We start from the raw sequence: 144,179 nt of genomic DNA, 5'->3' as shown, positions 1-144,179 counted from the left end.
GTATTGGACACCAAATAAAAGATTGTACTGAGAGTGTTAGGGCCTATATTTAGTGTTTATATTGTATAGCTAACGGACCTATTTCATGAGCCATAATCTCTTGTATAAATATTCTATTCTACACTCTAACGATATACATAAAATTCTATTCACTCTATTTTGACATGGTATCGGAGCCTCTACACTCTAAACCCTAATCTATTCTCTCTAATTTTTTTTCTCTAATCTCTACTTCTCTAATCTCTATTCTCTGATTACTACTCTCTAATCACTATTTTTCTCTACTGTTTGTTCATCAATGGCGGAAGACGGCAAAATTGATCCTTTGTGGTTAGAGCTTCCCTTCCGATTCCAGGAGATCCTGGGATTGATTCTCACCCCGCCCTTATGACTCTCTAAACACCAAAAAAAAAAAAAAAGATTGTACTTCAAATCGCACAACCATGAGATCAATCTTCTTCTCCACTTTTAAGGAGTCTTGCAGTCTTGCCTATTCCCCAGGCTAATGTTATCTATGAGAAATTTCAATCCAAAATGACATGCATCTTTAATGAATTTTGTGTAACATTAGACAATAATTTTTGCATTTGTTGTAATTTATTTTGCCACCTCTTAAGTAAATTAAGGGCTAATAATTGAAAGCTAAATAATATCTGTGGTTAACTTTGGCGGCTTGCCCTATACTATGAATATTGTATTGAGACATAACTACTATTCATGTAATTAAAATTCCGCGGGTGCTTAACCAAACTACCCACTCCGTCCCTAAATTACATTCTTGTTTCTAGCATTTATTCCTCACATAATAGAGAAAAATAGGAATGTAATTTAGGGACGGAGGAAATAGCTTTAAGTTACCATTCATCTTGGAAGGTTGAAATGCTACTGACTAGTGATGACTGACTAAACATGACTGTAGTGAAAGCAAGTTCAAAAGCAATGGGAATTTTCAGGTTCAAACTCCAAAATATTTGAAAGTGTTGATTGACCATTGACCCTCCTGTAATAAAGTATTTCGCGTTCACACACAATTTAGGGCCTGTTCCGATTGACTGAACTCAGCTGAACTGAACTGAACCGAACTGAATTGAACTGAACTGAACTTATTAATTAGTGATTTTTAACTACGGATTAGTGATCTTTGATTATTTATTACTATACATATGTGTATATACAAATGTACATATTAATAATAATAATATTATTATTATTGTTATTGTTATTATTATTAATTATTGATGATTATTATTATTATTATTTATTGATTATTATTATTATTATTGTTATTATTATTGTTATTATTATTATTATTATTATTTATTGATGATTATTATTATTATTTATTGATTATTATTATTAGTATTATTATTTCAATTATTATTGTTATTATTATTATTATTATTTATTGATGATGATTATTATTATTATTACTTATTGATGATTATTATTATTATTATTTATTACTTATTGATTATTATTATTATTATTATTATTATTATTATTATTATTATTGTTGTTGTTGTTGTTGATATTATTATTATTATTATTATTGTTGTTGTTGTCGTCGTCGCCGTCGTCGTTGTAATAAGAGCTTAAAAGAATGAAATTTGGCTTTATATTATTAGCAATATTGTTTCGGGGTTTTCTGATGTCCTGCGGGAGAGTTACAATTCCGAGACTGGAACCGGACGCCTGTACCTGCAAAACAACGGAGACTCCTGGTGGTGGGAGCTCCGCCTCCAACGGTCAAGTTAGTACTTGATTAAGGAGTAATTAATGCGGAAATTAAAGTGATTGAGTCTCTCTAGGTGAGAGTGTTTAATGTGTGTAATCTGCGTTTTTTGCATGTTATCTCCCTTAATGAGGATTAAGGGAGGTATTTATAACCTCGGGAAACGTGCCAATCTAGGTTTAGGTTAACCTTGGGCTGATTGGGCTTCCCTCGGAAGTTGGGCCTAGGTGACCGATTATCCCAGGTGTCATGGGAAGGACACGTGTCGTGTCGTAATTGGTCCAAGGTGGACGGATCATTGCTTGACACGTGGCAGGCTCCTATTGGCCCATGTGACGGACACATGGCGGAACCTGATTGGTCCACTTGTCAGATGTACATTAATATTAAAGTGATTGGGTCTCTCAATACTATTCGATAAAGTTTAATTTATATTATTACTCGATGTACATTAATATTAGTATTCTTGTGAACAAGTGTACACAAAAGGATTCGTAGAGTGGGAGGGAGATGGTATACCGTACTAGAAACATTATTGGTCAAGACATGAAGAAATTGAGGACTGTTGACCGTTGCCGTTGTCCTTTCGAGAAGGGTCAAATAAAAAAAGGTCATGCTACCAATTATAAACCAACTAATAATTGGTATAAAATTCCATGTTCACATATATAGAGTCAGTCCATTATGTCACTAACCACCGTACCAGCTCCCATGCCGCATAGCAGATCCACCCATGTACACATGTTCAACTCCTTGCACTATGTGCATCTCAAATTATATTCCTACGGGTATAATTTAAGGCTTTTAAATTAAGGTCGAGTCTTTTTAGAGCTACGGAAATAAAAACACAATTTAATGGTTGCACCCAAACAATTATTGTATGTTTCTATCTAATTTATTGGGAGCTTTATTTCCACATTGAATTAGAAGGGTGTTTTTCTTTTTTAAGTTTATCCTTTGCAAATGATTAATTATGTCTATTGCATTTTCATTCTATGACATTAATTATTTACTTGGTCTAATTACCTGCTTACATCAACACATCCAAACATATTGGCTATTTGGCTGTTTAGATAGATCATGGTCGCCGCACAACATATACCAACAAACACTAGAAACATTTCAAGTTTATGCAATTAAAATGTGGACTTCTTGCTAATAATTGTCATTGAAGCAAAGCTTGTGTTACTGGAGACAATTTTTTCCAACTTATCAAACTTTAACTTTAGTAACGTACTTATTAATAAGGATTTCAAGTACTTTAAATCTTTGTAAAATAATAGAAAATTTACACAAATATTCTCATTATATGTTTATTTCTTTTGGTGTTTAGAGAGCCACAAAGGCGGCTGATGAGTTTCGATTCCAGTATCACTTGGAATCGGGAGGGGAGCTCTAACCACTTGAGCTATTCCTGTTTATAATATTATATATTTCATGAAAAAAGACTCGAATTTTTTTAGACAGTTTGGTTTTGTTGCAATTTAGCTAAAGTTACTCAAGTACTAGCTAAATGGACGGATCCATTTAAAAGTGACATCCTAGTCGGAGAAAGCTTGTATGGACTACTACCAACCTCCCAACAATAGATTCTCTAATCTATTGACTCGTGTGAAAGTAGGTTGTTTTATTTTCCATTGGTACTAAACACAAAGTTAAAACTATTGGTTTTGATATGGTGTTAAGTCACTATCTTGATGATTGTATAATAAAAGTGACAACATTCTTGGTGATGCACTGATGCTAGCTAGCTGTTAGCACTTCATTATGTCACTAAAATTGAAAGAACGAAAACAAATTGGTACGTGTTACATTCAGATTCTAACAAGGTGCGTGGTCACCAACTTTTATACAAGTATCTTACTACGGAACATTACCGTATAACACATGTAAACCAACTCAACCAAAAACTTTACCCGTCACGTTGGTTCCGATACCATGTTAGAGAACCAACTCAATCAAAAGTTCAATGACAAGTTAGAGAAAAAGAGAATGAGCACATATATTTCTAACACTTTTAAATAAGATGAGAAATATTAAGTGCACTTTCAACCATAATGAATATTTAAGCTATGCTCTGCTTCACTACTTACCCAATTCAAAACAAAACTCAACATAATTATTAAATTGAATAAAGAAATTGGGTGTGGAGCTTTAATAATAAACATCGATAATTTGAGAGCAAAAACCTAAATTTCAAACGAATATACACAACTTATTTGTATGGGTACAACAACAACAATAACAATAATGGTACGTCGGTAACTAATAATATCATTTAAAACAAAAACATCAATTCTATAGTTCAATCTCACTATAAGTTATTATTAATCGTCTCGTACAACAATTTTCCTAAAGAATATGGCATATACCACTAGTATAAGTCATTTTCAATTAATTTCACCAAGAATAAATAGACATAAAAAAGTTGTACCTAAATCTTTTTGTAGCAGTCAATTTCCCCAGATATGTCCTACTCTCATACATGCATCTAAATTCTGAACATGTCGTAATATCTAATTTCTCACTTTAAATGACATTCACAGACATAATATGATAATCGTAAGGGACATCAAATAAATTAAAGATAAATAAAAAGCTGATTTTTTTCATTACATAATTTGCCTGCTTTTTATTTTTCAGATATTTGATTAATTCGACCCGTGAAGCTTATAATACCAGGTGAATTTATTTGCAACTTGCTCACATTATTTCGCTATGTTTGGTAAAGGGGACAAACATCTTTAAGAAACACTCTTCTAGCAGCTTTATCATCATTATTGGGTCAATTAATGTAAATTAGTTAGCCACTTGATTAGGCTTTTGTTAATGGCTTCCTAATTACAAGATAAACATGAATACATGATAATATAATACTTATACATTCACTATACATACTCTATTTGTTTTAAGTGCTTAATCACTAATATAATTAATCTTTTAAATCTATAAATGACCGAGTATATTTTATCTAGTTAGGAAGTGCTTATAATAATTGTCGTTCAATTACCAATATAACTTGTCCATAACCTTAAGTGACGCTTAGGGCTTGTTCACATTTACTGAATTGAGCTAAACTGAACTAAACAAATTGGAGCTAAATTCAACTGAACTGAACTAAACTGAGTTGAAATGAATATTTTATGAGAGAAGGAAATTAGGAGCCGAACTGAACTGAACAGGCCCGACCCTTAACATCATCAAAATAAGTTTGAATGGGATATATTATTTTAAATAAATATCTCATAAATATACACTAGGCCTTGAAAGAAATTATGAAGATGATTAGTTTAATTGCTTTATTATTTGACAAAAAAGACATCTTTGCAAGGACGCCACCTTTGATTGGTATGTACAACAACCTTATGTTGATTTTTATTCTTCTGTTAAAAGTATCTATACGCAGGAGAGATATTTTAAAGTATAAACCGTACCACTGTTCTCTTTATTAGGCTTAACCAAACTTCATGTGATGTGATTTCATCCAAATTTGGCGTGAACCAACTGAAAATCTCAAATAAAAATCAGGAGTTTCCATAATAGGACACCTACTATAATTAGTAGGAAATACTCATAAACCATTACCAGATAAACCAATTCCGAAAGTGTTACATCTATCTAAATCCAAAATAAGATAAATTTGATCCGGCTTAAGTCTTGTAAAGTTTGAAAGTGCGATGTATAACATATTATTAACCGTCTCTAATTCCAATTTACGCATTATACCATTTATCCACCAAGGAGATCGAGTTCATATACCGAGTATTTTATAAGGAAATAAAAAAATGTGGCTCTTATAGTATGTACTCCGTATTTGTTTTATGAGTACTAATGTGTTATACTACCTCCGTCACAGATTATATGCAACAATTTGATAAAAAATATAGTAGAAAAATATCTAATCGTTACACATAATCTGTAACGGACATGTCATTAATCTAGCTCGTCAATACAACATAAAAACTTCATTTCATCGTCTATGGACATAAGTCACGTAACACTGTATGTTAGTAAACCACATAAAATCGTGTGCTTCTTATTCCTCCCATAAATCTCCCACGTGGCCACATCTGTCATTGTAACTTTGTAACAACATGACTACACGAGATATTATAAAAACAGTGGCATCAAAGTGCGTAGTGTAAAAATCGCCAAACGAGAAGGGTAGTTTCGGTTTTTCGCAAAAACCAGCTCTATAAAACGAGCATACTAGCAATCCAATAAAACCATCAAACAACTTCCCAACAAAAAAATTCAAGAATTTTCTTCAAATCCTCTCAAAAAAAAAAAAAAAAAAAAAAATTAAATCACAAAGTTATTGATCAAGTAATGGCAGGAGGAGTAAGAAGGAGCATGATAAACGGAGGAAGTGGGTCACATAGTAGTAATTCCCCTGGTCGTCCGACACCAAAGATAGGTCAAGTTAAGGGTCGCATTGTTATGAAGATGGCTCACTCTGTTGTTGCTATTTTCTCTTTTGGTACACCTTCATCTATTCGTCGATGAATCAAAGCCCTGTTTTTTTGTTTAATGGTTTTGTAGATTTAGGGTGTGGATTATGTAGAATGTTTGGAGCTTGTATATATTTCTCCACTTGCAAAGTTTTGAGAGTTTGCTACTATTTATCCAATCACTCTTTAATCTTTCGTTATTGTCTTTTCGATTTTGACTTTTTTTTTATTGGTCGTGTTCAGTCCGTTCTTGAGGTTGGTGGTTCAATCCCCACTTTGAATACGGAAATGTGCTTACCTTTTTTCCGCTCATTGGTGTGTTTGATATGCTAATTCGAACTTTTAAAATGTTGGGACTTTATTCAGGCCGAGTTTATCTGTGAGAGGTTTTAAGTTTTGATAAGTCTAGTTATAGTGAAGATTTCAATTAACAAAACTACTAACTCTAAATGTTGGGTAATTGGGTAAGTAATACAAATGAAATCTGACTAATTTAATTTGGTTAAATAAAAGTAGTTTTAAATGTTGTTAGCTGTCTACTACTAGCATAATACACAAGATATTTTGTGTGCAAAAGTGTTGGTGCTTATCTACGTACATAACCTAAGGGGAAGAATTAGTGAGTTAACCAATTTAGACACTTGGAAACGTTTGCATCAACCACTTGCTCAACTTCCTCTTCTTTTCTTAACTTTATCCACTCCATATATAGATTTTACTTAAATTATTAGAGATTGCTGAATTATTAGAGATTTTACTTAAAAGGTTGGGACTTAACTCAGGTCGAGTTTATCTGTGAGAGGTTTTAAGTTTTAGTAAGTCTAGTTATAGTGAAGATTTCAGTTAACAAAACTACTAACTCTAAATGTTGGGTAATTGGGTAAGTAATACAAATGAAATCTAACTAATTTAGGGCCTGTTCTCATTAACTGAACTCACCTGAACTGAGCTGAAATAAAATGAATTTTTTATAAGAGAAGGAAAACAAGATATTTTGTGTGCAAAAGTGTTGGTGCTTATCTACGGACATAACCAAAGGGGAAGAGTTAGTGAGTTAACCAATTTAGACACTTGGAAACGTTTGCATCAACCACTTGCTCAACTTCCTCTTTCTGTTGTTAGGTTTCGCTTAGCATGTTGAACTTTATCCACTCCATATATAGATTTTACTTAAATTACAGATTGCATATAATTGTTGGCTTGAATTGATAGGCAGTAGGCAAGTAGACAATAAATTGATTAATTGGTAATGATTATCCTAACTCGCAACTATGTTTGATCCTATTGGAATACAATTCCGAACTAATTTACAAAAGATACTACTACCTCTATTTCTTTTTAGTTGACACGTATTCCTTTTTAGGATTTTTTTTAGTTGACACGTTTTTTTCTTTTGAGGTAGCTCTTTTACCTTACATTTACAGGCTACCCCACTTGTTTTTTTATTCTCTCTCACTCTCTCTCCTCTCCTTAATATATGTGCCTAAATCAAACGCGTCAACTAAATAGAAACGGAGGAAGTATTATAGAAAAACATAATTACAACCTACACAGTAAGAATTATTACAGGAAGATCGAAGATACCAAAAAACTGGAAAGAACGTGCAGCAAATTAAACCAAGAGTTGCGGAGCCCGGACAACCGAGAAGACCAAACCACATCCAAACTATGAGTCAAGAGAAGCCGAATGAACTGAAATAGTCGAGATGGACCAAGAGCGTAGAGCACGAACCTTAAAGCGAACCCAAACTAGCATTGAAAGCGAAGGGAACTCGTAATGGAAATTGTTGGGAGACGAATCGAAAGAACCCGAAATATGCACCCTGTTACTGAAGAACGGACCTGATTTTATAAAAGTTGTTTAAAAAAGTGACATTTCAAGCCCGAGGCCGGGTTTTACACAGTAACTATTTAAAAGACACCACAAATAAGTTATCTCGTATTATAAGTAAGAGGAAGCATGCATGATTGGTGCATAAGCCTAGTGAGTTACTAAACCTATTACTATTTGAATCTAAAATGAAATCCTTATAAGGGGTTGTTTGTTTGACATAAAAAAAACATGGGAAGTGAGACTTCTTAGGAATTGCAATTTGAGTGTGTTGTTTGGTTGACAATAATTTGGTGAAATGGGGGAAGTGGAACTTCCTAGGAATTTTGAGTTCCCACAAAATGTAGGAACTTACTAACCCCCCCTAGGTAAGTGGAAATTCCCATGGAAGTTACTTCCCTCATTGTCAACCAAATAATTTTATAAATTCCCATGAATTTGATTGTAGGAATTTTAATTCCCATAAATTTATAATTCATGGGAAGTTCTAATTCCCAAGTAAACCAAACAACACCTAAGATTGTATGCGAATGTACTTAGATTGTGCTTTGGCTTATAATATCGCTCCCGAAAGACCATAACATAAATTATAAGATCTATAAACTCAAATTCAATTAGAGAAAAACAACCCATTGATTCATAATAATTTGTTTTTTTAACTCATATTATAATATTATTCATGTATAAACTTTGAATATTAAACATTACTTCAAATTTTCTAGGAACGATATCTATAAAACACATACATGTTACGTAAAACTTGTCTTATATTATCTCAATATAAACTTCATAGTAATGTATAAAAGATTGTTCTATGAGCAACAAGTGGGTAAATAAAATAGGAGCATAAATAAGATCAAGGAAATGATTAAAGTGAAAGTTGATCCATTTACTTCCAAATTAATTAGTGGACTGACCACTGACCCCTATAAAAGCCAAGTCTTAGTTCAATGTAATGTCCAACTAACCGTCCAAGAATACATATAACAACATAGTTAATTGATTCCGTCCTTGGATTAATTTGATGTCAGTGTATGTTCAAAACACGTCTTGCACATTTTGTACAATTGTACTGCTAAATACGGAGTATTAACATGAGCAAATAAAGGTTAAAGGTTTTGTCAGAATTAGTTAAATAAAAGTAACAAAAGTGGGAAAGATTGAATAGTTAGCATTGGCTACATAATCTAGCATATAATCTAAAGTTGATTTGGTAGATTGCGATTCATTTGTTTTCTTTTGCTTTTGAACCTTTACTAAACAGATTATTTTACTATAAAGTTTGTGTCAGATAAAATTAATCCCTTATTAGACAAGTAATCAAGGTAATCATGTGATGCTTTTGCTATATACTTGTATATTGAACTTCTCTAGCAAATATAAATGCAAATATAACATAGTTGATTAAGGTTTCATCTTGTAATTAAAACAAAAGGTTTCTTTTCAAAGCCCTTATGTATTATTCTTCATACATTTATGAATTATGATAGTAAAATCAATATCTAACTTAAACCGACATGATTAATGAGAATCGATGCATGAACCAATTAATCATTTTAGGATGATTGCACATTTGTGTTTGTGTAATATGATATTGTGCATGTTGCATTTGAGATATAACAAAGTTATTAGCTAGTGTGTCCGATCCATATAATTGTTAGGCATGGTATGACATGATTTACTAGTACGGGTTATTATTAAACTTTATAATCAATTAATTAGAAGATAAGCCAATTATGGAGTGATGCAACTTATTAATTTAGAAGCTGGCCATGAGATTTTTGTCATCTACTTCTAATAAATATAATACTCCAATTATATAAAAATGGTTTGACTCAATTAGCAGAACCATACTTTCAATTAATCCACCAGGTAAGCAAATACGCTATTCTCAGAATGTACTCACTTCTCTATACATAGCAGCTGTACAAAATTAACATAATCTGTACTTTCAATAATAAGATCCACTATTATTAATTATTTGCTTTAATTTGTTCTATTTATGAACATGGAATATGGTACATTTGCCAATAAAAAAATGACAATTTATTGGATTTTTTGAGGATTTGTACGAATTATATCTTAGCAATCATATGAATAGACCCGTACAACTTAGATATTATAGCATTTGATTAAGATCCGACATATCCTTTTTTTTTTTTTTTTTTTTTTTTTTTTTTTTTATCAAATTCTATAAATAATAATATTTCTTTTTTATTTAAAAATTAGGATCCGACATATAATAAGTGTAAGATGTAGAGACGTAGAGTAATGAATAAGTTCAATGAATGTATAATGTGATGAAAGCTCAACATAGTGTTTTATGTGTGATGAATTTGCAAGACGGAAATAAATATAAGATTTTGGAAAAGTATTGTGTAGAACGGACTCACGTGAGTCCGGTCATACAAACAGGAAAAAAAATTCTTAATTGTTAGAAATTAGATAATAATGGTTAGATATTAAGTTATAAATATCAGATATTAGATTAAACATGTCAGAAATTAGATAATAATGGTCAAATATTATATTATAATTATCAGATATTAGATTAAACGTGTCAGAAATTAGATAATAATGGTCAAATATTATATTATAATTATCAGATATTAGATTAAAAGTGTCAGAAATTAGATTATTATAGTCAGATATTGGTTTATATAGATCAAATATTAGACAAAATTGATCAGATATTAGACAAAATATTTCAGGGCAGTCTTGAAATCGAATTGCTTCCACAAAAAAGGACATTCTGCTTCTTGCAAGTTTAGCAGTAACCCTTTTATGATAGGTTTTGGAATTTGCGAGATCATTTTGTCTCAAATACCAAACTTGCATGAGCTAACATGGTCTTCAACTATTGCTTCAATCATGTCTTTCGCATACTCAACAATTGGTATAGGACTTTCAATTGCTAGGATTATCGCGAGTAATTGATGGTTTTACTCTTGAATTAGCTATCATTTCTCTGTTCTTTTTTTTTTTTTTTTTTTGTAGTAGAATGTGTAATTAAGAGAGTTTTTCGCTAAAATGTGTTAGGAAAAGGAGGGAGGAGTGGAGGACTACATTAAGGAGTAGAGATGAGCCAAGAAGAGAGAAAGAGAAGTGGAGGGAAGAAAGAGAGGGTGAGCTGTCAAAGGATTTGGGAATGGCGGCGAAAGCGGGCGGTGGAATTGGCTGACTTCGGTGGTAGTGGGTGGGGGATGAATGTGTGCATTATAAACCGGACTCACGTGAGTCCGTTCTACGCAAAACCTTCTCTAAGATTTTAATTTGTAGGCGAAGATAGTACTTCTGTATCTAACAATGAGTAGGTTAGGTCGAAAATAGACCAAAAAAACATAATAGTACGAAGTAAAATCGAAACCAAGATAACAACTATAGTAACTCCTGGAGTCCGGGGGGCCACGTTGCAACCTCGAACCCCAAATCAAGGCATGTCTCCTCTAAACCTTTAGCTTATTAGACATTTTGTGATAGTCATTCGATAGAGACTAATTGATTCGATCAATGCATACTAGCATACTTCGCGATGAATCTACAAGATTAGTGTATTGGAAAGTGTTTGGGCTCTCAGAGCCCAACTCAAATGATAAGAGTAGAAACTACCAAAATATCTTATTATAAACAGTTAAATACCATTTCAATCAAAAGCTTAAGTTGATGGTTGAGGCATAGGAATATGTTTTATACTCTATCATAAACTTTAGAAAGAAAATCTTCCAACGCGGTCTAAGAGCAAGCATCTTGAGAAACCCATATACGGCCCAACACATCCCTACTCTGAACCCTAGTTAGTCAATTAGCCCTCTTCTATTTACACAAATCAACCATTAAATTAATTTTCACCATTCTCTACAAACTTTCTCTCTTTAAATAATTGACTGACTTGACTATCGAAAGGGCTTTCTCGAGAACAAATCGATACTCAATTTGACCTGTGCAAACAGACACATACGGGCATACGGGTAGCAGCTCTAGTTTGGACAACACCAAGTGAAATTCCCAAACAAGATATACAGGTAGGGGTGGGACTTTTCAAACCGAACCGTGAAACCGTCCGTTACCGAACCGAACCATCACGGACCGAACCGTTTATAACCCGCTAATTTTAAACCGAAAACCGAACTGAACCGTATAATGTCAAACCGAAACCGAACCAAACCAATTAATGTTAACCCGTTACGAACCGTAAACCAATAACAAACCAAACCGTTTATAAACCGAAACCGTTTAAACCGTAGGAAAAAACCGTTTAAATCGAACCATTTACAACCTGCTAACCGTTTAAACCGAACTGTTATAACCCATTAAACCGTTTAAACCGAACTATTTTCAAACCGCAACCCGTTTAAACCGATCCGATTACAAACTATTTAAACCGAACCGTTTACAACCCGTTCCATTCAAATTGAACTATTTACAGCCTTTAACAATTTGTTAGAATTCCACGAAATATATTTGATGTTTAATGTAATTTAACATTACAATTTTTTTTACATATAATTATTGATTTAAATTTGTAAATTTTTTTGCTATTATAAATTTAAAATTATATTCTTGTATAACTAAATTAGGAGTTATAAATTAAATAAAAAAATGAAAAAATTTGGCCACCCACCCAATCCAACCACCCTCCACCCACCCACCACTGTAACCCACCCTAACACCACCCCCGCCGTCACCCCAGACCCACCCTAACACACTACCCCCCACCCACCACCGTTACCGTAACCCACCCCCACCCCACCAACGTCAACCCAGACCCACCCTAACACCACCCCCGCACCCACCATAATTACCGTAACCCACCCCACCCCACCCCACCCCACCACCCACTGTAAATAAAAAAACCCAGACCCAAACCTTACCCCACCCCATCCACCACCGTCACCGTAAATAATAAAAACCCAGACCCATACCCCACCCCACCTACCACCATCACCGTAACGTACCCCACCCCACCCCACCCACCACCGTCACTGTAAAAAAAAAAAAAAAAAAAAAAAAAAAAAAAAAAAAAAAAAAAACAGACCCAACCCAACCACACCCACCACCGTCAATGTAACACACCCCACCCTACCCCATACAAAAAAATCGAAAAAAACCCAAACCCACCGTAACCCCACCCCACCCACCCCCACGAAACCCAACATCCTCGAAACCCCCCAACTCACTCTAATTGCTCACCCACCATAAAACTCCCTCCCTCCCTCGAAAAATCCTCCCTCCCCACCCACCCGAACCCAGTCTAACCGTCGCCGCACCCACCCTAACTCGGCCCCCTCCGTTGCCCACAACTTGAAAAAAAATTAAAAAGAAAAACAGAAAATAAAAAAAGGAAGAACGAAAACACCTTATATATTAATCTTGAATTTGGCCTCGAATTTGGTTTTAAAAGGCCAAATTCGATCATGAAACAACTAGATCAAGAGTTTCGTGGTCGAATTTGACCATAAAAACCGTCGTGCGTGGTGCCGGTGGACGGAGACGGAGAAACGAGATGGAAGAAAGGAGAACATAGACGGAAGAAGGGAGAAGAAGGAAGAAGAAGAAAGGAAGAAGGAAGAGGAGATGAGAGAGAAAACGAGAGAGCAGTGAGCATATTAGCAGCCATGGCTTCAAAAAATTGATAATATTACAGAAGAGGATTAAGAAAACGAGAGAGAAATCAAAAAGAGTACTAAAGAGACGATGGTAAGAGTGATCTGATTGGTGGAAAAGAAAACACACGGATCGTGAATTGGAATGTGTGCGATGATAGGCCGTTAGATGACATGAAAATCAATGGCTAATATTTAATATAAGACGGTGACACGGATCATGGGATAATGGATTTGGATAGTATGTTTTTTTTATTCATAGCTACATACTAATAAAAACACTACTGTACTCTTAACTTTATGTAACTTATAAATTGTAAGAAACACAAATGTTTGGAAATTGGAATTGATTCAATATGACATATTTAATGTATATTAGTTATATGTATATCAGTATATGTAATAAATAATAATGTATGGTACGATTGGTATCATACTATCATTGGTATGTATAGATAATCGATAAATGTATCTGATTATTAAAACTTAAAACAGTTGATGATCGATCTAATTGATTACTTCTACTTCCCCACCCGTTTTCTTTAACTTGCAAGTTGCAACATATATATGTTGCAGCCTTGTAGGCACGTAATCTTAAAAGGTGATTAGAGAGGGTAAGACAACAAAGTAATTCAGCAATATAACTTTAACACCAAAATTATGGAATAGTTACAAACAATTGTCAATTATTACTTTATTAGACTAATGGGAAATTGAATAATCGTGATTTTAATTAAACATCCAAATATAGTTCCGTAACATTAAATTATTAGTTTATTACAATATCAATTATCGATTTATCGTATTCAAAGTACCAATTCATCAAATCATGGTTATGACGCGATCTTTAAAACAATTAAAACAAGAAGCTGATAGCCTGATAATATTTGATAATGAAACAATAATACATTAATACCTTATAAATTTGTAATAGACTAATATTTAATAAACAACAACAAGACTATAACCAAATTTGAAACATAAACATTAACATGATATAGAATGAATGAGAATTTCTGTAATTCTATATAATCTGATATCTGAATCGATTTATCGTATTCAAAGTAGCAATTTATCAAAACATGGTCATGACACGATATCTAAAACAATCCAACAAGAAGCTGATAACCTAATAATATATATTTAATAATGAAACAATAATACATTAATACATTATAAATTTGTAATAGACTAATATGATAATATCGAATAAACAACAACAAGAGTATAACCAAACTTGAAACATAACATATTAACATGATATAGAATAATTGAATAAATGAAGATTTGTGTAATTGTATATAATTCGATGTCTGAAAATAAAGTGACGAAGTCCCAACTTTATATAAAACGAAAATACCTAACCGGTCAAAAATCTCTTAAAACCCAATTTCTACTCGATCCATTATTTTTTTCACCAACCTATGCCGACCCGCTAATGAAATGGAAATACTAGTCCCAACTTGATATAAAACAAAACGCGCTAACTGGTCAAAACCACTTTTTAGAACTCGATTTCAACCCGATCCTATTTAACTGATTACCAAACTAACCCGAACGATTTTAGCACCAAACCGAGTATAAACCGAACCGATATGAATCGAACTAGCATTAACCCGGGTAAACCCGCCCTTGAACCGACCCATTTCAAAATAATCCGTTCCTGACCCGAACCGATATGAACCCGGACCGACGTTGACCTGGTAAAACCGCCCCTGAACCGATCCGTTTCAAACCGGTCAGATCATGACCCGAACCGTTTATAAACCGAACGGGCATTGACCCGGGTAAACCCGCCCCTGAACCGACCTGTTTCAAACCGACCCGATTATTAACCGAACCGTTTAAAAACCGAACCGGCATTGACCCGAGTAAATCCGCCCCTGAAGCGACCCATTTCTAACCGATCTGATTATGACCCGAACTGTTTATAAACCGAACCGTTTATGACCCGAACCGAATTTAAATCGTACAAAAATAAACCGAAACCGAACCGACCTGTGACTAATCAAAACCGAACTGAACCGACCCGCCGTCTAAATGAAACCGTTTTAACCCGAACCGCTTCAAACCGAAACCGTTTCAAACTGAGGTCAAACCGAACTGCCAGACCGAAGTCCCACCCCTATATACAGGCTGTCGAGGCTCCACACGTACTCACCCTGCCGAAAGACCTACATTAATAATAATAATAAGGTCCCGTTTTCCAGAACGCGGCATTTACCGTTCAGGTCAACGTCAAAATTGCTACCCCTTTTAGTCAAATCCGGTGTACGTTTACAGTACTACTCACCCCTCTTTTCTTTTTTACCTTTTTTATTTTTTAAAAAATTTGTAGTTGTGTATAAATGAGCGACAAATCCAACCAAAATAGAATTAATACATCCATCAAATCTTCTGAAAATAGAGAGTGAGTAGGTATAGTTTTTTTTTTCCGATTTCACATTCTGGAATCGATTATCATCCTCGTCTCGTGGCTCTCTAAACACACAAAAAAAAAACTTCTAAACATAAATTAAACCTTAAAATTCTGACACAAAATGGCGGGTAATCAACAATTTCAAGATCAGAGGGTAGTAGCAAGAGAAGAAGCAAGAAATTTAACGATGATTACTATGAAGATGAGCAATCAGGATCGTTTGATTCCGAAAAGAGGACGAGTAAAGGCTGGGATTGTTTTGGCACTTGCTCATTCTCTTGTTGCTTTTTTCTCCGTCAAATATTGCCTTCACCCTGGATCACCACACCATTTTCATTAAATCGTACCAGCCTCGACTGGTCCCAAGTCCAGTTTTTTCAGGCTAGGTACTCGTAGTTGGAAGGATTCGAACTTGTAACAAAGTAAATCACTATAAAGATTGATGAACTTGTTAGTCTGATCTATCTATATGTGTGTACCAGGGAGAGAAATTTTTGTTAGGAATAGTTACAGTGACAATTTTTGTGGTGTTAACCGTTTGATATTTTGTTTTTTCCTAGTGAAACTAGTGAATATTACATTATCATCTCATTGCATTATGTAACTATGTTACATTGATTTGGGTTATTTCATGTTACTGTATCAAATTATCAATAATTTACCCCTTATTAAAATGCAATTTGAAATTAATAATAATTTTCGAAATTGATTCGTAAATGTGACTAACATTGATCAATTTGTATATACTTATACCATCGTGTTTCACAAAAAATACGACGTTAAAAAGACCGGTCCGGACCAGAAAAATGGACAAATTGATATATTGTTGGACATGAAGACTTGGATTTTGGAGCTATGTGGCAATTCAACTGCAGGTCAGCAAAATAATTTTCTAGGTTTCAGTGGGCCGGTGTTTGAGTCAATTTGGGCCACAAAGAAACTAAGCTAGATGTTGGTGTTTGAGTCAATTTGGGCCACAAAGAAACTAAGCTAGATGTTGGTTAAGTTTAAGTAAATAATCCAACCTTTTTATACTTGATATGTTTTGACTTTTGACATTATTTGCGAACTCTAATTTGACCATTTTTGTAACTTGTATTTATATGTGGGATCTTGTTAGGATTGCTTCAGTGCATATTTTAATGATATCAAACTCATTACGATTGATAACTAAAGATATTAATACTAATATTATTAAAGTTGTGCATTAACAAGCGTAAGACATGTATTACACAAGAAGGGAAAAAGTATATACAACTTTGTTTACATTAAAGATAACTACAATCAAAGTTATGCATTGATTAGTAAACTAAAAATTTGAAAAATTAGTTGTACTAATCCTCTATGATTTAAACTGAATTTTTTTGGTAAGAACAATACTTCACCAAGTTTTGGTTTAGTGTATGCAATGTATAGAATTGCCTGATGTTGCTAATCACAAACCAAGCACAAAAACAAGTATTAAAAGTATGTAATTAAAGTCTTCAATCCTTATCTCCAGAGGTTGATTTTTCTTTGTCAACAAATTAAATATAGTAAGGGATGTAGTTAGAATTAATGAAATATTCTATCATTTTTGAGCCTAACGCTATGATATTTATATAAGTCGTGCTAAACACAAACTACATCATGGAGCTACAATGAGTAAATGAAACAATAGAAATTAAAATATTAGTACGTATTAAAATACCATATTACTACATTATTTGGCTATAAATGCATAACCTCTCACATACATTTGTTCATGAATAACAACATTGTATTTTGAAGTATTCGCTAAGAAAATTGGTAGATGAAGTCTTGATAGATAGCGTCCAACATCTATGGCCCCTTGCTTTCTTTCTTGCATTGAACCCGATTTTGTTGACGAAATGGTGGTTCAATGCAAGAAAGAGAGCATGGAGTTTCCTAGAGAGTTTTTGGAAGCCATCTCTCAAGCCTTAACTACTAGTTTCCACGGCGTTTTCATAATTTTTCGTGACAAGTAAGAGAGCCAGATTCTTTCCATTTCCCTGCCTAGGTGCGGTTCCTAAAAAAAGGGTCGGATGTGGGTTATAGTTCGGTGCTTTAATATGAAGAAAACTTGAGAAAAAACGAATTTGGAGAATATCCTAAAATTAAGGTAAGGACTTCATTTAAGCATTTTTTTTTTTTGTTTGTTGGATATGGTATTGTTCTAATGTAAATATGTAATCAGTAGATTGTTGATCAAATACACATCAATATTTCTAGGCGACAAGAATTTCTGGTCGGATCAAAATCTCTCACAGGTGAATCTGTTCCGAGTTAGTAGGCAAAACTCTCCAAAAAAGATGGTTTGGGCCTTAGTGGGTGGAAGGGGTAAGGGAATCCTCACCTTCAAAGAGGCAAAGAGCTCTTAGTAAGGTTGACTCAAAACACCTCATGATCGTGAGACACAAATCGTTTCACTATAGAGATCAAGCTTTGCCTCATTCATATTCTATGATCAAACCGTCTTTTGAAAAAAAAAAAAAAAAGTTACCAAGCAATAGACTTGTATTCATTGTTCTTTAAGTGCATGAAAATACATATTTGTGTTAAAAAGTTTTCAATCTAACAGTTTTTTTTAAGGTGCAAGTATCCAACTTTGCCTAAACTTTTTCCATAAGATATTTTTGTTAGCTTAAACATATACGAGGCCCTTAATGATTAATCGAACTCAACTATTAATCTACCTATATTTGAAAGGAGCCATTGATTTTTTAAATAAAAACTGACTTGGTAATTGACGCTTTGTTTAGGTTGGCTAAGGTCTTGTTTAGTTTACCTTATTTTTACTTATTTCAGAAAAAATTAGTTCAGAACTTCAGATCAGATCAGAAAAAATAAGTTAAAATGAAATCATCGTTTTATTTAGAGTTGTTAATTCGGGTAAACGGATCAGGTTTGGGTCGGGTAAGAGTGGGTCGGGTCAATTCGGGTTGGGTCAATTCAGATTAATTCCATAACCTATGCGGGTTGGGTTTGGGTTAGGTTATGCTTGAGTCGGGTCACGTCGGGTCATACTTCTTATCGGGTTTGGGTCCGGTTACATTCGGGTAGGGTGAACAATAGGTCAGGTTTAATTCAGGTTTTTGCGAGTTAAAACGGGTTAGGGTAATTCTCGAGTTCGAGTCGTGTTCGGTTCAAGTCAATAATTTGCATGTTAGATACAGGTCAAGTCATTATCGGGTTTGAGTCGGGTTCAGTTTAAGCCAATAATTTGCGGATTATAATCAGGTTGGGTCATTTTCAAGTCGGGTCATTCTCGGGTTCAAGTCGGGTTCGGTTCAAGTCAATAATTTGCGGATTATAATCAGGTTGGGTCATTTCCAAGTCGAGTCATTCTCAGATTCAAGTCGGGTTATGTTCAAGTCAATAATTTGCAGGTTACAATCAGGTCGGGTCATTTCCAAGTCAGATCATATTCGGGTTCAACTAACTATAAATAGATAATTATCATTTTTTATCAAGCTAATTATTTCCTTTGACTATAATATATATGGCAATATACTAGGGAACTATAGTCTATAATTTAGGAAGATAATTATCTCCTTTGACCATACAACAAATATTTACTATATTTAACTCTTAAATTTGAGGATGATACTCCTTTCTTTTGCTTGCCTAGACCTACTTGGTCTTCCAAGACAAAATTCTTTGATCAACAATAATAAGGTGGTCTAGATAACTAAATTGCATTTAAGGTGATTTGAAATCAGGTCAGGAACAATTTGGGTTGAATTTAGGTCGGGTCAATAACAAGTCGTGTTAATTTCGAGTCGGGTTAGTAACACGGGTTGGGTAAATAATAGGTGTGGTAAAATTCAAGTCAGGTCAATAACAAGTCGGGTCGATTTCGGGTCGCCTTTGTAACAGATTGTGTTAAATTCAGGTTAGGTTGAATTCAGGTCATGTTAGTAACAAGTCAAGTTAAATTCGGGTTTTGACGGGTTAAAACGGGTTTGGGTCAATTTCGGTTCAAGTCGGGTTCAGTGCAAGTTAATTAAATTGGTCGTTGTAAACCGGTAAATCGGTGCAAATTGTTAACCGGTAAATTGGTCGTTTAAAAGCAAATTGAAAGGTTCCACACACCCAATTGGACTGCCGGAGGATATTAGGGACAATGATAAACATTTCTGCAATTTTTATTTCCGGGCAAAAAAAATTCAAAAAATTCCAAAATTGAAGGCAAAATATCCACGCTTTTTGAGAAATTTAGAGGTTTCGAGGCTCGGTGTGTAAATTCTTGAAATTCTATGGGATACATCTCGGGGACATATAATGCCGTTTGAAACCATATATGATCATTATTTGTTTTCATAAATGTTCGTGATAGACTTGAATTAATGAAATCGGTGCAAGTTGTAAATCGGTAAATTGGTCGTTTAAAGGCGAATTGGATGGTTCCACCCATCCAATTGAACTCTCGGAGGGTATTAGAGACCATGGTAAACATTTCGGCAAATTTCTTTCCAGGCGAAAAAAATTCAAAATTTTCAAAATTGAAGGCTAATATCCACGCTTTTTGAGATATTTTGGAGGTTTCGGGGCCCGGTGTAGAAAAATTGTAATACCCTAAAATTTTCTAATTTAGGTTTCGGAGACGAAACTTGTTTTAAGGAGGGTAGATTGTAATACCCGTGAATTTTGTATCTTATAAAGTATAAAAATCAAATAATATTTCATATCTTTTATTTTATATCATATTATTTGATAGAGGTTTTAAACCCTATTTTAATTGAAATAGGATTCTATATTTTTAAGGGTATATAACCTATTATAACCCTATTAAATTTTTGATGCAAAAAATATCCTGTAGCCGTTTTAATTTTATGCCTATCTTTTTCTTCTTTCTCTTTACTCCACTCTACTTTGTTTGTAGGTTTATAGCCTGCTATTAATCTTAGCTTTAACATAAGTATATATCTTCATGACCATATATTAGTCAAACCACTTTTTATTCCAAAGCTTTGAGTCATGCGTATAGTTTTGATCAACAGTATCAAGTTCGGAGCTCATGTGTAATTGCGACATTTCCGCCTTATATTACATCTATTTATTTCCGAAAGGTAATCACACGGATTTATTTTAGAATTGTTTGTATAATTATTACCTTATATTATTATTGTATAATTGGATATTCATATGCTTGAGTGTATGTATATATGATTGACGTATATAATTTTATGATATGATCTGATTTAATTGTCTTGCTATTATTGTTATATTGAATGATTGTGTTATATTTCTGGTTTTTTTTTTAATGTTATTGCTATAGGGAGTATTGTTCTTGAGGTTTTAGGATTATTAATGCAGAGTATTACTTTGGGTTGATAATTAATTAATTTTGGGTACTAGTATTAGTCTAATAAGAGTTGAGATATTTATAAACCGAATATGTCGTCATATATGAATTGGAAACCTGTGCCAATATTGAGATATTATTTATTATCATGTGAATGGTTATTTGATCGATGTATGAGATCAAATGGTTGAGAATTATTATTTTGTTCTTGGTTTGAGGCTCGGCGTTATATAACTTAGTCCTTGGCTTGTTGGTAAGAGGGTAATAATCATGAGTTAAGAATGAGGTACAATTTTTATTATCTATTTTTCTATGATCCCCTACAGTGGGAATTGGCCCGTATGTGGTCTGATTCAAGGTGTTTTCTAATTATTGGGAGTATTCAAGTTTTTATACTTGTTGGTTTTATTCGAATTACCCATGTCCAAGGCTAGGTATAAAACAAAGAGCATGGCACATTAATTGGTTATAAGTTAATTAAGTGAAGGATTGTGTTATTATTCGTGGTTGAGTTGATAAAGGTTATTTTCAGAGTACAATGTGTTATGTAATTTTGAACTACATTATTTAATTGAGCTAGTAATGTTGATTATCCTATTATACTCTGTATTCTGATATGTGGTGATTACTCAGCTTTTTGCTGACGTGTGTGTGTTACTTTGTTGTGTTATTTGTGTTTGCGGCCATGTCTTTTTTCTATGGTGGCCCTGCGAAGATCTATTTTGGAATTTGTCCTTAATGGTGAGCAGTCAAGTTTTTCTAAGCAGGTTGATCAAGTGGTCGTAGTTAAAGGAGCTCAAGTGTTTCGATTAGTTTGTTATAACGAGTTTATAAAGTTGTACAAATAGCTCACTTAGATTTATTGGGTTGTAATTATTGGGATTTTATAAGCCTTAACACTTGACAGGTTGTCGAGTGTGGCGGTAATACCTCCGATTTAGGAGTATGTTTCCGCAATTTTATTTAAAGGTTGTCTATTTTTCGTTTATTTCTTATTTATTATTAGTTAGTAAATCGGGGGTGTTACAAAAGTATTAATATTTTAGGGGATACATATCGGGGTCATATAATGCCGTTTAGAACCATATATGATTGTTATATATTGTCATAAATGTTGGTAGTAATTAAATTGGCCGTTTAAAGGCAATTTGGATGGTTCCACCAACCCAATCGAACTCTCAGAGGGTATTAGGGACCATGGTAAACATTTCGAAAATTTTTATTTATGGGCGAAAAAAAGTAAAAAAATTCCAAAATTAAAGGCTAATATCCACGCTTTTTGAGAAATTTTAGAGGTTTCGAGGCCCGGTGTCGAAAAGTCTTGAAATTCTATGGGATATATCTAGGGGTCATATAATGCGGTTTGAAACCATATATGATCATTATTTGTTGTCATAAATGTTCGTGGTAGGCTTGAATTAATGAAATCGGTGCAAGTTGTAAACCTGTAAATTAGTCGTTTAAAGGCAAATTGGATGGTTCCACCCACCCAATTGGACTCCTGGAGGGTGTTAGGGACCATGGTAAACATTTCGGCAATTTTTATTTTCGGACGAAAAAAATTCAAAAAATTTCAAAATTGAAGGCTAATATCCACGCTTTTTGAGATATTTTGGAGGTTTCGGGGCCCGGTGTAGAAAATATTAATATTATAGGGGATACATCTCGTGGTCATATAATGTTGTTCAGAACCATATATGATTATTATATATTGTCATAAATGTTCGTAGTAGGCTTGAGTTAATGAAATTTGTGCTAGTTGTAAACCGGTAATTAAATTGGCCGTTTAAAGACAAATTGGATGGTTCCACCAATCCAAGTGGACTCCCGGAGGGTATTAGGGACCATGGTAAATATTTCGGCAATTTTTATTTTTGGCGAAAAATAGTCAAAAATTCTTAAATTGAAGAATAATATCCATGTTTTTTTTGAGAAATTTTGCAGGCTTCGGGACCCGGTGTCGAAAAGTCTTGAAATTTTAGGGGATACATTTCGGGGTCATATAATGCTATTTGGAGCCACATATGATCATTATTTGTTGTCATAAATGTTCGTGGTAGGCTTGAGTTAATGAAATTGGTGCAAGCTGTAAATCGGTAAATTGGTCGTTTAAAGACAAATTGGATGGTTCCACCCACCCAATGGGACTTCCGGACGGTATTAGGGACCATGGTAAACATTTCGGCAATTTTGAAAATTTTTGGAAGTTTAGAGGCTCGGTGTCGAAAAAGTCTTGAAATTTTAGGAGATACATCTCAGGCTTATAAAATGCCATTTGGAACCATTTATGATCATTATATATTGTCATAAATATTTGTGGTAGGCATGATTTAATAGAATTGGTGCAAGTTGTAAACCGATAAATTGGCCGTTTAAAGTCAAATTGGAAGGATACACCTACCCAATTGGATTCCATGAGGGTATTAGGGACCATGAGAATAATTTCGGCAATTTTATTTTCGGATGAAAAAAGTCAAAAAATTCGAAAATTGAAGGTTAATATCCGTGCTTTTTGAGAAAATTTTGAGATTTCGGAGCCAAGGGTCGAAAAGGCTTGAGATTTTAGGTTATACCTCTTGGGGTCATATAATTCCGTTTGGAACCATATATGATCATTATATGTTGTCATACATGTTCGTGGTAGGCTTGAATTTATGAAATCAGTGCAAGTTATAAATTGGTAAATTGACCGTTTAAAGGCAAATTGGATGATTCCACCCACCCAATTTGACTCCCAGAGGATATTAGGGACCATGGTAAACATTTTGACAATTTTTATTTCCGGACGAAAAAAAGTCAAAAAATTCCAAAATTGAAGGCTTAATATCTACGCTTTTTGAGGATTTTTGGAGGTTTCGGGGCCCGGTGTCAAAAAGGATTCAGATTTTAGGGGATACATCTCGAAGTCATATAATGCCGGTTGGAACCATATATGATCATTATATGTTGTCATAAACGTTCGTGGTAGGCTTGAGTTATTGAAATCGGTGCAAGTTCTAAACTGGTAAATTGGTCATTTAAAGGCTAGTCGGTTGGTTGCACCCAACCAATTGGACTCCCGGAGGGTATTTGGGACCATGGTAATCATTTCGGAAATTTTAATTTTCGGGCGAAAAAAAAGTCAAAAAATTCCAAAATTGAAATCAACGCTTTTTAAGAAATTTGAGATGTTTCGAGGCCTAGCGTCGAAAAGTTTGTAGATTTAAGGGGATAGATCTCGGGGTCATATAATGTCGTTTGGATACATATATAATCATTATATTTGTCATAAATGTTCGCAGTAGGCTTGAGCTAATTTAATCGGTGCAAGTTGCATTGTAATCCGGTAAATTGGTCGTTTAAAGACAAATAAGATGGTCCCACCCACCCAATTGGACTCCCGGAGGATATTAGGGACCATTGTAAACATTTTGACAATTTTCAATTCCGGGCAAAGAAAAGTAAAAAAAATTCAAAATTGAAGGCAAATATCCAATTTTTTGAGAAATTTCGAATATTTCGGGACTCGGTGTCGAAGAGCATTGAGATTTTAGGGGATACATCTCGGGGTCATATAATGTCGTTAGGATCCATATATGATCATTTGAATCCATATATGATCATTATATGTTGTCATAAATGTTCGTGGTAAGTTTGAGTTAATGAAATCGATGCAAATTGTAAACTGGTAAATTGGTCGTTTAAAGGCAAATTGGATGTTTCCACCCAACCAATTAGACTCCCGGAGGTATTAGGGACCATAATAAACATTTCGACAATTTTTATTTTCGGGTAAAATAAAGTCAAAAAATTCCAAAATTAAAGGCTAATATCCACGCTTTTTGAGAAATTTTGGAGGTTTCAGGTAGAGATGTCAATTTGGGTAAACGGGTCTTGTTTGGGTCGGTAAGAGTAGGTCGGGTCAATTCAGATTAATTCTATAACCTATGCTGGTCAGTTTGGGTTGGGTCATGCTTGAGTCGGGTTACGTCGGGTCATAGTTCTTATCGGGTTTGGATTGGGTTAATAACAGGCCGGGTTACATTCGGGTCGGGTGAACAATAGGTCGGGTTTAATTCGGGTTAAAACGGGTTAGGGTAATTCTCGGATTCGAGTAGGGTTCGATTCAAGTCAATAATTTACATGTTAGAATCAGGTCGGATCATTCTGGGGTTTGAGTCGGGTTCGGTTCAAGTCAATAATTTGCTGGTTATAATCAGGTCGGGTTATTCTCGGGTTCAAGTCGGGTTTGGTTCAAGTCAATAATTTGCGGGTTATAATCAGGTTGGGTAATTTCCAAGTCGGGTCATTATCAGATTTAAGTAGGGTTATGTTCAATTCAATAATTTACAGGTTACAATCAGGTCAGGTCAGGTCATTTCCAAGTTAGTTCATATTCAGGTCCAACTAACTATAAATAGATAATTATCATTTTTATCAAGCTAATTATTTCTTTTGACTATAATATATATGGCAATGTACTAGGGAACTATAATTTATAATTTAGGAAGATAATTATCTCCTTTGACCATACGACAAATATATACTATATTTAACTCTTAAATTTGAGGATGATGCTCCTTTCTTTTGGTGGCTTGGATCGACTTGGTCTCCCTAGACAAAATGCTTTGATCAACAATAATAAGGTGGTTTAAATTGCATTTAAGATGATTTGAAATCAAGTCAGGAACAATTTGAATTGAATTTAGGTCGGGTCAATAACAAGTCATGTTGATTTCGAGTCGGGTTAGTAACAGATCGGGTTGAATTTTTGGGTCGGATTAGTAATAGGTCTGGTAAAATTCGGGTCGTGTCAATAACAAGTCGGGTTGAATTTGCGTCAGGTCAATAACAAGTCGGGTTGATTTCGGGTCGGGTTTGTAATAGGTTGGGTTAAATTCGGGTCGGGTAAGGAACGGGTCGGGTTGAATTCAGGTCAGGTTAGTAATAAGTCGGGTTAAATTTGGGTTTTGACGTGTTAAAACGGTTTTGGGTCAATTTCGGTTCAAGTCGGGTTCGGTTTAGGTTAATAATTTACGAGTTACATTCGGGTCGGGTCATCTTTAGGTCAGTTCATGTTCAGGTTCGGGTCTCACGTACTTGGGTCTACTCGAGTCTAGGGTTGGTTTCAGGTCAGGTCAGGTCGGGTTTGGGTCACCATTTTTTCAGGTTTAGATGGGTCGGTTAATAATCGGGTTGGCGTGGTATTTCGGGTCAGGTCAACTTTTGACAGCTCTAGTTTTATGTGAAGTTTTGTATCGCTAAATATCTTTAATTTCGTAATGAAAAAATTATGAAAATCACATATTAATAAAATACACATCATTACGAATCTAACAAGACCCTACATGATATATTTTTTTCCGTATAGATTATCGAATATTTAAGGTCAAAGTTTAGTCAAATTTAATATACAGATCAGATCATGTCAAACCAGATCAAATAAGCAAAAATAAGGTGAACCAAACAAACCCTAAGCTAGACTTCATGATCGTTGGTTTGCCTAAGAAGATTAGGCAATAGCTAGGTTTCTATTTTCTTTGTTTTGTTTGGTATGTTTTAGCTTCTAATGTTATGGACTTATGGCGGTATTTAACACCCCCTATTGTAAACCAAATGACAAACACTTCCATGTATCTAATCATTTTGGTTGTACAAGACAAGGACTTCAGCTGCAAAACGCAAATTAAACCCAGTCAGTAATAAACATATACCATATACGAATGTCCAGAAATTTGGTTATGCCAAATCAAACTTGAATTTATGAATGTGAAATACTAAAATTCTTTCAAACTCAGATTCAGATCGAGTAGATCGAAAAAAGAGCAACTACAGAGTTGTGCTTTAATCTTCACTCTTCAGCTTCATGTATAAGTTTATGTAGTTAACAAGTAAACTGTGTAGAACATACAGATTTCACCTCCGTAAACCAGAAAAAAGAAAGATCGATTCAGATTCCAATATTATCTCGGGGCCAATATGTTTCTGGCATATCCATTGCTTCCACTGCCAACTGATGGACCTTATGAACAATGTGGCCGTGTTCATCTCCATACACTCTGCTACTGCAGCAGAATTCAACAGGATTCTGAATGCAATTCTGAATACGGTTATAAGCCATCGTAAAATCCTGCAGGTCTGCATACAGCTCTCTGGGGTTTCTGAAGTGTGATCTGATCCACGAAACTGCAAGACTTGAACTGCTATGGATATCAAGAGCCACATTTCTATAGCACAAGTGTGATTTCTCAAACATATGTAATGCAGATTTGATAGCAAGTAATTCCGCAACATCCAAATCCATGTGAGGCAGTGGTTTAGTAAACATAGCTTGAGTTGAATGATTTTCATCCACTAACACACCTGCATACCCTGCTGCCCTTGGATAGTGTCTAACTTCCGCTCTGACAATGAATTTTACTCTACGTTGGTAGAAATGACTCGAAGGTTGGTTGAGATAACTTGAATGATTATAGGAATATATGTATGGGGAAAGTGGTTCGATTATAAATTTATATGTAAAGCTGTCTCTCCAGTCGAAAGGTTCATCAATCGTAGACCCATGTCCTCTCTTGTTCTCATAGAACGAGTAGTCCTTAATATCAAAAGGAACACACTCCTTAAGTAATAGGGAGTTTTCGCGTGCAAGTTCTTCAAGGTTCCAAGATGAGTACGGAGGCTTGGTTTTATGAGTGATGTGAATTTGGCCGCTGTGTCGGAGCAAACACCTAGCGTTGCTGAAGAAGCCATGGACAAGACCCTGATGCATACTGTGAACAACAAGGCACAGTTAACCAACATTCCATAGGTTATTTCAAAAATCGAGAAAACAACAAGTACAAGTAACACCAATAAGATCAGAAGTTTCCCAACAATAATTTGAAATGCTGCAGGGCATGCACTAATATGTGATCAGATTATATATTCACAACTCACAAGTATAAACTTTAGGGCATATAGGATAGAACTTCTAAATCATGGAGTCTTTCTTTTCCTGTAAACCACTTGGTAACCAGAACCCGAGTAATCAAAGCCCGGCCATGTCATGCCCCAGACAGGGGAAGGCTCCCACTGCCAACATTGTTACATACTTACATTCTCTGATCAATCTCGAACAAACTCTTACCATTTGTAAAAGTGTATGGTGGTTAGTTGCTTTGTCGAGTCAACCAAACAAGTTTGAGAAACTTTGAAGAGCTTACAATACATGAAAAATTTACCATTTTAAGAGAGCATAAATTCTAACATTCAATCAAATGACAACTAAAACAATGTGTCATGAAAATGAATGCATCAATTAAGATAGGATAGAGAAAAAAGGTGGTCATACATACTTGATCATATCAGGATTGTCTTCGGATCCATAGAAGCCAGCATGAGGGAAATTATAGACGATGCAATCGAACTTTCTACATTTGAGCAAAGGGTGATCTTTCATGTTTCTAGCATCCACTTCATGTAAAACGGTTGCCCCTAATACTCTCAACTGTACCAAGTTTATTGTTGCTTTCTTATAAGTTTTTGTTGAGCCTTTTGGTTTTGATGGACAAATTGACAAACTCGACTAATGAATGTTTTGAGTCTTTGGTGAATAAAGGGTTCAAGCAAAGTTCGTTCCGGAGTAGGAACTTGGATGCGGAGTAGCATTCTCTAAAAAGCCTCATGCAAATCTCACGTTCTAGTTTTAATTGTGAGCACTCAATAATATAAAGTCGGAAAGGAACTCAATGACTTATGTTATTAAAAAGACTACTGGAATAAAAGTTAATTTTAAAAGATAATTTCTTAAGGAAAAAGATAATTTATAAAAGTTTTATCTAGTCATCTAATTTCGAATAAAGATAATTATCTAGTTGTTTTAATATAAATAATTAATTTATCATTTCAAATAAAATCCTTTTTAAAATAAAATCTTTTTAAACAAACTTTTGATAAAGTTAACAAGCAGTTTTCTTTGTTGTGAAAATCTCTGATTATACGGTTTTATCAAAGCTAATGTTTATCAAGTTGTTGAGATAGTGGATTAGTGAGATAAGGCTAGGAAACCTCCTTCATGATCACCATCTGTCAAGATAACTCCACAAGTTGTTAGTGGGGTGTTGGCATGTGGACGTGATTATAGTGGAGGTTAATGACTAAGCTTTCTCTATAAATACTCATGCAAACTATCTCAGTAAAACATAACTCTTGAGCATAAAAATTCCAGTAGCAACTTACTAACATAAAGAGAGTTATTTTCCTTCATATATTCTTGAGTGTAATAGGTATTTGTAATTACAGATTGTATTCAAGTACTTTGGGGTTGGGATTGTGAGTTTGTGTAAGGTGAGGTCAAGGAAGCTTCGCTGCTGAAGTCTTCTGTGAGAGTTGGGAACAAGTTCCTAGTTTATGGAACTTGTTAACGGGTTTGAATCTTCACTTGTAAAGAGTTTGATTACATAGTGGAAATTTAGAAAAGCCTATATCTTCTCTCGTCATTATTTCATTTAGTTAAATTCCGCAAAAAGTTTTTAGATTTCACCTCAAATACAATTCACCCCCCCTCTTGTATTAGCCAGTTAGACTTTCAGTTGGTATCAAAGAACCTGTTTCCAGTTTACACCAAAAGCCTAGGATTACTACTAACACGTAACACAAGATGATCCCCCAATTTTAAAGGTCAAAACGAGTCAACTAAGTGATTGTTTGGTTTACATGGGAAATTAAATTGTTATTGAAAGTTATAAATTACATTTCATTGGAAATTAATTCCCACAAGCAATTCATAGGAATTTATAATCATTTAGGTATAAATCAAAGGGAATAAAAATTTCTATAATTTTTTTTAACTGATCAAAGAGGCTTTAGTGATTTACTCACCATATGTTGTAAGAAGCCTTTTTTTTTTTTTTTTTTTTTTTTTTTTTTTTTTTTGAAGAAGCCTAATATACCCAAGAATTTCTTTTCCTCATTTTCAATTTTTGTTGTTAACCAAATGCTCCAATTGCAAGTTGCCCACACTTTTAAGTTCTGGTTTGATTAACAATTGAATGAGGAACTGAAAATTCATGAAAATTGATTGATTAGGTATAAATTTCAAATCAACGGATTTGGATTCAAATCTTGATCTGCATATAATAAGCGAAACTAGATCTAGATCCAAACTCACAAATAAATAGTGGAGAAGTAGAAATTAACCATAATTCACATTTCCAACAATATATAAAATAGATTACATAACCCACCTTTTGATTAATCAAAATCCATGTAAACTTCAAAATTAACTCAAATGTCAACCGAACAAGCATTAAATATTAACCAAACGGAAAAAACATTAGGTAAATACGATCCACTCCACAACAACATGACCCACCCAAATCAACATCCTCTCTAGTCTCTATAGTGTTATAATCTATTGACTCTACTCCACGTTTTTCTCATAGAAAACAACATTAGGATTCACTTCTCCGCACTATAGCTTCGGGGCACATACATTTTTCTATGTATATTGATAGAATTTTAAATTAAAGCAAGATTTGTTACACAAATTAGTTAATACTTAATAGTTCAGATTGAGCTTCCCCCAGCCATTTTCGTTAATATTCAAGCATCTTTCAATATTTTAATATTTTCATGTTTTGTAGCTGACATGACACATAACTGTTAACTGTTAACGTCTGTTTTCCCTTCTTCCTCATCCTTCCTTGTCAACATAACAATGGCAAAATTTTTACCAACATCTCAGACAACAACCCAACACCAAGACATACAGGAACCCCGACCCACCATTTCAGCGGTCGTTTCCGGCGGCTCCGCCGCCAAATTTTACGAAAACCCTGAGGAAAAAGTGAGAAATATAGGGCAATGTTAACCCCAAAGGGTAGGTATTTTATCTTAGGAGCCGTCAATCCATTGAGCTGAGCTTCGTCGGATCTGAAAAGTGTTGAGCTTTGCTAGGTAATTGTACCAAAATTTGACCAAATTCGAATCCTCCAATCTACCCTATTAGCAATGAAATTCCTAATTTGCGACGCTTCAAATTCTGTCAAAGGAACAATTCTACAGAAAGAAGAGTGAGAATTGCAGCAAAAGATCTTGGGAATCAACAATGGAGGTCGAGATTGATTGCAGATGAAGGTGGTGGTTGCTTCCAGGAAAAGCGAGCGAGAAATAAGGGTTTAAGATGAATTCAATCAATTTTGGACCAATTGGGGTTCGATTAAAGATGAACAAAAAGGGTACAGAGGAGAGTGAAAGAGAGGAGAAGAGAAGGAATTGAACAAGGGAAAGATGATAATGGAGTGTTGTTCTTCAATGCCATTTTTGCATTTCAATTCGTAAGTTAACGCCATTAGTCTGAAGTTAACACCCATATTTCACTGTGCCGACTTTACCCTTAGTAAAGGGGGCAAAATGACGCTCATAACCTCTTATGAACGAATTTCGTTCATAGGGCTAATGAACGAGGATTTCTCGTTCAGATTTGGAGCACAATATTCTCAATTCAAATTTACTCTTTAGCAATGTACTCCATATTAATTAAATCTTTCAACCCTATCAAATTTAAAATAAAAAAGGCAAAAGTTAAAAAAGATAAAAACTTTTACACAAAAACAATTTTAATAATAATTAAACTCAACACAATTTCAACTTTTAAAAATCAAATTTCCAAAATTTAAACAAAAATTAAACAAACTTTAAAAGAGAGAAAAAGAGGGGGGCTCACCATAAGAATCGAGAGAAGTGGCAAAAATATTAGTCGCAGAACCAAATGCAACAGCCAAAGAGAGTGAAAAAGAGAAATCACCTTCACCCACTAATAATATTGCATGATTTGATGAATAATGTTTCACCCACTTTTCTTTATTTACCAATTTTTCTTCCATTAATAATTCTTCGAACACATTATTGTTATTATTATTGTTACATCGAGTATTATTCAAATACATCAATGAAGGTTGAAGATGAAAAGACTCCATATTTATGATCTTGGAAATTTTTTTTAAAAAAAAAAACGACGAGGGTTTTAGAATTTTCAAATTACACTTATATTTTTACTCACATCTCAAGTAGAATTCTAAAATATGGAATTATTTTTGCGGCCCATTCATTTAATAGTGGAGTTTATGGCCTTCAAATTATTTGATGTGATGAAATGAGCACAATGAAATGAAATAAAAAATAAGTACGAAATAGTTCTTATCACAAACTGTTTTAGGTAGGAATGTAGGATAGTGGGAAAAATGTGGATCACCAATTGGTCACATATTATAGTCATATGGAGTAGACGGGTAGATACATATTACTACCTCCGTTTCATATTATTTGTAAAAGATCGTTTTTTACTCGTATTTTTTTATTTCTCTCTTCTATTAACTATACTTTAATATGTTATACTACTTATGACGAAAAAAATTCTCTTGGTCTTAACTCTATAATTTTCTTAAACTTTGTGCATGGTAAGCTAAAGTATTGGATTATTATGAAACGAAGGAAATATCATATTTTTTATATACGTGTATGGTTAAAAAAAATTCCTCCAAAAGATGTTTATTTTATTTTATTTTTTTTCTTAGAGAAGTATTTAATTTAATACTTACTTTACAATAATATTTCTTTTCTATTTAGCAAGTTTATATATTTTTACACATTCAACAAAGATTTATTTATTTATTTTATGACGGAAACAAAGTCATATAATACGATAATAATGTAATCTTATCTAGCTATTCAAAAAAAAATGTAATCTTATCTATAACTTTGTAATGTAATCCATAGTTATTTTTATTAGTCGTGCATGCATTTCTTCCTCCGTTTTCTTTAATGATTTAAAAAAAAATCGTAATTACATAACTTTCATCCTATTTCGCAATTTGATATTATTTTTTATATTAAATATTAAAATTACCGTGCATGACACGAGATCTAAACTAGTTCCTTAATAAAATTAAATCATGTTAGAACTTTTATATATTTACCTATTGCTAAATATCGTTAATTGTGTATTAAAAAATAACAAAAATTACGGGAAAATACAAGTTAATCTGCCAAATAAACGAATTTTTGTTAATTTGATGGCATTTTTGTAAATATATTGAAAACGCATGGTCATTTATTTAGCACTTTTGGTGAGCTGTCCAATTACTGTTTGCAACTTGCTTTAACTGTTTGGTGAGGAAATTACACATGTACCCCTCAACTAGTACATAAAAAGACGCATATATCCCTCCACTGATACTTGAAAAGACAATTATACCCCTAGATAAATAAATATTGTTTATCTGGGGAATTAACTGGGTATAGCTCAAAAATTATATATTTGAAAAGTTTATAATTACACGAATTTAACAAGATCTATTTTAATAATGATTTTCTTTATAGATTAATATTAAAATATGGTCTAATTTTAGTCAAATTATCAGACTAGACCATACTTGATAATAAAATTCAGATCATACCGGATTAGATTAAATCTTGTTAAAATCATACCGGATCTCCTTATTTAATGCGAAGAAAACAAGTTCTTAGTGTAGTTTTCGGCTCGTTGACAAAATAACAGCTCGTAAACAGTCTAAGTTCGAGTAGTCTTATCAGTATTGAAGGTTTTTCTTGGAGGGAATAGTTTCGGCTTCTGACGTTGTAGGCCCTTTTATAACAAACTTCACAACGCATCCAAAGCCAAGTAGTTTCCTTTGTTGCTAAGTAAAACTTTCATTTCGATTTTTTTCTCTAAAAAATCATCATAATTTTGATAGAAAATCAGTTACTTGTATATTGAGCTTACATTTGTGGATCATAACTCATAAGTTTACACCCACATGTCTTATAATGTTCATATTACACTCGTTTTGTTTAAGATTTTATGAGATATTGCTAATGGTGTGTTGTTGAGTACTTGTGTAATAAATTTTGAATTTCGCTCTTTGAATTACATACTATTCCATACTAAATATAAAAAATAAATGAGAGCATCATGCATTATCAATGACTTGGGATTGATTTATTAGGTGCTCGGTATAAAATCTAAGCTTGATTTAGTGGACGTAAGTTTGCCTGGGAATATTAGATAATCCATATAAAATAAGCTAAGCGCCTAAGCTAGACTTTGTGGACGTTAGTTTGCCTAGGACTATTAGACAATTCATGCAAAAGTTTCAAAGAAGAGCAACTTCCCGTGTTTTTGTAAACTAAATGAAAACCACTTACATAGGTTGGATCTCTGTTTCTGTATTTGATAAGGACTTCAGATCAGCTGCAAAGCACAAACCCGATCAGTAACCAGCATTGTCAGGGATCCATCTTTCACACATATTCAGTGTATCTAATGCTTTCACTGCCAACCGACGGACCAAATGGTAGTGTGCGCCTTCATATTTTCCGTAACAACAGAATAATTCAACAGGATTAGGAATACGACCCAAGGCCATATTTATTTCCTGAAGCTCTGTGGACAACTCTAGGGTGTTTCCAAAGTTTGACCTGATCCATGAAATTGCAACATTTGAATTGCTTTCAACATCAAGTGCCACATTTCTGTGGCACAAGTGTGATCTCTCGTACATCAGTAATGCACATTTGATAGCAAGCAATTCAGCAAAATTGACACACATGTAAGGCAATGGTCCCCAAAACATAGCTCGAACTGAATGATATTCGTCTACTAAGACACCTGCATATCCTGCTGCCATCAGAAAGTGTCTAACTTCTGCTTTGACAACGAATTTTACTCTAGGCAGAGCGTCCCTGCAACCCTGCAGGTTAAAATGACTTGAAGATATGTCAGGGGAAGGTGGCGCGACAGTGAAGATGAATGTATAACTGTCTTTCCAGTTGAAAGGTTCATCGATTGTTGAACTATGACCTCTCTTGTTCTCATACATCGGGTAGTCCTTGATATCAAAAGGGACGCACTCCATTAGGCGTAGAGAGTTTTGGTGTGCAAGTTCTTCGAGATTCCAAAAAGAGTAAGGAGGCTTGATTTTATGAGTAACATGAATCTGGCCATTGTGTCGGAGCAACCACCTAGCATTGCTGAAGAAGTCGTAGACTAGACCCTGATGCTTACTGCGAATAACAAGGTGCCGTTAACCAAGATTGTAAAAAATAATTTCATTTGACATATGACTATTCAGGAAACATGGAAGAGGAAAAATATGTAATGTGTACCAATACAAGCGTTAGCTCAGAAATTTCCAACAATATTATGACAAGCTGCAATCTTCAGGGCATACTTGAATAACATAAGCTCAAATCATATAGTATTAGAAGTGATAATAAAATGCATAACCCCTTAAATTGGAAAATATTCCCAAAAAAGAAATTTTTCTTTGAAGCATATTTTAAGAGTCAGGCCAGGTCATGGCCTAAACATACAGGACAAAGCTCCCACTGTTAACGGTGTTGCATTCCACAGTTAAGCTTGAACAATTCCCTTATCATACATGGAAGCAGCTGATGGTTACTTCATCGAGTCAACCAAACAAATTTTACAAAAGCATAATTTTTATCATCTAATCAAATAAAGTAACAATTAAAATTCGAACAAAATGTGACATAAAAATGAATGCATCAATAAGTTTAGAATAGAGTAGAGATTCTAGAGAAAACATGTATTCATACTTGATCATATCAGGATTGTCTTCTGATCCATAGAAGCCAGCATGAGGGAAATTATAGACGATGTAATCAAACTTTCTCCAGCAGAGTGAGGGGTGATCTTGCATCTGCCTAGCATCTACTTCATGTAAAACAGTAGCTCCCAGAAATCTTAAATGCATCAAATTTAACGCTGCTTTCTTATATGTGTTGATCAAAGAATCTGTTTCCAATATCAACAATATAAGACTAGACTTCCCTTAGTACATTTAGTACAATAATGTTGCAAAACCATTTCGTAAATAAAATTGCTCTTTTATTCTAATCGTTAGCCATAGTTGTTTATGATCATACTCCTAAAGTCTAAGATTCTAGAAGAATATTTTGAGTTATGCATTATGGAATACATCATTGATTAATAAAAACCTTCATACTACTATTATGGTGAAACAATGAATACTAAGGGGTGCAATACTGTAATATACTCGATATGCAATGAAATTAATCAATAAATTAGTCACTCATTGGCAACTTACGAAGTAGATTGAATACTAGCAAATGTTAGACTGCAGCACCATTGATTCATTTCAGCATATGTGCATAGATGACATCCAAGTATAATGGCTAGTTGGTGGCAAAATAATATCATCAACAAAAACCACAATAAAAATGCCAAGTTCTTAGATTATTTTTATACTTGTGATTAATAATACTTTTACTCCTAGCAAATTGTCCTACTATTATAAAGTGCGGTCATTCAAAGTAATCCATATGAAGTTCTTTAAACTTTTACTCTAAGAAGCAGTCCAAGAAGATCCAATGTGCAAAGTATCAATGATTCAAACTTCAAAGTAATTGAAGGTAAATCTCTATTAACTCAATTCCTAGATTTGGTAAATCTATTCTTAATCCATTCAAACATGTAACATCCTTTCTATACAACAAGTTCTCCTAAACAACCAACCTAATTGCACACTCACATTTAATTATCGCACATGATAAGAGTATAAAAAATTCAAAACATATTCCTGGGCCTCAACCAAAAGCGCTTAAACTGATGGTTGCACACTCACTCAAAAACAACCTAATTGCAATAAACAACCAATGGATACATGAGACAAGGTGGAGGGGTAGTGACATCGCTTTTCACCTCATATTCGTGTTGTTTAGGAATCCCATCATCTAACCCTCATATGGGTCCCCTTCTATTCACCAAAGCAACTATAGGGTCAAGTATTTTATTTTAGTCTTACTATTACACATTTACACTTGGTAAGATTTAATGAAATATAGGTCGGATTTGAAGCACAATTTACTCAATTCTAGTTTATATGGTAGGCAATGCCTTATACTACTTCACTTCACTAATTCCTCCTCACAAAATATTACTCCCTCTATCCCCAAAAGTTCGACCCTTTTGGCTTAATCTTAGTTCCAAAATGATCGACCCATTTGCATTAAAATACCCACCAATTTACAACAGTACTTGTACAAAATTAGCTCACATATAAAATTTTGTTTTTCATGTATTTTTAATACTTTTCCTTCTTTTTATTTAACTTTTTAATACCCGCGAAAATCAACCAATGAACTAATATACTTTTCCTTCTTTTTATTTAACTTTCTTAATCCCCGCAAAATCATCCAAAAAGGTTCGTTTTTTCGGGGACCGGGAGAGTAAAAATAAAAAATCATCCACATGCATGTTGTAGAAAGATCAAAACTTTAACAAAAACCTACTTCTATATATACAAAAAAATCAATAAGCAAAATCAACTCTATCATAAATTCATAATACATAGCCCAAATAATATTTAAAATAAGAATAATACTTGACAATTTGAGTAAATTTCAACTAATGTATTTTGTACAGAAATTTAAAGAATTTAACAAAAATTAAAGTTGAGAAAAAGAGAGAGAAAAGAGAAGCTGACCATAAGAATCGAGAGAAGTTGCTACAATGTTAGAGCCAGAACCAAAAGCCATAGCCAAAGACAATGCAAAAGAAAAATCACCTTCACCCACTAATAATATTTCATGATTTGATGAATAATGTTTCACCCACTTCTCTGTTTTTACCATATTTTCTCCCAAACTTGAATTTTCATAACCATTATAATTATTATTCGAAGACATTAATGGAGTTTGAAGATGAAAAGACTCCATCTTTGACCTTCTCACTGTAAAAGCAAAATAAAAGGCAAAGAGGGAGTAGAACTTATATTCTCACTAGTGTAAATTTAATTGTCAGGCCCATTAATGGTTTTTAAGCTCAATAAAAATAATACGGAGTAATTGTCAAGTTCCAAGTTCGTGTTGTCTTATCAGCAGTTCAGCCAGCCTTCTTTTCAGATTGTGTGAAACCATGTTGATTTGATTTATTCATACTCATTAATGCAATAGTTAGATTAATTTTACTACATATAATTGGATTTCCTAAGAAGTTTTTAAAAGTGTTACTAAAAAAAAAAAAAGTGGTTGGTAATTGAAAAAGTTAAGGCCCTGGGAGAAAGCTGAAGCTGATTTTGACTAGCTGATTTTATTAACTGATTTGACTAACTTATTGTATTAAGTGATTATATAAAAGTGTTTGGTAAATAACTGATAGCTTAAAGGTGATTGAGTATGTGAAATGACCAATAAGCTAATTGTGGGGTAGGTAGTTTAGATAGAATTTTAAATTAAATGAGGTTATAAGTGTCATTTCACAATAATTAATGAATAAGCTAATTGAAAAAGCTCCTAAAATGAGCTTTTTCAAAAAGAGCTTATTTAGTGGAATAAGATCTTTCAATAAGCTTACTACCAAACACTTGTATTAGCTTGTTTGACTAGTCAATCAGCTAAAGTTAGTCAAATAAGCTAATATACCTCCAATAAGCTAACTACCAAACAGGGCCTTAAATTTAATTCACATTACAAATTTCTAAGTAGTTAAAGTGACTGAGGTTGCACCTTTTAATTATGAGGGTACGTTGATGGTTCAATTCCCACTAGGCCACTAAGGACACTTTGACATTTATTTGATGGAGTGAATTGAAAATTAAATACACAAACTAAGCTATAAAAGGTACAGGGTAAAAGTGGTAACATCTTGTCCTTATTTCTTATAGTCTTACAAGTGGTAAAACTATTTCAATTAATTGGTGTGGTGTAACTTGTACAGAGTAAGTAAATAAAGAAGGATGAATTTAAACTAAAGTGCATGCACACCAATTGTACGATACCTAATGTTATGGCTAATTTAGAGGGTGGTTAAGTCCTAAGTAGGTTTAATAAGTTAAAAAAAGTGTTCATGTTTATAATATACACATTTAGTGCATTTTAATTTATTAACATGTGTTTGCTTATTTGAATGATTTATATTAACACATGTTTTGTTCACCTTATTTTCACTGGTTCAGTTTTAATAAATTTAAAACTTAATTAGTTCTATTTAGTTGAGATAAGTTCGGTTACGCAAAGTTCAAGTAAATCTAGATAGCTATTCAAAAAAAAAAAAAAAAAAAAGATCTAGATTATTGAAAATCATGTGAATAAAACACAACCCTCACCAAAACTTATCCTATCTTATTAAACTTATCAAAACTAATAACTTATTTTAAATTGAGCTTAGATAACCTTTATTAATCATCAGAACTATCTAAATTTATATTATTGCTGATCTTATCTGTTTAAATCTCCTTAAACAACCAAGGCTACTTTTCGCTCATTGGATAATTAAATAAATAATAATCATCCCTTAATGATCAAAATAAGAAATCATTATATCTTTGATGCACTTTACATCGGATGTATATACCACGTTAACAACCTTTGGAACAAAGAAAAAAAGCTTGAAATTAGAGCTGATCAATATTAGCCTGATGGCCCGGCTAGCCCAAATTTGGGTGGGTTTTTTTTTTTGGGATAGATTTAGACAGTGTTTTTATGTATAATTTTTAGTTGATTTTTTTGGCCCGGCTTGGAAAGCCCGCATGGTTTGGCCATTTTGGGCTGGTTTGGGCATGCGATTTCTATACCGAAGCTTGGCCCACTCTAAGAAATGGATGATTATTTTGGCCTCAGCCTCGGTCCAACCCCCTCTTTGATAAGGACTACTTGAAATGAAAACACAAAAAGAACAACACACTTTTTTGGTATGACCAACCACAATGTGCGGTAAGTTGACACATACTAAAACATTGATTGAGTAACCCCTGACTGATTAAGAAACCCTGACCCACACCGCGTGACCAACCACATATGATACTTTATGTGAAAAAAAAGTAAAGCAATCGGAGTAAACAAAATAAAATTGAGAAACTACATAAATCGGAGTACTAATTACCAAATAGTATTTGTATTTCACACTTTATTAGTTCAAAAGACATTTGTTTGTGTAATGCTGTAATTCCATCATAATATCAATATAGAAGAATTCAGTTTTGCAAAATTGATTACAACAAATCATATAACATCCAAAGTTTTACCACAAGCTATAAGTAAAAGGACCTCAATGCAATAGGGACAACAACAACAGCAATGTTTGAAGCTAATATCTTCAGTTTCCTATCTTTGAAATATCCCTGCCAAACACTAGAGTGGTTGCCCAGTTTACAGCAACATAGAATCTGTTTCTCCAGCTAAGTACACGCGTTAGATATGCTGAGCGCCAAATCAGAAAGCTGAGGAACCCAGCAATGGAGATGCCCTTAGCATCCTGATGATAGAAAATACAATGAAAAATTCATCAAACAATAGATGTTAATTGTTAAGAAGAGAATAAATCACTCTAAACATATGTTATTCAAAATCGTAAGGAGTACCTTTGACTCGCGGAGATCAACTAGAGCCTTGTAGCTACCTACTGAAGCCATGCTACCAGCATGCTTGTAAACAAACGGTTCTCCCAAAGTAACATCTTTTGCTGAATAAGCCTTTCCTGCATTTTGCTTGGCCATGTTGTTGAATAGCTCAACCAAATATTTGCCTTCTCTTTCAGCCACCTATATGAGCAGATATATAGTTATACATTATAATTACAAACCAATCACCATTTCAAAAGACCGTGTTTGTGCATGAAATATGTGATCGTCTAAGGATAAATTCAAGAAAGTTTGATATGGGGTAAGAATACTGCAACAATAATAGTTTGCAGATAAGTTACATGAACCCTTCATTTCACCTCAAATGCTTCAATTTGGACCAAAACATTGATTCTTTTTATAATAGTGTAACACTTGGAAACACACCCATGTTTGACATGAAAATCCAAGTTTTAGCAGCATAGATTTGCAGAAAGGTATGCATTATTACCTGAGCTAAAGCAGGGAGAACCTTTCTTCCAGTTTGTTCCAGAAATCCAGCACAATCACCAAGAGCAAATACATCTTCCACTGAAGGAATTCGCAACCATTGGTCAATCCCAACCCTGAAACAGTCATGATTACCATAATATTGCATTTGTCAAATGTCATCAGAAACACCAGAAATGAAACCAAAATTTTGAGGCAGGTAAGGCACCTTCCACCAGGGCACTTTGGGAGATTAAGAGATTTAATAAACTCAGAAGGACCGACGCCTGTTGACCAGACCAAAATGCCAAAGGGTACCTCTGTTCCATCCACAAGTACTATCTTTTCCCTCTCAACCTCTTTCACAATCCCACGCATTAGACACACACCCGACTGATGCAAAAATTTTATGTCAGATGTAATGAACTCGTAGACATTGCAAAGAATTTGATGATAGAAATATATGAATAACCTTTGTCAAGTGACTTGCAGCATATTCCCTCAATCCCACATCAAACGATGACAAAATTTCATTGGCCTGTTTCAAGCAGGTAATTAGAGTGATACTGAGATTACAAGCAGAAAAACTAATGTCTAGAAAAGCAATAAGTTGAGTACATGATATACATACATACCTCAATAACAGTGACCTTGACGCGGTCTTTAACATGAGCATACCGCTGGCTAACATCTCCTTTTATAAAATCACTCAGTTCACCACTGAATTCTACACCAGTTGGACCACCTCCAACAATAACACAATGTAACAAGCGCTTCCTTTCCTCATCAGAAATGCCTAGAAAGACCAAAAAGATAAAAATTTAAACAAACTTGTTTATGTCATAAGCTGAAAGACAATACTATAATACCAAGCCTTACATCGTGCAAGGAAAATGATTTTCCTCATACATTAAGGCTTGTTCGTTCTTTCACCTGAAAACTCCTTAGCTGAGCTTATGTAAACCTTACTTTTTAATCGTAAATTGAACTTGGCTGTCCTTATATGAACTTATTGGCCCTTATATGAACTTATTCACCTGAAAATTATCTTTTCAAGGTGAAAAGAACAAGGCCAAAGTATTAAACTGACATCCAGAAATTCAATCTAAATAAGAATGATGGCTTTTTAGCCTTGAACAAAAGATCTTGAGTAATAACCTGGACTCTGAGAAAGCATAAGATTTGAAAGAAGTTTCATTCTTATCTCTTGTGCATGATTAACTTCTCGCAGAAAAATAGCATGTTCCTGCACCCCTTTAATGTTGAATGTCAGGGGATCAGATCCCACAGCAATTACAAGCTTGTCATATGCCACCCTAAATCGATGTCGTTCATTTGCTTGCCCCAAGTTCTCCACAGTTTCACAGTAAACCTGGTTTACAAGAAAGATTGTACTTAAGTCATATAAAAGTCCCTTGAAATGAGCAAAAATGAAAAAAAAAAATAAAAATGCTTAAACAGATGGTTTAATCCTAATCAACCCCTCCTAAGATTAATTGGTTAACTTACTTCATGTTTAGAGGTGTCAATGCTAGTGCAGGAGGCCAAATAGAAATAGCAATTCGGATCCGTAGCAAGAGCAGACTGAATCTGACCCACAGGCTCAGCTACTGATCGAAATTCCAATGTCCCAACACAAGTTGAGGCAAGCAAAGGAGTAAAAACCATGTGGTTCCTTGGTGATATGCAAACAATATCATACATTTTGGTGTCAAGTCCCTTCATGAAACGGCATGCTGCCCAACCAGTTCCAAGGACCACAACCCTTGGCTTATCCCCTGGCTTAGTTGCTTCTAGCCCCGGGTATTTCATACTCTCCGACTCTGAAACTGACTGCTGACGCGCAATCTTCTCTGTAGAAGGTAGTTGAGAAGAGAGAGTGGCCTGATAACCCCTACTTTGGAAACTGGGAATATCCATCTTACCAAAGGTGTATGGATTATTGTACTTGAGCATTGCATTTTCTAGTGAAGGTTGGTACTTGGAGAAGGAAATACCCTCAGATATTGCATCTCTTTCGGTTGTATAATTGCCTTTGGCACCTCCTGATCTTCTCAAGCCAGTCCTTGCAATTCTTGCAAATGCCATTTCGAAAACTTCTGCTTTTATTACAAGATCTGATGCTGCAGAAGTTCCTATAAACCAACTTTATGTGCTTCTATATGCTTGAAATTTCCCTGCAGAGAACACATATCAGGTAATATCAATCATGGCATACTTGTGCAATAACGCGAAAACTTTAGCATTGATTATACTCTTCAGCTCTAGACGACATTAGCTTTTTTAGAATGATACATTGTTAATAGAGCTTAAATGTTCTTCTCATATTTCGAATTGAAACTTATTCAAAATAGAGCTCAACCGAAGAACTGAATGTATGTGAAGATTCAACATGATCTTATTTAGTCTTTCAAGAAAATATGGAGCAAAGATGAAGAAATATGAACTAAGATCAAGATTCCAGTATAGCAATCTCGAAAGATGTAAAAGGACCATCATCTATATTACCTTGACTAATGCTAAAAGTGATGCATTACATAAAAATTAACATATCAATAACAGAACATAGAATAAATTGACATAACAATAACATCTAATCTAATACAAGTATAACTTAATCACTAAAATTTTAGAAATGATCAATAAATCAAAGAAGTCACACTGGATCTACATTGAAAAATGCCTAAAGTTTTGTAATATTGAAAGACTAATATGGACAGAGCTACTACTATTTTAAGCACATCATGCACCAATGTTACAAGCACTATATGCTAACAAAATGCACATAGATTATATATAATATACCATATTACAACATTTCATCAATACGGTGCAACAAAGAGGGTCAGATGAACGCAATCTTACACTTGAACCTAACATGTTCTCGAGCTACATAGACTTAAAATGTTAGGGCTTGAATCCCTTGATACACCTTTCGTTCAAATGAGATTGTCTTACTTTATAAATCACTAATGTGACTCACAATGCTACATAGGATAGCTACACCCCAGCTTATAATTTAATCAACACGTCACAACTTTTTCGCTTTTAAATTGAACAAAATTGAATTGTTTCTAAAATTGTGTTACACTTGTTAGTTGTTACGACAACCTAGTAAACTTGGACATACCTAATCACAACCTAGTTTATAATCTTTTGAACATACGAAGAAATTTGAAATCATAATACATGTAATGAAACAATTGAGAATTTGAAATGATTAAATGCAGAAAATGAAAAACTTGTTAGAACAATTATAAAAAGAAATAATAATAAGAATTAAGAGTAAAGGAATATTACTGGGGTTTGTAAGTAAACAACTTTGTGTTTGGCAGCTGGTGAACGGTGATGAAATCATGAAAACTCCTTCATAAAAAATAGGAAAACACAGGCATTTTCTAGCACACTAAATTAAGAATGTATTAATAATAATTTTTTTGGCCAAAATTATACTCCGTAATAAATAAAAAATGGTAATAAAGGAGTTAAAATATTACCAAAAAAATAATATGGAAGGAGATCTGAAAAGGGAGGCTTGGGCAACAAGAAATTTTCTAATTAAAAAGGAATAATAAATGTTTCAAGTTGGTATTATTAATTAAAATTAAAAAAATTAGTTGTCGTTGGTTTTACCTTTATAATTTTGGTTTGTTCAGATTCAGTAAGAATGTACAAAACTTTACGGAAACACAATGGTAAGTAATTATGGGTTAGTTTAAGTAGTTAGAGTTTCTCTTTCAGTTATAAGTGATCTAGGATCGATTCTCACCCGGTCCTTGTGGCTAGCTAAACACCACAAAAAATTATAATGTTCGCTAATGTTTGCTAATTGAAATCATATTACAGAGGAAGTATGTAATATAACAATCTGTTTAGCAAAGAGTTAAATTACAATTTTTTTTTAACAAATTATATGAATCTAAATATTGTACAACGCTTTGGTAAAAGAATAGATGCTACTTTTATACTTACATATCAATGAATTATGAAATCTAGACATAAAAGGGGAAAAGAGGATGAAACTAGTCTTGTAGTTAGCCAAAGACTATTGAGTTTGTTGCAATTTCTTTCTTTTGCCGATCATCATAAGGTTAAGGCAAGTGGATCTTATGTTGCTGCTATCATTGCTTCATGACCTTGGTTGAACACCTTGTTTAAAATCATGGCTAATCGAACCCCTCCTTGTGCAATACGTTTCATCACGAAAGGCAGCCTTGAATTGAAGTATTCATCTATAATAAACCACATAAAAAATAAATACACGTTACCAGACAGTGGCAGATTTTGACCGGAAATATTACATATGTTGGAGGGGTCATGATTTAAACCTCTAACCTCTCGTTCAAAACTAATCACTATGTCACAACATAACATTTTACGAGTACAATAAGGTTCAGATGATGAGACGTGTCTAGCTAGTTTTAATAAATAAAAAACAAATTGGTTACCTGAAAGAGTTACACCAGGCTCAGCATCTTTGTAACCCCATTTACAAGCTATGTTAATGCTTTCAGTTGCATACCTATATGGCAAGGGAAAAACAAAAAATCTTATGTAAATAGTTACTTGATAAAATGCAAAATAACATTTTGAATGAAAATTTTATAGTAAAAATAATCATACTTGGTTACACAAGTATGAAGACTGTTGCAATCTGTCCAATGTGAGACATCATCCGACCATATTCCCTGTAGTAAAATGTAAGGCAATCCATAATTTAGTACATTATTGCTCATTATAATTATGTTTTGCAGGAATTAGCTTAGTTATTTGTTATGACAAATTGCAAATAATGATATATATAGTCATGTGTAAGCTAAGTAGTCTTACATTAGTGAAGTTTCCTACAATGTCTTGTTGTAAGAGATCAACGTCGTTGTCATAGTAATCTTTCAAGGCTGTAAGAATTATCTCTCTGTCCCATACCTACACAATACAATAGCAACCATGTTAAATGTAAGTTTTTACTACTAAAGAAGCGTGACAACTAAAAAAGGCTCTTGTAGGCATAATTCATGTTTTTGTATGAGTGATATCCCTTGTAATTACGCAAAAATGTCCATAATATAAGCTAAGGTACCAAACGTTCTATGAACTCAAACCCGAGAACAAAAAGAGTGTTATGGTGGTAACTCTTAGAAGTGGTGGAATATGTTGTATTAAGATGTATGTATTCATGTTGAGCTCCTTAACAATCACAACGCGAACCTTTTTTACTTGGCCATGCCCAAATTGTCATTCGGAGTGTTTAAATATAAATTCAATATAGCTAATCTAATGAGAAATATATTGTAAAAGTATGTGGTAGATATATACATACATGATGGAGGTTTGATTTATGTCTAAACCAACGTAAATCAATAGAATTTCCTCCTTCATCACTGGTATGCGCGCAATGCATTGGCTGTTACAATGATTAACATAAACTTAAATTAGATTTACAACAATAATGATCAATTAAGCTTAAAAATCAATATATGATGGTTAGCTACTTGGAGATCAAGAGTAGTGAGAGTTTCGATCATCTCATACATACCTGATGAATATCTCCCATAAAGTGTGACAGAAATAGCAATGCCTCAGTCATATTATCTGCATTTTTTAAGGTATGTACACCACGTCAAAAATAAGAGTTGTTCTAAGTAATTTGAGACGAAGTGAGTATCGTACTTAAAGATATTATAAACGAATACAACAGTAAATTAAAATATCAGATCTTACATCGTCGATCAGCAGTTCCTTCGCGGTAATGCTGAAGTTGAGATGTGTAATTTTGAATAGCACCAGCAACACACATATCCTCCACACCATGTTGATCATGACAATCCCCTATAAATCAATCCAACCATATATTACTAAAGACATAATAATCGCGCTTATATATTATAATATGATCAGATCAGGTCAGATCAGATCTTACACATAACAGATTCGAGTGCTTACGTTTATAATTGAAAGAACAAGAATCATCAGGAGTATCAATGAAGTGAAGAGGGCTAGTCCAGCGGTATTTGTACCAATGCCTCACTTGGTCTGGCCACACACATAACGCCGATAAATTACCATTTAAATTGTCTGGTAATAATTTCTTCACTGCATCTAGTGCCTCTGGTTCCAACAGATCCTACATAACACAGTTAATTACATAATGTTGGTTAAATTAACTTCCATTAATCAATTTTGTTATACATAAAATTAAATTGTGGGCTAGACGTGTTAGAAAATAACAATCGATATTGGTCATTTGGAGCATCATACACGTGACACGTACACAACATCTAATGTATGCATGATATACGACTTTGCAATAATGATATATATATCATTATTGCAAAGTCGTATATCATGCATATATATATATATATATATATATAAATATATATATATATATATATATATATATATATATATATATATATATAAATATATATATATATATATATATATATATATATATATATATATATATATATATATATATTTGTACAAGAAAGGTTGATATGTGATCATAATCCAACTACAATTAGAGACTAATTAGTAATTATTAAACAAACCGGATTTTGCTGAAAGATAGTTTCCAAATATAGTAAATTAAATTGTTTAATTTTAATTCCCTTGTGTATGTTGCTTATACTTCATCCTAATATAAGCTAAGTACTAATTTTCGAGTTCCTTGGATTGTCTGTTTTCAAACATTTGGAGTCAGCTTAACTCAAGACTGTTTTCTGAGTACAAGGTAAGCAAGTTCTAAGTATTACGACAACAAAAGTTCAACACATCACAAATTTGGTAGGTAGGGTGGAAAATGACTCAAGCCATTCGACGTAAGCTTGTATGTTGTACAAGGGAAATTTAATTTGTTGGCGTTACATCACTTAGCTTGTATGCGACAAATTGCAAACGCGCACTGGTGTTATCAATACTTATACGAAAATTTGTTCCCTAGATTTTAAGACTTAAGATAGTAACATGACTTAAGACTATCAACAATAACAATGAACAGAGAGTGAGGGATAACTCAAGTGGTTAGAGCTTCCCTCCCAACTGTAGGAGGTCTCGGGATCGATTCTCACCCCGCCCTTGTAATTCTCTAAACACACACACACAAAAAAAAAAAAAAAAAAAAAAAAAAAAAAAAAAAAAAAAAACAGTGAACAAAGGAATACAAAGCAACACCCTAATTCCAATATATGCTAAAGTGAAAACGTGTCAACTAAAAAGAAAGGGAGGTAGTAGTTTAGAGGATCAACAAGATATACCGACGAGTAGTGAATAATAAGATCATAATCTGAGATCGTTGCATATGCATATGTACTCTATACATTTTGAAAGGCAAGGTAACAACATCCAAATACAATATATGGCTAAAAACTTTAGAAGTAAAATGATAACTAGATTTAGCTATTTATGTGCTAAAAGTGCTAGCTTAGTTTAGTTTACCTTATATATGTGAAGCTAAGGCAACCGAAAATTAGAGCTAGATTGATTAGAACAAAAACAACGAACATATAAACTTCATTCCTAAATCTATTTATAAAGCAAAGCTTCTATAAGGCCGTCTCTTATACATACTAGACCTCGTGTTTTTCAAGAGTGTATGAGCAAAAACGGAGTAACACACCACGAAAAAAGAGTACGTAGTAGTAGCTAACCTGAGCGATTTTGCAAGTGATGGTGTGACCCTCTTTGCTCCATGCTTGAACTCCAGCAATCAAGATCAAGCAATAAACTAGACAAGAAACAAAACACGTTGAGCGCGACATTGAAAAATCTCTATACTTATTAAACGTGAAACTAATGAAATTTATGTGTTGTTATAATGACTCTCAAATGAAAGCAACACACAAGTTAACCTATGTGTTATGGGTTGGCAAACCAGCATTATATATAGATACATGTCATATAGTTGTTAACATTGAGTACAAGTCTCATTTATCAACCATTTTGAGTCCTTGAGTAACTAATAAGTTATGACTTTGTACAAGCAAATTAAGCATATTCTATCTATTATAAATAGCATCTTTTAATTTCCTATTAATTAATTTATTTTAAGGTAATAATAGATGGCGCTTTTTATGTTCAATCATGTGCGACTTAAAAATTATGGGAGTCTAAGAGTCGATGAGCTAAGAAAACTTGAATAATAGATTAATAACGTATGGAACAAGAACAAGACATGCGTGTAGTTATAATCTAGTTAAGTCATATTATATTATATGATTGTATACATAGTTTTGTATCATCTTATGCAATCGAATATTGATCTGAATAGTCATATTATCCTAACCTCTCAACTTCTCAAGAACTCGCGACCAACTTTTTCATACACCAATTGAAAAGCCTTCTCGAAACAAAATTATTAGTCGTGTGACTACATGATTAATTAAAAGCCAACAATAATTATATTTAAAAAAAAAAAAAAGGAAAAACCAATTGTCAAACAAGGCTATCAACTTAACAATTAAGGATTAGGAGGAAAAATAAAATGACTCAAATGATGTTTCTTTATTACGGCAATTGATTTGTATTGTACATAATGCTTGATGTCTGAACAAATGCAGCTAAAGTATTTCAGTATTTCACAATAAGCAATACATTCACTGAATTCATCTGTATTTGAATGAATAATATTACATTTTTCTTCGTACAGGCATTTCGGTGTATACATGATCCAGTAACTTCTGCGTAGATTACCTCGATATGTACAGCAATGAAGAATGATGATACGGGTTTCTCCAATGTGTGTGTGTCGTTTTAAAATAAGAATTGAATGATGCAGTCTCACGCAAAACTGACTCCTTGCTCTCCTTTTCCTGCATTGGAGATCAGCCCGCAAGAGCTATTAAATATACGGTTGAGAGTAGCTGCCAAGCGAATTCCGCCCTGAGCCAGCCTCCTTTCCACTATGGGTAGCCGAGTGAGGAAGTATTCGTCTATGACACAAAATGAAGACAGCAGAAATCTAATTAGATAAAGAAAACAAATTGAAAACATTCTTTGTTCACCTTCTCACAACTTGATTAACCCAACATTCAGGCAAAGAAGCAGTAATTAAGCAATTAACAAAGCAGAATTGGAATCAGACATTCTACACTACTTATTCAAGACTAAAAGGTTAAGTAAAAGTAGGAGGCGCAGGGGGTAAAGATCACTGAGATGAGAGGAGGTGGCTAGACTAAATTACAAATTCAGGGTGCTTCAGCTTCAGACATTTGCTTTGATTCCTATGTACCGTGAAACACTCACCAGAACATAGATCTCCATTCTTCATATACATGAATTGAGATAAGAAGGCTAACAAGTAGCACAGAAGAAAGAATCAATCTAGTGAGAAAGCAAGAAACCAAAAGTCCAAAAAAAGTTAATTTGGAAAGGGTTCTAGAGATCAATCTGAGTAGCTTAATCGGTTCTTGCTCTGTGTTTTGTTCTGACCTTCAATTTTTATAAGGGTTTTCCTGTCCAAAATCTCATGCAGTACTTGTTTTATATGCTTTATTCCCATTTTTAAATACAGAAAGAACACTGGATTCCACAGTGTTGTGACGTATGAGGGCCTAATTCCTTTCAGAAGGTCAATTTGTGGCTGTAAATGTTCATTAGTCTTGCCTCACACTAGCAGTATGCAATCTAATAGTCTTGCTAGTCAAGAGACCATGAAGCACATAATTTTGTAATACTCACCTCCCAATACACTTCCTGGTGTGGCATTCCTGTATGCATATTTGCAAGCAAGTTTAACGCTCTCAGATGCATACCTGCAGAAGGACATTCCGTTGTAAATCTTTAAAATTACAAGAGACTTCTGTCTTTTATAGCCATACCATTGGCATTTATAGTATCGATGGTTTTTGTCGCCTTCTGCTTTCATGATAACAGAATGTTTTGAGCTTTGCAGAACAAAAATTCTAGGACATGAATTGCACAAAAGTCCCACATGGCCTATTTCCAGATGCCAAACAACGTTTAAGAAGATTTCCAATGAGCATACTTACGAATTTGGACAAACTGTGCAGTTTGCATCACATTCTTCCCACGACTCAACATAGTTATACCAATCCTCCTAAAATATCCAAATGGATAGAAATAGATATGTTAATGGGAGGTAGAAAGCAAAAATTAGTTAGTGAAACTGCAGATACTGATAAAAGAGAAGAGAGATAGCAGCATTTCGTTGTTTTTCCAATTCTCTCGAGGAGAATTTACATGGAACATAAACCCAAGATATTGTAGAGACACAAACTATCTTGCTGAATGATAGTTATACAAGATTTTGTGCATGTTGATGGACTTGAAGACTAGTAAACTAGCAGGAATCCAAAAGTTGATACACAATTTAAATCTTTGCAGAAAATGGAATCTATGTTTTAAAAATTTTATTATGCAATGAAAGTTATTGTAAGACAATTCAATAAAAGAAAATTTACCGTTATATTTTTCTGCATGGATTCTATCATGATGTTCAGATCTGAACCATAGAACCTCTTCAAGGCAGTATCAATGATTTCTGTATCCCACACCTGAAACAATCACAGGCAGTTTAAGATGTAAAAAATAACGCCTGAAACTCGAAAGAACATAAACCAGATAAACCCTGCACAATTTTATTCAGTATGATTCTATACCGTTGAATTAGTAGTCACCTTACTAGTTTAACACAACCATAATGATTAACATTTTCTGGTGAGAGGGTGCGAGATATTAATACTACATGTTAATTACTTTCTGTGCAGACTACACACTACACTAATACAGTAATCTTTTCTGTCATTAGTACACATTATATTCATGTAATTCAGCATTTCAGCCAAATGAAAGGAAATCTCATGTCCGCCTCATTATGTATTTTAAAAACTGATTGGCTTTCATCTTAACGTCATTCACTGAATTCATAATCCATAAAAGGAAATGGGAATCGTGGGACACAGAAAACATACATGGTGCAAATTTGCCTTCCTGCGATACCAGTGAAGATGAATTCTGTTCCCCCCTAGATCGCCAAGGAAACCACAATGCAGAGGCTGCACAGGACAAACCCAAATAACTGCTTGTTTTACATAGATACAGTAATAAGTAAACAGATGCAGGAAATCGATCAATACATACACCTGTGACAACTATTAAGTCAAAAAGATAACGGAAATAAGAGACAGCTTTGACACATGAAGAAGAATTCATTTCCAGTAGGAAAAATATTACCACAAACCCCTTCTTCCTGTATCAACTTGTCTAAAAAAAAAAAAAAAAAAAAAATAGGCGGCCGGAAATCTGAGTCCAGTTGTTCTAGGTCCTTCCTAGAACCCTTCCTAGAAGGTGGCTAGGTTTGGATCTAGAACTGGTTGTGGGGTTGGCATGTTGTTTTCAGGTCTTTTGGTGTTCTGGTGGTAGTTATAACTTAGCTTTTGTAAGTTGTAACTTTCTTTCTTTTGCAATAAAATCTTATTTTCCAAAAAAAAAAAAAAAAAAAAAAAAAAAAAAAAACTTGTCTAAAAAAATGACTTGAAAGCTTAGCTTGCACTGTAAAACTAAAAAAAAAACTCAGAATAAACAATTTACATTCAAATGCTAAAATGAAACCACAAACAGAAACTTGAATAAGAGTACTTGATAGTAACATTTTTCTATCTTCTGCATAAAATTTAGTCCCTGCAGATCACTTGACTAAGAAATACATAATAAATATATACGTATATATTGTGCAGAGTTTTCCAATGTTATATTCTGCATCAAAATATGCACTCTAGGACTTCACTGCTACAAAGCCTATTTAACACGGTAGAGCACTAACCTGGTGAACATCACCAACAAAATGTGACAGAAACATGAGAGCCTCAGTCAAGTTATCTGTATTTAGTAAATTATCAGTTCTCAGCATCACAGACAAAGCTAAAACGAGAAGATTTTGGTACTCATACATCTAGATTTAGAAGCTGAGTTCTGGCATGCTGACATTAATTGCAATGTATAATTGTAGGTCGCCCCAGTCACACATCTATTCTTGCGTCCAGAAGAATCATGGCAGTCTCCTGCAGAATACAATCCAAACATTCTAAGAGTAAACAAATATAGGAAACACAGGTAGAAAAACATGTAAATACACATGTTACAGCCAGTGTCAAGCCAACTTGATCAGAATTCAGGAAACAAGTGCTCGAAACATATTTTTCAATCAGGAGGGCTTAAATTGGCCAAATGTCATGTATCTTCAATCGAGTTTTTGCACTAATTTTGATTGTGAAAGATAGGCAATTTTGCAGACTGAAGATGAGATCCGGCAATAAACTTACTGGCATAGTCATAATTACACCTGAAATCAGGTGTATCAACAAAATGTAATGCACGGCTCCAGTAATAATGGGAACGAACTGCAAATAAATCAGCCCAGGAGCAGACGGCAGCTAGTTCTCCTTCAGCGGACTTTGGGAGCAGTTCTTTTACAACAGCCATGGCATTTTCAGTAAGATATCCCTGAAATATAAATATTCACATGAAAAATTAATCCTTTTTCCTTGCTTTTAATTCCTTATTTATTTTTAATGGGTTTTATGTGACAAGAAAGAAAATGAGTGCTCCAACCTCCGAGAAGAGACAACAATGAGCAGTATGGGCTGTAAAAAATATTGACATGAGAGGAACTGAGGAAGGGATAATCTAATCCAGAGATGTCACCTCTTGGTATCAAATGAGTTTCAAAGAAATTTAATTTTACTTAGCAGTGACAGGAGAATTGTTCAAAATGATCAATATATAGCACGTAGCAACTTAATATTTCACTTGAACGGATTTCAATTCTTGGCTGGTCAAGCAAAAGTTGAAACCCGTATAAAACATAGAATATTATTCCTTTTGATGTAATCTGCATTAAACTAATCAAAGCCTTCGACTTTTGATACAAAGTTGCATGACAAATTGACAAAAGCTAAAGAATAGAAAAAGGAAAGGTATAGAACACTTGACAAATCAACTCAGCTGCTCTGCAGAGCTTACACATATGGCAAATAAAACTGAGACCCATGCTATCTAAAATCATTGCAGAAATCTCTTACGTGGAGCTGAGCCATATTAAGTATCAGACTATCAGAGTTTCCTGTGCTGGGTTCTAACACTACAATATATCAAACCGCGCAACGATTGTGCTGGGTTTTCCTTTGCCACAAAAATGTGAATGATGTAAAACAGGAATATTTTTTATGTAAACTAAGTATACTTATAAACTTTGAATTGCCAACACCAAATAATAATCACCCAGGGGATAATCCAGCCAAATCACATGCCTATTCTATTCAGAGTGATCAGTGCACAGTCTTAACCACTTCTATTTACTCGAACCATAGTAGCCGAGCAAAGTATGACACTTGGGCACAACAATAATCCAAGCTAGAAAAATCATCAATTCAGAAGCAAAGCCTTAATCCAGCATCTTAATCTACCGTCCGAAAATTTTAAGTTCTCACTAAAGGAGTCATACACTCATACCACAACACCCCACATAACAATAATAAACCTTAGGTGCATCATTATAACAATAATAAACCACGCTGCACAATTTACAACTCTTAGTGCTCTACAATCAGAACTAACCAATACTTGGATAAAATTAAAGTATTTGTAGATCAAACAATAATTCATCAATCATTACTCAAATTCTATTTGAAAAAAAAAAAAGCAAAATAAATAAATAAATCAATTTCTCAAGAATTAAACAAAATCTACCTTAGTTTTACCTCAGCAATTTTGCAAGTCACATAATGGCCATGTTGTCCCCAACCAAAACTACCAGTAACCAGCTGAAGAAACACAGTTGCCATCCCACTAACCCATGAAAACTTGGACAACCCCATTTTCCAATTACCTGCACATAAATTATAATTAAAAAGAAAAAATCTTAATTAGCAGAACTTAATACCCACAAAAAATAAGGTAAAAGGGTCATAGAATATTACAGTATAAAATTGGAAATGAAATGAAACAATTTTCACCTGTTCTTCAATTGCTACTCAAAACCCAGAAAAGTCAACACTTTGAAGTTTGTACTGGTACTGAAGAACGAGCACTAAAGAAAACTGCAAATTATTGGTCATAAATCACACTGTTGTTGTAATAAGCAAAAGAAAAATCGGACATTTTTGGGGGAAAATTAAATATTATTTGATCCTCATTTTATCAGAGTGATCAGTGCGCATTTTCTTTCTTTTGGAGAACGTTTTCCCGTCTTATTTCTTTTGACCTTTTACTCTTTTTTTTTTTTTTTTTTTTTTTTTTGTGTGGGGTGTGTGAGAGAGATTTCTTAACTGTATCTAACAAAATCTATCTAAAATTAGGTTAGTAAAAATCTTTCCAAGGTAGTTTAGGGTTTTACGGCTTGATGTTCATCTAAAAAAAGGGGAATAATTACAAAACGGTTTATCAAACGTGTGTTCATGGACACATGTTAGATTATAAAAAGGATAAATCATAAAAATCTTTAAAAATCATCAATATAGTTTGATTAATCAACAAAATATTCTCATATGAAATTTTTATATCTTATGCCTACGGAATATGGCTTTGCTTCTGAATTGATGATTTTTCTAGCTTGAAATTAATCAACAAGAGATATACTTTATGTTAAGTTGTTAACATAGTGTAACAACTTCAAGGCCTCAAGATTACAATGTGTTTTTGATTTGCTATTATTATGGACGACTAAGACGAGCTTAGCTAGATAGTAGCATATACGTAGTACTTCACATGAATGATGATATTATTACATTACTTTCCCCAGAAGTGCCTGAAATTTTACTCAGTCAACAGTTCCCATCTATTTCCTTAGAATGTTTCAGTGGGCTAACAACTTCCACATTCGATATTTGGAAGTGGCAAATACAAAAGACAAGTTGAACAATTCCTTGTGTATTCGGCACACTAAATTAACAGAGCTAATAATCATATACGCTTAAAAAGGCATTGATTGTCTTTCCGGCATGAATTACCCAAAATTCAACTGCATATGAAAATCATATCTATTCCTGAATTACCAAAAATTATCAATATAACAACATTAGAGGTAACAGTTTGATCCTATAGACAATGAATAACTCCTATTTTATACTGTTAACAGACAACAGTATGGTCCGGACAACCAGGTCTCCAAGTACGCACCACACAGGCTAGAGCTATACAACAAGCAGCTAGATATTTAGGGGCTAAAACAGCCAGTTGACAGTTATGTTCCCAAGCCACAAGAAGAGTGGAAACTGAGCTAATGCAATCAAGAGCAAGAGCACATGATGTTTGCCTGAGTCATAACTCCTCACCTCTGCATACAAAACTCTCTTCATAGTCTTCACCAGAAAAATTCCCATGCTAAGGCAGGTCAAGAGTAACGTGACGTAATAAGAGTGTCTCCACAATAGTTTTCCAACAAGAGCCAAAGATATGCCTGTAAATGCATACCCTGCGTATGCCACGATATCCAACAATGGTGTTTCCCCACTGCTGAGTGACAGTAACGACATTTTGAGTAGTAAAACCTGTAAAAACCACCCCACTAATCCTTTCATGAGCAGCCAGTTTACAGTTTCTGGGTTAAACCTGAAATTTGGTAAAACAAGTGGCTAAGTTCAGAGTATAATAACCAGAAACCAATTTGGTAAAACAAGTGGCTAAGTTCAGAGTACAAAGACAAACAGAAACCCAGAAAAAGAATTCAAAATTTTTATCCACAGCTGAAAAGAAGCAGGAGGCTCAGGAATTATACTACTTTTGATCCTGGAATAACTGATTGAAGTAAAAAGGCCACAGAACCATTACGATAAGAAATTTAAGCATCAGAAAACGCAAAAAAAAATTACTGCCTCCAAATTCAAACTAGAGGAGCACTGATCAACGATAAAATCAAAGAAAGCCATCCTTAACCTTATGCCCTAGGTAAAGATTATGACTTCAAAGTCATCAAAGATAGAGATTTTTTCTTCTTTATCCACAGAATTTTAGGGCTTACCCCTCTATTGAAGCCCATATCAATCACTAAATCTTTGCATGCTACTTATGATGGAAAGGCACTCAATTTATAGAAGGCCAGAATCAGATCAAATCTTCTGCAAGTGTTGAGATTTTATTAAGATGGCATAAACTAAACAAATGGCCACCATTACACCTGTGATAAAGCCAGTCATCATCTCAAAGTACATAAGAAACCTAGTCTCACATTTGGAAAATACCTCCGGCCTCCAGACTCCAGAGTTAATTACATCTTGTTTTTTCAATATGAATTCACAAACTCTTTCAACAACCTCGAAATACAACCCAATGTATAATAAACCTCAAAGACAATGAGGTGATGAAGGTCCTACTGCGCCTAGGCACGCCTCCTCGGTGTGCCTCTTTGAAGTGAGGTGCACAATATAATACACTCAAAGAAATTTGCTTATGAGCACCTCAGGTTACGCCTCAATTGCATCTCATGCGCCTCTTTATATGTGCCTCGCCTAAAGCAAAATAGGAGCTCTACCCTAATGGCCAAATCCCTAGTGCCTCAGCATCTAGGCGCGCCTTTTTATACACTAATACAACCAGCCACCAATGACCTATCAATCAATCAAAAACCTTTAATCCCATCCATAGATGGGGTCGGCTACATGAAGCAAAAGTGATTATTCCGTATAGTCATCCACAAAAATCTTCTTCCTCCATCCCTTACGATCAAATACCTGATTCTCATGCAAATCCATATGCATAAAAATTGAGGTCAAAAGAATCTCATTCTACTGACTCACTTCCCAGAGATTTTCTAAACCTAAGTTCATAAAAACAAATACACTATACACGGTTTTTAAAAGTTGTTCCAACTTCCAAGTGCTAGAATGGGAAGGATTATGCTGGCCATCTCAAAGTGTACAGAAGAATCAATTTCAAGAATACTACTCAAATTAAACAGTCTTTCTTTATTGACAGGAAAGGTGTTGGGCCTCCATACAGGGAGCAGAACCAGCCCATACATGAAGCTCACACCTCACAGTCCACAAATATTCCTGTCCTACATATTCTAGATAATGGATCCCAAACAATTATGATACATATTAAGGTGGAGTCAAATCATAGAATAGACAGATAAAGTTTGATCCAAGACATGCACAAGTAAGCCAAATACTTACTTTCCATTCAGCCCCAAGGATAATCCAGCAAGCACAACATAGGAAAGAAATGCCATCATAGGAATGTATAGATCTGGTGCATTGATATCATAAATTGGAGGTTTGTAGGAGATTTTGCCTGCCATAGGCTCAGTGATCCTCGTCCAGTGCCCCTATATTAAGAAGATGTCAAGAGAAAAAGAATAAGAACGACATTGCAATATAATACAGAAATTTGCTTAACAACCGGACAATATAGGAATTGTGGAATAAAAAGCTTACCCGGTGCATAAAAGGAAACAGAACAACCTTCAACTTGTTCCTCACATAGTCATCATTCACTTGGAAATAATATTGCGGGTCAGCAAAGTACCTACTTATCTGTCAGATTTATCATCACAGCAAGTAAAAAAAATGAAAACACTTGAAACTGGAGAACAGAAATACAGTTAAAGGCCAGATGTAGGCCACATATAACCAAAACGGAATGTAGTCTCTCCAAATTGCATTATAAATTTTTAGTCATTAAGCAGAACAAGTCAGGAGAGAAAAAAGAAAGGGCTAAAACAATATGATGGCTGATAAATTATATATGGCCAAGACAGTTGAATCCACACCAACAAATACTACTCAAAGCCATTTTAATGACATTTCAATGCAACTGACAGATTTCAATAAGTCTTGTATAAGGCTGGCTTACATTAACTTTATTGTAAGACGGTCCATTTAAGGATAACTTAAACAGTTTTATGGTAACTTTAATTCCTTTAAGGATAACTTTAAATTTGCAATGGGCATGATTGTAATTTAATGTGCAAGTTCTAATGGATACATGCTATGAAGACTAATATGATTAATCCAATACATTTATGTAATTTTTAATGGTATAATTTATGTTAGGAAAATGGTAACTTTTGTAGTATATATAAAGGTAACTTTAAATACTTAAAAGAAATCTTTAGCCCTTCTTACAATAACTTAATGAAAGTCTGCTTTTATCAAGATTTACTTCAACTAAGTGACTTTATCACTCATGTACAATACTCCCTATGCAATAACAGCTATTTACTATTTTTCTTGTAAGCCCTTCATACCTAAATGTTTGCCTACTTCAACACTTGTAATTCACATCTTTCTAAGTTGAAGTAGTTTGGAGGATTGGAGGTAGTTTATGAAAAACTTGCAACCTAAACTTCTTAACAGCCAGAACTATTGTAGTAGGATGTTCATTTTGTGTATTGCTCACATTGAATTTTGTGATACAACTTTTGTCAAGGCATCTGTTTTACTAGAAGGTTATCCTCAAGGGTCCCATATATGCAGCTGAGTGTTTTGTAGGTCTAATGAATTTTCGTGGCAGAAACCATTTTTCATGTATTTGGAATCGATCAAAAAATGTTATGAGTCTTTGGTGTGTTTCTAACTCACATGACTAATCATGTGATTTCTCAGCACAAATAATTTAAAATTAAACTTCCAACCAATATCATGTGGTTTATGGCATTAATTGATAAAAATTTGAATATATCTATCAGCAAATGCTATATGTAGCCAAAGAAATCAAAATTCCACCATTGAACAGGTGAATTTAATAATAGCAAATCAAACACAATAAGTAATGTATAAAACAACTTGATCAGTATGTTTACGTCTGCTCACTCAGAAACACAACCACCATTCCAATATATAGATACAATTGTACAAGTGTTCAAACACTCTTTTATTAGCCAGCCTGATTGGTTTTACAGCTCTAATTCTCTAAAGGCATAGCAGTTGTAGCTCATTCTAAGTTAAAATTAAACTGCATTTCTTTGTGCACAGATGGGGAGGGGGGGGGGGTCAATGCAGAATTCGAGATGTCAACGAAGTTCATAAATATATGAAATAATCAACAAGCAATATCGGAGTAAGTACCAGGGTTCTCACTTTTCTAAATGATGAACAATTTCACTGGATTTTCTCAACAACCAACCAACAAAGTTATTCCTAAAATCTGCATCCTTCTACATTAGTAAAACAGCGATGTGACAATCCCATAGCCATGAATTCATCCAAGCTCAAGAAAATTAGATGCTAACTCAAGAAGCTTAATACATCATAGATTTTAACACAAAAACAGCATGACAGCCATAACAGATCCCTAAATAGAAAGAATACTGGCACTTACATTGCTTTGCACATACTCTGAGCTCGAACCAAATATTTTCTCTCCATATGCACTCAATCCACTGCGAAGCAACCCAGAACCAGCTCCAGTGAAAGCAGTCCCAAATGGACTAGCTTGGGGAGGAAACTGTGGCTGTTGGCCAGCTTGGCCCCCAGGCTGAACTCCCACGTTATTATACATGTTGGTTATCTGTAAAATTATAGCCAAAAGTCATCTAAAAGTAACATCATCAAAAGCACAAGCAACAAATTTCTAACAATACAGCTATCTCCTCAAAAGAATTACAAAAGCATGTAAACAAACTCCATTCCATATTACCTAACCATTAACATAGTCCGTATCATAAGTCCCTTTGAAATTTCTTTTTTTTTTGGAATCACCCTTTGAAATTTCAATGCACTAATACTTAATTTAAGCTACCAATCTATAGAGTATCACTCATAAGTTCAGAATGTCAATGCAACTAAAATTCTTGATCTAGCGCGAAACTGAATAAAACTTCAAACGACATCAAAAAAGATCGACAGTGACATCTTTGATCATAAATCAAGCAATAATGTAATTGCTAAAATTATATTTTTTCTTATAAAGAACTTTTTTTGAAGACATCTTATAAAGAACTTGGTTAAGGAAAAAAAAGGTCATTTATATAAATCCCACTACCTAGATTATGCTAAGACTAACAATTGACCTTCAAGAACCCTAAACAAAACTGAATAAATTGATTATCAAATGCTCTTAGATTCGATTATTTACATAAAAAAAACAACCCAAATAGCTTCACTAACTAATAGACCGTAAAAACCCTATAAATCCATTGCAATGACAGTGAAATTGAAAAAGAATGAACCCTTAATCGTTAAAACCCTAAAAAATAAGTAGCATATACAATTGAACATACAAATCTGGAAATTTTAAAAAAAAAATCTGAATTGAAATGAATTAAGCAATCAAAGAATATAGAGTAGATGCATTGATTTACCTGCGAATGAATTAGCGAGTGGAATCTGGAAATAGTGGAAAATGGCCCAAAAAGATCCTCGAAAATCGATTTGGGGGAAGGAGGAAGGAAGAAGAACGGGGTTTCTAGATGTAAGAGACGAAGAGCAATATAGTCTCTTCAATCGTTGTGCTGTACTTCCTCTTTTCTTTTTACTCCCTTGTATGTTTTGCTAATAATTACAAGATTTTTTTTATTTATTTTTTTGATTAATCGTTAAGTAATACTCCCTCCGTACCAAAATGATGATGTACTCGTAGTTGTATAGTTCGTATATTACTCCTTACTTCATATTTAAAACATTTTAGCTTGCATGAACTTTAATGTAATTGAGATGAATTTGTTAAGATATTGAGCAAGTGAAGGTTTCTTTCTTTTTCTTTTTAATAAGAGTGTAATTAGGATTTGTTGCGGAATTAAATAAAAATAATAAAACAGTAATAGTGGGGGAATAGTTTAGAGACTTTATACGTAGAACAAAATGATTAGGATTGGTTGCGGAATTAAATAAAAAAAAAAAAAACAGTAATAGTGGGGGAATAGTTTAGAGACTTTATACGTATAACAAAATGAGCAAACAAAAACGAAGACAGCACACAACTCGCTCTTTAGAAGCCATTAAAATAAAATTGATTTGTCCTTCACTATCATATAGCCATTTCGGTGCAAAAAACGAACAAGGTGCGACATCAATCTAAATTGCTAGCATGGAAAGTTGCCATATTGAATAAACTTTCACAGTCAACACAAATCATGGATATTTTATCTCATTTTTCATTCCACATAACGAGTACGCAACATCATGCGTCATAGTAATCTTTCCTACACCACCGCATAATTTCTCCTGCGCGCTCTATACCACCACATCATTTCTCTTGCAAGCTCTATACATATAATGCTTCAATTCCGAAGGACCATTTAGACCCAAAGTGAGATGCTAATTATCATACTCCTCCCACAAATCAATTCCGTAATGCATGTGTTTAGTGGTCTAAATTAGCAAATTAGACCTATTTTGCATCTCATTGATTGTGAATGAAAAATCTCCATTCTTCATTGGTGACTAATATAGTTTGTTAGCTAGCCAACAATTTGATGTTGTATTTAAAAGATTTAGCTTTAAGCACCAAGAGAATAAAGAGCCTTGAGTATTACTTCCTCAATTCTCTTTTAGTTGCAACGTTTTGACTTTTACTCTTGTATATGCATAATTTTAACTCATATATATATATCTAATTATACACAAGTAAAATGAAATTTGATATCGTGAAATTGTAAATCAAGATGCCACATAATTATATTTTATCCAACACGTAAATCAACAAATGCAGTACAAAAAAATATATAAATAATGTAAATTTTCTAACGTTGTGAGTGAGAGAGAATGAAGGAAATATGAAGACATTCTATTTTTATTTTTATTTTTATTTTTTGAAAAAATGAAAACATTCTACTATGTATTTGTTTGTCTACTACGGAGTAATACTTGATAAAAAACATTTTGGTCTTTAAAGAAAAGGAAAATCCATTCTTTAATAGCTATATGCACCTGAACTATTTTGGACAATTTTTTTTAATTGGCAAAATTCGATCTAAATAAAAGCCTTATCAAGCAAGCCAACATATATCTATATGAATGAAGATACGTAGAGGGGATGTATCATGTGTATGGTACACCCGAAAGTACATTACATATAAATAAAAGAACATTTGGACAAATTTAATGTTATTTTATTTGTATGTAATGTTCTGATTTTATAAAGCCTCGTTTATATGTAACGTTCTTTATTTTATATGAGCAAAATTAGCCTCAACAACCTCAATTATAGGTTGGAAGCAGAGGATAGCACAACCTTATTTGGGTGCACTCTACATCACAAGTACACAGAATGTCATAAATGAAATCGGATGATGGAGAATTTGTCGAAAAAGTGTATTTTTTTCATTTTATTATTTTAAACCAATTTTTTCATCCTATTTAAATCTTCTCTAATTTATTTAATTACTTTAATTATTATACTTAGGGGCCGTTTGGTTAGGGGTTTTCATCAAAGGGAATGAGAATCAACTGAGCCGATTCCCTTTGTTGTTGTTTGTTAGACACTTTCTTTCAATCCCTTTACCCCCTCCATTACCCCCAAATCCTTCTAACTTCATTCCCTATCCCCCCCTACACTTTCCCATTCCCTTTCCTTAGCCACCCATCCACCACCACACCCACACTAGCCACCACCCTTTTACTTTACCCTCACCACCCAACTGCCACCAGTCACACCTCCACCGCCATCGCTGCCCTTTCCCCGACCACCTCCACCCCTTCCCCGACCACCGCCGCCCACCGATAAGACCCAGATCTAACACCCTCACAATTTCACAAACCCAAACCCACCGGCTCACCATCGTCGACACCCCATATCGACTCACCATCCCCGAGACCCCCACAACCCAAACCCACCACTGCTAACACCCTCGCCGAGAGCAGCGGCGAGGGTAGAGAGTAGCGGCGACAAGCAGCAGGGCAGCGTTTGGTGGGGGGCGAAGGGCGGTGAGTGGTGGTTGGGGATGTGCGGCGAGTTGGTGGGGGGCTGGGTGGTGGCTGGGAAATGTGGGAATTGAAGAAATAAGGTGGCTGTGTGGTGGTTGTGTGGTGGTGAAGTTGGTGATAGTGTTTCCCTTTGTTTTTAAAACAAACAACTTCCATAATTTTGGGTAATTTTATTCCATTCTCTTTCTTTTCCTTTGTTCATTCCATTCTGTTTACCCCGTGTAAACCAAACGACCCCTTAGCTTGTGGCCCTAATCACTTTTCTTTGACTTATTTTGTAATGACATTTATGATAAATTGCAACGAATGGATTATGTTTGGCAAAATAAATCGAAATCTAACAGAAATTAAAAATCATCCAAACAACAACAATTCTACCAGCGGCACCAATCTTCGGTCGCCCCACATCCAGCGCATTTCTCCCATTGTCATACTTTCTGGTTTTCCTTCATAAAACGCGTAAGCTTACTTCAAATTCCGAAATTCAAGTCAATTACTATTTAGTTTAGGATCTTGATTGATATTTTCTGCACCTTCAGTATCATCATATTTGAAATTTGGGTTCTTTTATTGTTCTTGTCACTTTGTATTATATCGAATTTTTTTGCTCTAATATGATATTGGTATTATTGGTGTTTATATACTTATATTGTTGTTGCTAATTTTTTTGGTTGTTTAATTAGTTTTGGATGGATTGGTGGAGTAATGTTTGCATTGGATGTTTTTTTTTCTTTTGGTATTATGGTGTTTGTTGATAGAGGCAATTAGGCAATACTTCTAATTATCTTGAATTTTAATTTTGTAATGGTGTAGGCTATGATGAATTTTAATTTCTTGCGGTATTATGATGAATGAATTGAATGAGTTTTGGCTAAAAATAAAAGCTTGTAGCTAAACTCAATTGGTGTATTCAGTTTAGACTTGATTTGTATTGTTAACTATAGCATCATGGGTGTATTTGGGTACATGTTTAATGAGCTTTACCCTTTCATCATAATGTATTTTTGATTGAAAAAATAGAATCTGATTGTTAATGGTTTTTAAGTTAAATAACGTTAGTCGTGTTAAATGTTAAACTGTAGAAGCTGAAAATACTGGCTGTGAAGTGTAATTCCTCCAGAAATAAAGTAGTTTCAATTGAAAAGCCTAAACCATAATTACGAGGTCAATGCCAGGTCTACCACCATCTCCCCATTTTTCACTCTTAGATATTATTTTATGGGTGGGTCAGGTGGGGTTTTGAAGAGGGTGTATGGCATGTGCCTTGGTGAGGTGATTTTTGGGGTGGGTAGTGTGGATACTTAGTGATAGATTGGTGGTTTCGTGAAGGGTAGGGTGTGTGATTTCAGGAGTGGTTCTTTGATCTCCCTACTTCTTCCCAAATAAGGGGGAGGAAAAGTTCTTGGGAGATTGAGGTAGTGGGAGAAGATGGGTTTGCTGGATATATGTTTCCAAGAGTTATATACAATTGGAAATGCTGCATGTATTACTGCTGTACACAAGATTTTGGGTCCCTTAGCATAAAAGCTTGAGGCATGATGTCAAATTGTCAATGCAGGATGAGATGAAACTGATAGCTTGGTCAGATTGAACATTGCCTTGGTTGTTGGCAGTCTGAATGGCTGAGTAATCGTGTCTTGTTAATTTATGGTTATAGCTTTAACCCACATGTATTAACATGTTATGTCATCCACATGCTTACTAGAACCTAGAACCTATACAAATTTGATATCATAATGCGACTTATTAAAGAGGCTTGAGTATGTGTTAACATGTGTGTCTTCTTGTGGTAGCCTGGTTGGCTGAGCTAGCTTAGGAATTAAATGTTGATTCTCTTATGGAATTGATCATTGCGTGCATGCCTTTTATGAGGTTTAAAATTTATCGTCAAGTGTTCGCTGGTTGCAATGTCGATTTTTAGCACTACCTCCTGACCTGAGAATATGTTCTTTCTCCTTCACTCTACTTGTGATTGTGCCAAATAGGTATTTATAAACCCTCTGTCTTTTTTTTTTTTTTTTTTTTTTTTTTTTTTTTTTTTTTTTTTTTTTCTTTTTTTTTTTGTAGAAAACTTCATGGATCCCAAAAATGCTGCAGAGATGTTGAAGTATGTTTTTTCTTTGAATCTTTGTTTCACACTCCCTTAAGTTTTTATTGTATTTTTATATCAGCTTTACTTTCTTTTCTGTCCTTTTTTAATGAGTTAATTCTTTGTTTTTGTAGGCACTTGGAGAAGCAGAATGAGTTACTTGATGATGCTCATAAGAAAATGTCTCATGAATTGCATAGGCTGCAGGTCTTTTACTGTTTTTGTCGTTAATATATCCGTGTTTATTGCAGATATTGGAACCATACATGATTTCTCGGTGGAACATAAAAGACATTTAGGAAAAGCTATAGAATTTATCTTTGACTCTTTGTATTTAGTTCTAGTTTATTCAAAACATGACCTGATGGTACATTTTGAAGGATCTGACATATTGTTGGTGTTGAATTGTTAGAACACCTTAGTTATTTCTTCTGTTTTCCTCTTTGGATGAGTTTAAGCATAAATATGATTATTCTGATCTCATGGACTTACAGGTAGAAGAAGAAATGCTAATGCGTAAATTCTATGAGCTCACATCTGCTTTGGGCTTGAATAAAAAGGTATGTTCATACATTTTGATGTTATGTGTTTAAACTTTACATTTTCAGCTGTATATCTACTTGATGTTAAATCTGTAGGTTAGAAAATTGAATCAAAATTGTTGATTAACATATACCCTGTTCCATTTCATGTGATCCTTTTACTTTTAAGAGTGCTATCCTTATAGCTTTTTCGTGATCGATTCATTTTGAGTTTCCTTACAGTTTTGTTGTGATTGTGATATTCTCCAACAAAAGTTTGATTATGCTTTCCAAACTATCATATATCCTCCTTCCTTCTGGCTTGCTGGAACATTTTAGTAAATCCAATCCTTTATGTAAAAGGTTGGGTTAACGGGATGAATAACAAGGAACAAAGAAATATACAAAAAAATTGATTTTTTGAAGGAATGGCTAACTTGTAGGCTTATAGCTCTACAGCTGTTTCACATTTATGCCTCTATGAATTTCCTTCTTTGAACTCCCCACTTCTTCATTTTTTGTGTTCACTTCCCCATTACTATTCACTTCCCCATTACAGTGTGCGCAAACTGCTGTTGATTTGTTAGACAAATTTACCTGATACTATCTTGGAATATGGTCACTTTAGACAAACCATATAATCTCTTACCCGTTATTAAGCAGTTGATGTCTTTATGTGAACCAAAAATGCTGTTTAGTTGCCTCGTTTGAATTTAGTCTCCTCCTGTTGGTCCTGGTTTTGTGCTTCTACAATATAGATATCACTTGAATATGGTGGTAGAAATATGTCACTTGTGTTATCATTGAAATAGCATAGGCATAAAAAATTTGGAGTTGTTGCAAAGCCACTAGCTACATTCTATACAGCTCTCAAACATACCTCCTGTTCCCTTCTTTAGTTCTTCCTTTTATTTAAAGTTCTTCTATAATGAGTTACCTGATATTTGAGTTTCACTTTACAGAGTGAAGTGAACAGAATAGCATATATTGATACAGAGAATGAAGAACGGCAAGAACCTAACACTCTAACTGATGAAAGAAATGAACGGCAATGAGTTTTTTTTGGTGGATGGGATCAGCTCAAGAATTGACTAGTAGCTGCAAAAAGGAGCTGCATTGTAGTAGTAAACTTGTAAGATACTTATTAGCTTCAGAATTCTGGGGATTCAAGAATTTTGAAAGTAGTTTGATATCTTGTTTCTTGTTTTTGTATAAAGCTGTACTTGTATATACTTACAAGGGGAGTTTGTTTAGATCAAAATTATATAGAAGTACGTAAGGATTTACTAGTTCAATAGAGAAAGTTCAAATTCTCAACAAAAAATGAATTTTGGTTAGCATTTCCAATAACAAATGCGACTTCGATGTCTAAGAAAAAAAGAGAAAGAAAATGGGGAGAACATTAATCTAATAAAAATCCACATTACAGATTTACAGTAACAAATACTTTGTACAAGTATATTGTTAGATAAGTTTTACTGTACGAAAATGTTAATTGTTGTAAATTTAAATACAAAGAAGTAAAAATAGATGTATTCAGTTACGAAGTATTATTTAGATTTTATTTTTCTTTCTGAAAAAAATAAATTATAATCTAACTATAGTCTAATGTAAGTTTAAAACCACAAGTCCATAATTTAAAGAAATTTTTTAAAATGGAATGAGTATAAAGGCAAGTGAGGTCTTTCAAGAAAAAATGTAAATGAAGTGAAATGATTGTGTCTTATATTTTGAAGTGTAAACAGAATCACAACATCAGAGTGGCGCAGCGGAAGCGTGGTGGGCCCATAACCCACAGGTCCCAGGATCGAAACCTGGCTCTGATAGATTATGAGAAAGCTTCCTGCCCATTTTTTTTTTTTGGTTTTCAATATTATGTATTGAATCTGACTTTTTTGTTAATAATATTCATGTATTGAATCTGTATTTTCTTATATGCTTTTGAAAATCTAAATTGAATCAATATGCATTGGCATTGAATCAGGTATCTTTACACAAAATCACATTCAATCTTCCAGTAATCAAAGCTTAATTTGAATGCATAATGCTGGTTAAAATATTTGTGGCACTCAGAACAGTCATCTCACTGATTATCACCACCAATCCTGCTACAAGATACTAAGTTTATGATTCTCCATTGTGACTTGGGCATCAAAAATCCGGTTAAGCGTAGCAGCTAAGCGAATCCCACCTTTAGCTAACCTTTTCTCCACGATTGGCAGCCTCGAAAGAAAGTATTCATCTGTTACAAACAAATTGATAACCATTTTAGGAAGCAAATATATGCAATATGCATCAGTAAGACTAACAATGATGCTTGTATGGCAGTAGTGTAATGACAAGTTTTATCTACGACTAGGTTAGTAGCCTACATTTTACTGTGCAACCAAGAGATCACATTTTGTTCTATTTTACATGGATTATCTTCTCTGATTAAGAAAATGCATATTTATGTAATTATTTTTTAATATTGCCAAGATAGGAAACTAAGGATATATACCATCCAAGTGGCTTCCTGGTGTAGCATTCTTGTACGCGTATTTACAAGCCAAAGAGATACTCTCAGATGCGTACCTGCACAAGTTTAGAGTATTACATTACCTCTGTTGAGCAGGGGAGATTATGAAAATTTCTGAAAACACACAGCATGGAGAGTGTAAGTAGAAACTTACGGAATAGGACAGACTGTATGGTTACATTTTTCCCAGATTTTGATCTCATTGGACCAGTCATCCTGATCAAGTGATCATACAAAAAAATTTAACATGAATATTAGATGTTGGTACAGACAGTTGGTTTAGTTTCGCGCAGTGCATCACAATATGATGCTAGAGGAAACAAATCAAACAAGCGCAACATTAGAAAGTATGCTGAAACTACATCTCTGATTTACCATATAGTATATACTGTCATACAGTTCCTGAAATCATTTTTACTGATGTGATAGCGATCAAAACATTGATTCAGCAAAGAAACCTACCGTGATATTACTTAATAGTGCTCCTATCATGATTGTCAGATTTGAATCATAAAATTTTTCCAAGCCAGAATCAATGATTGCTGTGTCCCATACCTAAGGAAAAAATTTCATTTAAATTCATACATAACATCATACATCGGCATATAAGACTAAAGAATGGTTTAGCATTTATTTAGAGTAAGCAAGGAAAAAAGAGAAGGAAAAACAGGAACCAATACAACAACATACATGATGCAAGTTAGTGCTTTGATTGTACCAAGTGACATTAATCAAATTTCCACCTTGATCTCCGACGAAGCCAACATGTAGAGGCTGCATTTTTATAAATAAAACCACCATTTATAAATTGATGATGCCAATTTTATTCAGTAAGCAACTCTACCAAATGATTTAAGGAATTACTCGGGACTTAAAAGAAATGAGCACGTACATACCTGATGAATGTCACCAGAAAAATGAGACAAGAACATGAGAGCTTCTGTTAAGTTATCTATGAATACACAGTACATTCTATGAGTTAGATTAATAGAAACTGAAAGACAAAGTAATAAACGTATTTGTAGAGCATATACGACACACATTTCTGTTGAGCACCATAGTTATGGTAAGCTGACACAAGTTGTATGGTGTAATTGTACATTGCTCCAATCACACATCTATTTTTTTGGTTAGCAGAATCATGACAGTCTCCTGTAATGTAAAAATGAAAATAAGAAGTCAACATTATACTATAATATACTATCGAGTTTTTCATATAGTATGGTTAGCTGAGTTCAGACTCTTCAGAGTCTTAAGACAATATTGACAGTAAAAAGAAAACTAGCTAAACTGTCAAAATATTGCTGGATTTCTGGATCGGCCACTGCATCCATGGTAAATTAAGTAAAACTTACGGCAATAATCATATTTGCAGACAAAATTTGGGGTGTTAGTATAATGTAATGCAGAACTCCAGGGATATCCTTTACGAATCTCAGACAGATCAGGCCAAGAACAAACAGCTGCTAGTTCGCCTTTAGCCGACTCAGGCAACAATCCTTTGACTGCAGCCTTAGCATCTTCAGTAAGAAATTCCTAAAAACAATAGCATTATCATTTGCAACATTGCATCAGACAAAATCCATATATGGATCCGATAACTAATTTTAATCATAAAAGTCATGCAAGCTAGATTGACTGTCAAATTTTGAAATTTTACTAGAAATTGGTACATAAAAACTTCACTTCAAACTCGAAAAATTAGATTGATCAACCTTAATCTGATCCGAACAACTTGTTTGACACGTCTAAGTAGTCTAATACGGAGTACATGTTTTTAAACACGAGTTCTTACCTCGGCTATTTTACAAGTTGCATAATGGCCATGTTGTCCCCAACAAAGAATTGCAGGAACCAAGTGCATAAAAGTAAGCACCCCAGCAATCCAATTAAGCTTCATTGACTTCATAGCTTCTGAAATTGTTATCCAACAGAAAAAAATAAATAAATAATAAATTAATCAACTTTTCATAAATACTTAAATTTGTATAAACTATTTGCAAATATCACCTTAACCAAGATACAATGTGAAGTGTTTTAGAGTGGTTGGCTAGATGAATCAAACTACGATTTTGTTGTTACTTTATATGTAAAGATTTGGAAAAATTTGAGTTTGTTTATTATTATAAGCAACTTTGAGATCAGCATTGAGATTTTTAAATTGTTCATTTTTTTATACTTCACTATTATATGTTACATTATCTTCTTAATATTCCATACTGTACTATTTTTAATTTGAATTGGAGCTACTCCAAGCTACTTGTATTTTTCTATTACTACCTCCATTACATATTATTTGTAACGATTTGACATAAACTAGGGAGAAAAAATGTCTAATTCGTTGCAAATAATATGTAACTGAGGTAGTACATCCTTTATCATCGACAATTCAACATGTGAATTGTGTATTAGGGACTAAAATAAACAGAAATTGATACACCCTATGTAGTTAAGTATTTAATATTAATACTTGTAATTGATTACTAGTAATCCAATAGAGTAGTAGATATAAAGAACAATAAGTTAACGTAAAGCTGTTGGAATAACTAAATACGAAGTAAAACACATGTGCGGACGACTTGGCCTACTCATTAGTGAGTATTTCGTAGTAATCAATTATACAGAGTATATACCAATGAGGTCTTATCTTAGTAGCTAAGCGCTTAAGAATTAGAATTTGTTATGTTACCCCATTTGTAATTTTCATTTGTAAGGTTGTACTGTACAGAGTATTGCCCAATGAATCTAAAGTCTAAACCGCTTGCTCCATCATTATTTCCTAACTACATCAATATAAGCGAGGTCGACTCTAGACATGAGTTTGTGTCTTTGTGTGAAAATTCTAACTTTGGTCACCTTAAGCCATCCTATATGACACTCTCTAGGCCATAAATAATCAAATCAATATAAACGAGGTCATAGACTCTAGACATCGGTTTGTGTCTTTGTGTCCAAAGCTCAAAATCATTTCAATAAACATTTGTAGAATCTCTCTCCCAATTTCCATTTCCCTCAGAATTCAGAGGAGCAAAATTAACCATGAAAGCAGTAGTTATAACAAGCCCAGGAGGTCCAGAAGTGCTGCAATTGCAAGAGGTTGAAGACCCCCAAATCAAAGACGATGAAGTTTTAATCAAAGTTGAAGCAACTGCCCTTAATCGAGCAGATACCATTCAGAGGAAGGGCTCTTACCCTCCCCCACCTGGGGCTAGTCCTTATCCTGGTCTAGAATGTTCTGGAACCATCCTTCAACTTGGCAACAGTGTCACTCGCTGGAAAGTTGGTGATCAGGTTACAATTTTTTTCTTGTTCTGCTTCAATTTTCGTATTATTTGGAGTTTGGTGATTTGGGTTTTTATAATTTTTAAGAAAAGTTGTAATCTTGTCATTTTTTTTTATATGTGGGGTGTTGATTAACTTGTAGTTTTGTTTTATATGCGATTGAATTGATTAATTTATCATGTTAATTTGTGCACTTTCTCTTTGCAAATGATATTGGTTACTATGGATGGATTGTGATTAAATTTGGTTCAATAAGTTGTTGATTGATAATAGTGGAAGTAACCTAAATGTTTTTAGGTAAGCTGGTTGTATGTTTGAGGTAGCAAAATGATCAGTAATGCTAGAGATGAAATGCATTTAGAGCTGGCCGAAAATTGTCCCTGAAAGTTTTGATTTTGAATGTTGTAAACCCAAAAGCTGGCTAAACCTAAGCTACCTGAATCAACTATCGTGGAAGAGGGAGAAAATGGAGAAGAGAGAGAGAGAGAGGGGGGGGGGGGGGTGGAGGGGGGGTTCTGACCCAGAAGGCGCTTGAGTTGGAGCATTGTGGTATTATGGAGTTGATTGGGAGTATACTATTGTAAACTAGGCATGTTGGTTAGTATACCCAAATAGACTGTTGGTGAACAAATTATAGAATTGTACATTGGTAATTGGTGGGTTGCCTCTTATTATTTTGTAAGAACTATCATTTGCTGATTTCTGATGCATTTGTTCACTTGTATTAGCATAATATACAGCATCAGTGATCAGCCACAAGAACATGAGGAATGTATTGTAAATGTGAAGGAATATGACTGACCTAGAAGTGGTTTAAAAAAAAATGACTGACCTAGTAGTGTTGTAGCATCTGATTAAAATTTTGCTATTGTATTAATTTAGCAACCCTGACTCATGAGTTCTGAGTTCTAGTTGTGTGCACCTAACAGATAGATAAGATAATTTGTTACAGCAGACTTAGTATGATTTTACTAGAATACTAGTGCATTCATTAGATATCGACTTGCCTATACTGTTATAAAGGTCATATGCTTCTGCTCTCCTTTGAAGTGTTTAAGTGTCATTCATACATATTTCTAAGAATTTGGTATTTTGGATTGAAATTGGTGTTTGAGTATCAAAGCCTCAAAGGTAAGCTATCATGCTATAATGATGATGAATGGTGTTTGCTATAATGTAGGTGTGTGCGCTTCTTAGTGGAGGAGGTTATGCTGAGAAAGTGGCTGTTCCTGCCGGACAGGTTCTTCCTGCCCCAGATGGTGTTTCTCTCAAGGATGCTGCAAGTTTCCCAGAGGTGGCATGTACTGTTTGGTCAACTATTTTCATGACAAGCCGGCTTTCAGTAGGAGAGGCATTTTTGGTAACTTACAGACTACTCTGATTTTGTATCTGTCACTGTTAAATAGTTTTATATGACCATGTCCCTTTCCTGCATTCTAAAAAGTCTCTATGTATAAAAATTTGTTCAATTAGGCCTCTAGGCTGTGCTTTGGTTGTTGACCACATGACCAAATGTGAGGTTCATATATGAACTTCAAGAAATTCTAGTATCATCAGTTACTGTGATTCTGTGAAGCATTCATATATAACATAAGTGGTAGGAAAATGCAACAGCAAACATTTAGATTTGCAGTTTTCTTACTAATTTCAAATCCCTTTGGAATGTTTTGATGAATATTTGTTGTTGGTTTTCATGCTACTTGGGGAGATTTGTGATTTTCTTTTGTCAAAACTCAAAAGGTCTACTGAGAGAAAAACCAAAGAGAGTTATAAGTTTGTTGTCAAATTACAATCTTCTGCTATCTGTGTGTATCATCGGGTGCTATCTCATTTAATGATTTGTTCTTATGCTATCTTTCTTTGAAAGTGGCTGATGAACAATTCTTGCAAATTTTGATTTTCTCTACAATCACTATATTTACAGGTTCATGGGGGCTCTAGTGGCATTGGCACTTTCGCTATTCAGACAGCTAAATATTATGGAGCCAAAGTATTTGTTACAGCAGGTTGACAGACTTAAGTTGTATTTTTTGGAGAATCGAGTGGGTTAAAAATTAAGCTTAAAGGTCTATAATTTGCTCTCTTCTCTAGGTTCTGACGAAAAGTTGGCATATTGTAAAGATCTTGGAGCTGATGTGTGTATCAATTACAAGACAGAAGATTTTGTTGGGAGAGTAAAAGAAGAAACAGCTGGAAAAGGTATTATTTGTGAGGAACAGATCATATGTGATGTAGTACAGACTACGGAGTATTCAAATTGTTTTTTGATGTCTGAAACCTTCTTTGTTTACCAATCTATTGTTTCACTTCCTTTTTGTGATGTTACATAATTTGCCACTTTCTTATGATTGACATACTCTTCTTACGACCCAGCCAATGTCTAGTACAGAGAAGTGAACTATTTTGGCAAGGGGAATGTTTCCCTTTATCCTTGCTATCTTAGTAAGAATAATTGATTGTATTGAACAAACAGGTGTTGATGTTATATTGGACAACATGGGAGGAGTTTACTTGCAGCGAAACATTGACAGCTTGAATTTTGATGGACGGCTTTTTATTATTGGCTTCCAAGGTGGATCTACCTCACAAATCAACCTTGCAAGTTTAGCAGCAAAGAGACTCACGGTGCAAGGTATGCAGATTTTTTTTTCTACACAATGCTGGCATTTTATTGCTTTAGAAAGTTTTGTAGGAATTTCTCTTAATCACAACACTTTTGTAAGTTAGCAACATGATCACTCCAATCCAACATCCTACCCTATAAATGACACAAAAATCAGCAACCTCATGTCCACTGAAGACACCCTTAGTTGTCGAGGATCATGACAGTTTCCCGCGCATGCTGGGCCTGTTCAACTTGTTGGTCAATGTGGAGCGGGTTTAGTTCTGTAAAGGGTACACAACCTCACCTTAAGGAAAATTAATTTACAACATCCTGTTCCATCTTTAAACCCTTCTGACATTTAATTATGTTTTTTCATATTCACCACTGCAAAGTCTACAATTGGCATACTTAGTAGTTTGGACAAGATAAGATGATTTATACTCCTGATCGACTGTTACATCGATCAATAACGTTTCACTACTTTTTTTTAGCTGCTGGCCTGCGGAATAGAACTCCAGAGAACAAAGCGCTTATTGTGAAGGAGGTAGAGAAGAATGTGTGGCCTGCTATCAAAGAGAAGAAGGTGAAGCCTGTAGTTCACAAGTACTTTTCTCTCTCACAGGCAGCTGAAGCCCATCAGCTTATGGAAAGTAGCAAGCACATTGGCAAAATATTGCTTCTTCCATGATAGATGAGATGGTTCTACCAATCAGCTCCGACTCAGAACAAGTGCAGTATATATACCCGTAGAAACAACCTAAATGGCCAATTGTTCTAGCCATAGTTCATTTTTTTTTTTGAAATAAGTTCTAGCCATAGTTCATTGTATTATGCATGTTGGATATTTAAGTTTTTGAGAAGATCTACAGTCAATAAATGAAATCTTACATTGTTGAGATTTTAATGGTTTGTTTCTTTAAGAGTTAAGATGCTTATTTGACATACTACCTTCGTTAATGATTATCTGCAACTTTGTAGTATTATTTGTGAGATATAAAATATTCCAGTTGCAAATAACCATTAACAGAGGTAATATGTTTTACTTGTATACATAGTGGTGTTTGTTTTGGATTGTTACAAACAAGTATATAAGTGTCCTTATTTCTCAATTCAAGCTTGAGGAAAAGGCCAATTCAATCTTGAGGCAATTTCATGCCACGAGACAAAAAATATCGCCCCATTTCTCATTCAAAAATTCTTATGCAACATTTATTTAAGAATCAACCCCCTATTATTAGATCTTTTGATAACTACAAAGTATATGATTGTATAAAATCTTGTATGATTTCATTCTATAATCCAATATGATTTCATACTCCTTCGTATAATCTTACGAGATTATCTACTTTTTTTTTTTTTTTTTTTTTTTTTTTTGAAACAACGAGATTATCTACCTACATGGGTTGTATGATTGTTTTTTTTTTTTATTAAATATTAAAAATGAAAGAAATTAATCATAGATATTGAAACTTTATTTCGAGATAGAGATTTTTTATTTTTTTTAATTATCTCCGTGTTATATTATTATTTGCAACGATTAGACATTTTTCTCTCTATTTTACGTTAAATGGTTGCAAATAATATGAAACACCTAGCATTCATTTATGGACAAAACTAGGGGTGAGCAAGACCGGGTACCCGGTCATATTTGTAATACCCGGATCCGGAACCGGTTATAACCGGGTCCCAAGAATTGGAACTGGTCCCGGAACCGGTTAATACCGGATCCAAATTTTTTGGAACTGGTCCCGGACCCGGTAGGAACCGGTTCCAAAACCGGGTACCCGGTATTATTCAACGTAGTAAAATACTGTTTTTTTCTTTATAATTGTTATATAATATATTATTATATATAATGGAATTTTGCAGGCTAGTTATATTAACATAATAATATCCCTAAATTAGTTTTGGAGGCTAGCAAAATACAAATATTTCAAAATACAAATATTACAAACTAATAAGCCAAAAAGTACCAATTCAACAACCTAAAATATCAGTACAACAAACTTCAACAATGCTGCAAAGTCCAAACATCCAAACATAACCAAAACAACTACTTAAATAAAAGTTCAGAAAAAAAAGGGAAGAAAAGGAAGGGCAGCAACAGGCAGCAGCTGAGCACACCATCAGCAGGCAGCAGCTGAGCACACCATCAGCCAGCAACAAGACCAGCAGCAAGTCAGCAACCATCTAAGCAACGGAGAAAGACAGCATACAGCAGACAACAAAGCAAAGAGGCAGCAGCCAACAAGGAAGCACAAATTCCCTATAAACAAAAGCCAAAATGTCCTTAGAATATTTGTCATTTGATATCTTTTCATACAATATAATTAAGAATACAATTATACAAACCTTTGTCACATCAATTATTTCCAACAAATTCATTAACTTGTGTGATGCCAGTGTCACTACCATCCAATTCTAAAAAAAAACAGTAAACAATATAAGTAATAAACTTAGAGAAATAAAATAGATAAATATACAAAATAATAGAAGTATTAGTGTATTACCTTCTTCATATTTTTGAACATCCTCAAGGAAGCGCTCAATATCAATGCATACATTTGACGCCCTTAACCAATCTTGAGTACAAACTAAAGCTTCCACCATATTTGGCCCCAAACTACTACGAAATTGATCAAGTATGCGACCCGATGTACTAAATGCGGATTCACTAGAAACCGTAGAAATTGGTATAGCCAAAATGTCCTTAGCCAATGTTGACAATACTTTGTATTTGTCACTTTTTTCTTTCCACCAACCCAAAATATCAAACATTTCCCCTTCAACCCTTCTCTCCCGAGCTTCTTCAAGATAATAATCCAATTCACTTTTTTCAACAATAAAATCACTTTCTTCCTCATCAAAATCATCATAAAACTTTTTCATTTGCTCACTATTTGAAGAGCTCAAGTTTTCAGAACCATTATCCACATTGGCAACATTAATATTACGATTATTCTTGGAAGAGGAAGAAGCAATAATAGCATCATAATGGTTAAATAACTTCTGAACATTGTCATACAAATTGTCACAAATAACATCGACTTTGGCAAAGTTGTTAGGATAAAGTTTTTTAAAAGAATACTTCAAAAACCTAAGCTTATATCGAGGATCTAAAACAACCGCAACTAACATCATGATATTAGTTTTACCGAGATCCCCATAATACTTATCAAACTTTTCCCTCATTTGTCTACCCATAATACGAATATCCATATTTGTAGAGTTTTCCCATTCTATCAAACAACTTAACACCTCCAAAACCTCGTGAAAATACAAGTTTGTAGTAACATATAAACTACCCGACATTTTCTTTGTAGACTCATAAAATAATTTCAAACACAAAGACAACACTTTAGCATTTACCCAATCTTCTTGTGTAGGTACTCCATCCTTGAGTTCCCTACTAAAATCAGGATCATCTTCCGCAAACCTATTAAAAGCTTTTTCAAATTTCAATGCGGTTTCAAGCATGAGAAAGGTAGAATTCCATCTAGTTGCCACATCAAGACAAACTGAACCTTTACAAGAAACTTTAACCAACATAGAAGAGTGTGCAAACAATTTAGCTCTAGAAGGTGAACTCCTCACATATCTAACAGCAGCACGAATTCGAGCAATCGAAGACTTCACACTAGATAAACCATCTTTCACAATCAAATTTAGAACATGACAAGCACATCTCATATGAAAAAATGAACCCTCCAAAACAAGTTTATCATGAAAATGTGTTTTCAAATATCCAACCGCCACATCATTTGAACTAGCATTATCAACAGTTAAAGAAAACAATCGATCCTCAATCTCCCATTTAAGAATACATGCCTCCACAACTTTTCCAATTTCCTTACCTTTATGACTATCCATTAATTGAAAATTTAAAATTCTTTTATGCAACTTCCAATTATCATCAATAAAATGAGCAGTCAAACAAAGATAATTAAAATTTTGAATGGAGGTCCAACAATCAGTTGTTAGTGACACTCTCGATTTCAAACACCCAATTAATTTCTTTAATTTTCCACTTTCACAAACAAATATATTCTTCACATCTCTTGCAACTGTAAAACGTGAAGGTATATGAAATTGAGGTACAGCAACACTACAAAAATACCTAAAACCTTCACGCTCAACAATAGAAAATGGTTGTTCATCAACAATAACCATTCTTGCCAAACCAAGTCTACAAGCAGTTTCATCAAATTTCCAATTAGAGACTATAGTAGCATCAGATTCAGGAGACTTGTAAACAGAAATGAGTTTTTGCTTTTTGTCTACATTTGGAGGGTATTTTGAACATGCACCAAGGTGTTTCTTTAATGAAGAAGTTCCATTATTAGTATTACCTGTTAGCATTTTCTCACAATATTTGCATTTGACTTGAACAATTTTTTTGGTTACTGGATCTCTAAAATCCCAAAAATGGTTCCAGTATTCAGACTTCCTCTTGTCACCAACCTTGGTTGATTTGGTTGTTGCATTCTCGTTTCCAACCTCACTTTCATCATCCATAGGGACTGACGAATTGTCGGTATTGCTCATAGTTCTGAAATAGGAACAAATTAAACTTTAATAAGACATAAACATTACACAAAGTGAGAGTGATTATATGCATTACACAAATACATACAACAGTCAGAACTGATATTGTCTCACTCACATAAACACAAAGAAAGAAAGGAGAGACAATATGCACAGATCCTAGTACATCATCTTCATGAAGAATACAAAAAGGAATTGGAACTTAATAAAGAAAAAATGGTAATTAATCTTATGAAAAGAAGGTTCCTTTAGTTGTTGAAACACTTTCTCCTCTATAAAAACCTTTTAAACAAGCAGAATTCTACATAGAAATCCAACTGTAGTTCCTGCACATGCATCACCATCTACATCTTTCTCCACAACTACAAATTTCAGAAAAGACCAGCTCAATAAAACAAGAAATAGATCTGAAAATCTGAAAAAAAACAAGGTAAACCAATATCATGATAACTAGATTAAAAAAAAAAAAAAAAACACTATTGCAAAGATGCAAGGTGAATGTGATCAGAAGATGGGATTGTAGTGTAGTGTAGTATGATTTTTTTATTTAATCATTCAGTCAGGAAAAAAATTCAACAAAAAATTTTTGAACTTTGGGAAATATCTCCTCTAAAGAAATTTTTCCACTAATCCATCGCAAGTGGTAAAAGCCAAAAGATAGAACATTGAGTTATTGACTCTGTTTCTTCCAATGTTTTTAACTCTATCAGGGAGAATGCAAGCAGCAAACATAACATCATTAAAACGAAACCCCAGTGTACCCACCTCATGTACTGAGATCAACACCACAATGTTAACAGCCAAACAACAACTTCTATAAAAGCAATGACTGAACTAAACATGTACAGCAACTAAAAATGGTACCCACCAATTAATACTCAATAAGAATCTATTCAAACACCCAGAAATTGCAGAAAAAGACTATAAGTGCAGTCAATTTGTACCAATTCATTGATTTCAGCATATTAAACACTCGTAACACCCTCAGAAATTGAAGAAAATAAAAATTAAAATTAACATAAACACTCTAACTATCTCCAAAGAAAATGCAAGCAGTAATAAACAGTACCAGAGATCTACATATGCAAGATGAAACAAAAAGCAAACAAAGTGAGAAAAATACTTACGAAAGAGACAGTCGTTCAGTGGCTTGATGAGAACGAAAGAGAGGATGAGATTTTGAGTACCAAGAGAAAAATACTTACGAAAGAAGACCGAGAATCAGTGAATTGATGAGAACGAAAGAAGACAAGATGAGATTTTCAGAGGAGAACAGAGAAGATTGAGAATGAACAGAGAAGAACAAAACCCTAGCAAAAATGAATTCAATGAAATGAGGAGGCTTAGTGGCTGACAGAAACCCTAGCAGAAATGAGTTGGATGAAATGGGCCTAATGTTGTATTGGACTGTGGATTGTTGGGTTTTTTAAAAAAAAATAATTTTTTATAACTAAATCAGTACCGGTTCCGGGTACCCGGATTGTCTGGATCCGGGACCGGGTACCCGGAACTGGAATTGGTTTAAACCGGGTACCCAGTGGGTACCGGGTCCGAAATTTTAGGACCCGGTCCCGGAACCGGTTACAACCGGGTCCGACATTTTGGACCCGGTCCCGGAACCGGTGGGACCAGTTCCGGGTCCGGACCCGGCGGATCCTAACCGGTTCCGGGTCCGGTACCGGGTACCCTGGGTCTTTGCTCACCCCTAGACAAAACTAGTACGAGTAATAAAAATCAGACGTCATGATATGGTACACGTGATTAGCGAGGCTTGACCCATTGCCTAAATGCCTGACATTATTTCTATCAATTATCAAACTATTCAAAGTCTCTTTCCCCACATCAACTCTGAACCCGCCTTTATTTAATGGCTTAAATATTGATAACGTTTTGATCATTACTCACTGTATTTGATTATCGATTTTCTGCAAATCTATAAAAGTAAGTCCTCACTTTTCATTTTTTTTTTTTTTGCAATTTTCTGTATTTCTTTGCATAATCACTAAGCTGTTGCTGTTTCAGTCAATTACTTTTCTGGATTGAAATTTTGGTTTCTGGAACTTTTTGGATCTTGCATCTTTAATTATTTCTGGGTTTAATTTTGTTAAATTTCATAAAGATTTAGATTGTTGGGGTTTAATGTAATGATGAGCTTGTTGTATAATTAAACTAAACAAATCAAAGGGTTTAATTTTTGTTTTTTAATTATTTTTGTGTGTGTGGGTATTTTACCATGATTCAGTAGATAATTTGGCTCAATTGTTTGTATTTCACCATAATTAATCACAATTTTGATGAATACAAGTGAAATGTGTATTTGGGTGTTTTGAATTTGCAATAGCAAAAACTGAGGAAATTATGAGGGGTGTTTGTTGTATTACCTCCTCTATTGTGGGAAATTAAGATGGCTGTAAGCATATAGACACATGAGAAACTATTACTGATAAAGTAATCTTTGATTTTCGTAACTGATTCGTCGTTATAAATTCGATTTATTCAAGCATTTAGCTCATGCTAGAATACTGACACATGCTAGTTATCTTAAATGGTCAAGTTATAACCTTGTTATTAGTTTTTGGATAATGTTATCAATTATCTGCTGGATTAGGGTAGTTGTTACATTGTAGTCACTTACTACCAGTGAATTAAGTGCTTGTTCGGATATTCGTGAATAGCAATTATAGCAACCGACAGTGTAACACTTAGGGATGGAGGAAGATTATGGCAAATTGGTAACCACATTTCTTAAAAATGGAGAAGAAAGTTTGAAAAGGGATATGATAGTTGTAATTTGTAAACATTCTGTAGTGTGAACTTGGATCTTGCCCTGAATGGTTACTTTCAGAGCCTAATCGGATGATTGACAAGCAAACAATGATATTTGGTCTCTGTTTTTATGGCAATATATTTTGATTCTGAACATCTTAGATATCGTTGATTCTTCTGATATACTCCGCTTTTGCTTCTAAATTCAGTACACCACCACTCTTTGTTATATCATAAAGTGAGTGTCGTAAATTTGAACTATGGTCTTGATGATGCTTTGATTTCCATTTTGCAGGTCTGCTGTGTGGATTCTCATAAATCCTCAAGATGTTGCCCATGTTGGATTTCACTAAAATGAATCGTGGTGAGATCATCATAGTGGGAAATGCATTTTGTGTATTGCTCTCACTGCATTTCACGATACAACTTCTATCACAGCATCTTTTTTACTGGAAAAACCCTAAGGAACAAAAGGCTATTATTGTGATTATCCTCATGGCTCCCATATATGCTGTTGTGTCTTTTGTGGGTCTGATGGATATTCGTGGCAGCAAAGCATTTTTCATGACCTTGGAATCGATCAAGGAATGTTACGAGGCTTTGGTAAGTTTCTTATTTGCATAATTTCTAATCATGTGATTGGTTAGCTTAACTACTATAAATCTAATTTTCCCCATTACTTTAATGCAGGTCATTGCTAAATTTATGGCATTAATGTATAGTTACTTAAATATATCAATCAGCAAAAATATAGTGCCTGATGAAATCAAAGGAAGAGAAATCCACCATTCTTTTCCAATGACACTATTTCAGGTGAGTTTATATACCGACAGTTTTTCTTTTCATAATTGAATATAAATACATAAAGGACAGAATAACAGGACTGTGAAGGTGTTTCTCAAGCCAACCAAATTGAATCCTACTGAGATCTGTTGAACTTGGCAGTTTTTAAGCAAGCAAACTTTGCACTTGGCAGCCCAGTCTCTCTAAGTATCTTGTAGTAGTAGTATTGAAATTTGCAAGTTGTTTTCTAAGCTAAAATTTTCATGCTGTATTGCATGGCCATATATAAGAATGCCTTACCAGAATGTTAAGTATACAGAATCATAAGTATATAACATTGAAACATTTCACACAGAGCAGTCTTGTTACAAAAAAGCGCGCGCGCACACATACACATAATTTATGTTATTATAAGGCATCTTTTGTAATAGATTTAAGCTAGGACTACAAGTTAGTGCGTACTCCGATTGCTTGTAGGTGAGATACATCATACTGCAATATATTCAATACCACCATCACTGCCAACACCATAATGTGCATCCTACTGCTTTCCAGGTCTAGTGAGGTTTGGATTCATGCATGCATCGGCCTTTATTTAGTTGTGACCGTTAGAAAGACCATGTATATTCTGTTGAGATGATGACTTCAAAGAAAGTAATATGGAAATGGTATCATATTTTGTGTAAAAATATGATCAGGAATTGGCTTTTATGGTTCCATGCATATTTGAACTTTCTTAAGCATATATCACAATTAGAACATTCCTGATTGAGTGTTTGATAAGGGTCAAGTTGAATTTATTAACTTGATAAGTTGCTTGCTAAGTCTAATGCTGATCTGGCCTGCTAATGCAGCCTCACACTGTACGCCTAGACCACCATACACTGAAGCTTCTGAAGCTATGGACATGGCAATTTGTCATGATTCGGCCAGTTTGCTCCATCTTAATGATAGCATTACAACTTGCTGGATTATACACCTCTACAATCAGCTGGATTTTCACAATAGTCCTCAATGTTTCAGTATCACTGGCTCTATATTCTTTGGTGGTCTTTTATCATGTTTTTGGTAAGGAACTTGAACCACACAAGCCGCTTGCTAAGTTCCTCTGCGTTAAGGGCATCGTCTTCTTTTGCTTTTGGCAGGTAAAATCTTCACAAATCATATTGTGTGTGTATCCATCAATCTAATATGCTGGCTTTTTATGTAGCAATCTTTTTGTACATTAGTTTTTGTCCTAATCCACTTCAATTCACACAAAAAGCTCATTCATTGTCTTAATACTGTCAGGGCATTGTGCTTGAGCTTCTGGTTGCTGTGGGGATTATTCGATCTCGATATTCCTGGCTGGATGTTGAACATATTGAAGAAGGAATCCAGAATGTGCTAGTTTGCTTAGAGATGGTCGTGTTCTCTGTTCTTCAACAATATGCCTACAGCGCTCAACCTTACATGGGAGATGTTGGTAAATGGAAAACGAAGAAGAATGAATGATGAGAATAATCAAGTTTGGTCATTATTTATTAGTTTGACCACGGTCGACACATGTAGCTGAAGAAAAACTATTGGGGTTGTGGCCCTGTATTTTGCAGTATTATAGGGAGAAACATATTGCTAGAATGCTATCATATTGAATATTTTGAAGTAATATGAATGAATTGAATAGTGTAGTTGAATCTTAGGAATTGCTCCTTATGTACCAGAACAATAATGGTGCCTATAATGAATGTAATAATGTACTGCATTATTTAACAGACTAGAGGCCAAGTAACATACGACAAGAAGCGTTTGGTTTAGTTAACTTAAATTCCCTCCGTTCCCATAGGCCTTAGTCGTATCTTAGAAGAGGATGTCCGAGGTGTGGCTTTCCCACGCCTAGTTCCTCCTTGATTGTGTGTTTATTTGTTTTCTTGTTTTTTCTTTCGTTTTATCTTCTTTGTATTTGGCTCTGCCTCTCTTGAATCAAAAAAAAAATAAAAAATTCCCTCCGTTCCAAAATGTAGCTCATACTTGAAATTGGTGCAATGCCCCAAAGACTAAGGGTAATCGTCGAGATTGATTGATGTCCATGGAAATTTTCTTTGAACCAAACATAACCAAAGTATGAAAAGGAAGTTTGAAGTTTTGTTTGGGACAATTCAAAATACAGTTTGTGAAATCATTTTCAGATGGAGGGAGCATTTAATATGACTCGCTGCTCATCAAATTTGCCAAGTAATAGGATAACGTTTAGCTGTCAAAACATATTTACAGATTTTACACATATCTCTTGTACACCACTACCTCATTGTGGGGTGAAAAGTTCCATACATCCTCTTCCAAAGAGATCTTAATACAAAACTACTAGTACAACCACATCCACAAGATGATGTCGACAATTATGGAGAGCAACAGCACAGAGATGACACCACAGTCAAGAGATGTATGTATGTGACATGGAGTTAGCAGCGAAGGGCAGGTGCCACAATTGTTGGCCGAACATTTGACACAGATCTTGAGTAGTTTGTGATGCAGACGAGATATTCAGTTTTCCACAGTTTACTCCAGAACAGGACCTTCAGTGATACCTGAGAAACATATATTGCCACTTGTATATCAAGATAATAACAGGGTCACATCCTAAGAATAGAAATTCCTTCACACAACCAGATAGAGAACCAGATGATGTGATGGAAAGGGATAGCTAGCTCAATATATTAATCAGATATTCCTAGTGTATCCCTATAACACTACCTAAAGAGTAAAGAGTACTTTCTCCATTAACAAGATATTGTCACATTGCTCGAACCCCTCATAACTAAGATATTGATATTATAATACCACTATAATGGTATGATTTTCACCTTTTCCCCATCACTCAATCTAAAGAGTAATCAGATAGAACAACATATTGATGAGGATTTTTATATCAACTCAGCTTCATCTGCCTTAATCTGGCAGAAACTTTCACCTTCCGTAGCAATCTTCACATTAGCAAACATAACTACAATATATTAACATAGCCAAATAGGACTAGTTTCATCACTTTCATGGCTGATATAAATATTAAGAGGCAACTCGCTACTGCACTCGCACATAGCCTTGTACTAATAAAAAATAATAATCATTTGAGCATATTAAAGGACAGAGAGGAAAGAAATATCTATTAGATGCTCTCCACATTTTCAAGGAATTTCTTTCAACGATATATATCAGGTATTTGAAATCATATAAGAGAATAATATGACCTAATGATTTAATGAAGGGGGGAATAGTGGCAAATGGACTTGAAACTAATCCTCCATAATTAGCTGCATCATGTGATTCATGTCAGCAAGTTAATCAGTTGATTGGCCTCAATTAGAATTATAAATGCAAATCAGGTTACTCATCATGTTAAGTACAATCCTCTAATAATGCTCCCAAAAAGATGATTTGATTTTCTAGTTCAAATTTTTAATAAGGCCTTAATTTATGAGAATTTGTGTACTTATCAGCAGGATCAGACCTTGGAAAGCTTCTGTAGTAATGAATACTTCTGTTATTTTTCCAATCAAAGGCAAATCATTTGAGAAATATAGCAGATTTTAGGCAGAACAATATTAATGGGCTCAGTACAGGGAACAAATGGTGCTCATGAAAAAAACTAGCTGTTTTCTGAAATTAAACAACTTCTGTGGCTCAGTGGAAGAAGATAATGGTGTTACTGGACTTCTTTAACCTTCATACATAGTTTTATGCATCCTAAGGATGGATATAAGAAAGGCCTTCAGCTAAATTAATGTCATAGCAAAGAATTTCCATGAATGACATTAGTGCCTTGATTATTTCATGTTTTGTTCACTAAAACTATACACCATTTGTTCGCAGATAGAATGTTATGAATGAACATAAATCAGAAAGCCATAACATGACAGGACAGAAGAAGGACAATGGAAAGTATCCATTTACATATATTCTCAGAATAGATACAAGCAAAACAATGCACTAACCTTCTTGGAGTACCTTAGAACCTTCATAAGAGAAAAGGCGAATTGCATTTGAGTAGCTTAATCCTGCAAGTTCTTCTTTACTCATCTCGAGCAGAGATGCCACATAGGTAAGTACATTATGAATATTAGCCGGATGATTCAGCATTTCTTTTGGCAATTCTGATGTTTCTTTCTCAACTTCTAACACGTTACTGTTAGCCCTCAAATGTGGATTCTCCCCTAGTGCCTGAAGTTCAGGAGGAAAGGAAGGATCACCTTCCACAAAGTACAAGTCACCCAAATTCGACTTAGGCAGTGCATCAGGTGCATCAGTCTCGAGCAGGATTCTATCAGAAGGCACAGCCTTCAGCATCTTCTTCGCCTTTTGTGATTTCATTGACATAAGAAATCCAGACAAGGAAAAATAAGCACCAAGCCTTGTTAATTCAGGGACCATCTCAGCAGACCCTAAGTAAGAATGAAGAATTACACCATCAGGAAAAGGCCCAGTTGCCTTCATCACATCAAGAAGGTCACCAAAAGCACGAACACAATGAACAGAAGCCGGCCTTTTCAGTTCTTTCGATAATTCTAGCTGTTTCCTGAATACTTCAACCTGATCATCAAAATCAATCTGTTTCCCCCGTGACCCTTTATCTAAACCAATCTCCCCAACAGCTGCAGTAGGTGTAGACTCAAAAAACTCTCTCAGAATAGTAAACCAGTTCGTCGTTCTCTCAGGAACAAACCACGGATGAACACCAAAACACGGAACAACACAAGGATAAGACTCACTCATCTGCTTAACCAAATGCCAGTCCTTCTCAGAAACCCCATTAACAGCAAAATGGGCAATGCCAGTATCAACAGACGAACGGATTAATCGTGGGGCGAGGCTTAAAATCCTAGGGTCTTGGAGGTGACAATGTGCATCAAACAGTTTCATCGCCTCGCTCTAGGCAACCTACCCTCACAATCAAACACACAATGATGTACTTAACAATGAAATTTCTGCTTTCTAAACAAAAAAATTGATCCAGCTAAAGCTACCTAGCTGAGTAATCATATAATTATACTGCAAAAGGCTAATTTAGCCCTTAAATTACATATATTTATGATGCAGAAGCACAGAAAATTGGACAAACATTCAAATGTAATATATCATCAGCCAATTTACAAGAAAGCAAAAATTAACTAAAAAAAAAAAGTTTCAGCATAATCTTTTGGCACTATAAGAATGAAAAAGCTAAGATAAAACCCAATTCAATATTTTTTTTGGGGTAATTTTTAAGTGAATAAATTCAGCTCTTCAATAATCTTGCATATAAAAAGTAAACCCAATTCGTTTATAAACTGAACATAATACAGAAAGTAAGAATAAAAATTATCTAAGTTCATTAAAATTTAGCTTAAATATTAGAAGTAAGTAGAAACAAGACATGGAAAATTTTAGAGTTAAGTTGGAATTAAGTAATTTTACCTGATGAATACGAGTATAATTTTTTGATAACCCTAATTTCAGGTTCATCTGTTTTTGAGTGGATTGCAGAGTTTAAGGGAAGAACAAAATACAAATTACCAAAAAAAAATTACAAAAAGAACGCTGTTGCCGGGGATCGAACCCGGTCACCGGCGTGACAGGCGGGAATACTTACCACTATACTACAACGACTTGGAATATTCGTTAAGTCAAAGTTTTAATTCTGGTTTAATCTCAACATATACTACAGAAGTAATTTTTATACTCCTACACCAAACAACATTCCTATCTTATTAACCAAACGCCTATGAATAATGTTATGCCAACTAAGGGCTTGTTTTCATAAACTGAACTCCGCTGAGCTTAACTAAACTGAACTGAGTTGAAATGAATATTTTATAAGAGAAAGAAAGAGCAGAACTGAACTGAATTGAAAATAAATGTATGAGAACAGACCCTAAGTGTTAAAAAAAAAGTTTACTTATATAAATATCCCCATTTATGCATGTAAAACACTGACGTTATCTTTTTCTTTAGATTTTACCATAGTAGCTTTTTCTAGCATTTTTTCCCCTATATTTTAAAAAGTTTGAGATTAATAAATAACGTTTGGATACTTGTACCCTTTAAAACTAAAGTTGTGATATAAAACCAATTGAAAGAGATTCTGACAAGCCTAGCTATGTACACGCATCGTGCGCATTAAATACCTTAGTATTTCCAAATTTTTAACTCAAATAAAGTTTTCCATTTTTCAAACAAATACTTTTTTGTTAAATGAGCTAAGTGAAATTTTTATGTCAATTATTCTTAGCACTAATGTGCAAGTTTTACTTATTTAAATTAAATAAGCAAATTTTACAAGCGGTAATTGTATGGTGCATAAGCTAAAATATGTTATTTAAGTTAATAGAGCAAATTTTCCAATCAATAATTGTATTGTGCATAAGCATAAGCATAAGCTCGAAATTGATATAATTAAAATATACCTTAAGCAAATTTAACAAGTGACTACTATGCATACATCACCAAAAATAAAGAGTCTATGTATACAAGAATATTGTAAAAGTAGAAATGTATTATCTAAAATTAATGGAAGAAGGAGAAGAAAAATAAAAATTTGGCAGGACCGCATCGCATATTCATGTTTGATAAAATTGCAAATAATGAAATTAAATTGTTATTAATACTATATGTTCTGATATTATAATTTGGTTATCAACTATTAGTTGTATACTCGTATAGTTTAAAAATTAAAATAAACCAAAAAAAATAAAAACAAAAAAACGCCGTTGCCGGGGATCGAACCCGGGTCACCCGCGTGACAGGCGGGAATACTTACCACTATACTACAACGACTTAAATAATGAATTGAGGTGATTTTTCTAATTTTGATAGAAATTAAGTTTTCAAAAAGGTAGATAGAACTGTTGTATAGGAAGCCCATAAACTAATTATTTCTAAATTCTAACTTAGGCCTTGTTTAATCACCTTATTTTTACTTACTTTAGATTAGAAAAAATAAATTATTGTTATGAAATATTTGTGGATATCCATTATCCTCCTTTGTATCATTCCGGAACAATCTAGATCTAGGGTTTATATTCTTATCCATTCAAACCCTAATATATTGTATTTATATATACCCCATTATATGGAATAGAAATACACTGATATATTCTCTATCAATCTCTCTTATATTTCTCTCTATTTTATAATACGTTATCAGCACCATACCTCTGATTTAAGCGAGTTTGAATAAATCTAGCCACAAAAAGGTACGCATATAATATTTTGAATCAATAATGTATAAACCTGTTTTATCAATTTGATTTAACATCATATTCATAGGGCAATAGATTTGACCATTCTTTATTTTAAGATTTAATTTGATATCGGTTTCATTAATATGATGGTTTTACTCTCTTATTTTGATACTGTAATTCATCATTTACATTTTTACATCATATAATTAAGTTGTAATTAAGTTGTAAGGGTGCCGGAATATGCAAACCTTTTGTTTGTTCTATTTAGTTCTATTACTTTGAGTTGTTTTTACGTAAAATTAATCTTTGGTTTGTTTGAATTCACATTCATCTTAGAATTACAGGATACTTTAATTTAATATAATGGGTTTTATGGTAAATTATTATTGTGTTGCTTAAATTGTATTATTTGGTATGCATTTGCTTCTCTAAAGATACGAAAAGATAGGCAGTAGAAGTTTTTTTTTTTTATTATTTAATGTGCATAGCAATATTTATACAAGCTAACAGCAAAACAAGATCCCTAACCCTACGACAAGTAGGACAGGAAATATGCCTATCTTAATATAGATATCATATATATCATAAAATCAAATATATACTCCCATAATTTATCCTAATATCAACTGTTTATTAGATATGAGGATGAGCATATACAAGGATTCTAGTAGGCGTAGCTATTATGTTGTGTGACTTGTAGATTGTTGTAATTATCAATTGGTAATGAGTAGCTTGGAATTTTATAATAGAATAATAGTGTCATTAGACATATGAATAATAATCCATGATTGGTTGTTTCAACAATTTATCTCTACTGTACTCTTAATTATAATTGCATTACTCTTTGTGAACAAGAAATTGAGGTAATATATATTCGGTTACCTTATTATTGATTTTTTTTTTTTTTTTATCACCGTTAGGCTTATACTTCGTATATATTAGATTATAAGCTATCAAGCCCCTTGATCTATTTTAGTGTTGAACATACATTAGTAGTATGTGACCTATGTGTTTAGCTTCTATATTATTTGGTTGATCGGAAAATTGATTCTGGCTATATTGGTTATTATTTTTCCTAATGTTTTGTGGCTTATAGTGATTAAATGTAATTCGAGTGCAATGTTACATATTAAAGTTTATATCTGTATGATTGTTTTATAATATATAAATATATGGGGAAGTCGGATCTTTATTGATGATTTCAATCGTATGTTTTATTGATTTAAATTTATAATATCACACATATTTTAGCTACAGTATTTTGAGGAGTGTAGACATTAATTAATTATATCAAGTTATTATATCATATTAATCTTTTTGGTAGTATATACTAAAGAAATAAAAGGTATTATCAAATTATATCTTTATAAGAGTCATAATTACATATGACTTACACATATGGAGCTGTTTTTAAAGTGATCAATTTGCAAATTATATCTTCTGCACTAGTAAAGGTATGTCCAATATAATTACGGATTTAATAGTAATGCCAAATAATTATTTCCTATAAATTATAATAAATTTGAGTTTGATAAATGATAACATATATTGCTTTAAAGTGCTAAATGGTACGACTCTCAATTTATTGTACCTTATTGTATTAATGCATTATTTGTATTGTGTATACATACAATTTTTTTTTTTAGTGTCAAATCTCGATTAACTTGACATTGAAAGCGAATTTAGAATTATGAATCAATGTTAATTTTGTTTACTTATGTTTCCAAAGATTAGTGTTAATTTGGCTAGTATAGTTGAGTGGGTCGAATAAGGTATGTTTTGATTAAAGCTTGAACTGATTATGTCATGTCTTATTTTTACCTTCTCTTTCTGAAAAATGTAGATGGGTTGGTATATATTCTCGTACATATGGACTTGAAGTTCCTTAATTAATTAAATATATAGCAAAAAGTGTGTTATGAGTTCAAGTAATTAAACATGACATTGTGAGAAACTATACATAATCAACGTTTTATTATGCCCATCAATATAAGAGGTTTTGTTTTTTTTTAAGATGAATGTAATTGGGCATGAGAAACATGATAAGTGTTCTATAAGTATAATTTTATATAAGCATGTTTTTGCTAAAAGGAATATGTTACTTGATACATGACATTGCCAAAAGAATTTATGGCTTAAAAGTTGCAAGGATTTTAAAAGGTTGTTGGATTGATTCATTCCATACCCCCCATATGCAAGGATTAGGGGGAGATTGTATGTAACCCTTGCATATAAATAATAAAATATATTGATGGTCAGTTTGATACATACAATAACTTAAATATCAACGATTTATTTAATAAAAGTGACCACATGTTCATTAAATATTTTGAAATGATACCATCTTGAAGATGGATATAAACAAATGACATTTATCATATACTAGTTGTAAATGCTCTAAATTAAAATTGATGTCCTAAGAGTACAACATATGCGTGATAAATCAATAGGTTCTAAAGATAATTAAGTATATTTGAAAAGGAAAGGAGTCACTATTGACAATGACAAATTTGAGGAAGTGGTCATTACATTTCTAGAAGAAATCATTTTTAGTAAAGTTCATATGTTTCATGATTATATAAAAGACTCCACAAGAGTATGAAATATCTAACAAGATTAACATGTATCAAGTTTATAGTTTAAACTCCAATAGAGTATGAGTAATTATTGGATAAAATATTAATTGATTGTCTTGCCAATTGTATAAAGAAACACATGTTTGTGTTCTAAAATCACATCACATTCATGGCCATGCATATAGTAAGTTTAATAAAGTGATCACTAGTGTTGAAAACTGACTAGAGTTCAAATTTAGAGAAGTGATTGGATGTGATAATTAAATTAGGCCATCCGGGTTTAATAATAATTACCCGTAATGGAAACCTGAAGTTTCTTTTGATAATGTGCTGACGCTTTCTCAATGTTAAATATATAAAATGAATTGAATGGCAAGACGTAATATTGAGATTGAGTTATATTTGGATTGTAAGTTATAATAATTTGTATTGATGAAAATTTTAAGATTTAATATGTTTTGATTTTTTTTATATATATATAAAGGAGTATTGGCTGATAAAGGAGTAATGACTGACCAGAAGTTCACCAAAATAACTTATTGTCAACTATCAAGTGTTCAGAAGCTCACCAAATACACTATTTAAGTCTTTAACGATCCAGAACATCATCACCTACTAGAATTACGAGCAAGTGATTTATGCTTGTATAACAATTCTTTTGATTGGGGCTATTATATGTCAGCACATATTAAATTGGAGAAGAAATAAAAATGTACAACTGCACAACATATGTCTCCCCATTGACATTGATCTCCAGAAGAGAAAATATTATTGAAAATTTAATAATAAATACACATGAAATATAAAGTTAATGAATAAATGATTCTTCATCAAAATTGTTCTCCAGAAGAGATAAATTTTGATTGTGATCCTCCCAATGAAATGAATTTTAATGCAAATTTATATACTAAGTTGGTATAAAATTAGACGCCCCTATAAAAGAGATATATTACCAACTTAGGGGGAGAAGAAATAGCAAAAGTTGGGAAAATCAAAATAAATAAATAAATAAATAAAGAATATATATGATCCCTATAATGGTAGTTTGAAAAGTTATATATATATGCCAACTTTTGTACATATATTATCAAGATATGTTGCACATTTATGATTTGATTTGTATTCAGTTATGACTCATGTTGCATAGCGTTGAAGATACATTTTGGTCATATTAATTATGTGTATACATTGAGATAAAATCTTGTCAATTGTACTTGAATTACTACTCCTGAAGTGTAGGTTGTATATGATCGGTTCCAAAATAAAGATATGTTTAATAGATATGATATTTGGCAAGATAGTGCAGTTGACACTAATAGTGCAATAGTATATAAATACCATAGTATATGAAATACCCTAAAAGTGGTATAGATATCTGAATTATTATAATAGATGGCCTATGATGTAAGAAAAATTATGATAGTACCAATGAGAAATGTATTCAGATATCATAGTAAAATAGCATGCGGAATGTAAGTTAAAGGAATTTTATGATACCGGTACATAATGGAACCGATGAATGATATGCATATGCATAATGGAATGGACTAATAAGTAAGGGATCTGAAATATATGTACATTTTGATGTCGACATAATGATAATGATCATAAGTTTATCATGGACCCAACGTCCAATGAAATATGGATTTTTAAATCCACACTGTACAATATCTTGCATCATTTTGAGTATTATATTCATGTGCATGTGAGTCATAGGTTAATTGTTTATTGCATATGTAGGAAGTTAGATGCATTAGTCATTGTATAATTTGTTTAATATGTTATCATGTTTTATATATCTCATATTGCATGGATTAATTTCTTACAATGGTTGTGGTGTATGTGAATGTTCATTCAAAGTATAGTAAGACATATTTACAAATTTGATGAAAAATTAGAAAGAGATATTTATATTCCAATGGGCTTATAATTGTAATGAAATTATTGATGACACTTATTTAATAACATGTTATGAATCATGTAAAAGGAGTTCTTGAAGAACTTATATACGACGTATTAAATGCCCAACCCTACAATTTTTATGTCTTGAATATTGCGATTGTTATCAAACTCTTGAAAAGTCTATGTGATTACATTATTGACATCTCAACCTGAAGTTTGAGCATATAAGAGTTAGTAAGATTTACTATTTGTATTTACAAGAGAGCTATCATGTCAATCATTAAACATCTAAATAATATCAATGGAATACTTATGCGCCAGAATGTTTCTCATGGTCCAGAAGAATCATGATTAGCGTACATAATTACATATGTTATATTATAATTCATATGAGATTGAAGAATGACATTTATAATATCAAGTTTTGTCATCAAATTATTATTAATGAATGTTAAATCAAATAATGATCACCAATATTTATTATTAACGACTTCCAGAAGAAGTCATAACCGCATGAGTTTAACCTTTTTAATCAACTATTAAATAGAGATTTGGAATGGTGATATTAGAGATAAACACATATATGGTGAAATGAAGACACTTCACATGTTTACGTGAAGACTTGAAGAATTGAAGATGCAACTTCAGCTTAGGAGAGTCGAAGATCAACAAGTGATATTTTACCAACTTATTAGAAGATATCCAACATATTGGATTCATTGTTGCGACACTAGGAGATCTCAAGTTATGTATTCATAAGGGGGAGAAAATACGAGCTGCACTCTTTTTCCCTTGACCATGGTTTTGTCCCAAATTGGGTTTTCCTGGTAAGGTTTTTAATGAGGCAGCATCTCGAGCGTATTACGAAGAATGATGTACTCTTTTTCCTTCACTATGATTTTATCCCACAGGGTTTTTCGTAGTAAGGTTTTAATGAGGCACAATTTTCGATAATGGACATCCAAGGGGGAGTGTTATGAAATATTTGTGAATATCCATTATCCTCCTTTGTATCATTCCGGAACAATCTAGATCTAGGGTTTATATTCTTATCCATTCAAACCCTAATATATTGTATTTATATATACCCCATTATATGGAATAGAAATACACCGATATATTCTCTATCAATCTCTCTTATATTTCTCTCTATTTTATAATAATTATCAAATTGTTTACTTTTAAGGTTTGGGAAATGTTATCAAGAAGACCATTGACAATTAGGATTTTTTTTTTTAAATGTATTGTTACTTCGACACCCTCATTTACTTCAAAAATTCATGTTTTGTTGTATCGTGATGGACTAGACACGTAATCCTTAGCTTGTATCATTGTCTGAGTAACATGGCAATGCTAATTATTTGGAAATTCCCTGTTTCTCATGGTGAGAAACGAAATTTGTTTCTCATGGTGGCATTTTCGTGAATAAATCAACAATTTTTTCAGTATTGTGGGCTCCACAGTTAAAAAAGTTGAATAAAGTTGTTGATTTATTTACGAAAATGCCATGTGAGAAACAAAATTTGTTTCTCATCATGAGAAACTGGGGCATCCTCCTAATTATTGGGCATATTATTTTGCATAAATATGAAAATACTCCGTAATTCAAATCATCAATAGCAAAATTCATTTATAGTTTTGGACATCTGAGAAGGTGTACTACCTTACGTAGTAGGACGCGAGGCAAGGCTTATCTGCTCGGGATAGACAGCTTTTTACCCTTGCGCCCTGTGAAAAGGTTGGGCCCGGAAAAATACAAACGTGTAAACGTGTTGCTTCGGGGTGAGTAAAAGGTCCAACTAGCTGTAACTAGAGGAATTGAAAAATTCACTCTCAGTTACCGGTCTGAAGCTGTAAAACCTAGCTCTAAATACCAAAGCCCCAAAAGGGCCCTCGTGAGCCTTAGCCATTTAGGAAAGGGCTCGTTCCGGGGAGATATTGCGGATAAAGAAGGGGATACCTCACCTTCACACACATGAAAGCGAACGACGCGACGAAATTTCCCACAACAAAAGTAGTTTGGATTATTTTGTACCAAATTTAATTTCCAAGAATGAAATAATGAATTTAAATAGCCCAATAATTAACCCTTCAACATGAAGCCTACAAATAGGCCAAAAACACCTACAACAAATCCAATAATAAAATATAACTTGTAAATCCATACATTAAAATTAAAAGGCAATAACAAGATAGTTTTCAAATAAAATTGTAAAGGAACTAAGGAAGTCATAAAAAGCCTTGATCTGCAATTAGGACCCCTTTTAAGCATTTGTCTATTTTTGCCTCTTGAACATTTTACCCAAGTAAGACTTAAGCATTGATTGTACACTTTTGCTCGGTAAAGCTTCAATTCTAGTTGTTAGCTTTTCATACATTTCAATCTCATATTCAGCAAAGATGCCCTACCATAACACAATTCATACCACAAATAGTTAATTGAGGGAGAGAAGGATTAGCAATTATTGTGCACGATATATCCTAACATTATTCATTTAACATACCTGAAGATTGAGATCCTTGTAGAGGCATTTCACGGCATCTACATTTGCTGGATCCGATTTCCCATAGTTATCCTGTAAAACGAAACCCATGCACATCATCGAGCTAAGGTGTATCTACATTACTTTTAACACTAGTTACATAAACACTTGGTAAGAAAAAGAAGTTATTACACGTAACAATTTCTTTTGCTCCTCATTGCAAACTTCTAAAGCTTTTACAACCAACCATGAACACTTGAATTCTTCAATCTAAGAATCAAAATTCACAAGTTACTTTAAATTCTCTAATTTATACAGGCCAACGAATAATCATAGCACTTCAAAAAGTCACCTTGCCAATCATTTCAGGATCACCAAAGCAGTCTAAATAATCATCCTGTAAATACAAGGGAAATTGACTTGCAAATAATTCAATTACAACAATTTGTCGATGATAATTTATGGTAATTAGGGTACTCCGTACATGGTTCATTTAGACCGAGCAATAACATAAAGAAGCATTAGGATATGAAGAGCATAATCCTAGATAAAGATACCTGTACTTGGAAGTAGATGCCCATCTCAAGAAGGATGTCCTTCACATCATTGTAATCATCCAGCTTCTTACCTGGCATTAGCAAAGCGCAAGCAAACTGCACAAGAATTATTTATACTACGTATATGTATAATGTTAATGTATAATGTTAATGTATAATGTATAATGTTAATTTATAATGTTAATTTAAATAAGGCTTTTTTGCCTCTTATAGGTCCACCCACCCTAGGTTATTAGTGAGCTATGCTCTTTAAAAATGGGGAAAGGATAAGAGAATCACCATATTAAAGTACCTAGCTTTAGTAGGGTTTTATCTCACAACCTCATGATTGTGAGATTTAAACCTTTTCACTAGACCCAACTTTGCCGGATGAAAGTAGATATTTTACTTACTGGAGTATAAAATGTCCCATATGCAGTCTTGTACTTGCTGATGCGTCGTTGACTACAAGTGTGGCAGGCATAATCAATTAACAAGAAGCAAAGACTTTAGTCACACGATGCAATTGGAAATCATCAAAATTGAGTAATGAAGTTACTTTCACTCACAGTGCCAGGGTATATTTCAACAAGTCTTTCTCCTCCCCGACTGTGTCGATTAGATCAATCATTTCTCCACAAGCTGTTTGGAACAGACCCTATAAAAGAAAATTTATACAGAGTAGATGGAAAAAAAAATAACAACTCATTTACCTTAATCATGCCAGTACAAGGTGAAACCTATGTTTCACCGTCAACATGTGATTTTTGTCATTATTAACAAATTACGACTATACTTTGACCAGCTTTTGCGAATTATTGACTAAAAAAATACTTTTCGAGGTTGAAACGTATATTGTAATCAACAAAACAATAAACAACTACCTCATTGAATAATTCGAGGAGATCAACATAGTAAGATTGGTCTCGAAAGTGTTTCCTAATAATCCTATTAATATGATTCCAAAGTAGAATACCATCGTTCACAGCAATCATGCCAACCTACAAACAAACATTTAGCATGTATTAAAGCTTGTTTAATTTCAACAAATAGGAATTGAAAGAAGCAATAACAATATTTAAGAAACCTTAGGCAATCTAAACCAACAGGGCTGGCCGCGCCTCGTGTGAGAATTATCCATTATATCTTCAAGAACAAGAAGACAGCCCACCAGCTGCAAAGCATACAAACATCTATCAAAAGGACTACTTAGCACATAAGATCGATGCATGTGATCGATGAACTAACAAATTAAAAGCTGCGTGCTAAAACTTCTGATTGAGTTGATCCTCTAACCTGAATTTGAAGCGTACCCATTGAATGAACCAACCAAGGACAGACGCGCGGAAAAGCTCGTCTTCATTTGGGAGCTGGTTTCCTTTTCTTTCACTAAGTAATATATAACTTTCAACTACAGATAGCCCCCTGTTCATTTTTCCTGAAACAAAATTACAAATCAATTATAAACCAAAAAATCTCTTTTAGTTAGCAAATGATTATTATGTATGTTTATGCGGAACTATCTTAAAACATAAGTTTTGCAAGTAAATACCTTATAGGTTTTAATTTTTAAATGTTTTTTAAAAAATAATTACCTTTGTATTGAATAATGAATTCCGTTTGCTAATTTAACGACACAAAATATTCATATAGTAAGATATTTAATTTTTTTAAAAAAAAAAACTAATGGTGTACTCCATATAAGATCAACTTTAATTTTGTCTTCTTATAAACCATCAAGGAGACAAGGAGTAATTCCCTGTTTCTCCTATTGATTAACAACATTCGTTTCTCATGGGGGTAATACAGTAATTTGCAGGGGTATGAGTGGTTTTACATATTGTGAGGTATTTCTGACTATGTCCAGCTGTACAAGTAGTGCAAAAGAAAAGATGACGGTGTTAAATTTCACCGTTAACTTACAAGTGAAGATCTGCATCTTGTTCGCAAATTCAAGTGTACCCAAAGTGAAGATCGAGGGATTCAAGTCTATTTCCCTTAATTTTGAAATTAAATCTGGATTCATGACGAAATTTTGATATATTTGTAAATTGGTTTTCTTTTGGCATCCATCTCTTCCACCAGTTGCTCTTCTTCTTCCCTTTCCTCACCTTCATCCATGGAATTCAAAGACTTTCAATGGAGACTTTGAAGCTCACGAACATGTTCAATGGAGTAGGAAGATAAACCTTACCATTTGGGGTTAACCATGCCCTTCTTTCCCCATTTTTGTTAGGGTTTTCGTGAATACGGCGGCAAAGCTGACTGAAAGACAAAGGAGGACAATAAAGACGGAGGAGCACAAAGAAGATGGTGGAGGTGCGAGCTGAAGGACACGAAGGAGATGTGGTTGACAGCTTCAATGGAGGACGAAGGTATTGGAGGACAGTAGAATGAGGAACATTTGATTACAATAACGGCATCCCACATACTCAGCTGCTCATGCAAACTAATCATGTCCCACATATGTCTACTCATCAGCACAACAACACAAAAAAGTTGGAAAAAATTGCAAATATGCAACTAGAGAAACAAAACCCGTTTCTCATGAAGAGTAACTGGGGTCTCCTCACCATCAAGTAGGACAAAAAGCGTGAAAAAATGGTCATTGTCTTATATTTGATCAATAAGGGCGACTGAATTAAATTAGCCCTCATTGATCAAACAATAAGGGCGACTTAAACAATCGCCCTCTTTGATCGACCAACAAGGGCAATTGATAAAAAAAAAACACCGCCTTCTTCGATAAAATAGCAAATCACTACAAAAAAATGTCCATATAGAAACGGAATTCTAGCGACGGAATTTTATCCGTCTCTAAATTAATTTAGAGACGGAATTTAAAAATCCGTTTCTAATTTAGAAACGGAATTAAAAATTCCGTCGCTAAATTAGCAACGGAATTGAAAATCCGTCGCTAAATTAGCAACGGAATTGAAAATCCGTCTCTAAATTAGAAACGGATTTTTTTTCATTGCTAAATTAGCAACGGATTTTTTTTCCGTTGATGAATCTAGCAACGGATTTTTTTCCGTTGCTAAATTTAGAGACGGATTTTTTTTCCGTTACTAAGTTAGCAACGGATTTTTTTTTTCCGTTGCTAAGTTAGAGACGGAATTTTTTTTTCCGTTGCTAATATGAGCAACAGATTTTTTATTCCGTCTCTAGATAATTTTTTAAACTAATTATTTAAAATATTACATTAGAGACGAATTATGTAAGTTAAATTCATCTCTAAACTAGAAACGGATTTTCAAATCCGTCTCTAATTTAGAAACGGATTTGAAAATCCGTTTCTAAATTAGAGACGGATTTTAAATTCCGTTTCTAAACTAGAGATGGATTTTAAATTCCGTCTCTAATATTTCTTTCATTTATTATCAATTATGTGCGTAAAAGTAAACAAATAATATTTGGTATAGTTGGTAAGAGTATCAATATTTGACATTGAGGTCACGAGTTCGACTCCTACTAACAGTAATATTGCGATTGGAGATTCAGGGAGCGTTACATGGAAAGCCGAGTCGGGTTGACCCTAGTGAGGTCGACCCAAATAGCAGCTTTTTTTTCGATTCAAAGTATTTTTTCCGTTGCTGAATCTAGCAACGGATTTTTTTTTTCCGTTGCTGAATCTAGCAACAGATTTTTTAATCCGTTGGTAAAGCTAGCGACAAATTTATTTTTCCGTTGCTAAATCCAACGACGGATTTATTTTTTCCGTTGCTAAATCCAGCGACGGATTTTTTTTTCCTTTGCTAAGTCCAGCGGGTGATTTTTTTTTTCCGTCTCTAAATTCATTTAGCGACAAGGTTTTTACCAACGGAGTGATTCCGTTGATAAATCCGTAGCTAGCTATGTCCAGCGACGGATTTTTAGCAATTAGCAACGGATTTCACCTGTTGCTAAAAGGCCAAATTTTTGTAGTGAAATAGGGTGACCATTAAGGTAAGTAATTCCACAAAATTTTCTAATTATAAAGCATTAAATTGTGTAATTAGGAGAAATAAGCAACTTCCTAGAACGTTATAATCCAGCATCTGTCAAAAAAATAAATAAATAAAGAATGACAAAAAAAAATATAATTAGCAAGCAACAACCGAAAGAAAAAGTAAACTAGTATTTAAAAAGGAAATAAAAAAAAAAATCAAAGAATCAGAACAAATGAGCTACTTACTTGTTGGAGCCATTGGCGGGAGGCATGGTGATAATCGACGGCAGGATCTTGCAGCAACTCCTTCTTCAGGACATAATAAACTTTCTTAAATCTTTCTATCATTTTATCCTTTTCTCCCTCCATCTTCCTTAATTAGCTAGCTTATTTAACCCAATTTATGTTTTCCAATACTTGATTGATTTTGGTGAATTTTGTGAAAACAATGAAGGAATTTTAACCAAGACAGCACACCAAATAACAATTTTCAAGGGCATGCAAACAATATCATTTTTTTATCAGTTATATACAGCATTTATATCAGTGGTTTATTAAAAAATAATGAATGTAAGAGAAAAGAATACGGAATAATAAAATACAAATTTTTATATGCGGCTGACCACATGGTGCGCGGCAAGGGTTACTTGTAAGGTGTTAGTTTTGTTAGGGGTTACTTGTAGGTGTTACTTGTATTATGGGGTTACTTGTATGGGTGTTACTGGTTTTGGTCAAGGGTTACTTGTAGGGTGTTACTGGTTTTGTCAGGGGTGACTTGTAGGTGTTACTTGTATCATGAGGTTACTTGTACGGGTGTTATTGGTTTTGGTTGGGGGTTACTTGTAGGGTGTTACTAGTTTTGTCGGGGGTTACTTGTATTCTGGGGTCACTTGTATGGTGTTACTGGTTTGGTATGGGGTTTTGGTTTAGAGTTACTTGTAGGAGTTACTCAGAATAAAAGTAACACATACAAGTAACCCCGCGATACAAGTAACCCCACGATTCAGGTAACCTCATAATACAAGTAACCCTATAATACAAGTAACATATTACAAGTAACCTCTGTCGCACCATGTGACTTGCCACACTGAAAAACCTCTGATAATAAAAAGGAGGTAGTGGGTTTGTGTGGGGATTATGAAAGCCTGCGAGGATAGAGTCATAGAGATATAATTTTAAGAGAAAAAAATGTGATACTTAAAAAAAAAACACAGTTGTATTTAATAAGGGTACCGCTTACAAAATATGGAGTATAAATGAATTTTAAGTAAAAAATTAATACAAGTATAAAGAGGAAAGGATAATTAATTAAATACTCTATATGTCGTTTGATAGTAGGTATTAATATAAAGTTTATAATACTCCCTCCATTTTTAAATACTTGCTCCATTTATCTATGCGTGGAGTTTTAGGAGAAATTGAAGAAAGTATGGAGGTAGTGGGGTAGTTGAAAAAATAAACAATTGTAAAAAGCAAATGTAGTGGAGAGAATTAGAGGAGAGAGAATATTAAATTAATAAAATATGATTTATATTAGGTCCACTAGGTGAGAGAAATAAATTAAATATTATAAAAACATTCCAAATAAGGAAATGGAGCAAGTATTTAAAAACGGCCGAAAAAAGGAATGTGGAGCAAGTATTTAAAAACGAAGGGAGTATTACTTTTATTATAATTTTCATTAATATTTAATAATACAAAAACAAGGTCGATCAAACTATGCATCGGCATGTGTGTAAACTATAAAGGTTGATTGTGTCAGTTCTTTTTAAAACAAAGGGAGTAAGAATTGTGTCTATTTGCTTGTCATTATTTTTGTTGTTGGGGACATTGATCAGATAAGATTTTTTGGGGGTCATTTTGATCCTATTTCGATCCAAATTAATACATAGTTCAATCAATTGATCAGATAAGATTATTATATAATGTACTCCATATTAAAATAATCCAACTATCAGATCTCATATTGGTATTTGAATCTACGTATTTATTTTTATCATTATAATCCCTTCATTTTTAAATACTTGATACATTTCTCCATACGCAAAATTTTAGGAGAAATTCAAGAAAATAATAAAATATAAAAGTAATAGGGTAGGTGGAAGAATAAAAAAAATTTGTATTTCGTAAAAAGCAAAAGTAATTGAGAGAATTGGAGAGAGGACATGAAATTAATAAAATTTGATTTATGTTGGAGTCACTAGTTGAACAAAATAAATTAAATATTGTAAAACTTTCCAAATAAGAAAATTGAGTGAGTATTTAACACGATCGAAAATGAAAAGTGACGCAAGTATTTAAAAACAGATGGAGTACCTTTTAATGGTATTATTTATTAATTTTGTAGTTTGAACGAACTTCTCAAATACCATATAGGTGAGTATATCTTATGGAGTATTAATACAAGAAGAGAGAATTAAACTTTTTATTACGAAGTATAAGGTTAAAATTAAAAGTTACGACGTACTCTTGCTATTGTCATATATTCATGATATGTATCAAGTTTGATTATGTCAATTATTATTTGAATAATAATAAGGATTTTTTGACAATAACCACCTAAAATTGTTGATGTTTTAGGAATTACCACCTATAAAATGATAAAACTTCCCACCACTTTGAAAGATGACATCATGGTGGGGCCACAAACGGTATTCCCCTCATTTTCCTTCAGCTCCCTTTCCTTCCTTCCTCTTTCGATACTCTATCTTTCTTCTTCATCTCCTTTTTAATTTTGCACAAATACTAAAATCAAATGGCTAAAATTAAAAATTAATTAGGGTTTCAAATTCAATGTTCTTGCTTCGAATCTTCAAAAATTAGGGTTTTTAGCAATTCGATTTCAAGTTATGCATCAATTTAAATGGAAGTGGAAGAAGAGGGAAGTGAGAATCTATCGAGTGAAAAAGAAAGAAAACGGAGGGAAATAGCAAGGATGACGTTATCGTTGAGGGGTTGTTTAAAGTGGTGGGGAGTTTTAGAGTTTTGGAAAAATGTAGGTGATAAATTTAACAAAAAAAAAACTTGTAGGTGGTAATTCCTAAAACAGCTATAATTATAGGTGGTAATTGTCAAAAAGTTGGAAATTATTTTGCTAGTGGCTTAAATTTAACACACAATGCTTATAAAATAGTTTCTTTTAAATTAGAAATTATTCGCAGGAATTTTTAAAGGTCAATGCCATTAAAATTGGGCATAAATATACTTGGTATACATTTAACTCAGTGGATGCCAACTACTCTATTTACATTCATCAAAGTAAATCATAGCACAAAAATGGCAATAATTTATGTTACCAAGAGCAAGTTACATAGTTTGGATTAATTTTCACACATCACCATTTAGTGTGAATATGCATGTATGAAATTATGAATGATAAGAACTTGATATTTGAAAACTAATTGAGATCGAGTTGAAACTATTCTAAGTATCCACATACTGACATACCTATGTTTAATGTTATGTATAAAGTACAAATACCTATTTCTGCCTCTTGAAGATTTTATCCAAGTACGACTTCAGCACTGCTTGCACACTTTTGCTGGGTAGAGCTTCAATGCTAGTTGTTAGCTTCTTATATACATCAACCTCATATTCAGTAAAGATGCCCTACCATATATAACACAATTTATTAAACGAAGGGAGAAGAATTAGCAATTATTGTGTGCACGATATTATCTATCATTATATTCAGTCGTCGTTATACCTGAAGATTGAGATCTTTATAGATAGATTTGACGACATTAACATTTATTGGGTCCGCTTTCCCATAGTTATCCTGTAAAATAAGACTCATGTACATCATTGAGGTAATAATGAGCGTCTGTAGTACCACTTTTAAGTTTTAACACAATAACACTATTCATGTAATTTGTAAAAAGATCGAATTAGAGTTATTACACATAATATTTTCTTTAATTTGCTCCTTGTTGCAAACTTCTAAAGCTTTCACAACTAACCAAGAACACTTGAATTCTTCAATATCTGATCCAATCTAATAAAATAAGTATAAAATTTTACAAGTTCCATCAGTTAGTTAATTTATCATCGGCCAATGAAATGAGTAATTAATCATCAATTTCATCATCACACTTGAATTCACAAACTAACCTTGCCACTTATTTCAGGATCACCAAAGCAGTCTAAATAGTCATCCTGCCAAATAATAGAAAAATAAATCATTCCGATATGATCAATCCCTTTGCAAACAAGCATGAAGGCTTCATAAACATGCTAATTAATGAGGATTTATGAGAGTGCAAGCCTCATTCATGCCAAGCATCATAAACGAAGCATCAAATCGATTAATAGATAGAATACATTAGCACCTGTATTTGGAAGTAGATGCCCATCTCAAGAAGGATATCCTTAACATCATCAGCTAGCTTCTCATCACCTAGCATTAGCAAAGCACATGCAAACTGCACAAGAATTCTAATTCAAAATTCTAAAATGCATGTTGACGTATACAAGTATGTATTATGCAAGTGAGAACGACATATGCAAATTAATGCTATGCTCTTTTCACTTTTTTTTATCACAAATTTGAACTTGGAAAAAATCTAGACTTTAATGGGTTTGCACTTATTAAAACTTTTTTTTTATTTGAGAATTGAACTGGCCTAGGGTATTTCTAAATTTTTCTGAACTAGCTTTTGTTAAAATATATGAAAATTAGGTGATGAGAACATAGGCTATATGAATGTCAAGAAATAGATTCAATATTTTGTAAGGTCATCAGAATGCTAAGAATTACAGCAAAAACCTTAGGCAATCTAAACCAACAAGACCGGCCGCGCCTCGTGTGAGAATTATCCGTAATATCATCCAGAACAAGAAAGTATCCCACTAGCTGCATTGTAAACATGCATCGATAAGGAATACTTAAGTTCAATTTACAACTGAACACTACTCATTTCCTAAATAATCGACATATTAGACCATTTTATTTTATTTTTCAATATATACATACGAATTTTGACCATCATTTTTTATTAATTTATATTTTTAATATCATGAAATATATTTTTAAGTATTAATATAATGTTTATAATATCAACTTTTTATATATATTTTTTTCTAATATTTAATTATATTTATCTATCTAAGGTATTAACCTGTACATTGACATACATGTCAAGTTTAAACGTGTCATGTGTCAATTTTCTAAAAAAAAAAAAAAAGAAGTTAAAATCAATTATTTAGGAACGGAAGGAGTCAAGCATACCCATTGAGTGCACCAGCCAAGAACAGAAGCTTGGAAAAGGCCATTTTCAGAGAGTTGGTTTCCTTTTCCTTCATTAAGTAACTTATAACTTTCAATCACAGACAACCCTCTAATCATTTTTCCTGATCACCCAAATTCAATCATTAATATATATAATATTGTAATTAATTAGATCCATAATATGATTTTTTAGTATTCCGTATATATGATTAACACAATAAAAATCAATTACACATTAAATATACAGTGTAATTCGAAGAATATATGTGTTACCTCCAGGTATAGTATAATACATCATCTGTACGTCAAGTTTAAAGAATGAAATAGCGTTAACTACACGTAACAATGAACTTATCTAAGAAAAGAGAGATCGAAAATGTATTTAGTGGAACAAATGAATTGATCGAACCACTGCACCTGTTCGAGCCATTGACGAGAGACATGATCGTAGTCGACGGCAGGATCTTGTAACAACTCCGTCTTCAAAACATGATATGATATACTTCATTTAATCTTTCTCTCATATCATCCTTTGCTCTCTCCATCTTTCTTAATTAGCTAACACAATTTATTTCTTTTAAATCTTAATTGATTGATTTCGGTGAACTTTGTGAAAACAATGGAGGAATTTTAACAAGCTATTACCAAATAACAATTTTCTAGGCATGCAAATGATATATATACTAAAATCATGGTTTTGGAAATTGAAGAAAGGACGTGTTTCGTTTCATTATAATACGAAATGTGAAAGCTTGCCATGTTTTGACATTTGATAATATTAAAATCGAAAATCTACTTTAACTAACTAGCTTTTGTGATTATAATTTAATTATAGTCATGTATAATCTAGTTAGATTCGTCTGAAATGTTTTTTTTTTTAATTAAATTTTAATATTTTGTAATATAAATCATACGAAGCCGATTGATAATGTGCCGATTTTCACATTCCTGTACGTGATGTGAATTTATGGCATATGTTATATGATGCGTGCAGACATGGTTCAAAACGTGTTGTACTTAATATTTAGTTAGTTCATTGTCACATTTTGACTTTGTAATCAATCAGTAAAACTTTGATTATATAAATATACTAGCTTAAGTTCCGTGCCATGCACGGTTTTACTAAAATTTATTGTAAATTATATATGTACTAAAAAAAGAATTCCCAAGTATATTTCTTAAGGAAACAAAATAGCTATAATTTTAATATATTCTCATGTCAAAGATGTCAAGATTATTGATGCAAAAGACTTAACAAATAAAATGAAATGAAATAAATTTATGGACTATGAGGTTTTATACTACACCGTATAAAAAATAAAAACTTTATATTAGTACCCAAACGATACATACACACATACATAGATATACCATTTGCCTAATTTTGTTAACATACTTTGTTCGACACAATGTTTAATGTTTATGCAAAATCATTTGACTTTATATTTATTTCCTGATAATTAATAATTTTTTCTTTTAATTTAGAGTTATTGATCGAATTGTTAGGGATTTTTACATAACATATGAGTAGTATAGTAAATTTTTACTAATATAATAAATTTTGTTTAATTACTTTTTTTATAGGTAATTATCAACATTATTATGTTGAAGTAGGGAAGGAAAATTGTATTCACCACAAATTATTATTTTTTAAATGATTAGTTAAGATTGTCCATATATTACATTGATGTACTATAAATTTCTTAGTTGAAATTATTTTTGCACAAAATGTTGACACACGGTATTATTAATAGGAAGAGTACAAAAGTAAAGAATATATATTTTTATATGTTAGCAAAATATTTTCTTCTCTAATTGAAATAGACTTTATTGGCAAAAGTAATAAAGTTGGAGAAAAAAAAAGAGTGATTATATATAGTCATTAGCTAAAAATAATATTCTATTATATAATACCTTAAATATGTAAAGAATATCTTATTATTATTGAGGTTTGACCAAAAGAAAAATTAAAAAAAGAAAAAAAAAAAGACGGGAAAATATTTTATCAGGAGATGACACGTGTCATTCCTGATTCGCCTTTAGTTAGTTCATTGTCACATTTTGACTTTGTAATCAATCAGTAAAACTTTGATTATATAAATATATTATTATAAAGATCAAAATCATATCATACATATTACACACTAGAGATGTTACTCATTTTACAATGTATACAATATTCATTCATATTTTCTATTTTATTTTAGGTGGTAACTCGATCAAGGTCTCAAGAATTATCAAGTCCAAATTTAGTTTGTTCAAGATCGAGCTTTAACTCAACTTGTTAAAATGAGCTTTTTAGTGAACAAAGGTCGAATATGACAAACTCGCACAAAAAATTGAAAAGTTTGAGCTAACTCACATTATTATTTCATTTCAAGTTTAGCTCAAACAGAATAAACTCTGCATACTTTCAATCGTCGTTTATAGTAATAAAGAATGTTATCCTTGTGCAGAGTAATTATTGAGAATATATTAGGATATTTTTTAGGAAATATTTCGTTAGTATCTCTTGAGGCTGGTGAATATCTTTTTGATATCTTTTCCTTATTTTCCTAGTTTCCTAATCCTATCATATTAGGGTTAACTTGTATTTTATATAGAGAGGTTGTAGCCATCAATGAAAAGCTAAGTCATTCACTTCTATTTTCTCTCTATTTTAGCAGTAATAAAATAAATAATGTTGTTATTACCGAGTAAAGTACGAGTACCAACACTAAGAGTAATGCTAATCTGATCATTTCACCTGCGCGCACAAGCAACGTAAATGTATGCCTTGGCCCGTTTATAAAATAGGGCACACACTCAATCTTATAAATAAGCAACCAATTCATTATCTAAACTCTAAAATAAATATCTTACGAGTAGAAGCTTAGATGGGGATGGTGAAGAAAACGAGCGTTGTACTAACGCTCGTATTTTTGGTGGTCTTGACAACTATACCTCAAACCACCTTGGCTGCCCGCCAACTCGATTATCGCCCCCTATCAAACATTATGTTAGAAGGGATTGGTGGTGGCAATAAACCTCTCACTTGTGTCGGTTAAGACGGGAAGTGCAATTTTGCGACTTGGTGTTGCGGAGGATGTACGTGTGGATTTTTCGCAGATTGGAGGTGTTCCCCCCGACCTCAGGACTGGGACTGTTGAACCACCAAAACAAGCTAAGTCCAACAATAATATATGTTGACTAATGATCTAACGATGTTTAGATTAAGTTACCTTTGGAATTGAAAAATTACAAGCTTTTAAGCTTATAAATGAAGTGTAGTTCATCAATCTAGTTACCTTGTTTTCTTACGTACTTGGTACTCGTATTCTATGGAATTTTATCACAACTACATTAATATGTTGTTGTATGCATGGTTTGATGATCTAGTATCTATGTACTCCGTATGTGACCACATGTGTTGATTTCGGTTGTAAAAGATCAAAATAACCCTTATAACCGAGTAACTCTTATTAATATATTTGCATTGTCTCTAGTACAGTGTATGAAAAATTGAACAAAAATAGCGCCGTTGCCGGGGATCGAACCCGGGTCACCCGCGTGACAGGCGGGAATACTTACCACTATACTACAACGACTTGAATAATAAGCTTGCAGTTAGTTTTGTTGATTTTCATAAATATTAAGTTTTCAAAAAGGTAAGTAGAACTATTGTAAATGGCCTTATGGCCCTGTCCCGATTGTAAAGGAAGCCCATAAACTAGTTATAACTTACGTCATGTTTAATCATCTTATTTTTACTTATTTCATTCATTTATCATAGAGAGTGAGGAATAGCTCAAGTAGTTAGAGCTCCTCTCTCGATTCAAAGAGATTTTGAGATCGATTCTCATCACCCGTCATTATGGCTCTCTAAACACCAAAATAATAATAGAAAAAAATAACAATTTAGATATTTTAAACGTTGGAAAAAGGTTATCAAGAATACCATTGACAATTGGGCTATCTTTTTTGGTAGAATGCTGACAATTAAGTTATGTTACTTCAATAGTACACCCTTATTTACATAAAAAAATCCATGTCGTGTTGTATTGTGATGGACTCGAAACTCGAATTCTTCATCTTAATCAAAAACTCCACTTTTTCTCTATAAAATGATCGAGTCCGGCACTTGAACACCCATATTCAAGTAGACACTTAATGCTAACCTTGTCTCATTGTCTGAATGACATAGCAATGCAATGCTAATTGGGCATATCATTTTGCACAAATTTGCCAATACTCCGTAATTCATATCATCAATAGCAAAATTCATTTATAGTTTTGATTGAAGTTCACACAACAAAAATAGTTTGGATTATTTTTTTCCAAATTTAATTTCCAAGAATGAATTAATGAATTTAAATAGCCCAATAATTAACCTCACAACATGAAGCCTAAAAATAGGCCATAAACTAATGCATGATCTGGTGCACCCGGTTAAATAAAAAAAGGCGGAAAGAACATTCAGTTGTTGGAAAAAGAGCATTAAGGTTTTCGAAAAAGAACATGTTTATGTTTGACAAAGAACATGCACTACAAAAGAATAAGAAGACATTACAAAAAGAACAAGATAATAACTTTATTTTTTTTTTTTTTTTTTTTTTGAGAAAACGCTAGGGCAATGATGTTCCCACACTTGCTCAAGGCCAAAAGGTACTATCCTAGCTAGGTGATGGGCAACGGAGTTCCCATCCCTACGAACATGAGACCAAGAAACGAAATCAAAGTTCTTACAAACAAACATAGCATCATCTAAAACAGAATCTAAGTCCGAGAAGAAAGAAACAGCCTTCGAGAGACGATTGATAACAACTTGACTGTCGGATTCAACCACTAGCTTTGTAGCTCCATACCTTCTTGCAAGCTTAAGACCAAATAGAATGGCCTTGCACTCAGCGATTTCAGGGGGCCAGCAGCCACGAACTCTTCGAGTCCCTGCAAACAGAACATCACCTCTCTCATTTCTTGCTACAGCACCAAGTCCCACCCACCCTTCATCCCGCAAGCAGGCATCGCAATTCACCTTGATAAAATCCGCAGGGGGTGGACTCCAAACATTCGGACTCTTGTGCCTTCTCAAACCTGCAGCGCCATAAATCTTGCTTAAATATTTGAGGCAGTCAGCTACTAACCTCAGCACCCTCTCTTTTACAACAAGATGTGGGACTTCCTTTGCATTAAACACTTTATCATTTCTTCTACTCCAAATGTACCACAAAAGAGCAGCACCTTTCGAACCTTTCTTCTGATGCATCTCTTGCCAGCGCTTAAGCATATCTTTGAAGTCCTCACTAGCATCTACAGGAACAAGATCTTCACAGTCCAGTTCTGTATTGCAAAAAAAGAAGGTATGACCCATAGTTTCACAAGCAGCAGCACACCATGGGCACAAATTAGAATCTGCCATATGCCTATAATGCAGTAGCTCTCTGGTTGGGAGGGAGTTTGTACACGCTCGCCACAAAAATTGCTTGACTTTCGGGATTGTGTCCAAATTCCAGATTATCACCCAGGCCTTGTGGAATTCGTCCAGATTACATGACTTCCCAAGCAAATAAGCGGTCTTAACAGAATAAACACCATCACTCGAAAAAGCCCATACCAACTGGTCCTTAGGAGAGCGGAGACTGACAGGGATTTGCATAATGCATTTCACATCACGTTCATCAAAGGTGGAAGCAATGAGATCATAGTTCCAATCTTTGGTCTGATCATCAATCAAATCACACACCTTTGTCACACCTTCTACTCTCGGTGAGAGGATAAAAACTTTATTAAAATGCTGGTTCGCATGTTGGTGGAGGAAAACTCCCCCAACTCTCCTTATATTCATATCGTTAGAAAGTGCTGCGCTCTTATCTCTCGTGAGGGATGGGAAGTCACTTTCCAACATTGTTATCGTGAGGCAAATCGGGCTGCGAATTGACTTGCTAATTTCGGAGTGGAGATGTCTCAACCTATCTCTATTTTATCGGCGGTCCCGAAGGATCTTGAGGCTGTTTTATTGGAGGATTTGGGAGGTGCTTCGTGGCCTCGTATGGTGCCGGCTAGGACTTAGTCTACTAGGAGTTTTTGTTTTCTTTTCTTTTGCTTTTGTTTCGTTTTTTTTTCTTTGGTTATTTTGTTTTGCTTTGTTTTTCTTTTTGTTCTGGGCTTGGCCCTCTTTCTCACCAAAAAAAAAAAAAAAATTAAAATTTCATGAAAAAATACACATTAACGGAAAAATCTTTACCAAAGATAATATTTCCCCAAAAATAGTTTTCTTTTCTCCAAAAATTCAACTTTTCATAATAATTTTACTACTAGTTTTTCTCTCTCTAAAATTATTTTCAACTAAAAATAATTCAAGATTTTATTTTCAAATTAAATTTCAAAATTAATAATAACATATGTTAAAAGAACATAAGCTATAATGTAAAGAACATATCAAACATATTTATATAGGTATGTTCTTTGTCAAACATAAGTATGCGCTTTGTCAAACAACAGTATGTTATTTGTTTTTCGGGTGCAACATGCGCATCGTGCACCCTTGTGTACTATTCTATTTTCACCATAAACACCTACAACAAGTCCAATAATGAAATCTCACTTGTAAATCCAAATTGTTGTATAGGGCACAAAACCTAACTTAGTAGAAAATAAATTAAAGATTTTGACAAAATTTAAGAGAAAAAATATTTTCAACAGTTCACCTCTAAAATTCTATCAAATTTGATTCGTATCCAACCCGAATGACCCGTTCTGCATGGTCTAGGCATAGCTAAAACATACTAATAGTTGAGCGTTCAAAATTTTTAAATGGTAATCAATAAATATAAATACGTGTCAACAAAAAAAAAAAAGAATATATGTCTTGCTTTTTGCACGCGATTACATATCTAAGAACAGTCAACTCTAGGCATACGTAATTGTACTTCTAATTAATACAAACGTGAGATCGATCATGTGATCTTTCTATTAATGGATAAAGCTCATTAATGGACAAAGCTTGAAAATGACAACATACTCTTATCAAGACAATTAAGCTCGCACAAAAATATTAAAACTGAGCTCGAGCCAACTCACATTATTAATCCATTTCAAACTAATTAGCTCAAACATAATAACCTTTAGATCTTTTGTAGTTCTTCGTAATAAAGAATGTTATTGACGACTATCTTGTACAGAGTAGTAAATAATTAAATAAATAAATGTTGTTACTGAGTAAATTACGAGTACCAATAGTCCAATACTATATGATCTCTGCTTGCCCAAATGCAGCCCTCCAAGCAATAATGCTGATATCAAGAGACTTGTGGAAAATGTGCATCAAAGAATCGTCCAATACTCAAATATATCAAAAAAAGGAAAAAAAACGAAAAAACGCCGTTGCCGGGGATCGAACCCGGGTCACCCGCGTGACAGGCGGGAATACTTACCACTATACTACAACGACTTGGAATGCTTAATTTAATCGATAACACAAAATATATTTTTTTAGTGTTTCTTACTGAGTATTTAATTCAAAACTATAAAAATTAGGAATGTCAAAATCAAATGGATCACCATATGGTTGATTACACAATAAAAACTTGTAATAATGGTTGAACTTCATCAATAATGGATGGAATAAATAATTATATATACGAAATCTACGATAAAGTAGTAGTTTAACCCTATAGGTAGTCTTATAGATGCAACAATGAATTACGGTCGTCCATATTGTTTAGCCTGGTCCAATTACTTGGCCTGAAAAATGCAGAACAAATATCAGCCCAGCCCAGCCCATCCCATCCCAATCTTTGATCAACTCTAGAATAATCAAGTATTAGTTTTTTTTTTTTTTTTTTTTTTGACAAAAAATCAAGTATTAGTTGTTTTCACAAAAAAAATTATGAAATTCTTTAATTGTTAGAAATTTAGAATTAGATGGACAAGCATGCAAAAAACCCTAGCCTCTCTTTCCTCTATTCTCTCTCAAAAACCCTAGCCTCCATTGTTGAATTTTGAAAGGGGGCTCCATCGATTTTTATCGGTGGAAAGCCCCAATTGTTTGTTTTTGTGTGTTTTTGTCTATAGTTTTAGGTTTATAATAATTCTTCCTCTACTAGGATGAATATTTCTTCCTCGAAAGACAGGGTTTTTCTTCTTCTTTAGAAGGATTTGGCTCCTTCGAAAATTGAAAGACTGTGATTTTCTTCTCTCTTTTAAGGAAGGATTTGCTTTTTTATTTCATTGATTGATATAGAGTTGTTTCACGGGTAATATTTCGATTACAATCTAGCGAATCAGACATAAATTTTCAGTACGATTACAACGGATCGACCGACCCCCTCGTCAATGAAGGTTGTAAATCACAGCAATATGAAAGAGGGTATGAAGAATGTACGATTTGCAACAACGATCGTAGCTTTGTTTACGGAATATTTTTATTTGATTCAATTATTATCTATTTATTAGATTTAAATCTCTTTGTAGATGTCGTATGAGTTTATTTATGAATCAATTTTATTTCAAAAAAAAAAAAAATGGACAAGCATGCATTAGGCCCACTAATGATCTCATTTTCCTTTAACATGGTGTCAAGACTGTCAACAAACCTACATTTAAAGATAAAAGTAATTTATCCCCAATTTAAAATATAGAATTTAAATTACACCAATTTTATAACCCTAATGTAGATCTAAAACCACTATTCCCTCAAAAACAAAATTTGATTTTACGCTAAAATTAAAAGAATTCAAACTATTTACAATACATAAAGAACGTGAATTATTTGCGGTTCCAATTTGCCTAATATATAGCCACTTTATATTAGTGATTTAATATGGCACTAAAATATAAAGCTTATAATTTAGGGGTTTCAATTTGGGGTAAATATATGGAATTGAAACATGTATGAATTCATTTATGATTTAATTTGCTTATGTTACACCAAATTTATATGTAATTCTCTCCAAATTTCGTTCTTACTCTTCCATTTGAAATTAAGATCCTTAATTGGGAGTATTTTTTAAAATTGTTGAATGTGGACCCCATACAGTGAAAATAGATGCCATCATCAAAACAAATAGTGTTACAGTAGCAAATTAAAAACAAGTAACGTACGGTTCGTTTGGCATTGATGTGGTTTTCTGTTTTTTGGTTTTTTGTTTTTTAAAAGTATATGATATATGTCCCATAATGAATCAAAAATTATTTAAACATATTAAAATTATAATAAATTTGAAAACTGACAACAGAAAAGTGGAAACACCTTTTTCTTGTTTCCTGTTTTTGGTTTTTGGTTTTCAAAAAAACAAGAAAATGAAAACCAAAAATGATGCCAAACAAGCCCGTAGTTGCTACCAAAGTTTAAAGTATAATTAAGATATTGGATCACGTAAGTCATAAATTAAAGTAAATTGTTGAGAAGTATTACTTTTTATTCAAGTAAAACTAATAATGATAAAAGATGTCTACTCCATATTATATATCATGTTACAGTCTTTCAGATAAATGAAAAGAACATCAAGAAACAAAGAGAATACTAAACTTGATTGGTTCATCATGATGAGAATACTTAATTATCTTGATTAGTTCATCATGAAGGTAATACCTAGTTAACTTGATTGGTTGTATTAATATTGTTAACAATCATGAATAGATAAAATTACAACATGACAACATGAGGGTTGTCTGCCTTGTCTTAGTCTCATTGAATTGTATATTTACTCCGTATATTTGTTTTTTGAACGGGTAATAACGGAAGTTAAGGTGTCAATTACACGTACATAATCATGAACAAACAAAAAATGCATTAATCACAGTTAGGTAAGTAATTAATTTAGTATGCAAATCTCTCTTAGCTTGTTTTAACTGGTTCTTGCTCCACGTTCTTGTCTTATTTTCTCCTACACACATTTAGTGACAGATATTCTCAATAAGTCAATTGTATGTTGTGGACCATTTATTAGTACTTCCTACATATTTTTTAGCTAGTCAATATTAATTTCACATGTTTGTCAATCATTAACATATTCAATCATCTAAAAGAAAATTTACCAGAAGTTTATATTGATATACTTTTTTGGTGTTTAGAGAGCCACAAGGGCGGGGTGAGAATCGATTTCAGGATCGGAAGAAATACTCTAACCATTTGAGCTATTCCTCACTCTCATAATTTTATATATATTAAATGCATTTATTGAGACTAATATAAAAAGGGTTTTATGTGATCACTATATATGTTTCCTTGCATTTTAATGAACAACGTAAAGTTGGTCAAAACTCAAAAATGTAAATGTAGATAATGTAAAACTTACAAATATATATATGGTACAACTTGAAAATGGATTGGTTAAAGTACAATTAATAGCACAATCAATTCAGTTAATTTCCACCAGCCCATTTGTCTAAGCTTGTCAATTTAAATCATCATTTTAGCAAAATTATCATCTTCAATCAAGTGAGAAAACTTGTTTGTAAGTGTAGTGTTTGATGTATTTTACTCTGATCCCTTTGTCCTGAAAATTTGACAAAGTCAAACTTGATCGATACACATGTCAATCTACTGATTTGCCCTTAAACTTTATCTTAATACCTATTTCATGATAAATTTTGTTTTTATACGTTACTTAAAAACGATGGTAAAGTTAGTATATGAATAGTGAAAAAAAGTGAATTGAAGTCTGTTAATTATTTAAGAATAGAGAGAGTATTTTAATAGAACTTATCTTTGTAAAAATTAAATTTATTTGAATTGAACTTTAATTTCAGAAATAATAATTATCTTAGCTTATTTTGTTTAAAATGAGAAGAAAAGATTTGAATAGAGCGGAGCTTAATTGTACTGTCCAACTTTTAGTTTTCAACTTGCACTATTATATACCTATCTTGACAACATTTTTGTAGGCCTTCCAAAGTTCTAGACAACTCTTTCAACTAGCTTATTAGGACAACCTTTACCGGCCCTTTTCAAACTTTTTACATCAAATTATAAGAAAGTAGAAATAGAAGTTCGATGGCTGTAATTTTCCATACATGAAAACAAATTTATGTTATACTATAAGCATTATTAGAGTTAGAAAGCTAAGGCATGCATAAGTATGGTCATTGATGAGGATGCCCAATTGCATAGCCGCCAAGAGCTTTATTTGGAGGGTCTCTAAAGAATATAGGTCTATACTTTCATAGTTAAATTCCATATCAATCATTTCCTCAAAAAAAAAAAAAAAAATTCCATATCAATCAAACAATATTAATTAAATTAAACTAGCTAATTAATAATATCACCATAATTGGAGTTATTTTTTTCAAAGAAATGGCGCATGCAATGTTTTAATATTTTGAAGCTCCAATTAGCATATGGCCGTCCCCTAAGCCTAAGGAAAACATGCACATGTTGTGTAATTGTTCAACTTTGATTTTTCAATTTGCACTATTCACATATACCTTATCTTGATCTTGACAACATTTTAGTATAGTAGGCCTTCTAGAGTTCCATACAACTCTTTCAGCTTAGGACAACCTATATATACCCTTTTAAAACCTTTTAACAATATTCTACGAAATGAGAAAGAGGAGTTTGAGGTTGTGATTTTCTATATATGAAAACATATACTACCTCCGGTCCAAATTACTCGCAACTTTGGGGTATTATATAAAATATTTCAAAGTTGCGAGTAATTTGGACCAGTGGTTATATATATATATATATATATATATATATATATATATATATATATATATATATATATATATATATATTATAATAATTTTGTGTGATTTTCAAAATGTAACTGATCATGAATATCATCTATCTCCCTTAGAGTTAGAAGCTAAGGAATGCAAAAAAAATGGTCATTGATGAGGCCATGAGGGCGTGCAAGATGCCTTACCCTATTACACACATGATTAATAATTTGGGCGTCCACAAACTAATTAATAATATCACTATAATTAGAGTAATTTTTAAGGAAATCGCGCATGATTCACTATTGTGAAGCTCCAACTTACTATTATAGTTAAAATCCATATGAATCAAACAAACTAATAAGTAATATCACCATAATTGAGTAATTTTTTAAGGAAATCGCGCATGATTTACTATTTTGAAGCTCCAATTAGCATAGGGTGGCCGTCCCCTTGGCCTAAGGAGAACATGCACATGATGTGTATTTGTTTCACATGCAAACTTCTTGGTACATTATATTCCTCTTTACAATCTGTGGAACATGTTGATAAGAATTGAAGAATGTTGAATCACTTTCATCCCAAATTATTGAACAACTTATTTGTTGTATATGCACAAACATATATGCATGAAAAGTATTAGGGAAAATACTATCTTGTCATTGAACTGTCATTATTTGTCACCTTCTTCGGCCGACTCTAACTAATCACGTAATTAATCACTCTATAGTTGTTACACTGTCATAAAGTAATATAACTACTCATTTAATTACAACCTTATTGACGTAAATTATGATTACTTAAAATAATAAGATAACACATGTTAGTTAGTGTAATTTATGATGAATAGTTAGTTATCATGCATTACTTTATTACAACTTAATCGTACTGTGCTAGATCAATTCAAACTTCACTCTATATATATAGTTCATGTCCTGTACTAATTACTACCACAAACATTGGAGCTTCTTAAGTTTATTAATTAGGAAGTTTGGAGAAAAAAATATAAGAAAATGGGTGTTTCTAGTAAAATGATGGTGATGATATTTCTAGGAGTATTAGGGTTTGTAGGCCTTGCTGAGGCACAATTGAAGCTTGGTTACTATGCTCAAAGTTGCCCGAAAGCCGAGGCAATTGTGCAAGATTATGTGCATCAACACATCCCACATGCTCAGTCTATGGCTGCTCCTCTTCTTCGAATGCAATTTCATGATTGCTTCGTTAGGGTTAGTCATAATCTTCTATAACTTGCTTGTTTTAATGTTCTTATTAGTTTTACTTAATGTATATCTTACTATGTGGTTGTTTTTATTTACTTTTTTTTTTATTTGATGATTTTACAGGGTTGTGATGGATCAGTGCTCTTGAATAAAACCGAAGTTGGAAACAATGATACAGAAAAGACCGCTAACCCAAATTTGACACTAAGAGGGTTTGGCTTCATTGATAGTGTTAAGAGCATGCTTGAAGAAGAATGTCCCGGTGTTGTGTCTTGTGCAGATATTATTGCTTTGGTTGCTAGAGATTCAGTTTGGACCGTTGTAAGTATAGACGACATTATTTAACACTTGCAATAATATACAAGTACTCTATATGATCTTTGTTTGGATTTAATTTTTCACCTTGTTTTATATTTCGTGTCTCCTGATTTTATTTTTCACCTTATTTTATACTTAATTTCTCCTAAAATCTTCACTCTCCTTGTCAAGGACTAACATTTTTGTATGTGTAATAATGTGTAACCATTCTGAAACAATTGTACTCCGTATCAACTTTACTAAGTACGTTTGTGATTTTTTTAGGGAGGTCCATGGTGGCCGGTAACAACTGGTCGACGAGACGGACGTATTTCAAACGCCAGTGAAGCACTGCAAGATATCCCACCACCATTTAGCAACTTCAGCTCACTCCAGACCAGTTTTGCTAGCAAGGGTCTTGATTTGAAAGACTTGGTCTTGCTTTCCGGTAAGCGTAACCATCAACCTATCATCTCAAACTTTGTCGTAGCTTAGCCTTTTGCTCATATGTTTTTTGGAATATTTTGGCCCACTTTTACCATATCATGTGCAATTAGTCACACCACAAGTCAAGAAGAGGTTGAAACTGAATTTTCAAAGACTAAATTGTATGTACATTACTCCGATAATTCTGTATCAACTAATGAATCCAATATTATAAATCTTTAATCTGTATTATATACTACGTATATATTTATAATTATTTATGATTTTAAAAGTATCGATCAATAATAACTTTGAAACTATAACCGCCTGTTAAAAAATGTCCATTTAAAATAAGTACATTATTTTAATTTTAAAAAATAAATAAATAATAAAGATTAATATAATGTATATTTCCTTAAAAAAAATGAATAATGATAATGCACATTTATATTTGCTGAACTACGCTATGTACCATATTTGCAGGTGCTCACACAATAGGAATAGCACATTGCTCATCATTCAACGAGCGACTATACAACTTCAGCGGACGAGGGTACGGGCAAGACCCATCACTCGACAGCGAGTACGCGGCCAACCTCAAGGCAAGAAAATGCAAAACACCAAGTGACAACACAAGCATTGCTGAAATGGACCCTGGAAGTCACAGGACATTCGACTTGAGCTACTACAAACTTCTCTTAAAAAGGCGAGGCCTATTCCAATCGGACGCCGCCCTTACGAAATCGCTAACGACTCTATCGTACATCAAGGAGCTAGTTAATGGTCCATTGGAGGCTTTCTTTGCTGAGTTTGGTCAAGCCATGGTTAAGATGGGTGAGGTTCAAGTACTGACTGGGTCAGCTGGTGAAATAAGAAAACATTGTGCTTTTGTTAATTAGTGCTAAATAACCTTGTACAAGTGTACATCGTACAATTGGTTTTTAATTATTTTGTTAATTTACTGTTGGAATAATTGAGGGAGCAGTTGTGCTCTTTCATATGATTTCTATGTCAATTTTCCACTAGTTTATATATGGTGATGATTTCGAATAATTAATAAAATGTGAACTTGGATTTTGTTTGTGTTAAATTGTTGCGAGTTTATATACCAACTTTGTGTTTATTTAGTTGTTTGTTAATGTATACATCTACTGTCAATATGTGTTGTTTGGGTCCAATTTGGTCCAATTGGGCCTAATCATTAAATGATCCAATTAAAAGCCCAAGGTCAAGGTTCATCTCTCCAATTGTGCTAAAGTCAAAGATCAGTCCACAAGGCAAGCCAATTGGGCTAAGGCCCAACTTCTCCATATATGCAAAGGTATAAAAGCCATCAATATTACATTTGTACATTCAATTCAAAAAAGCCTCAAGCAGTTAATTCTCTTGCATAGTGTTCTCTTTCTACACACTGTACTGACTTTAGCATCGGAGGGGCCTTCCTCGGCAACACCCCCGAGGCTAGTTTACGTGTGTTTACTGTGCAGGAAACCTTCGGCCCAACATCACTTGGACCGAATCCAGTCTTCTCCACTTCATCGGACCTTCGACAAGGTCCCATTGTTTTCACCCGAAACATGTGTAATTATCAATTTACTTACGTTAATATACTAAGATTATACATTATATGACAAGGTAACATGATCGATTGATCGTTCATAAATTACCATATATTTATTCTTGAAAATCAATATTAATAGTTAAAGTAAAAAAATATATAATAAATAGGGTAAAAATAATAAATAAATAGGGTAAAAATAAATCAAAGTGTTACATAATACAGCTAAATAAAAATGTAGGAATTCTTTGTGATGCTTGTCACGGAGAACGCTTGGAATTCTTTGTGATGCTTGTCAAGGAGAATGTTTGGCTTCCATTTTTTGGGTGTTAAGAGAGTTACAAAGGCGAATGATGAGAATCGTTTTCAGGATCACCTCGAATCGAAGGAAAATAATAATCACTTGAGTTATCCCTCACTCTTAGAATGCTGAATCTCTTAAGAATTTTCTATGCAGTACTTTTTTTATATTTAATTATCACGTTCTTAAATTTTAATTATCCAATAAGATAATTGCCCATTTGCCTAGCTTAGAGCACAAATCCAACTTGACTACTTGAGATATAAGCAGCCAAACAAGGCCCTCATTTGAAGGGCCCCCAAAATTAATTTTCTAAATAAAAAGGGTAAGTTGGGCCTGATAATTGTTGGACAAAGTAAACCAACTTGTGTAAGGTTGTTGCTAGGGGTGAGCAAGACCGGGTACCCGGTCATATTTGTAATACCCGGATCCGGAACCGGTTATAACCGGGTCCCAAGAATTGGAACTGGTCCCGGAACCGGTTAATACCGGATCCAAATTTTTTGGAACTGGTCCCGGACCCGGTAGGAACCGGTTCCAAAACCGGGTACCCGGTAGCAGCAGATCAACACAGCAGTAGCAGCACAGAGCAATCACTCAAGTATTTCGACCACTTCATCAATTTTAGCATCACCAATTGCCATATTCTTCACAAATTAAAATGTAGCAAGTAAAATCGCAAGTTAAAATCGCAAATTAAAATCGCAATTCACAATTGAACATGCAGTAGCAACGATTAGTATTTAGTACTTTAGTAGGAGAAGACAGGAGAGAGCAAGTAAGTAGAGAAACGATTAAAATCGCAAATTGAATTCGCAAATTGCATATTTCATACCTTAATTAGTAGGAGAAGACAGGAGAGAGAGAAGCAGGTGGACCGTTGACGGTGGTCGCCTGGTGTCCTGGTGTACTGGACGGTGGTCGGAGACTCAGAGGAGACAGTCAGACAGGAGGGAGGACGAAAGAGTGGAGAAAGGCTGAGAGGATTAGAGGAATTAGGGTTTTTTTTATTTTTTCATTATATACCTAGGGTATTTAGTTTTGGGCCAGGCAGGGGTTTTGTAGGATTGGGCTTATAATTCAGTTTGGTTCGGTTTTGTTCGGTTTTTCAATTTCCCGAACCGAAACCGAACCGAAAACCGAAATTTTTTTATTTTTGACACCGAAACCGAACCACCCTCCCAAAAAACCGAACCACATTCCTTATTCGGTTTGGTTTTTCGATTCGGTTCGGTTTTACACCGATTCACTTTCACCCCTATGCATCACCATCTACATCTTTCTCCACAACTACAAATTTCAGAAAAGACCAGCTCAATAAAACAAGAAATAGATCTGAAAATCTGAAAAAAACAAGGTAAACCAATATCATGATAACTAGATTAAAAAAAAAAAAAAAAAAACACTATTGCAAAGATGCAAGGTGAATGTGATCAGAAGATGGGATTGTAGTGTAGTGTAGTATGATTTTTTTATTTAATCATTCAGTCAGGAAAAAAATTCAACAAAAAATTTTTGAACTTTGGGAAATATCTCCTCTAAAGAAATTTTTCCACTAATCCATCGCAAGTGGTAAAAGCCAAAAGATAGAACATTGAGTTATTGACTCTGTTTCTTCCAATGTTTTTAACTCTATCAGGGAGAATGCAAGCAGCAAACATAACATCATTAAAACGAAACCCCAGTGTACCCACCTCATGTACTGAGATCAACACCACAATGTTAACAGCCAAACAACAACTTCTATAAAAGCAATGACTGAACTAAACATGTACAGCAACTAAAAATGGTACCCACCAATTAATACTCAATAAGAATCTATTCAAACACCCAGAAATTGCAGAAAAAGACTATAAGTGCAGTCAATTTGTACCAATTCATTGATTTCAGCATATTAAACACTCGTAACACCCTCAGAAATTGAAGAAAATAAAAATTAAAATTAACATAAACACTCTAACTATCTCCAAAGAAAATGCAAGCAGTAATAAACAGTACCAGAGATCTACATATGCAAGATGAAACAAAAAGCAAACAAAGTGAGAAAAATACTTACGAAAGAGACAGTCGTTCGGTGGCTTGATGAGAACGAAAGAGAGGATGAGATTTTGAGTACCAAGAGAAAAATACTTACGAAAGAAGACCGAGAATCAGTGAATTGATGAGAACGAAAGAAGACAAGATGAGATTTTCAGAGGAGAACAGAGAAGATTGAGAATGAACAGAGAAGAACAAAACCCTAGCAAAAATGAATTCAATGAAATGAGGAGGCTTAGTGGCTGACAGAAACCCTAGCAGAAATGAGTTGGATGAAATGGGCCTAATGTTGTATTGGACTGTGGATTGTTGGGTTTTTTAAAAAAAAATAATTTTTTATAACTAAATCAGTACCGGTTCCGGGTACCCGGATTGTCTGGATCCGGGACCGGGTACCCGGAACTGGAATTGGTTTAAACCGGGTACCCAGTGGGTACCGGGTCCGAAATTTTAGGACCCGGTCCCGGAACCGGTTACAACCGGGTCCGACATTTTGGACCCGGTCCCGGAACCGGTGGGACCAGTTCCGGGTCCGGACCCGGCGGATCCTAACCGGTTCCGGGTCCGGTACCGGGTACCCTGGGTCTTTGCTCACCCCTAGTTGTTGCGGTCTTGTGTGGGCCATTCCCAGCATGAACTCCAACTTTTTTTTTTTTTTTTTTAATTTATTTTTTTTTATTTATGTTTAACGTACGAAGTAATAGGTACTGTATTAATTACTTGTGTAAGTCAACGTTTTCTATAATTGGGCCTTTTTTTTTTTTTTTTTTTTTTTGTAATGGCTGATTTAGCCCTTCCTAATGCTTAATTGGGCCTTATAAGTACCTTCTTGAGTTGTAATTCCTATTCACTACACCCCCCTTCAGCCATTAATACCTACTCCCCCCCTAAAATTACTGTAAAACCCTTACCCCCACTAACCACACCCTACTAACTGCATCCCACTAACCGCACTAGTTAGAACTTGCAGTTAATTCTTCATTTCTCTTCAACACCATATTCTCTCTCTTCAAATACTCAAAATCGCTACAATTCAAGAAAAAAATCTTCAAAATTACTGCAAATTGCATCAAAACATCTAAAAATGTCTGACATTCGAGATGAAGTTCGTCAATCGCAACTAAATTCCGAAAAAGAAGAGTAAGAATTTGTTCATTTAAGTAGAATTTTGAATGTAAACCCTAGATTTTTTTTTTTTTTTTTTGCGTTTTGATATTCTAAAACAAACTCTACTATAATTACACTTATTTTTGTGCAAAATAGACTAAAATCTACTATATTTGGTGGTATTTTTAATTAGTAAAAACGAAACAGAGAAGAATACTTCGAAGGTTCCGTCGGAGAAGACGATTACTGAACAAATGTTCATTTTCAGTAAATGTTCATTTTCAATTTGATAGATGTTCATTATGATACTAGTATATGATCATTTATATTCTTACCTTACATCTACTAGGGTTCATTCTTGAATTCTTGAGAGAATATTACTCTAATTTTGTTCATGATCTTTACATATTAATAAATGTTTACTGGTATTTAAACATATGTTTATTTGAATGTAATTACGTACATTTTCATTCTCATATTGAAAATATCCACATAGATTATACTAATACATGTTTAAGTTCATATTAAATTATATGCTCATGAGCATCATTTGAATGTTATACTACATACATTTTCGCTCAAATATTGATAGATGCTTATTCGAATTTGATACATAGATGTTCATTTGGATATGTGTATATTATTCACAGATATGTTAATGCATGTTCATTCACATGTCTAAAAATGTTCAAAAATAAATTACATATTGCTCATTCATCATAAACCTTTGATGATTCTATTTTAAAATATGTTAAAAAATAAATCACCTATTGTCACTTACATTATTTGTGATATATATATGCTTATGTTATTTGTGATAATTTGTTCATTTATATAAAATAGAATGTACATTTTTGTTTTGCCAATTGAACATTTATTAAATTTGTAATATCAATATAATGTTTATGCATATATATTGATTTACAAACACAATACATATTGTAGTTATGTTCTATATAGAGTGAAACACACGTTGCAATAATTTAGAGATGAAAACTATGAGCCTAAATTTATAAGGAGATAATGCCATCAATTATATTGAAAGATAAAAATGAACAACATAGTAATATGTAGGAATCATATTTTGATAAAAGCATGTTGAACCACAAGTAAGTTAATTTGACATATAGCATAATGTTCATTTTCATAACAATGAATACACACATTGACATTGTAATTTGTTTGACTTAAAGATACACCAAATCAAGAAGCTGAGAATACAATACATTGCTCAACTGATGCTATTTGGATTAAACAGAAGCTAGAGACAATAGAAAAGGAGCAAGAAGATTTATGGAAGCTTATATTACTACAAATATTATTCTTTCGGTTATTTGATCATTTATGGATTTCTAAATGATCAAGTACATTAATATTCATATTTTTTTAATTCATTAGTGCTTGTTATATACATATACATATATATATATATATATATATCAAGAAATTAACGAAATACAATAAAATGTTCATTATCAAGAAGTTATATGTTCAATTACGTAACATTTATAACGAAATACAATAAAATGTTCGTAACCAAAAAGGCAAATGTTCAGTGTCAAAACAAAACATGTTCAGTTACATATCACTTATCAGAAAAAGAAAAAAAAAATAAGCTGGAACAAATATATGTTGTTTCAATCCAAATTCTTACTTATTATTATTTGTCAACCTATTCGCTACATTAGTGTAAAAAAGAAAAAGCTAACAACCTATCATACTTAGAAGAAATATGTTGATTAGCTACCACGTTGAACACTTTGAACATCTCTTGGAACACTTGAAGGAACTTGAAAATTTCTTGAAACACTTGGACGTAATTGAACCTTTTCTCTTGGCACACTTAAAGAAACTTGAACATCACTTGGAGCACTTGAATGAACTTGGCCTTTTCTTGGAGCACGCACTTGGACAATACTAAATTCTTTCTTAAAAACATATTCATTATACCTGCCATAAATTTCTTGTTCATAATTAAAATATGTAAAAAGTAACTCTGATTTAGTTGCTTCTTCATACAAAATTTCATCACTAGCACCCGCTGTATAAGTTTTAAAAATGAACATAATCAATGACAGATATGTACAAATACAAAACAGTACATATATAAATGATCATTTAGCATCATCAATTTGATCAAAATAATAAAATAAAATAAAGTACTAAATATTTAAAATATAATTAAAACATCGAATCATAATGATCATTTAGAATTATGAAATTGATCAAAATTGTAAAACTACTAAAAAAACCCACGAAAACGTATATAAAAAAATCTAATCACTCACAGAAAACAAGTCACAATCAACAATCATTAAACTAAAAACAGCAAACAAACTTGAATCATAAATCATACTAATCGAAATAAGAGACAAAATTTATTAAAATAAAAACTTCAATTCACTTGAATTATAACACCAAACCAAATTGAACTAAAACATAGGCTAAATTGATTTAAAAAAACTAGAAAAATCGAATAAAATCAGCAAATAATTTAAAATAAAACAACTAACAAAATTGAATCAAACAATTGACCAGCAAGCATTAATCGAAATCAAAGGCAAAATTGATCAAATTGAACAACTCCAATCAGAGACAAAATAACATCACAATCACGATCAAATTCGACAATCGAAGAATGTAGCACTTCATTATCACAATCAACAGCTCCAATCAATGATTCATCCATAAATAAGAGGAAAAAAAGTGATTGAAAGAGAAATAATGTTGAAGAAGAGAGAGAAAATGCCAAAAAAAATAAAAAAAGCAAAAAAACAGAAAAATAGGTTTTGAATCATATATATAAATGACTTGAGAGATAAGATATAAATAAATTTAAAAAAAAAAAAAAAAAAAAAACTAGAAAAGCATAAACAGGTAAAACGATGTAGTATAATTGGGGGGAGTAGGCAGCATTGGCTAAAGGGGGTTGTAGGTAAAAAATTTCAAAATAGGGCATGATTTGTGGTTGAATGCAGGCCACACTAAAGCCCATGGAAAAATGAGTTCAATCCAGCATCGCCTTAGGGCATGGACTGTGCATAGATATAAATACCAATATATAATTAGATTAAACCCCATGCAATATATATACGGTTTTTAAATCATTATAAAAATATAAGACTCGATACTCCAATTATTCGAGTATGAAGTATATAACCACATATAAGTAGAAGTATAATATGTTATATATTTATAATAATTTAAAAATTTTAGTTTAGATTTATGTAATGAAAATGTCATTAGCAAATTTTTCAAAAAAAAAAAAAATTAATGGGAGTTGCGGTGCAGTAGACAGTTGCGGTCGCCCTACAGGATAAGCACGGCGCCGGAGTTTATGTGCACTCACAAACCCGACTGGAACTCATAATACTTGCCCAGAAAACAGAACGAGGAACATGTGTTTAGATAATTTTTAGAGAAGAGAGAAGACTGATTGTGTTGTGTGTTTAGACTGAGAAAACCACCGAGTATTTATAGGCTGAAGAGGAAAAACGGGAAGCATAAAAGGTGGGAAGAATTTGGCCAAGAAAACGACCAGATTAATTTGGTCAGTCAACAACCAAGGCAAGAAACAAGGAATTAATCAGTCAGCTACAATCAAGGAATTAATGACTGAATTAATTCCGTAATCCCAACAGTCAGAAAAGAATAATCCCAACAGACAAAATGGAATATTCTGTTTAAAAAAGAAAGGGAAATAAAATTTCTCCAAAAATATAACAAGGACCCACGCCCGCGCATCGCATTCCCCAAGACCCCAAGTCTCGAGGCCCGAGCCCGACCCGACCTGGCTCGGCTCGGCGCGCGCGCGTGTGTGTGGAGTAACACACACCTCCAACTCACTCAACTAAGTAGTGATAAAGCACTACAATATAAAAACAAGGAAACACCTCACTCCCCAATCAATGTGGGACTTTTTCTCCTCAATTGTTTTTCTCTCTCACTTTGTTTTTCCCCAACACTCTTTTTTTTTATATCAAGAACTTCCAACAATCCCCCACAGGTTCGAAGATAGGAAAAAGAGAGAAAGGAAAAATGAATTCTGGGCAAAACAAAACAATTGCATAAGTGTCAATGTCTCGCGACTTGAATTAACACATAGTGGACATCAAGATATGATCCCTCACCTACCAAGTGACCTTCGTCTTGAACTCAATAGGGAGTTAGGGACCCGTCACTTTGAGCCACACAATTGAACATGTATAATATTCTGAAATTCCGCGAATAAAGGTGACGCATTATACTGGCCATACGTCCAGCCTGGATGCTCATAGGTGCTTTAGAGTATAAGCCCACGAAATACTCATAGGAAGCGGCCACACTTCCACACCTAAGTAGGTGAACTCCATCAAGTGTGAGCTACAACACACCTCCAAAAATATGGATATGGGTTCATTAAGAGCCGTATGCTCAACCTCCTTATCATATGTAGCTAAGCACAAAACAAACATCTAGAGATGGACAAATAAAATAAAAATGTGCTTCCGAATTATTACATAATGTTCCCCTTTGAACTCATAGTGAGTAGGAGTTCATTATTTCACAATTCATACAACGGGCTTTAGCCCCATCTCTTCCGATGTTTCCAAAACTAGTTTTTTACATAGGCCTTTAGTTAACGGATCCGCAATGTTCTTTTCGGACTTAACATAGTCCAGTGATATCACCCCTTCAGACAACAAATTTCTGACGGCTTTATGCCTCAGACGGATGTGTCTCTTCTTCCCATTATAGGCATGGTTGTGTGCAACAGCAATAGCAGCTTGCGAATCACAATGAAGTGCAACTGAAGGAGTTGGATTCCCCCACAGTGGAATATCTGCAAGCATGTTCCTCAACCATTCTGCCTCATGACCTGCCAATTCAAGAGCAATAAACTCAGATTCCATAGTAGACATAGCAGTACAAGATTGCTTACAAGATTTCCAGGATACGGCTCCACCCCCAAGGGTGAAGACATAGCCACTAGTGGAGTTAACTTCATCATTATCGGATACCCAGTTGGCATCACAAAAACCCTCCAAAACTCCAGGAATTTTGGAGTAGTGCAAACCCCAATCCATAGTACCCTTAAGGTACCTAAGCAACCTCCTTAGAGCAATCCAATGATCACTGCTTGGATTATGAGTGTACCTGCTCAACCTACTAACAGAATAAGCAATGTCAGGTCTAGTGTAGTTCATAGTAAACATAACACTACCAATAATTCTAGCATATTCATACTGATTAACTGGATTACCATTATTTTTCTTTAGGTGGAAACTTGGGTCATAGGGAGTCTTAACTGGATCGACATTAAATGAGTCAAACTTTTTAAGAAGCTTTTCAACATAGTGTGACTGATTAAGACATATGCCATTTGGAGTCCTTTTGATTTTAACTCCCAAAATCACATCTGCCTCACCCATGTCTTTCATTTCAAAATTCGAACTCAAAAACTGTTTTGTCTCATTTACACGATCCAAGTTAGTCCCAAAAATCAACATATCATCCACATAAAGACAAATGATTACACAACCATGACTATCATGCTTAAAATAAACACAAGAGTCACCTTCATTAACATGAAAACCATTACCAGTCATAGTCTTATCGAATTTTTCATGCCATTGCTTTGGAGCTTGTTTAAGCCCATACAATGACTTGACTAACTTACAAACCTTTTCCTCTTGTCCTGGAACAACGAACCCTTCAGGTTGGACCATGTAAATCTCCTCATCCAAGTCACCATTCAAAAATGCAGTTTTGACATCCATTTGATGAACAACAAGATCAAAAATGCAAGCAAGAGCAATTAAAGTCCTAATGGTTGCAATTTTAGAAACAGGGGAGTAAGTATCAAAATAATCAATGCCAAACTTTTGAGTAAAACCCCTTACCACTATCCTTGCCTTATACTTGTCTATGGATCCATCGGCCTTTAACTTTTTCCGAAAGATCCATTTATAAGTAATGGGCTTACAACCTCTAGGAAGTTCAACCAATTCCCGAGTGTTATTATTGAGAATTGATTGTAACTCACTATCAATTGCTTCTTTCAAAAAAACAGCATCAACTGACCTCATTGCCTCATCATAGGTTCTTGGATCATCTTCCAAAACAAAAATATGCACAAAGTCATCATCAATTAAGGAAGATTCAGATAAATAGGAAGTAATAAAATCAGGACCAAAACTGTTTTCCTTTCTTGCCCTTTTGCTTCTCCTTGGCTCCAAAATAGAATCATCGTTAGTAATAGGAGCATTAGCAATAGGTAAACTAACAGAACTACTAGCATGCAATTCACTATCATTAGAAGGAGACATTTTCAAAGGAAAAATGTTCTCAAAGAACTCAGCATCTCTTGCTTCAATGATATGGCCACCTGCATAAGAGTTGTTAGCACCTTTAACAAAGAAACGATAAGCTGCACTTTGATAAGCATAGCCAATAAAAATAGCATCAACAGTTTTGGGACCAATTTTATCCCTCTTGAAACTAGGTATGCCTACTTTTTCTAGGCACCCCCACACTTTCAAGTATTTCAGGTTTGGCACTCGACCCTTCCATATTTCGTATGGAGTCTTGTCAAGCTACTTGTGAGGAACCCTGTTCAAAACATGACAAGCAGAAAGAATAGCCTCCCCCCACATGTTATTAGGAAGCCCAGAACTAATAAGCATAGAATTCATCATATTCTTTAAAGTTCTATTTTTCCTTTCAGTTATACCGTTTTGTTCAGGTGAATAGGGAGTCGTCGTCTCATGAACAATGCCAAGTTGCTCACAAAATGCCTTAAGAGTGTCAGGGCTGTACTCACCACCCCTGTCACTCCTAACCCTCTTGATCTTTTTGTCCAACTGGTTTTCTACCTCAGCTTTATATTTGAGGAACATTTCCTCAGCTTTGTCCTTAGACCTGAGAAGATAAACCATGCAAAAACGGTGAACAATCATCAACAAAAGTAATATAATACTTTTTACCCCCTCTACTTTCGTGATTATTAAAATCACCTAAGTCACTATGGACAAGTTCTAGTACTTCAGTCTGTCTATCTACTGATTTAAATGGCTTCTTAGTAAATTTGGCTTCAACACAAACTTGACATTTCAAAAAATCAGTGTTAGAAAAACTTGGAATCAAATTTAAGTGTTTAAGCCTTTTAACAGAATCAATATTAACGAGACCTAATCTAGCATGCCATAAATCAATAGACTCAGCAATATAAGCAGAAGAAGTACTAGCATTCTTATTCATAGTGTCAACTTTAACATCAAGAGTAAAAAGCCCCCCATTACAAAAGCCCTTCCCCACAAATTCCCCATTGCGAGTAAGAACTAATCTATCAGAATCAAAGGAGAGCTTCAGTCCAGCTTTCATGAGCAAACTGCCAGAAATTAAATTCCTGCGCATTTCTGGAACATGCAAAACATTAGTGAGAGTAAGCAATTTTCCAGAAGTGAGAGTGAGAACGATCTTCCCTTTGCCTTGGATAGAAGCAGAAGCTGAGTTGCCCATGAAGACATTTTCACCTTCAACCTTGTCATAGGTAGTGAACATGTCCTTGTTGGCGCAGATGTGCCTAGTAGCTCCAGTGTCAACAATCCACTCAGCAGCATTACCTGTAAAGTTAGCTTATAAAACAACAGCAACAATAACGTCAGAATCCTCAATAAGATTTGCTTGACTTTGCCCATTCTTCTTCTTGACCCTGCAATCTTTAGCCCTGTGACCAGTCAAACCACACTCATAACAGATTCCCTTAAACTTGTACTTCTGAATTTTTCCATTAGGCTTAAGGTTACTGTTTTTGGCTTTGGATTGGCTGTTTGATTTGGGTTCAACAAGGTTGGCTTTGGCAGAAGAAGAGGAAGGAAAAACAAAAGGGGTTTTGTCTTTGATACGGTTTTCCTCCTCGATTTTAAGGTGGGCAGCAAGTTCCTCTAAGGTTAGGTCTTTCTTTTTGTGCATGAGTTGGTTACGAAAATCCTTCCAAGAGGGAGGGAGTTTCTCAATCAGAACAATAGCAAGGCTAGTATCACAAATAGACAGACCTTCAGCAGCCATATTAATACAAACACTCTCATAAGCATGAATCTGATCGATAATAGGCTTATCATCAACAACTTGAAAACTTAACCACTTACTAACACAATAACGTTTAGTACCAGCATCATCAGTTCCATATTTTTTCTCTAAAGCATCCCAAATATCCTTAGCATGATAAAAACCCATATAAATATCCAACAGACTATTCGACATATAATGCAACAACATGCCCTTACAGGTTCTATCATCCTTAGAAAACTTAACATCACTTTCAGACAAATTATCCTTATCATCAGGTTCAACAATATCATCAAGAACATATCCAACATCAATTTGCTCCAAATAAAAATGCATCCTAACAGCCCAACGTTTATAATTCTTTCCATCAAGAGGTTCTAACTTAGACATATCAGGAATCAGAAACTTGGAAGCCATAATCGTCTTTTAGATTGTTATACTAATAAGCAATAAAACGGAATTTACTTATCTCTTGATGCGTGAACCAAACTGACAATAGCCGCGTCATGGAGAACCACTGACCTAAAAGACGATTCTGCGCTACCTCCCGGTGCAGTAGACAGTTGCGGTCGCCCTTCAGGATAAGCACGGCGCCGGAGTTTATGTGCAGTCACAAACCCGACTGGAACTCAGAATACTTGTCCAGAAAACAGAACGAGGAACATGTGTTTAGATAATTTTAGAGAAGAGAGAAGACTGATTGTGTTGTGTGTTTAGACTGAGAAAACCACCGAGTATTTATAGGCTGAAGAGGAAAAACGGGAAGCATTAAAGGTGGGAAGAATCTGGCCAAGAAAACGACCAGATTAATTTGGTCAGTCAACAACCGAGGCAAGAAACAAGGAATTAATCAGTCAACTACAATCAAGGAATTAATGACTTAATCAATTCCGTAATCCCAATTCAACAGTCAGAAAAGAATAATCCCAACAGACAAAAAGGAATATTCTGTTTAACAAAGAATTTCTCCAAAAATATAACAAGGACCCACACCCGCGCATCGCAAGTCCCGAGGCCCGACCCGGCTCGGCGCGCGCGCGCGCGTGTGGAGTAACACACACCTCCAACTCACTCAACTAAGTAGTGATAAAGCACTACAATATAAAAACAAGGAAACACCTCACTCTCCAATCAATGTGGGACTTTTTCTCCTCAATTGTTTTTCTCTCTCACTTTGTTTTTCCCCAACACTCTTTTTTTTTATATCAAGAACTTCCAACATATTTTAAAGAAGAAATTTTTGGTAACAGATAAAGCCTAAGTAATTTTGTTTTAAAGGTCTTTATAACTCAAACAAGGGCACCAATACCTATAACAAGGGCACCAATACCTATATACTCAAACAAGCTAAGGGCATGAATACCTATAATACATTAGCCCGCTTGGGTCACTAATTTATTAGTTTTTCATGTTTTTTTTTTGTTTTTTGTTTTTTTTTTTTTTTTTTTTTTTTTTGTACATAAAATGTGACGTGAGTTGGGGCTATTCATGAACTTAATCTTCGTGATACCTATAACAAGCATGTTGCTTCTAAAAACTAATAAATAAATTGGTAACAACTTTTTTTTGTGGTTTTTGTAAACAGAAAATTAGAAACAAAAAACGTGTTCACTTAACAAACAAGGGTACATTCACAAATCACAAGCAAGCACGCATATGCTTTCGCCCACCCCCTATCTATAAAAGGGTTGATCAATAATGCAAAACCAAATCTCCAAAAGATAAGTGAAGATGATGTTGAAAAAGTGTGTAAGTCTTATATTCATACTTACCTTTGTTGTGGTTTTAACAACCACACCTCAAACCACCTCGGCTGCCCGCTCCCTTGGTCCTGTATCTAGCATTATGCTTGATGAGATCGGTGTCGACAACGCCACTCCTCAATCCTGCCGAGACGTAGATGATCACTGCAACTTCGTTCACTGGTGTTGCGGAAGGTGTAATTGTGATTTTTTTGTTACTTGGAGATGTCAAGTTCCTCCTGATCCACAAGAACATTGTTGAACCAATGAACCATGTCCAACGTCACATTATTATAATCTTCGGTCTATAATTAAGTAACATCATTTATTGTGTTGTATTTAAATTTGAATAATGTTCAATTAAGTTACATTTGTATGCTTCTAAGTAAAGATGACACTAAATCGGATATTTCTTGCAAGGAAGTACATAGTAAAAGAATATGGCTACAAATATATTGCAATTTATGTTATCACTCACACAAAGATAAAATAATTAGCTATGCAACTATTAAGCATTTTTAAAGTAACATCAAGAGTGTGAATATATGATATATGAGTAAACTCTGCCCAAATAAATATTGGCTAAACCATAATAATTTGTAATTTATATACATATTTAAAATGTACAGCATTAGTAGTAATAATATACTTGCACACAAAAATAGAAACATCAAACACTTTTTGAGGACATTCTTATGGGAAGAAACTCTGAAATTCCAAAATATATATAATCAAAGAAAGGCTCAACCAAAGCTCTAATTAATACTCAAAATTATTTGAGGTAGACATCAGAAACATGATGCCTATTGAAAAAAGATAACAAACTGTCGCGCTCATCACTGTCGTCGCAAAGTCTAATCTCAGCAGCTGCTGATGCCTTATAAGTATGATTGTAAAGCATGTCACAAATACCCTTTTGAATCACCTTGGTCACATTTTTCTTTGATGTTGAACAAGAAACTTTGTCCTTTGATACCGTTGATTTTTTGGCATTCATACTTTGAGGCGTAATAAGGAGCATTGATTCCAATGTTGGGGCTCTTAGCAAGAAATATTCTGCAAGTTCAATGTCTGAACTAGTTCCTCTGAAGTTGCACAATGTGACAGTCCTTAGATAGGTAAAAATACAGTCGACAGGTTTGATATAAGGCTTTCGGAACTCCCAGATGAAGTCTTCCTCCTCTGAAACAGTCGAAAGCTACAAAATCGGATCAAATAAGTAATGATACAGCAGATATTATACAAGGGTGTTAAAAAATATGCAGGGGAGTATCGAAAAATTTAGGCCTTACTTGTATGGAAATCTTTTGTAAAGAAGGGCAACTGCAGTGCTTAAAAAAGCAGTAGACATCAGAGTTGAACAGCCCGAATAATGGGCTGTTAACAAGTTGTAGTTCCTGTAAATTTCTGAAATTCACCTGAAAGTCTTTGATCAAACTTGGCTGCAGAAAAACAGGTACTAAATCGAGTTAGGCTAGAATCTAGCAGTGTGTAACGTGTTAGTTGTTTGTATTAGCCTAGCCCAAAATAACAAGGCGATATGTGTTAATAAACGAATAAAGAATCGAATTGTAAGGTATTCTAACTGTACCACAAGATGTCCAAAGTATAAGCTGAGAGATCTGACATGTGCAAGGTCTGACAAAATCTTCATAAACAAATAGATAACTCCACCAAACTCATCGCCTCGAGTCCCAATAAATACCTCCTCCAAATTCACCATGTCTTCCACTCTATAAGCATCCAAGTGGCCTGCACTAATCAGCAAGGACCGGATGTTGGGGCCAGAAATCTCAAGAACCGAGGCATTATAACACTCGTAAACTGTCAGTCTTTTCAGACGTGTAGCAGACAGAATTCTGATCGAAGTCAGCGATCCACATTCCTTCAGAACCAGAACTTCAAGCAGTTTGCAGTTGCATAGCAGACTTTCAAGCATACTGTCAGTTACATGGACTTCTTTAAGGCAGAGAGTCTGAAGGCTGCCAAAACCGGCATATTCTTCTGGAAGGCCTAATATGCATCTGCTCAATTTCACAGTTATCAGTGTTTTGGTGTCAAAAAGGAAGTCTGGCAACTCGAAGACCTCTCTCTTATTAATAACATGGGCGCTCGACAAGAAGTGGATGTAAATATGCCTGCAGAAATCAAAGTCAATCTCTTCAACACCCCTTGAAGTTGCAAATCTAATCCAACTTATTGCTTTTGACTTGTGTTCTTCATTTCTCGGGCTGAACAATAGCTTGAACTTGTCGATTTTCTCAGACTTGTTGATGCAGAGGATTCTGCTAAGGTTATCAGCAAACTGATTTGGACTCTGATGCTTGGCAAACTCTTGTACAAAGTCTAAGTTACTGGCATATTCAAGATGATCAGCAGAAATCTGTCTCCATCTTTTGGAAATCGAAGAAGCCGTGATAACGAATTTGGTTGGGATTAAAGAGAAAATAAGATGAAGAACAGCATCAGGCAGATCACTGATTAAATCCTTAGCTTCCTCCTCCATTTTGGTGGGTTGTGTTTGACTTTTGAGAGAGAGCAAAATTCAAATTTACTTGCATTTTCTTAGCATTTTATAGCACTTGTATAAGTTAAAGCACATTGGATTACAAATTGTTTTTCAGGAATCTTATAAAGGTTGGCTGATTGTCCATGAAGCTATGATTTCATTAGCTGATGAATGATGAATAATATAAAATTTGCAAGGAAAAGGTCATCATATAATATGATAAAATAATCTGACCAAAAATTGATTTATTAAAGACAAGGACAAATCTCCTTAATTAAAGATGTTTAATGTCAACTAGGCAGGGGGAAGATGAGCTACCCAATAAACTAGCAATAATTTGTCCCATCAAACAACCTAAAGATAGAGATATGAAACGTCTAGTTTGGGACCTTGTGGAGTTGTGGGCTTATATAAGAAAGAGAACATGCCTTAAGCATGGCAATGGGTCCGAGCCATGAATTTATTGATGGAACGGACCCCAACAGTCGTGCCATACATCATACACTCTACGGCTAGTCCTATATGTTATTTTAAGTGTTTGTCACTTGTCTTAAATACCAAGTACGAAGTAATATTTATGCAAAATCAGTAATGGACCGTCTATCATGCTCACAGTGTTCCATGTCAGTGTTTACAAACATGACCTAGGGACACAAGACATAGCCCATTAGATGGACCTGGTGCCATGCCGTGTTGGTACAAACCACTCAGTATTAAAAAATCGCACCCAGGTACAAAAAGTATTAAGGGTTATATCTTATATGCTTTTTATAGTCTGGGCAAAAATGAAGTGCATGCACACCCGTTTTTCACAAATTCTTTTTTACTGTTTATTCGGTGCATCTAATTTTGTTTCGTGGTCCTACACACAAAGGTCTCCTACACTTTTTTTTTTCTTTTTTTTTTTTTTTTATTATAATAACATAAGGAGTATTACATGTATAGAACTATAGAAGACCATTTCAATTTATGACTCATTTAAGAGAATATATAAGTCCTTACATCTTATAATACCATAATATATAGTCCATGAAAATCTAGTTAACCTTAGTGCAACATCACAAATATAGTATGAGGTATGAGCTGCACACCTCATGAGTATGACCTTGTCCAAAAATTCGCCAATTATCGTGTAACTTATTTTAATTTTTGAGGCCAATTATATCCAACCAACAACTTTTATTGGCTACTAACAGTTACCTTATTTCTTTATTTATATTTTTATTGTTGACTCTATTTCATTTTCCTTTTAACTAGTAAATAAATAAATGGAGTTAGCCGAATGAACTTAAATAATAAAATGTCAACAGTTCTTCCAAAAAAAAAAAATTAAAAACTATTACGCCGTTGCCGGGGATCGAACCCGGGTCACCCGCGTGACAGGCGGGAATACTTACCACTATACTACAACGACTTGTGATGTTTGTAAATTAGGTCTCAGTTTATAGTAATCAAAATCACTACAATTTTTTGCTTTTTATAAGTAAGACCTTGTCCATAAATACATATGAAGGCTTATATATTTTTTTTATTAGCAAGGTTGATTGTTTGTTAGCACGTTTTTTCCCAGGTTTACTTTTAATAGTCATAATGAAGTGGAAAAGGCTTTGAGGTCTAACAAAAATATGTGTTTACAGGAGTTAAAAGTTTGGGTTACAAAATGAACGATAACAAGTTATAGGATAGGGCAAAGAGAAACTAGCTAGTACCTCTTCCTGTTTAAATTACTTGACATGCTTCCTTTATAAATCGAGGAATCGGAATCCTATCTCTTGCAAGTTGACCACCGTCGGTGATTATTCACTTTAAAGTGGAAGAAGCCGTGATTAGTTGTAAAAAGTGTTAAAGGTCAAAGTGTGTAATTTGACATAAGGAATATCTCAATAGTACTAAAAAATAACTTCGCCGTTGCCGGGGATCGAACCGGGTCACCTGCATAACAGGCGGGAATACTTACCACTATACTACAACGACTTTGGTAGACTTGTTAGAGATATTAAAATAATTGTTTATATATTGTTAATTCAATGGTGCTAAAAAAAGGATCTTGGTCTTGGATGAAAAATTCTTTTCCATGCTGACCATGCATGTAATTAATGTGCAATTGGTTTTTGAAAGAGTCATTTTCTTCTTGATTTCCAAAAAAAAAGTGTCATTTTCTTCTACTCTCCGATAATAGCTCTCTTGTTGAACCAGTTTTAAACAAAGTTCTTTTGCTGAACTAATTTTAAACAAACTCAAGCATTCATGCAACTGCTAAGCAACAAAATTTGCAATTTTTAGATTAAGTAATCAATGATTTCAAATGAATAGTATTAAGTTGCAAAACATTATACCTTTCACATTTCCCAAGTTTTTTTGGAATTTTCCTCATAATGTGCCAAATACACCGGCGATGCCTAGTTGAGGACAATACCTCCTCTAAGGGCTTCCTCATTGTCGTTGCGTGGTCTGTAAGAATCGCAAGAGGTGCTTGGTTATTCATACAAGATAACTACTCCTGAAATACCCAAGAAAATGTGTCACAGTCCTCGTAACCAATGCACATTCCAACAAGATAGATTGTACATGGTGGTTTACCCCTACGAAGTTCACAAATGGTAATTCATACGCATTTGTTAAATAGGTAGCATCAAAGCATACCACATCACCAAATTCCACATACGCTGCCCGACTTTGCGCATCAACCCAAAGAACATCTTTCAGCCTACCTTGTTCATCTAAGCGTTGTGCATGATAAAAATTCTGGTTCCCTTCTTTCATTTTTTTGAAAAAAGACATCATAGCTACTGAATCCCCCCCCCCCCCCAAGCATTTTCATTCTTCTTGCCTTGTACACCTCATGCTCCAGGCCTTTCACTGTGAAGTGAAGGTTATCTGGTCCTTCTACTTCGGTCGCCATGCAACCATGAATTTGCGAAACTTGCACACCTTGTTCAAAAAAGGTAAGCAACTTCCTCCTTGCTGTTGACGTAAATTTCTTCATTCGATATACTCCTTAACAAGCTTGGCCTTTCTTGGTGTTGATAAGTGCAAATGTTCCAACACCACTTTCTTTATCACCCACCCCCCCCCCCCCGATGAATTAGCCCCTGCATATATCTTCGCCTGACACTCACATTTTTTTGATTTCCGCTTTCGTTGCCTTAATTGGTCCACATATGATCCCCCCTACTACTCCTCCCGTGCCTGACACCTCCATAGCTTTAGCCCTCTTCTTTGCTTCCCTCATCGCCCTCATATCTGGCCTACCCCAGCATTCACACCTCCATGTTGTAGCAATTCGGTTTCTTCCCTCGCCCTTTGAATACACACTGTTTGGGTCCAATTTAGTCCAATTGGGCCTGGTCACTGAATGATCCAATTAAAAGCCCAAGGCAAAGGTTCAACTCTCCAAATATGCTAAAGTCAAAAATCAACATCCTCAAAGCCATGTCAAGGTCAGTCAACGGCCCAATCAGCTTGGCCCAGCCCAACTGATTTCCGGGCCCAATCCGCCTCCTTCATTAGCCAAGGTATAAAAGCCAACAATTTGGTCAATTCTTGGTAAAAAAGGCAAAGACAATAAAGCCTCAAGCAACTAAACTCTTGCACAGCTTTCTCTCTCTAATATACTGACTTAAGCATCGGAGGGGCCTTCCTCGGCGTCCCCCCCGAGGCTAGTTTACGTGTATTTGTTGTGCAGGAAACCCTCGGCTCCTGCGTCGTTCGGACCGAGACCAAGTTCCCTCAAGATAAAAGGATCTTCCGAGATTCGATTGTTTTCATCCGAAACAATTTGGCGCCGTCTGTGGGGAACGCTACTAAATTTCGCGTCAGTCATCAAACACTCCGGCAGTCGCCATGACTAAGAGTGGAAAGAGTTCCAAGAAGGCTAAGAAGGGAGGAGGCCGGATTACGGTGAGGGAACGCCAGCCGGTTTATCCCTCCCCGGAGCAAGCCTCTTCCGAATCGGAGGCCCCCATTTCTCCGGAAAGGGGAGCCTCAAGAGGTCCTAGCCTCCAGGAGGAGAACACCTCGCACCACACTCGGCAGCCGGGGCCATCCCCGAGACCGAGTGGCTCAGGTGCGAGGAACTCCCCGCCGCGCCATAGCGTGCAATCCAGGTCACATCCGCGGGAGACTCCTCTCTCCGGACCCTCCACCGAGGAAGTGGCCAGAGCAGTGGCCATCTGCATGGAGTTCCTTAAAGCTCAAGGGGCTCCAATCCAGATGCCTGGTGATCACCAGCCGAGAAACCTGAAAAGGAGGATCGGTCAGGATGATGGTGGACAAGTTCCACCACATAGACAGCTCGGCCAGAGGTGGCGAGGGGACACCCGAAACTCCAGTAAGGAGAGGAGGAGGAACCCTCAACCCTCTGACCACTCCGAAGCTCAGAATTCCATGGGGCCCTCCAAGGACCCGGAATTCGCCCGCCAAAGCGTTCACGAACGCTTGGGTTCGAGGGAGGTGAGTGTGCATAGCCGCCTCACCTTCCCAGAGGATACCGGACCCCACCCAACCTTGTCTCAGCCGGGGACGAAAACCACTTCCACCTCTGAGAGAGGAGGGAGCGAGGTCCCTAAGGCCGGGTACAAGGGGAAGGCGGTCATGGTTCCATCGAACTCGCCCTTCCAGAAGTGGATTCTGGAAGAGCATGTGCCAACGGTCAAAATCCCGGCACATATTACTTACGATGGTACCTCAGATCCTAAGGATCACATTGCCTCTTACGAGGGGCACATGTATCTGAACCCGAGGTCTGAGGCTACCTGGTGTAAATACTTTCCTACGACCCTCAAAGGTGTTGCCCAATCCTGGATCACCAAAGGGCTCAAGGAAGGCTCCATAACCGGTTGGAACGACCTCTCCAACAAGTTCAAGAGCAAATTCTCTACGGCCAACCGCCGAGAGAAGACCACTGCAGAGCTAATGAGTCTGCAGCAGGCGGAGGACGAGAGCCTCCGCGACTATCTGACTCGCTTCAGCAACGAGTCATCCGGAATCACAAGCCTGGATCAAGGCCTGGCCGTGTTCGCGCTACGGAACGGCCTCCAAGCTGGAAAGTTCCTGGACTTCATGGTCATGCATCCCCCGCAGACCCTGGAGGAAGCCTTGGAAGCATCGGATAGGTTCATCCGAGCCGAGGAGTGGAACAGATCCAGGTCTCAGTCTCGTCCGAGAATTGAGAAGCCGAAAGGGCAGCAGCCCGAAGTCTCGGCGCAGAGGAAAGGGAAGGCTAAGGCCTCAGAACCGTCCTCTGCTGCCGAGCCGAAGAAGGAAAGACACTTTCCCTACACGGGAAGGTACGATTCATACACTCCACTCTCCCTTCCCCGTGCTAAGATTTTCAGCACGACGAAGGACGAGGGGAGATTCAAAAAACCTCGTCCGTTGCCTCCCTGGCATCAGACGAGGGGAAAGGACCAGTGGTGCGAGTTCCATGACTCACCCGGACATCGCACCGAGGACTGCGTCCAGCTGAAGGACCAGATTGAGGATCTGGTCCGCAAGGGGTACCTGAGCCAATACCTCGCGGACAGGCGCGAGGAGAAAAAAGCTGAAAAAGATTCTCGGCAGGACCTCAACTTCGCTCGGAAGAAGGATAAGGGACCTCAGGGCAAGGAGTCCCTCGACATCCTAGTTATTTCCGGGGGAATCTCGCGAGGCACAGCCAAACGCCAACTGAGGGGTCTAACCCATCAGATTCATCAGGCTGAGCTTCGGCAGTCCCAGTCACCGGCGCCGAACATCCTGTTCACAGCCGAAGACTGTGAGGGGGTGGTATACCCCCACGATGACCCACTAGTAATCATTCTGGGCATCGCCAACCGCAACGTCTGGCGGACCCTCGTCGACGGCGGTAGCGGGGCGAACATCCTCTTCCGAGGAGCGTTCGACCAGCTGAGGATGGGAGCCGAGCACCTGGACCCCGCACCCTACCCGGTGTCTGGATTCAACGGCTCTTCATCGTATCCTGACGGGAAGATTACACTTCCTGTCACCATCGGCGAAGGCCGAGCAGCTAGGAATATCATGGCCGAATTTTTGGTCGTAGATGCTCCATCTGCATACAACGTGATCATGGGGAGACCCCTCATTCACGGCATTCAAGGAGTCGTCTCCACGTATCATCAAATCATGATATACGTTTCAGACGAGGGACGCTCCGAGAAAATAAAGGGCAGTCAAAAAGAAGCCCGCCGATGCAATCACCTCAAGCCATCCACGTCTCGCCGAGGCGACCGTGGCGATGGGGAGGAAAAGCACCGGGACCGAAACGCCAAAAAGCCGAGAGGCTCAGACGTTTCGGCTAATGAAGCCCCAGACAACGAGAAATCTGATGGGGGCC

General features: G+C 34.2%; 12 protein-coding genes, 5 non-coding genes and 1 pseudogene across 18 annotated transcripts; 4 read left to right on the top strand and 14 right to left on the bottom strand.

Moving 5' to 3' along the window:
- Positions 1-34,208: 34,208 nt before the first annotated feature.
- Positions 34,209-38,060, bottom strand: LOC110693759 (heavy metal-associated isoprenylated plant protein 41-like). The gene is made up of 3 exons (XM_021870930.1): positions 37,832-38,060; positions 35,922-36,120; positions 34,209-35,366 (listed from the first exon to the last, which is right to left on the bottom strand). The coding sequence occupies exons 1-3, from the start codon at positions 38,031-38,033 to the stop codon at positions 34,574-34,576; spliced, it is 1,194 nt and encodes a 397-aa protein (XP_021726622.1). The 5' UTR covers positions 38,034-38,060; the 3' UTR covers positions 34,209-34,573.
- A 2,191-nt stretch (positions 38,061-40,251) lies between these two features.
- On the bottom strand, positions 40,252-43,856 carry LOC110693758 (internal alternative NAD(P)H-ubiquinone oxidoreductase A1, mitochondrial-like). The gene is made up of 8 exons (XM_021870929.1): positions 42,683-43,856; positions 42,332-42,545; positions 41,809-41,969; positions 41,646-41,711; positions 41,403-41,566; positions 41,196-41,310; positions 40,706-40,885; positions 40,252-40,599 (listed from the first exon to the last, which is right to left on the bottom strand). The coding sequence occupies exons 1-8, from the start codon at positions 43,259-43,261 to the stop codon at positions 40,441-40,443; spliced, it is 1,638 nt and encodes a 545-aa protein (XP_021726621.1). The 5' UTR covers positions 43,262-43,856; the 3' UTR covers positions 40,252-40,440.
- Positions 43,857-44,972: 1,116 nt separating this feature from the next.
- On the bottom strand, positions 44,973-49,040 carry LOC110693550 (endonuclease 1). Its single transcript, XM_021870674.1, has 9 exons — positions 48,826-49,040; positions 47,117-47,297; positions 46,895-47,002; positions 46,710-46,765; positions 46,494-46,577; positions 46,004-46,099; positions 45,797-45,861; positions 45,622-45,695; positions 44,973-45,405 (listed from the first exon to the last, which is right to left on the bottom strand). Exons 1-9 carry the CDS (start codon positions 48,934-48,936, stop codon positions 45,281-45,283), a joined length of 900 nt encoding a protein of 299 aa, XP_021726366.1. The 5' UTR covers positions 48,937-49,040; the 3' UTR covers positions 44,973-45,280.
- Positions 49,041-49,662: 622 nt separating this feature from the next.
- LOC110693548 (endonuclease 4-like) lies at positions 49,663-55,422 on the bottom strand. The gene is made up of 10 exons (XM_021870672.1): positions 55,150-55,422; positions 54,895-55,022; positions 53,458-53,638; positions 53,086-53,196; positions 52,959-53,014; positions 52,108-52,191; positions 51,598-51,690; positions 51,166-51,233; positions 50,855-50,928; positions 49,663-50,106 (listed from the first exon to the last, which is right to left on the bottom strand). The coding sequence occupies exons 2-10, from the start codon at positions 55,009-55,011 to the stop codon at positions 49,955-49,957; spliced, it is 936 nt and encodes a 311-aa protein (XP_021726364.1). The 5' UTR covers positions 55,012-55,022; positions 55,150-55,422; the 3' UTR covers positions 49,663-49,954.
- Positions 55,423-56,075: 653 nt separating this feature from the next.
- On the bottom strand, positions 56,076-61,649 carry LOC110693549 (protein YIF1B-B-like). Its single transcript, XM_021870673.1, has 5 exons — positions 61,434-61,649; positions 60,452-60,640; positions 58,567-58,665; positions 58,306-58,457; positions 56,076-56,743 (listed from the first exon to the last, which is right to left on the bottom strand). Exons 2-5 carry the CDS (start codon positions 60,629-60,631, stop codon positions 56,356-56,358), a joined length of 819 nt encoding a protein of 272 aa, XP_021726365.1. The 5' UTR covers positions 60,632-60,640; positions 61,434-61,649; the 3' UTR covers positions 56,076-56,355.
- Positions 61,650-68,360: 6,711 nt separating this feature from the next.
- TRNAM-CAU lies at positions 68,361-68,432 on the top strand. Its single transcript has one exon. It is a non-coding gene; the product is annotated as a tRNA-Met (tRNA).
- LOC110693757 (endonuclease 4-like) lies at positions 68,367-71,206 on the bottom strand. Its single transcript, XM_021870928.1, has 10 exons — positions 71,135-71,206; positions 70,920-71,038; positions 70,480-70,660; positions 70,166-70,276; positions 70,021-70,076; positions 69,815-69,898; positions 69,587-69,679; positions 69,279-69,340; positions 69,107-69,180; positions 68,367-68,848 (listed from the first exon to the last, which is right to left on the bottom strand). The coding sequence occupies exons 2-10, from the start codon at positions 71,031-71,033 to the stop codon at positions 68,715-68,717; spliced, it is 909 nt and encodes a 302-aa protein (XP_021726620.1). The 5' UTR covers positions 71,034-71,038; positions 71,135-71,206; the 3' UTR covers positions 68,367-68,714.
- Positions 71,207-72,015: 809 nt separating this feature from the next.
- Positions 72,016-75,924, top strand: LOC110693544 (quinone oxidoreductase PIG3-like). The gene is made up of 6 exons (XM_021870668.1): positions 72,016-72,415; positions 73,587-73,766; positions 74,331-74,412; positions 74,498-74,605; positions 74,880-75,038; positions 75,503-75,924. Exons 1-6 carry the CDS (start codon positions 72,164-72,166, stop codon positions 75,697-75,699), a joined length of 978 nt encoding a protein of 325 aa, XP_021726360.1. The 5' UTR covers positions 72,016-72,163; the 3' UTR covers positions 75,700-75,924.
- Positions 75,925-81,349: 5,425 nt separating this feature from the next.
- Positions 81,350-84,906, top strand: LOC110693545 (transmembrane protein 184C-like). Its single transcript, XM_021870669.1, has 5 exons — positions 81,350-81,497; positions 82,618-82,925; positions 83,013-83,135; positions 83,960-84,250; positions 84,396-84,906. Exons 2-5 carry the CDS (start codon positions 82,650-82,652, stop codon positions 84,597-84,599), a joined length of 894 nt encoding a protein of 297 aa, XP_021726361.1. The 5' UTR covers positions 81,350-81,497; positions 82,618-82,649; the 3' UTR covers positions 84,600-84,906.
- A 343-nt stretch (positions 84,907-85,249) lies between these two features.
- LOC110693541 (uncharacterized metal-dependent hydrolase YabD-like) lies at positions 85,250-88,639 on the bottom strand. Of its 2 annotated transcripts, none has more exons than XM_021870666.1 (3): positions 88,536-88,639; positions 87,077-88,019; positions 85,250-85,672 (listed from the first exon to the last, which is right to left on the bottom strand). In XM_021870666.1, the coding sequence occupies exons 2-3, from the start codon at positions 87,999-88,001 to the stop codon at positions 85,644-85,646; spliced, it is 954 nt and encodes a 317-aa protein (XP_021726358.1). In that variant the 5' UTR covers positions 88,002-88,019; positions 88,536-88,639; the 3' UTR covers positions 85,250-85,643. The 2 variants fall into 2 exon arrangements, with proteins under 2 accessions (XP_021726358.1, XP_021726357.1); XM_021870665.1 differs by having other exon boundaries at positions 87,090-88,019.
- Positions 88,640-89,822: 1,183 nt separating this feature from the next.
- On the bottom strand, positions 89,823-89,894 carry TRNAD-GUC. Its single transcript has one exon. It is a non-coding gene; the product is annotated as a tRNA-Asp (tRNA).
- A 6,939-nt stretch (positions 89,895-96,833) lies between these two features.
- Positions 96,834-99,224, bottom strand: LOC110693547 (farnesyl pyrophosphate synthase 1-like). Its single transcript, XM_021870671.1, has 10 exons — positions 99,095-99,224; positions 98,886-98,972; positions 98,683-98,799; positions 98,368-98,456; positions 98,212-98,263; positions 97,820-97,915; positions 97,615-97,659; positions 97,455-97,532; positions 97,284-97,355; positions 96,834-97,184 (listed from the first exon to the last, which is right to left on the bottom strand). The coding sequence occupies exons 1-10, from the start codon at positions 99,113-99,115 to the stop codon at positions 97,056-97,058; spliced, it is 786 nt and encodes a 261-aa protein (XP_021726363.1). The 5' UTR covers positions 99,116-99,224; the 3' UTR covers positions 96,834-97,055.
- Positions 99,225-105,206: 5,982 nt separating this feature from the next.
- Positions 105,207-107,498, bottom strand: LOC110693395 (annotated as a pseudogene).
- Positions 107,499-110,468: 2,970 nt separating this feature from the next.
- Positions 110,469-110,540, bottom strand: TRNAD-GUC. The gene has a single exon. It is a non-coding gene; the product is annotated as a tRNA-Asp (tRNA).
- Positions 110,541-114,310: 3,770 nt separating this feature from the next.
- Positions 114,311-114,382, bottom strand: TRNAD-GUC. Its single transcript has one exon. It is a non-coding gene; the product is annotated as a tRNA-Asp (tRNA).
- Positions 114,383-119,443: 5,061 nt separating this feature from the next.
- Positions 119,444-121,632, top strand: LOC110693543 (peroxidase 3-like). The gene is made up of 4 exons (XM_021870667.1): positions 119,444-119,825; positions 119,943-120,140; positions 120,402-120,564; positions 121,026-121,632. The coding sequence occupies exons 1-4, from the start codon at positions 119,613-119,615 to the stop codon at positions 121,439-121,441; spliced, it is 990 nt and encodes a 329-aa protein (XP_021726359.1). The 5' UTR covers positions 119,444-119,612; the 3' UTR covers positions 121,442-121,632.
- A 13,029-nt stretch (positions 121,633-134,661) lies between these two features.
- Positions 134,662-138,010, bottom strand: LOC110693540 (FBD-associated F-box protein At4g10400-like). The gene is made up of 3 exons (XM_021870664.1): positions 136,928-138,010; positions 136,629-136,778; positions 134,662-136,534 (listed from the first exon to the last, which is right to left on the bottom strand). Exons 1-3 carry the CDS (start codon positions 137,840-137,842, stop codon positions 136,109-136,111), a joined length of 1,491 nt encoding a protein of 496 aa, XP_021726356.1. The 5' UTR covers positions 137,843-138,010; the 3' UTR covers positions 134,662-136,108.
- A 1,177-nt stretch (positions 138,011-139,187) lies between these two features.
- Positions 139,188-139,259, bottom strand: TRNAD-GUC. The gene has a single exon. It is a non-coding gene; the product is annotated as a tRNA-Asp (tRNA).
- Positions 139,260-144,179: the final 4,920 nt, after the last annotated feature.

This window comes from Chenopodium quinoa, unplaced genomic scaffold (assembly GCF_001683475.1).
Source record: "Chenopodium quinoa cultivar QQ74 unplaced genomic scaffold, ASM168347v1, whole genome shotgun sequence".
NCBI lineage: Eukaryota > Viridiplantae > Streptophyta > Magnoliopsida > Caryophyllales > Amaranthaceae > Chenopodium > Chenopodium quinoa.
The sequence above is the reverse complement of the archived record's forward strand: the minus strand, read 5'-3'. Positions and strand labels throughout refer to the sequence as shown.

Bases quoted from the DNA above. Each gene is read 5' to 3' on its own strand.
- LOC110693545 (XM_021870669.1), top strand. From the start codon at position 82,650: ATGTTGCCCATGTTGGATTTCACTAAAATGAATCGTGGTGAGATCATC. The intron at 82,926-83,012 runs GTAAGTTTCTTA...ACTTTAATGCAG, and splicing joins AGGAATGTTACGAGGCTTTG to GTCATTGCTAAATTTATGGC. The intron at 84,251-84,395 runs GTAAAATCTTCA...TAATACTGTCAG, and splicing joins TCTTCTTTTGCTTTTGGCAG to GGCATTGTGCTTGAGCTTCT.
- LOC110693541 (XM_021870665.1), bottom strand. From the start codon at position 88,001: ATGAAACTGTTTGATGCACATTGTCACCTCCAAGACCCTAGGATTTTA. The intron at 85,673-87,089 runs GTACTCCAAGAA...TATGTTTCTCAG, and splicing joins TCTCTTATGAAGGTTCTAAG to GTATCACTGAAGGTCCTGTT.
- LOC110693540 (XM_021870664.1), bottom strand. From the start codon at position 137,842: ATGGAGGAGGAAGCTAAGGATTTAATCAGTGATCTGCCTGATGCTGTT. The intron at 136,779-136,927 runs GTACAGTTAGAA...GTTTTTCTGCAG, and splicing joins TATACTTTGGACATCTTGTG to CCAAGTTTGATCAAAGACTT. The intron at 136,535-136,628 runs GTAAGGCCTAAA...CCGATTTTGTAG, and splicing joins TACAAAAGATTTCCATACAA to CTTTCGACTGTTTCAGAGGA.
- LOC110693543 (XM_021870667.1), top strand. From the start codon at position 119,613: ATGGGTGTTTCTAGTAAAATGATGGTGATGATATTTCTAGGAGTATTA. The intron at 119,826-119,942 runs GTTAGTCATAAT...ATGATTTTACAG, and splicing joins TTCATGATTGCTTCGTTAGG to GGTTGTGATGGATCAGTGCT. The intron at 120,141-120,401 runs GTAAGTATAGAC...TGATTTTTTTAG, and splicing joins GAGATTCAGTTTGGACCGTT to GGAGGTCCATGGTGGCCGGT.
- LOC110693548 (XM_021870672.1), bottom strand. From the start codon at position 55,011: ATGGGGTTGTCCAAGTTTTCATGGGTTAGTGGGATGGCAACTGTGTTT. The intron at 53,197-53,457 runs GTAAGTTTATTG...TGTATTCTGCAG, and splicing joins GTGTAATTATGACTATGCCA to GAGACTGCCATGATTCTTCT. The intron at 51,691-52,107 runs GTATGTTTTCTG...TGATTGTTTCAG, and splicing joins GGAAGGCAAATTTGCACCAT to GTGTGGGATACAGAAATCAT.
- LOC110693550 (XM_021870674.1), bottom strand. From the start codon at position 48,936: ATGTCGCGCTCAACGTGTTTTGTTTCTTGTCTAGTTTATTGCTTGATC. The intron at 47,298-48,825 runs GTTAGCTACTAC...TGTGTTATGTAG, and splicing joins TCACTTGCAAAATCGCTCAG to GATCTGTTGGAACCAGAGGC. The intron at 46,766-46,894 runs GTAAGATCTGAT...TAAAAAATGCAG, and splicing joins AGGAACTGCTGATCGACGAT to ATAATATGACTGAGGCATTG.
- LOC110693549 (XM_021870673.1), bottom strand. From the start codon at position 60,631: ATGTATAATAACGTGGGAGTTCAGCCTGGGGGCCAAGCTGGCCAACAG. The intron at 58,458-58,566 runs GTAAGCTTTTTA...TTCTTAATATAG, and splicing joins TGTTTCCTTTTATGCACCGG to GGGCACTGGACGAGGATCAC. The intron at 56,744-58,305 runs GTAAGTATTTGG...ACCAAATTTCAG, and splicing joins TCCTTGGGGCTGAATGGAAA to GTTTAACCCAGAAACTGTAA.
- LOC110693547 (XM_021870671.1), bottom strand. From the start codon at position 99,115: ATGGGTACGCTTCAAATTCAG. The intron at 98,973-99,094 runs GTTAGAGGATCA...TATGCTTTGCAG, and splicing joins TGGGTACGCTTCAAATTCAG to CTGGTGGGCTGTCTTCTTGT. The intron at 98,800-98,885 runs GTTTCTTAAATA...GTTTGTTTGTAG, and splicing joins GTTGGTTTAGATTGCCTAAG to GTTGGCATGATTGCTGTGAA.
- LOC110693757 (XM_021870928.1), bottom strand. From the start codon at position 71,033: ATGAAGTCAATGAAGCTTAATTGGATTGCTGGGGTGCTTACTTTTATG. The intron at 70,661-70,919 runs GTAAGAACTCGT...TATTGTTTTTAG, and splicing joins CAACTTGTAAAATAGCCGAG to GAATTTCTTACTGAAGATGC. The intron at 69,341-69,586 runs GTAGGTTTCTTT...TCACTTGATCAG, and splicing joins CACTATTAAGTAATATCACG to GATGACTGGTCCAATGAGAT.
- LOC110693758 (XM_021870929.1), bottom strand. From the start codon at position 43,261: ATGGCATTTGCAAGAATTGCAAGGACTGGCTTGAGAAGATCAGGAGGT. The intron at 42,546-42,682 runs GTAAGTTAACCA...CTTGTAAACCAG, and splicing joins TTGACACCTCTAAACATGAA to GTTTACTGTGAAACTGTGGA. The intron at 41,567-41,645 runs GTTATTCATATA...TTTTTGCATCAG, and splicing joins CTGCAAGTCACTTGACAAAG to TCGGGTGTGTGTCTAATGCG.
- LOC110693544 (XM_021870668.1), top strand. From the start codon at position 72,164: ATGAAAGCAGTAGTTATAACAAGCCCAGGAGGTCCAGAAGTGCTGCAA. The intron at 74,413-74,497 runs GTTGACAGACTT...TCTCTTCTCTAG, and splicing joins CAAAGTATTTGTTACAGCAG to GTTCTGACGAAAAGTTGGCA. The intron at 74,606-74,879 runs GTATTATTTGTG...TTGAACAAACAG, and splicing joins AGAAGAAACAGCTGGAAAAG to GTGTTGATGTTATATTGGAC.
- LOC110693759 (XM_021870930.1), bottom strand. From the start codon at position 38,033: ATGTCTTCGAATAATAATTATAATGGTTATGAAAATTCAAGTTTGGGA. The intron at 36,121-37,831 runs GTCAGCTTCTCT...TATTGGAAACAG, and splicing joins AACTTCTCTCGATTCTTATG to ATTCTTTGATCAACACATAT. The intron at 35,367-35,921 runs GTATGAATACAT...TGTTATTCGCAG, and splicing joins GACAATCCTGATATGATCAA to TAAGCATCAGGGTCTAGTCT.